This window comes from Anguilla rostrata, chromosome 3, assembly GCF_018555375.3.
Source record: "Anguilla rostrata isolate EN2019 chromosome 3, ASM1855537v3, whole genome shotgun sequence".
NCBI lineage: Eukaryota > Metazoa > Chordata > Actinopteri > Anguilliformes > Anguillidae > Anguilla > Anguilla rostrata.
In genome coordinates, this window is record NC_057935.1 from 50,565,972 (window position 1) to 50,709,533 (window position 143,562).

At 40.1% G+C, this 143,562-nt stretch overlaps 8 protein-coding genes across 26 annotated transcripts; 2 read left to right on the forward strand and 6 right to left on the reverse strand.

The window, feature by feature from the left end:
- Positions 1-22,504: 22,504 nt before the first annotated feature.
- Positions 22,505-25,740, reverse strand: thoc3 (THO complex 3). Its single transcript, XM_064328108.1, has 6 exons — positions 25,536-25,740; positions 25,061-25,217; positions 24,547-24,751; positions 23,926-24,087; positions 23,476-23,576; positions 22,505-23,171 (listed from the first exon to the last, which is right to left on the reverse strand). Exons 1-6 carry the CDS (start codon positions 25,713-25,715, stop codon positions 23,008-23,010), a joined length of 969 nt encoding a protein of 322 aa, XP_064184178.1. The 5' UTR covers positions 25,716-25,740; the 3' UTR covers positions 22,505-23,007.
- A 1,734-nt stretch (positions 25,741-27,474) lies between these two features.
- Positions 27,475-57,583, reverse strand: shtn3 (shootin 3). 2 transcript variants are annotated; one of them, XM_064328105.1, is made up of 17 exons: positions 56,933-57,583; positions 53,683-53,743; positions 42,845-42,939; positions 42,038-42,200; positions 41,131-41,228; positions 40,660-40,741; positions 37,218-37,312; positions 36,295-36,441; positions 34,222-34,375; positions 33,549-33,708; positions 33,170-33,240; positions 32,743-32,846; positions 32,193-32,207; positions 31,019-31,081; positions 30,460-30,580; positions 29,728-30,049; positions 27,475-29,484 (listed from the first exon to the last, which is right to left on the reverse strand). In XM_064328105.1, exons 1-17 carry the CDS (start codon positions 57,011-57,013, stop codon positions 29,337-29,339), a joined length of 1,980 nt encoding a protein of 659 aa, XP_064184175.1. In that variant the 5' UTR covers positions 57,014-57,583; the 3' UTR covers positions 27,475-29,336. The 2 variants fall into 2 exon arrangements, with proteins under 2 accessions (XP_064184175.1, XP_064184177.1); XM_064328107.1 differs by lacking the exons at positions 53,683-53,743; positions 56,933-57,583 and adding an exon at positions 52,308-53,634.
- Positions 57,584-58,823: 1,240 nt separating this feature from the next.
- Positions 58,824-62,985, reverse strand: tmem216 (transmembrane protein 216). Its single transcript, XM_064328109.1, has 6 exons — positions 61,404-62,985; positions 60,765-60,778; positions 60,547-60,640; positions 60,022-60,114; positions 59,549-59,750; positions 58,824-59,293 (listed from the first exon to the last, which is right to left on the reverse strand). The coding sequence occupies exons 1-6, from the start codon at positions 61,414-61,416 to the stop codon at positions 59,278-59,280; spliced, it is 432 nt and encodes a 143-aa protein (XP_064184179.1). The 5' UTR covers positions 61,417-62,985; the 3' UTR covers positions 58,824-59,277.
- Positions 62,986-63,532: 547 nt separating this feature from the next.
- Positions 63,533-76,677, reverse strand: LOC135251075 (matrin-3-like). Of its 13 annotated transcripts, none has more exons than XM_064328093.1 (21): positions 76,554-76,677; positions 73,143-74,187; positions 72,709-72,770; positions 72,220-72,258; positions 71,994-72,070; positions 71,838-71,884; positions 71,637-71,753; positions 70,947-71,072; positions 70,504-70,620; positions 70,283-70,407; positions 69,951-70,052; positions 69,855-69,893; positions 68,792-69,587; positions 68,402-68,504; positions 68,212-68,237; positions 67,922-68,053; positions 67,318-67,448; positions 66,345-67,005; positions 64,419-64,539; positions 64,166-64,287; positions 63,533-64,060 (listed from the first exon to the last, which is right to left on the reverse strand). In XM_064328093.1, the coding sequence occupies exons 2-21, from the start codon at positions 74,046-74,048 to the stop codon at positions 64,019-64,021; spliced, it is 3,891 nt and encodes a 1,296-aa protein (XP_064184163.1). In that variant the 5' UTR covers positions 74,049-74,187; positions 76,554-76,677; the 3' UTR covers positions 63,533-64,018. The 13 variants fall into 13 exon arrangements, with proteins under 13 accessions (XP_064184163.1, XP_064184165.1, XP_064184159.1 ...); XM_064328095.1 differs by lacking the exon at positions 69,855-69,893 and adding an exon at positions 69,894-69,911; XM_064328089.1 differs by having other exon boundaries at positions 68,792-69,815; positions 69,855-69,911.
- A 990-nt stretch (positions 76,678-77,667) lies between these two features.
- Positions 77,668-91,852, reverse strand: LOC135251076 (matrin-3-like). Of its 2 annotated transcripts, none has more exons than XM_064328099.1 (21): positions 91,704-91,852; positions 88,597-89,478; positions 86,958-87,019; positions 86,206-86,244; positions 85,883-85,980; positions 85,687-85,733; positions 85,362-85,478; positions 84,537-84,662; positions 84,124-84,267; positions 83,681-83,805; positions 82,939-83,503; positions 82,590-82,713; positions 82,326-82,345; positions 82,043-82,165; positions 81,781-81,909; positions 81,537-81,659; positions 81,270-81,400; positions 79,837-80,197; positions 79,320-79,476; positions 78,927-79,042; positions 77,668-78,665 (listed from the first exon to the last, which is right to left on the reverse strand). In XM_064328099.1, exons 2-21 carry the CDS (start codon positions 89,386-89,388, stop codon positions 78,612-78,614), a joined length of 3,453 nt encoding a protein of 1,150 aa, XP_064184169.1. In that variant the 5' UTR covers positions 89,389-89,478; positions 91,704-91,852; the 3' UTR covers positions 77,668-78,611. The 2 variants fall into 2 exon arrangements, with proteins under 2 accessions (XP_064184169.1, XP_064184168.1); XM_064328098.1 differs by having other exon boundaries at positions 79,837-80,224.
- Positions 91,853-93,487: 1,635 nt separating this feature from the next.
- Positions 93,488-109,414, reverse strand: LOC135251077 (matrin-3-like). 5 transcript variants are annotated; one of them, XM_064328104.1, is made up of 21 exons: positions 109,258-109,413; positions 106,676-107,576; positions 106,125-106,186; positions 105,686-105,724; positions 104,147-104,244; positions 103,899-103,945; positions 103,549-103,665; positions 102,116-102,241; positions 100,860-101,003; positions 100,423-100,547; positions 99,681-100,245; positions 99,296-99,419; positions 99,026-99,045; positions 98,777-98,899; positions 98,397-98,525; positions 98,184-98,306; positions 97,783-97,913; positions 96,649-97,012; positions 95,370-95,526; positions 94,057-94,172; positions 93,488-93,881 (listed from the first exon to the last, which is right to left on the reverse strand). In XM_064328104.1, the coding sequence occupies exons 2-21, from the start codon at positions 107,465-107,467 to the stop codon at positions 93,828-93,830; spliced, it is 3,456 nt and encodes a 1,151-aa protein (XP_064184174.1). In that variant the 5' UTR covers positions 107,468-107,576; positions 109,258-109,413; the 3' UTR covers positions 93,488-93,827. The 5 variants fall into 5 exon arrangements, with proteins under 5 accessions (XP_064184174.1, XP_064184170.1, XP_064184172.1 ...); XM_064328100.1 differs by having other exon boundaries at positions 98,777-98,917; XM_064328102.1 differs by lacking the exons at positions 93,488-93,881; positions 94,057-94,172; positions 95,370-95,526 and adding an exon at positions 96,239-96,289 and having other exon boundaries at positions 98,777-98,917; positions 109,258-109,414.
- A 1,923-nt stretch (positions 109,415-111,337) lies between these two features.
- On the forward strand, positions 111,338-116,871 carry LOC135251081 (polyadenylate-binding protein-interacting protein 2-like). The gene is made up of 4 exons (XM_064328110.1): positions 111,338-111,495; positions 113,191-113,334; positions 114,888-115,067; positions 115,747-116,871. The coding sequence occupies exons 2-4, from the start codon at positions 113,197-113,199 to the stop codon at positions 115,801-115,803; spliced, it is 375 nt and encodes a 124-aa protein (XP_064184180.1). The 5' UTR covers positions 111,338-111,495; positions 113,191-113,196; the 3' UTR covers positions 115,804-116,871.
- A 9,925-nt stretch (positions 116,872-126,796) lies between these two features.
- neurog1 (neurogenin 1) lies at positions 126,797-128,527 on the forward strand. The gene is made up of 2 exons (XM_064328111.1): positions 126,797-126,947; positions 127,058-128,527. Exon 2 carries the CDS (start codon positions 127,073-127,075, stop codon positions 127,733-127,735), a length of 663 nt encoding a protein of 220 aa, XP_064184181.1. The 5' UTR covers positions 126,797-126,947; positions 127,058-127,072; the 3' UTR covers positions 127,736-128,527.
- The last annotated feature ends 15,035 nt before the right edge of the window (positions 128,528-143,562 follow it).

Here is a 143,562-nt window from a genome sequence, read left to right on the forward strand (position 1 = left end):
ACAGGACATCCACAAATCTCGGAACATCCAAGAAAATCTTGATCGTGTAATACAGCCATACTCAATTTGTTGGTGGGCTGTGGGCATCCTGGGCGTTTTCTTATGATTTAACATGTAAGTTTGGCAGATAATTATGTTTGAGAATCTTTCTGATCTCCCTAAGACAAAGGGAGAGCATCTCATAATGGCCAATCAAAGAGCAAAATGGTTTAGCCTGGACTTGGACTAAATTATATTTACAAAGAAATACAAACAGACAGACAAGCCATTCGAGTTCAAAGCAATAGTGCTCAGACAATGACATTGCAGTTTCTTAAAAGCAGGGATGCATTAAATACTGAAGCCCATATACTGTAACAGTAGATTTAAAGAAAATATTTTCTGAAAACTGCATATTATCAAAGGTTATTTTCAAGCTAGCTTTGCCGAGATTAATATGCAAGTATATTTCAGGATGAGGGGTGGGTACAGAATATTGGTTGTGTGTATGACAAGATTTAATTAATTAAAGTAGGAATTTGAATTTCGAAATAGTAGTAGCAGTAGTAGTAGTATGCAGGATTTTAATTTGAAGTGGAGGAAGTTTAATTCAATGACATTCAAAAGAATTAAACTTATTTAGAACAAGACAGCCTTGTTCATTTTATAAAATATACCCCTGCCAGCACTCAAAAAACATATGCCACTTATCACAAACAATGCTAATGCCATTTAAAATATTATCTTGCATGTAAGATGTCAAACAGTGTTGTGAAAACATAGTCCATAACCATTTGTTTTTGTTTAGTTATCTTTCAAGTAATGCATTCTGAAATAAAACAGCCCCAGCCAGTCAAATGCGCCATCGTCACAAATCTTCTGGCACAATTAGATTTCAGAAAGTCTATGGCAGAAAATTTGACAAGGTTTCCAGGCATTCTATCAGAGATTGAAGCAAATATTAACTGACAGTGTCTGTGTAGAGTGTGAGCTACAGTTTTACTCACTGGTTATCTGTTATTCACAATAGTTACAACCACTAGGGCAGGGATCATCAACTCTGGCCCTCAAATCCAAATCCATCCCTAGTTTTCTTTTCTCCTGGGTAATTAGTGCTACTGATTGGCCAGACTGTCTTCACACCTGACTCCCAGGCAAAGGGAGGGTGGAAAACCAGCAGATCTCGGCCCTCAACTCGTGAGTTGCTGATCCCTGCACTAAAGCATCCTCTGGTGCATGAGATTCAACTGGAAAAATCCTCTACAGTGACCTTGAGCTGCCAAAACCAGCAATGGGTATAACTGGCAGCCTGTAGCGTGCCTTGTGTAGAAACTCAGCTTGAAATGTATACATTACATGGCACTGTAACAACATCAATGAGGATACCTGATCAGAACAGATACTATCTTCTCTTGCCTCTTTGGAACTGAAAACAAAATAGTATTATGTATCATGTATATAGCAATCTTTGATGAATCATACTGGATATCTGAGTTTTCTCTCTCCAGTTTTATTGGTTTTAAAAAACGCATGAACAGATTGTGTCAGACATGTAGCTATCTAAAAGTAGCCAATCCACCCCACTGCTGTCAGTCTAAATGACCTGTAAACCTTTAGTCTCATAGGAAATTAACGGTGGGAAAGAACACTTTTTAACATGAAGCGCTTTGAAAATAAACACAATTTAATATCTACAGCATGGTACTGAAATTTGTGGTCCAGTTGTGTTCACAGGAACATAATAAACTAAACAGGAGAGCTCGCTGGCACATTTAGAATTTCCCATGTGTCTCTACTCGGCCCTGCTCACAATCAGTCCATTCTGCAGGTTTGTTTTGTGTTACGGTTGTTCTTTTTTTCCAAAAGGACAAACCAGTGAGTGCCTGATAAGCAGAGCTTGCACTGGTTGGATATGGAGCAATTATGGATCCCCCAGGGCTGATCAGGGCTGGATGGCATTGCTGCATCCACTGTCCTCTTCCCCCTTGCTTTTACACATTAGTGGACACTGACTGAGTCCTGTACAAGAGCCGCTAATAGATCTGTTCAGAAGACGTACTGGAACAGAGAGAGAGCTTTTTTAACACCCTCAGTCTGCTGTTATCAGCACTGATTAGCCAGCCTGTTCTAGAAAAGAGAGCAAAATCAAGGAACCTCAGAACCGTTGGGACATTCATGGAAGGACAGAGAAAGGTCGCAATGCCCAGAGAGAGTTGCCCAACAAATTATTAATGCCCTTGTCACACTTAAGCCCTGGACATGAATTAATGATAAAATATGATACACAGGCTAATATATAGAGGAAGTCATTTGAGGAGTACCCCTGTTGTGTGTAGACACCCTCAGGCTTTTTGGACATAATCGTTAATTTGCCAATGAATATAAATGCCAAGTTGTGTAGCCAAAGTGCAGCATTCATTCTTTCAGCCAATCATTAATATTGAAAAGATTTCCCAGAAAAATCTCTCCCAAATTTGCCATCTAATAGAATGTAGAGCAGCACTGCTTCGAAGCAGCTGAGGTCTAACAAGACGACACATCTCTGGGAGCATATTCATAAATCACCTTGTTGTTATGTTGACTGTGCTGTTGCTTCTTCTTGAAACAATTTGTAGGTGAGCGATCACCTACCCTGGAAGAACATGCAGTTTCATGCAGTGCGGTTTAACATCAAATGAAAGCAAGGATACATCCCATCCCAGTTGGCTGAAGCTTTGTTTATGGTGCCAAATCTTACAGCGTGTTATGAAATGTGTGTGCTTAGGCTCTTGTTCTTCTCATTGCAATCTGGGTTATGCACTGCCCGTGTTGTCAGGATACACTGCATGCGATTTTGACTATTTGCCACCAGCTATTAATGCCAAAGAATAGCACTTACTCTGACTCTGACTCTGCTTTCAGAAATAGCAAAGAGGGAAGAATCCTGAGAGGTCCTGAGGCAACAGACATGTATAGATACTGCATGAATTCCACGTCAAAGCCATTCATGGATGGGGGAGCAAATTTTTAATTTTGATACTACAGCACTGCATGGAGTTCAGTGAAATATGTTATAATCCACAAAGACACAAAACCCATCAGTGTCATTATGCTATTTTACATTATACTATTAACTTTTTCATGTGATCAAAACTACACATTTTAAATGTGTTAAATTTTCTAAAAAAAAGTTCATTTGTATTTGCAATTTATGCCAAGCTTAATTACATCATTCCTTTATTTATATATCGTCTACTGAGGTATTGACCCTTTTTCAGTTTTTTCAAGGAAGAACTACAGGCTAAAGGTATTAGGCTACCCAGGGTTTAAAAAAAACTTAAGGTAGATAAGATTTCACTCAGTTGAATTACTCCTCCACCCCGCTCCCACCCTTTCACCTCCGACTTTGCAAAATGCTTGGATAGACTTCCAATAATTCATTTAATTGCAATTCAAGCCAAAGGAAGCCATTTCAAGTAAAGTCACCCCTAAGATGATGCAAAAGTAATCTTTTTGTGTTATTGCAGGTAGAAATTATTATAGGTTTAAACTACAGGTGGCCTAATACTTTTGTCCTGTACTGTATATTCATCATGTCTCACCTTAGCTCATCCTGTCCTGTGTTTCCATAACTACATGTTGCTGTTTAACTTCATAGGTTCAAATAGGTCAAAATTCCCTGGTGCCCCATTGCCTTTGTTTTTCATGTTTACTCTACTATTATGTTCTCCTCATTTTCTTGACATATGTTTCTTTCTTTACGGCCTTAAGCCAAATAGGGCAGCACAAAATAGGCTCAGGAAAATAAGATTGGATGGGCCCTTCCAGAACATCTGCTGCTTATTGATTTTATTTCAGGGGAAAGTGACTCACTGAATTACATGTGAAGCTATACAAAATTGGATTATAAATTCAAAGCCTCAAATCCCTCGTTTGGACTTGTTTTAAATAACTGTGTTTCCATACTTTGACACAAAACTGGGTTTGAATATTCATATAGTGATTTAGTGCTGGAAGAGCAGGCAAAACCTTCGGGGGAGGGGGGGGGGGCTACAAATTAGATGTTAATGGAATGAAAATTCCTTCTGTAAGTAACAGCGTTGCATTGATATATTCCGTGTATCAGAGGCATGGAGCTAGTATATGAACTTTATTAAAAGACCAACTGGGTTTTTTTTCAGTTTTTTTTTTCAATGAACTGCTTTTTAGACCCGCCACCAAAATGCATGCTGGGCTATATAGAAACGCTCAATACTCCTAATTGAACTGACCCAATTCCATGTCAGGCTTCTGAAAACTCATTTCACACTGCAACCTTTTGAAAACGTTGTCTTTCGAATCTAAATCAGTTGGTTACGGATGTAACCAAGGCCCTCTGAAGGAAAGTGTCTGTATAGGGAGGAGTATATTTTCCCAAGTTTCAGAGTGAAGTTTTTGGGAAAGCCAGTGTATGAACCATACCTGATCATTTGTTTTTGTGCTTTAAAGCATGGAAAAACTACCCGGTGTGGCTGAACATGCGACTGCTGCTATTTCAATTGCATTCTGTTCAGAGAAACCCACATTTCAGCATGTAAGTTTCATTAAACATACAGTATGTTTGTAATGACTTGCTGGGGGAAAACAGGCTATTCATTTGATTTGTTGCTGATTTTCTCCAATGCAGAAATGGATGCATTATGCAAACTTAGAAAATCAATTAAACCTCATATAGGAAAGCAATTTACCAGACGTTCAACACTTCTCCTTGTTATATGAAATGGTCGTATGACTATGTAAAGGATAGATTAATGACCTTTGATGAATGCCATGAATTTTAATAAATGCTTATAAATCATTCTTGATAAACAATATTAAATTACCAGCATTAGTGACAAGTTTCACATTTTTTACCCATTTGCTCAAAAGGAAATGGTGATTGCACATCTGCAGTGCTCGATATGATTATGCCATATGCATGCCTGTAATACTTTATAGTAGTTTACAATCATAATGTTTCACCTACCAGCTTTTGATGACTGACTGACCATGTTGGTCACCAATCTACACCCTGAGCCGACCAGAGGAGGATGGGTTTCCCCCTCGAGCCTGGTTCCTTCTGAGGTTTCTTCCCATCTGCCACAGGGAGTTTTTCTTTGCCACTGTTGCCTTAGGCTTGCTCCTGTGGGGGTTTAGGCCAGGGTCGACTGTGAAGCGTATTGTGACATTTGCTGTGAAATACGCTATATAAATAAAATTTGATTGATTGATTGATGAACATATTTGGTGAAAGCAGTTGTGACTCATCAAACTTAGTGAGCAGGGTCAAGTCACACAAGAAAAATAGATCAAGTACATTGTGACATTCATTCCAGCGGTGAACCAGATTGGTCTCGGCAACGCCGGCTGGTGGAGAGAGCAGACGTGCCTGGGTTACTTTAACTAATCAGCCCAGATGCTTAAAGGTGTGTTTCTCTCCGCAGTTTGGGGACGAGACCGGGAGCACACACGGAGAGCGCGTTCATTTTGGAGTTTTTGTTTGTCGGCCAAGCAGATCCACCCGCAAAGCGTTTGATGTCAGCTGCCACTTCTTATCACAGCACAGTTTTCAAAATGGGCTTCAACAGAGATGAGGCAGAGGGAGATGCTTTATGTGCAGCTCAAGAGGTTGACTCGCAGGCTCCTATCAACCAGCAGGGGCTGCTGCTGTGTGGTGCGGCACTGTCATCCCCGTGGACAAAAACCCTCCCATGCCTGAGCAATGCTACAGCAGATTGTGCTTCACCCTGCAGGACTGCCAGCTACAGTTGGCACTAGCACAGTCCCTGTTTGAAACCAGACCATGGGGCCCACCCACACGCTAAACATTGCCTTAACAGGATGAGCCACCCCCTAACACCTGCAATGTTTGAAGCTCTGACAATGTGTTTATTATACAATGAGTTTATTGTTTTATCTATCCTTTTGGTTCCACACACCAAAGCAGTACGGTTGCAGTGTTGTTGTGATTAGGGAACTTCATGAACGCTTTTCATACATGATAGCCTTTCCTTTCACTAGCTTTTCCCCTTATATCAATTCATACACCACAGTAAGTACAAATATTAAACATGTAGCCAGAATAGTTTGTACAGGGAATCGTGTGTAGGCTATCACCTTCAGGGAAAAAATAAAGGGTATTTTTTTTCCATTATTTGTTCAGCTGAAAATCAACAATATGGCCTTCTCCATTTGTCTGTGGGAGTGCAAAGTGTTGGCTTTTTCCAAGGCCAGCGAAAGTGGGTTGTCTGCTAACTTGCCAAGAGTTTGGAGGTTGTGCAGTTTGTTCCAGCAGGGAGGGAGGCCAAACATATGTACCTACGTATGACTGTGTGAGTATGCGAGTGAGAGTTTCCCAGAGAGATTCTTACGAACTGATAGTTCTGAAATTGCATGAAGTAAAATTGCACTGACAATAGTTTCTCCTCATTGTGACCTTACAGAAAAAATACTATGTTAATTGGCCAGCAAGATGATTTTTGTTCATCTAGTCATGACAGTGTGAATATTAAAAAGCCACATTTTTACTCTTGCACAACTCGATAGTCACTACATGAACTGTGCTTCTATATTATATTTTATAGATACAGGTTCACTGCATGAGAACATGGTCTCATACACTGTCTGCTCAACATCAAACCAAAAATATAACATTAAAATAGAAATTAATTTAAACATTTCCCCACAAATGTTGTGCCTACCTGCAGGAGAAAGGAAAGGTTGTCTCTTTGTGGTGCCTCTCTGTACTGGATTAAGCCTTAATTCCCATTGATGCGCCCTCTGATCTGCCTTTGAAGAGGGCCCTTTTATGAGACCGTGTACAAAGAGAGACGCCTCGAACGGAAGGGGAGCCGCACAAGGCAAACAGAGCGAATGTCTCATTTCTCCCGCCGCGGCGCTGATGAAGCTCGCTCATGCACGGCCATGGCCGGGCACCGCCGAGCGGCTTAAGACCAATAAACCGCGAGGAGGGCCTGAAGCCAGCAGCCGAGATAATAAAGTGAGACAACGGAGGGGGACCTGAGGCACTTTGTTGAATTTCCAAAAGCGTGACGGGTGAAGAGCATTTTTAATCATGCTTATCGCATTATTATTTGAGCAAAGCCTTAATTCCGGTGCCACAAAATATACAGTTTGTACTGCTTCTATCCTCACAGAGGAGGCAGCAGCACACGGCTGTGTGCAGCATGATGGGAAGGGACCTGACTGTCACACCTGAGGGTGGAGTGGTTTGACCAGTGCAAATGATGTAATGTTAAACAGAACGTTAGTTTTCCCCGAGGAAATAAGCCGGAGGAAATGATACTGTATAAGAGGGTCACTTAATGGGGATTGCGCTGTCTGCTCCACGCGCTGACCATCCCCCTTCATTTCAACTCATGCTGCAGGAGCCATTAAAAACCTGTTTTTCTGGTTTTACATCCTCAGCTGTGCCTTTCTATGTCAATTTGATTGCCCATCACAAATCACCAAGAGCACAGCCATATAATTATACTACATGATTAGCCCTCTGACCTGTCCATCTCTGCTGTCCATTGACCTTAAGGCCAATGAGGTTAAGGACACAGGCACAGTATGAAAGCAACTGTATCCCTACCAATTTATCAGTTCACCACCCACTCTAAAGACATTATGTTCCCAAACAGAACAGACAGTTTCCAAGAGTTTTATGCGGTGTGCATCACTACCAATTAACCACAATCAAATATAGTCATAACCCTGGATTGTGCTTATGTTGTTGTGTTGGGTGTGCCATTGAACATACAAACCGGATGTGTGGACTCTGTGTATTCGCATCAATACCACATTGTGACAGCAAGAGATCCTTAATCATTGCAAGTTAACCTAGAATGAGGACTAGCAAATAACCTGTCAGTCTTTTTCAAATACCATCAAATTCAACCTCTTAGTAAGAGTAGAATGGTGAGTGAAAACACTGAAATATACTTAAAGTACAAAAGGAATGGTTCACAGTATTCACACAACAAAAAGGCTGCAAAAATTGCTTATACGGGAACTGAACACACAGACGTTTCGGCAGATGCCTTCCAGAAATAGACATCATTTATTAGTTCACACACAAAAAAGTAAATAAATAAAAAACAATTTTCTGTTAATTATGTTCTTACTTATAATGATATTCAAAAAATGAAATCAATTTCCAATAAATATCGGTAGCTTATATTCTATTTTCTATTTCTTCTCTTAAAGGGATATTCAAACTTTTTTGGGAAATTTGCTTTTTTGGTCATTTTATCCAGCTAGATGATAGTTAGGCTAGATATCCATAGTTAGTTGAATACAGTGAGCTCCATAATGTTTGTGACAAAGATTCTTTCTTGATTTGGTCTCTACAATTTTGGTTTCACCATGTAGAAATTACACTACTTTTTACATATAGTCCCCCTATTTCAGGGCACCATAATGATTGGGACAAATAGCTTAACATGTGTTTTGTATTAGTCAGGTGTGTTCAATTGCTTCCTTAGTGCAGGTACAAAATAACTTTCAGTATCCAGTCTTGACTCTAGGCTCCTGATTGTCTTTGGCGTCTGCTATTGCCGTTTGTCAACATGAGGGCCAGAGCTGTACCAACAGAAGTCAAAGAAGCCATTATGAGGCTAAGAAATAAGACAAAAACAGTCAGATACATAGGCCAAAACTTAGGCTTACCAAAACCAACTGTTTGGAACATCATTAAGAAGAGCACTGATGAGCTCTGTAAAAAAATTGCAAAGGGTTTGGTAGGCCAAGAAAGACCTCTACTGTTGATGACCGAATAATCCTCACCATAATGAAGGAAAACTCCCAAACACTTGTACGGCAGATCTGAAACACTTCAAGAGGCAGGAGTGAATTTGACAGTGACTACTGCCCACAGAAAACTGCACAAAGAGAACTGCAGAAGCAACACTGCGAGATGCAAACCACTAGTTAGCCACAAAAAGAGGATGGCCAGGTTACAGCTTGCTAAGAAGTACATGAAAGAGCCTGCAGAGTTCTGGAAAATGGAGTGAAGGCAAGATCAAAGTGTGGAGGCCACTAGGAACTGCCCAAGATCAAAAATCACCCCCTCCCCCACCTTAAATGATGTATGATTTGATTTATTGTAAATAACAATAATTCCTTACTGTATATACGAAACTTACTTCCGGAACAGCCTTTTGATTACCTCACTGAAAACCCGTTTTTTAGAAATATGTCCCATAAAGGTTGTCAAATTGCTCTGTTCTTTTTGCATGCTGTAGAGGACGGGATTGTGCGTGTAGGAACCTGAAATCGCTACTGTAGCAGCAGTCTACAAAAAGGTATTGACCGTGCTGCATTTATGAAGCATTACAGTTAGTTTTATTCTATTATAATGAGTTCTAGTGAGATCTAAACGGTACCTCTATTCAATTATTAAGGTTCTAATGTATTTTTAAGGCAGTCTAAAAGGTGATGCACAGGAAGAATTGTTCACCAGAAAGCTACACATCTGGTGTCTGATAATTGAGAAATTGACAAGGACACCAGGGAACACCGGTACTCTTTGAAATGAGTGCCAGGGGATCCTTAATTACCGTACAGCGCCAAGACCTGATAAACAGCTAAGATGGAAGATACATAATAGCATCTTTTGCAGTACAGTATTACTCTTATGTGTGAAACTGAAATGAAAAGTACAATGGAAACACATTCAATAACAGCATAGAAACAAATGCCTGCAAGTGCAGGTAAGTAACCAATGTAAGTTAATGTACAGCATGTAGGAATGGGCAGTCATAGGTGCCAGGGGGTGCCATTTCACCCCCATGAATCACCATCTCCCTATTTTATTTACTTACTTATTTTTCAGTTTTACCCAAAATAATAAGTTTTTAAAAAATTTTAAAATATGCTCTTAGAACTTGCATCTATGAATAAAAAAATAAATTAAATAAACTCTTTTTAAAATGTAGGCTACATATTGCTAGCCTCTGACTAGAGTAGCTGAGTGAAAATGGATGGCCATTAAAATCAGTAAGGCATAGCAAATGTTTGTTTGAAATCAACAGTCTTCATGAAAAGTACCAGGGAATACGCAGGGAAGACAGACACTGATTTTAGCAGCACACTAGGACCTGTGTAAGTCAAGAATCATCGTTTTCATTGTTACCTGCTATCATAAATTCCCCCTCCCTAGCATTCACTGATCTATTTTCTTTTGCCCCCATGACAGGCAGATTTTTAAATCCTCAAAACAACAACTGAAATGCAAGGTGAAATTACAAAATTCATCTCTCACAAGAATTATGGATGATATAACTTACAAGTAAAGATTCCCCAAGGTTTAACACAAACAGATAGATGAAGATTGCAAGAGCCCAACTTTCCACTATGGCAGCACTGAACAAAATGGCTGCTCCTGACCTCTAACCTGCCATGAGACCACAAATAACCAATAGGAGGTTACAAGGTCAAAGTAACAGGAAATGATTGTATTCTTTGCACAAACCACTAGAGGGCTAAAAAAAAAAAATCCTAAATTACATTTAAATGCATGTTACATTACAGGAAGACTGCCAACCATTTGGAAATCCCCATTAGGCTGTATTTCAGACAATATGACTTAAATATAGTTTGGCTTAATATGATTTAAGCATAGTAGCTAAAAAATAATCCAGAAGAGAATAACTTTGGGAGGAAGAATTGATTTTAATTTATTTCATAAAAGAAGATGAAAATGTTAGCCAGGAAAAGTAGAATGGCCTGTTCTATTCAAGGTCAGAGGACAGGATATTTAAACCATTTTCTGAACATTAAGACCTTTTTCTCCCATTACAGTATGACCCAATGCCCCTCCTGTTGGGGTAATTTGTCTCTCAGAACATAATGTGGACTTTAAGTAGAAGTATTTCAGAATTTCTTTTTTTTTTTTTTTGTACATCTTTGGACATTTACTGTTAGTCCTGTGCAGTTCTATCTTAAATGTAAATGTAATGGTATGCAGTGAATAGAATGAATAACTTAATTTCTTTCATAATATGTTTTAATTTGCAACTGCATCTGAAACATCAATTGCTTAAACACCCTGCTGTGTCATTCTACTTTGAATTTGCAAATGTTGTTTTTTCGGAAACCTTGTTAGTCTTCTGTAGAAATGGGAGTTGTACGTGTGTGCTCTCATTTTCAATTGCAATCACTATGGTGAGATTTTCATGTTAGTCCTATAGCAAGCCAGCGTATTGTTACAGCATAACACATATATTTGTAGTTTATTATTTATCTGTTTTCCAGCCAGCAGCTGAGTTTATCTAATGCCATTAGCCAGCTATTCACGTCACACAGATGCACACCTGCATGAAGCTGCATAACAAAAATATATTTTTATTTATTCTTTAAAGATGAATGATCAAAAAATTGTTTCAATTTTTAAACAATGAATCTCTTACTCAGAGTTGAAAAGATGGATATTATAAAGATAGTATAGATAATAGCAATAATAATAAGATAATAAACATTGCTCCACGTTGCTCCAAAATAACATTGACAAGATGTGCACTTTATTTTTTAAGAATTAAGTCACTTAATTAAATAATTTTCAAGTGTAACAAGCATGCATTTATACGTGTAACTGAGCTTCAGCATTGCCATGGAAAGAATTATTGAGAGAAATGGGGACAAAAGAGAGGAATGCAGAGCAGAGGAGAGAAAAAGTGTGAAGAAAACATACCATATGAGAATAAAAGAGGGAATAGAAAGTGGAGGAGAATGCAGAGAGGTGGAGAGTGTACAAAGAAGAGTGAGAAGAAAAGCAGAAAAGATGAAGAAAAACAAGGAGAGGAGCGGTGGAGAAGTGCAAAGAGGAGGCATATTTCATAAGTTTTAAAGCAGCTCTTTGTAGACTTGCAATCAAGAAGGAGTTGTGTATGACAAAGTGTTGGTTTTTTAGTTTACTACTTAAATCTGATACACCTGGTCACAATCTGTAATATATAAAGTCTTAAATAGTAAAGGACTGCTTCACATGGATGTGGATAAGAAAAACAACAGATTCTGGACTTTAGTAAGGTGGTGAAGTCTTAGTGACTATAATTATATTAATTCAATTAATTAATTTATGCATTAATTAATGCATTTATATAGCATTTTCCGAACTTCTGAACGCTCAAAGTGCTTTACAGTGATGAAGGGGAACTCACCTTACCCACCACCAATGTGTAGGACCCACCTAGGTGATGCACGGCAGCCATTTTGCACCAGAAAGCTCACCACACATTAGCGAAGGTGGAGAGGGAGAGAACATTTTTTAGCCAATTAAATCAGGGGATGATCTGGGATTTAGCCAGGACACTGGGGAACCCCCCTACTCTTTGCAAAAAGTGTCATGGGATCTTTAATGACCACAGTGATTCAGGACCTCAGATTAACGTCTCATCCGAAAGACAGCAATATTACATTCATGTTTTGTGCTTGTTGTTTTTATTTCTTACTTTTATAATGTATCACATAAAAACCTGTCCAGGATTAACCTTTGAACCAATTACTCTTTTTTCTGTTTCCAGAGAAAAACAATTCCATTTCCACCATTTGTGAGTGCAATTTTCCTGAGTCTTTCTTGCTTTTTTAGATACATGCTAAATTATATGAAACGTCATTCTTGTACGGAGGCAGAGGTTATTCAAATATGTGCATGATTTTCACAACTATGGTTTATTTTTTGCTTTGACATCGTGTTGTAGATTCACAAATATTAATCGCTACTTAAAAGTGTCATGATTTCAATGTTCTAAAATGTGAGAACTCAATTCAAGTGGAAAGTTTAAACCAATATATTTTAAATATGTACATCATTTTTAGAAAACAATATTTTATATCAAGCATAATTGTTCAGGCTATTTCTGTTTTCCAATTAAAGACACAGCATGTGCTGTAAAATGGCTCATATTATTGATGGCAATTTCCTTAAACAAGAAATCACATGCATGACTGAAAAAATTGTGGTCTATCCTTGTGCATACTGAATTTCAATTTCCTATCTCAGATCCCACCCCAAGTAATAGCTATTATTCCAGCTTCTCTCTATGATCTTATTTGTAGTTATATCCTCGATTGTCATTCCACTGTGATCATGACTACCCCTCCCCTTTTTCAGAGTAAAAAATAAAAATCTATGCTAAGACGTGCAGGAAGGGTTGTTGCTATATGCCTTTTATGTACAGTATACATGAACTGTGTTTTTGTTGAATTACTTCTGTGTTTTATCCCTCACAGAAAATGTACAGTGAGCATAGACAAGCATGTGTGGCCTGAAGTAGGTTCAGCCAGTGGGCACCTATGCTCACTTTGTGGCCATTTTGTAGGGGAACTGCTCTTTATCCACAACTGTCACAGGCAGCTTCAGGTGCCTGACTGATCCCGGGAGTGCTTGTGTTGCAAGGCAAGGGTTCAACCATCCCAGCCTGTACCGTGACAAATGTTTGTAAAACGCTCTATGCAAATAACCTTGATCTGAGGTTGGTCCTTAATGCATAATTCTAACACCAGACTTGAATTGTCTGTTATCAGTTACTTAATTTGGTTGACCGATGGGCACACTTTTGCAATTAATATTGTTGTTTTTTTAGGTTTTTTTTTTTTTGTGGGGGTGGGGGTGGTTGGGGCAGACATCAAGACTGGAGGTGAGAGCAGTAAAGCATGAACAGGGTGTGCAGTGATCCGTTGTTGCCCACTATGAGCTTCGCACCCTTTAGAAATGTATTGACACTATCACCAGTGTCGCAAGAAATCCAGTTCTCATTTTGACGGGCCCTCAGTTACTACTACAATAGAAGGCTTTCTGCAGCAGGAATGGCTGTTAAAAGCCAAGGTCCTGGAATTCTCATATAGTTGAAGTACTCAGCTATTTTCAGAGACAAGGTCACGGGTGCTTTTCCATAGTGTATAACACAGGGTTTTTTATTTGAAGATGCAGCTCCAATCCAGCACTGATACTGTAAATATTATGAAGGTTGCACAGAGATCACCCATAGACATCATTTAATATGTAAAATGCAGCACCCACAAGCAAAAAAATATGGGGTGCTTGCATGCATAGCTAATTCTCTGTGTTTTATCTTCCTTGCTTTATGCACCCGCTGGATATTCTCACCAATCACCATCCGTCGTCTGTCGTTATCTCCCTCTACACCCTCCCCACTATTTGGCATGCCTGACATGAGTCGTTCTTATTAGGCCCATATTTATATTCATATTTTTAAAGGCTTCCAAATTCCCTGGCCTTATTTCAGAAGAGATTATTCTCCATTCCATGGTGGCACTGGAAAGAAAGCTCAAGTATGAGGTGGTGACTTACCCTGAAAAAGAATGCATTGCTCCAGTACTTACCCATGCGAACGATTTATGCACAATGCCTTCACACAATTGCTGTAACATCAGCACAGTATCACTGAGGAAATTTTGAAGGGAAGAGGTGTTGTAAAAATGTATTTAGTGTTGTCTGACTCATATAGATCAAATAGATCAGATCCTAAATATATATGTGGGTGGTTGGATGTGGGAACACAAAGATACATATCTAGTTGGTGGGGATAAATCGAGTGGGGAGGGCAATATGTTTGAATAAACCATTGTTCTTTGCTGCAAACATCATATTTGCTTTGTGTGAGAGAAAAAACTCAAAAAGACCAACACTCAACAAAACACCAATGCCTGGAAATCAGGTTCTCATGAAGGGAATTCAAAAATCAATTAAAGAACCCTTTGCCAATGCAATGTGGCAATTATCTGGAAGTGGCCTTTTACAGATTCAGAAAATAATTCATTCTGCAGAACAGGGACAATTGAACCTAATTACTTTCCCCCATCTTCCAGCACTGTGCCCCAGACAACACGTTCACCAAACAGGCTGATCAGCATGCAAGTCTGCTCTGACCTCTGGGTGTAAATGGACTTAGTGTTCCTTGCTTACTGACCTCTAAATCAAGGAATAAATTGGATATGGACTAATTTGTTACTGCTTTGGAATTGTGTTCCAAAACACAACTTACGTCCTATACTGCAAATTCATTTAAACTCAGTCCGACTGAAACCGTTCTTTTCATCATTCTGAGAAAATACACATTTTATAAAGGTAATGAAAATGTGGGGTGTACAGTGCAATGTTCAGTCTGTTGTAGTCAAACACAGACACAATCTTCTTTTCCTCTGCCTTCCAGCTGTTACAAACTAATTGGGTTTTTCTTTGCTGGTCATGTCAAATTGAATCTGTACGCCCCAATCCTTTTATACACGCAGCCCAGTCCCCCATGATAAATTCCATTCCATGATACAGTCACTCATTTGGAATTATGATCTTTATTTCCTCCTTGTCGGGTACTTTCTCATGTTTTAGGCAAAGCAAGATGTAAAATGTTCCAAACCACATATGCATCATCACTTGCAGAAAACCAATACTAATCAGCACTATTACTGAGCTCCTGTGCCATTAAGAGGCATTCCGATTGAACATCAGCTAATTGAGACTCTCAGCCATCGTTTCAAATGTGAACTCATTCACAGATTTTTTGCATCAGAGATTTAGAAATTTAAGACTACACATTTTGAGTTCTCTCCTTCAGAAATGCTGTACATTCCATTTGGAGTTCTCTCCTTCAGAAATACTACAACAGTACATTCCATAAACATGACTATTTTATTAAATTATAAAACATGAGTTCCTGTTGAATAAAATTGCCTTCCTTCAGGCTACAAAGTGCAGTAGGGATGTATGTCCCTTAAGTAGCATGTCCCCTCCAGCCTTATTCTGATTTTTATTTACTGTTCCTGCCTTATTGACCTTTTTCATATGCTTTTCAGTCTCTTTATGCCACATTTGACAAGTGTAACATAATGTTCTTATTTTGCATGGGTTACTTCCTTTTATTTCTGGTTGACCGATTTTGGTTTTCTCTAGATTTTTTTCATGAATACATAAAGATTCCTGTCCATCTTTCCTAGTAAGGTGTAACCCTGCACAGAAGCACCCTGTAACAGGCCGAGCACAGGGTATAGGGTTTAGACAGAAATAGGCTTTACCAAATTAAAAGATATTAAGGAGAAACCAGAGGGTGCTTGTACTGCTCCTGCTGACCATAGGAAATTGCGTAGTAGGGCACCCTGGTACCTGGCACACTAGAACTCTGGGGGTGGGGTTGGGGGTGGGGGTGGTGACAGCTGCTACGCCCCAGCCTGAGGGCTCCTAATCTGTACACTAGGAGCGCGCCTGCTGGGTAAGTCTGTCACGGTGGAGGAAGATTAACGAGGCCGCCCTGTCCAATCTCAGTTACAAACGGCTCCTCGGCGGCCTGAAAGACTGTGATTCCCCATTGGTTGCACCTTGTGTTTCGGTTTGTTTATTTGTTTTTTAAAATCTCTCTTACTCTCTCTCTCTCGCCCTTTCTCACATGTGCGATATTACTCGATGCGTGCCGATGTTTCTTCCTGCCTCCATTGACATCAGTGTGTAGCAGAAGCTCTGCTGGAGAGCGCAGCCAGAAACACCCTGTTTCTACACGAGGCGCTCTGTTCCTCTCTCTCTTTCCCTCTCTCTCTACTGGAGAAGCCCACTGCCAAAAAACAAACAAAAAATTCACTAAATAAGGCTGCCAAAGAAATGTTCCAAGGATTCACATTCGCACTCTTCAGAATGTTCCCTTAGACAAATCCTCTAAAGACTATGAGGTTTTTTGCTTTTTTTTCCTCTCTTTATCAGTCTATTTTTTGCTATTGATTTAGCAAAATCCACCCACAGTCAGCATTGCTGAAAAATCTGCTGAAAAACAAGCTGATAACAGTCAGCGTATAGCACCATCCTGCTTGGCATCGTTCACCAAATGCCGGTATGTGCTTTTAAATCTAATTCTATGCTCATTACACACCAGGTAAGGAACAGCAACAACAGAGGGAAAATGAAAATGGGAGAATTTATTTGACATAGGCACAGAGACTGACAAGGCTTATGACAATAGCTCAAGGTTAACTGTGCATTTGCATCCTGGTTTCAGAGGATAACTCAAAAGCAACCTTTACAGTCTTAACAGTAATGTCTAAGGTTGTTCTCCAGTCATTCTGCATTTGCCCAGGAAATTTAAGAAATCGCATCTTACTTATATAAACTGTCAGATGGGTTGGGAAATACAGCAGATTCACTGCCTCGGGGGTAGAAGCGTGAATGACTCCTTCTGTATGCAACCCCGTGCACGGCAATTCCAGACAAAAGCCCATAGATGGCTTCCTGCAAAATAAGCAAATGCCCACTGGTCCAGAGAAATGAGCCATCATGATGCAACACACTAAGTGTGGATATTTTAAACAGAGGTTTTCACGTCACTGCCATATTTGTTAACTGAAAATGTATACAATGGTACAAATTAATCAATACAATATATTTGTTTTTCTACTCCCGAAAGAAGCACCAATTCACCTCATTGATTTTCATGTGGATGCATATTTTCTTTTTAATTTACCACAAAAACTAAACTAATTAAAATAACATGTCTTTTAAATGTGCAAATCGTGCTCTTAAATGCCCATATTTTCATAATCATAGTAAAATGATTGCTGAGAGCCAGTCAGTCACTGCCTTGCTCAGATGTCTTCTGTTCCACACCAGTAGACTAGCTATCAATAACCAGTGCAGTCATAAGTGGCATAGAAGCACAGTATTGGCATCATGCTATATCTTGGCCTGACAAGATTCTCTATCCAACAGCTGTCACATTAATCCAATAATATTCCACCACTGCCACCTACATTTCTGAGATCCTATAAGAATTATACCATGCATCTTCCAGTTATAGTTGAGAAATTATGTATAGAGATGATATTGGCATCCAGATATTCCTTTGCAGTACAGCTAATCGATCAAATTTGCATATCAATGTGATCCATGCCATGACTGAAGTGAAATTCTCCCTTTCAGGAGAGAAGTACATGTAAAATTGATTGTGTTGGATTGAGATGCAATTAAACTCTTTCTATCCAACTGAATGCAGGAATTGTGTTTACTGTATAAAGACTCCAATAGTATTCCTAAAATATCCTTAACAGAATTATGCACTTGAATGTATTTATAGTAACCCTGAAATCAGCTTTCAGCATAATCCTAAGCGCAATAGTTATACTTAAAACTGAATGCGCCTTTTACAAATAAAGCACACATTTGGTTGCTAAGCAAGCACATGCATGTGATGTTGATGAGCATTCACTGTGGAAGTATAGGCTGAGCATTAATGTAAGTTTCATAGGGGCGGCCAGGTGCTGTATCCAGTAAAATACTTTGACCTTTGTGTAATAATACATCCCATGTTCAGAAATAAAATCATAACTGATAAAGTCAGACTAGTCAACTGCCCTGCAGATGATACATAATTGCTTACAGCATTGCCCAGGTTTCAAGTCAGCAGGATATCGACAGCCTAATCTCACTCTAATGACTTTTCTGGTCAATGTACAACTGTAGTCTGCTTGCACAAGCTATGCAAACAATGCAGTCATCTGGTCAACAACCGTGAAAGGAAGGAGCAGTTCCTGCATGCATTTGAGAGGACACACAAACTCGTCCATGTTCTTCTAAACTGAGTGAAGCAATGGAATGGGCTTAATTATGATAATTCCAAGGGCCCAGAATGACAGGGGCCCTCAAAAAATTGTGCTGTAATAGATTAGGGATGGGGTGGCCTGGGGTGGTGGGGCCCAATTTGAGATCTTTTCACAGGGCCCAAAATCCCTGGTGGCGCCCCTGATTGAAAAGATTAAAAATGCCCCATGAAAGTAATTATCAAATACCAATTGATTACAATTATCTGAGCGATTGATTTGTCTGTGAATCTCAGCAGCTGCACCTGCACAAATTGTTCAATAATGTAGTGGTAGGTAGTTTGTGAATGAGTTGGCTCTTTGAGCGGGTCCTTTTCAGTCAACATGGGAGCTGACTCATATATCTAAGAACCCTATTATTTTTTCCATTTTTGTAAATGAACACAAGAAAAATTGTTAGACACGATCCTTTGACATCCAACTTAAAAGTGGTAAAAGTGGTAGCCTAATAACCTATACCATTAAAATTATATAATGACAATTTGGATCCAAATCTAGCAAGAATGGTGAGATGCTTGACTCCCTCCTGTGTGTGTAGGCAGTGTGAACGCAAGGGTCTGATTGAATTGCTGCTTGTTATGATGATGTACCTGGGCTTGAATAGACTGAGTAAATTGCACTGAAGTGTTGTTATATGCCATGTGTTCTCATCTGACAACTGTATGATACAAAAAGAACATAAAAAGGTATGAAATGAATGCATCAACAAAGTCAGTCAATCAGTGTGCACATTTTCATCTTGAAATAGAAATGTGTGACATGCTGAACAAATCAAGTTTTGAACTGCACAAGGATAATCGTCATTTGATATTATATCATACAAGAAAAATAATAAATGGCCAGTTCAGTTGTTCTGAGTTAGATGCTGCAGTTTTGTACATCGCTGTCTAAATTCCTTTATGATGATGCTATATTATTTTCTATTTTTATGACTGGTTTGTTTTGAATGGTTCAATCAATGCACTGTGTTTATTTTGCAATTCATTTCAATACATAAATATTGTATTGAAACGTGCAATAGCCTCTTTTTGTTTTTACGTTTTTTTATTTTTATAATTGTAACAACTGTAATGCCAAATGTTTTTTTGTTTTTGTTTTTGTTTTTAGAAGGTAGAATACGATTCCTTTGAACAATTTAATCTATACATGTACACAAACACCAAACACATGTCAAACTAGCACTAACTTACCGGCTTATTTTAAAAATAAAAAAAACAGAAATCCTGCTGAAGAAAGAGTCACTGGGGAGGCTAAAAAGCCAGCTCTTGTTGGTGAACTGAGCCAAATGATCCGACTCACAGAAAGGAGCTGGAATGCCCATCACTACATGAAAGTCCAGCGAACAGGAAAATATATGCTGCAGGGAATATCTGAGTTCTGTCCAGTGATTTTTTTCTGGGAGCAAATGTGGCGAAATGTCATGTTTTACAGATTTCATATTTTACCAGCTTAATTGGGACACGTGAGGCAACGCAATAAACCAAGCATTTAATTAAACTCAAAACAAATAAGTGGGGACCTTTAACATGGCTTCTCTTTAAAATCGTCATGAAGGGTTATTATTAAAATACAACTTCTTAAAGTTAACATGCTAACAAGTTCACAACTGCTGGTACAAAAAAGAATGGATATCAGTGTTACAAATATAAATGCAACTGACGTCCACCACAGAATATCTCCTGGCAAGTTAAGAGGAAGAACAGAGATAGAGGGAAGTTTGATCCACAGGTGCTCCTTTGCACTGCTTTCCCTCAAAATTAGCTTATTAGCTATGAGCATGAGAGGCCAAAGAGTAACCATTACCGTGCACAACTGGCAGGCCTCTGGAAGAGATAAAGGATGTAATGTGTATTGAGAAAATGGTGCAAATGACCCAGACACTACACACTGCCATAGCTTTTCATACATTTCAGCATTACAGTAGTGCAAGCTGGAAAATAATGCAAGGTCCTTACAAGTTTCAGGTGGCTTTACCCTTCTGTCAAGGTGATATTTCAATGTCTGAAACTAAATTTACACCAAAAAGAATTGATGCCCAAAACTCTCAGCATGCTGTCAGTGTGCTACTCCAAGCTCAAGTTTACATTAATTGTGTTCAGCGGTCCTTATGAAACCTTTTATTTTTCTCTTCCAAAAGTTAGTTCACTTGTGTCTCATCTGGTAAAGCTCTTGCCAAACACAAGCTGGCCCCTATGGTCACAGGTGGGCCATTTCCATGTCATAAGCTGTCCTGGTACCAGGCATCCTCAGCTTACCTAGTTGTCAGTATCTACAGTTTTAAGAAAACTGCCCAATATACTTAAAATTGCCTATGCAAGACTATTTTTTATGACAAGAGCTTCTCAGAATATCTCTTCGGTGTCATTATTTTGACTTATCTGTACCTTGATAAATTTTTGTTTTAACACAAAATCTCAGGTTCCATGTTTTAAATGGTGTTAAAAGATAAATAAATGAAAAATCAGCAAGCTGTCATGTCAATCATCAGTAGAAAGATTGCCCACTGGACTCAACTCCAGAGAGAGCAATTACAGAATCCATGAAAAGTAATGGATCTTCATCACTACATGTCATACAGTATGCTTACTGTGCAATATAAGAAATAAAGACAGTCGCTTGTCCATTTGAATCTATCTTGGCAATTAGCTTATGTGACCTTGAGGGGAGCTCAAGGAATTCTAAGTGTAGTACACAGGCTTGTTAAACTGTCCAAAGTGCCCTTAACTAACCTTCAGGAAAGGCCATCAAACACAACAGATGACTCATTACAAACAGCATTTATACCACGCTGCCTAATCCCCTCATACTGAAATATCCCATTGGCCTGCTGTGCGAGTCCAGGTTAGCAACATAATGATTGCCAAATGGATCTCTCCAGTAGCTATAAATGTTTCTCTAGGGACATGATTGTGAATGTACCTGGAAAAGGAACAAAACCTAATGACCGTTTACAGTGGGAGAAGATTAATATTTAGCAAAAGTTTAAAAAGTCTCTATATGCATAACACAGTAAAATGAAAGGATCTGATATAAGCAAATAATTTCAAAGAACAAATCCACAATTTACTATCAATCAAATAAACGAAATTAAATTGTGATTTCACAAACTGGAGAGTAAATCAGTAACCTCTGGGCACAAATAGCGCTTTTAGGATTTTTGGAAAAGCACTGCCAAATGAAAAGCATTTACAAAAATGGAAAAATGTCAAAAAGCAGCTACAAATGCATATATGCATTTACTTTTTTTGTTGTTGAAAGAAATCACTGTTTACCTAGATGCTGTTCTAAGCTTACCCAACTATAAAATGTAGTGGTCTTTATATATGCTTCAAACACCGTCCACATATTTATTTTATATGCATGTATGTGCATAATATGCATGTTTTATATGCACATACATTTCAATAGAAATCTCAACTCTTTGACAGGACACACTTGGTATTCCTGCTGTTGAGACATACATATTAAACCAAGCAAAACAGCTCTGAGGTTTAGTGGAGGGGAAAGAGTAAAACACATCCCTAAAAACTCAGTCAGACCACGCAGAAATAAACAAACAGCCTGCCATTTCACATTCAGTATTTTTAATGGTATAACAAATTCCACCTTCTGAGGACAAATTTTACGGTACAAAAAAGCATTTCATGACATTTTGCTTTCAAAAGTAAAGCTACAGTGGCGTTTAAATATTTCCTAATGTGCCATCACAGGGTGATGAGGCCCCCTGCTGGTTCCAATGAGAAAGTGAAACGTTGCTGCCTATCTGCAGAAAGTGCCCCGTCTGTCAGTGTACAAGATGCTGCTACGCCTTGAATTAAAATTGTAACACCAAACAATGGCATCCATTCTTGGTAATTCTTAGCAATTCTTGGTTGGTCCCCATTTTTGTACAAAAACAACAACTGCAAATTTAGTGTACACACTAAACTTTATTTTTTTTTTTTTAAACTGTTCGAGGTTGTGGTAAACCCGTTCCTTTTAAAATCAGCAGAAGTGTTTTCTGCATGTTCCAAAATAGGTTTCAGATTCATATTTATGAGTACAATCCATTTGGGAGAAAATAAAAAACAGCCAAGCCTTCAGGCACAGAAACTACCTTAATAAAAAAATATGATGGTTTCTCAGCAAATATACCAATACATTAAAGGGGAGTAAACACACCGGGAAGCCATGGCCATATATGCATCAAAAGAAGGCTATTTTTATAACCTCGGCAAACAGTAATGCCATGCCATCTGCAAGTTTAAACACGAGAACACAGAGATGTTCAGTTTCCATCCATCCCTGCTTGTGTGTTGGAAACTGGCTAACGGAACAGCAAGATCTGCGCTGGCACCAATCACAAGGTTTCAAGGCCACAACAATTCCTGATTAACCAAATAAAAGCAGTACTGGAATGCTGATGGCACACAAGTGTACAGACCACGCCCCTCAGGAATCATTGGGCAATCCAAACAACTTGACGGTGCCTGCTTCCCGGTTGCTGTCATACTTCCCATCCTTGTCATCACAGGCGTATGCCAGCAAGGGTCTTTTGGGATGCCAGGCCACGGTGAAAGTGGGAGACTCGCACTGCACCTCCCACAACTTCTCTCCTTCACAAGTCACAGAAGAAAAACAAAGACAAATCAGTGACTCTCATTTTGCTCTCTCATTCACGTTGCCCAAATCACAAGGAACAGACATGAATTTGCTTTTCTTGAGGAACCTTTTTATACAGTTTCTATTTTTACAGTTAAGTCAAAATCTCACTACAACATTAAGCCATGCCTAAAACTAAAAATGTGTTGTTTAGTCTGAAAATGTTCAACACCTGATTCAATGAGCACCACTTCACAGCTGCAGACAAGCAGACCTGTGAGCAAAATAAAACTGATGCCTCAAAAACATGCAGCATACCAGTCTCAACCTCGGCAATGTCAATGAAGTGATCCTCAGATGCAGATGCCAGCATTTTGCCATCGTGACTGAAGCTCAGAGTCCGCACCGGCCAGTCCAACCTGGTCAATATTCAAAGGGAAATGCTGAAGCTCATAAAGACTCAACTGTCACATGTTACTCTCCTTTCACACAGCAGAATTAGAGTAAGCTCACTTTAAAGAGGTTCTTTTCTGTTACCTCCAGCTGAATGAGAACTAGTAATGTCAGCTCTAGACCAACACCTCAGGTTCTGACCTCAGTTGCAACCAAGACAGAAGATTATGAAAAGCACTATAAAAATGTAATCCATTATTATTATTATCAAAAAAATTAACACGGTACGCTTAGAGTATAATCTAGGAGAACACTTAATTTATATAAACTCCAGAGGCAATCCTAACAGTAGATTTGGAGCAAGTGCGCCCTCACCTGGAGAAACAGCGCACACACACAAGTTCTTCCACATCCCAGAGACTGACCAGAGCATCTGCACTGCCTGTGGCAAAGTACTTTCCTGTGGGGTCAAACTTGATGCAGATGCAGTTGGACGGGTGGGCATTGATAGACTGTATGGGCTTCAATTCTGGGTAACTTAAGAGAAAACGGGTGTTATTTCCATTGTTTAACTTGGTGGAAAATATGCAGACACAGCCACACTATGATATTCATTAAAAATTAATTATAGGTCAGGGCCAGCCAACCCTGTTTGTGGACTGTCATGTAGGTTTTCCTGGTCATGTAGAATCATGTGTGCCAAATTAGGGATGAAAACCTACAAAAAGGTAGATCTTCAAGAACAGGGTTGGCCAGCCCTGTATTAGGTCATCTTATTTTAAATACAATCTGGACAATACAACCATATACCAAACCAAATAGAAAACTACAAGTTATCAGCGTTGTACCTCCAACACCAAATTAATATGAAGGTCAGGTTTTGAACACACAAAAATCAGGCCTTTCAATCATCAGCTCACTATAGAGAAATGCAAACTGCTTTAAGATTCCAAGCGGTGCGTTTTAATAATGTATCGTAAAGTCTCCTGCTAGTACCTGAGAATATTGATGCAGCCGTTTCCATTCGTCAAGAAGAACATATCGTTGTCGTTGTTCCAAGAGATCTCGTTCACCTCAAACTTGAACTGCTCCTCCGCTCTTGACCGGTGCGTTTTGGCATCGATGAAAGTAACCACGTCATCTTTGTTTCCAACAGCGATAGTCTGTCCGTCAGGGCTCCAGCATATGTTTATGTTTTCCCCTATGATCAAAACAGAGTCTTTAAAAAAAAATTCAAAAAAAAAAAAAAACAATGTCCCGATCCTGACCTAGACCTAGCGCAATGATTATCTTATACACAAGTGTCCCAAAGTCGGTATTACTAGGGAATTGAATCCCAAATAATTGCACTTTGTGTACTTCTGTACATAACAATACTTTTAAAATAATTTTTTATAACGGCTATGTCCATACGTCACTTAACACCTAATTAAACCATGAGCAATTGCGTGTCCGTTTCATCAGCTAACGTTAGCTAAAATATTTGACAAAAGAGCGGGTGCAAGAAAACCTTTCGTGTTCACAGTAGCAATGCACTTCGTGGTCCGAACATCCCAGATGCGGATGGTCTTATCCCCCGATGCAGTAACAAAGAGGTCTGGATTTGTGGGATGCCAACATAACTGATCAACACTGTCGCCATGACCCCGGTAGTTGTTTTCTTTCACCTGAAATTACAAGTAACACGAAGCGAACAGATGCAGCTAGATCAAGTTAACTGTAACAAATGCATATGTGCATACACTCTGAGCTAGACATATAGATCGTTCACTGGAAACACTGCTAATTATTTTAACCACGATATTAATCTCAGACAATTGATATGTACACGTTTGATATGTTGCTCCACGTATGGTAGCCAGCTATGTAAAGCTGGTTACTAAACTAATTTTGAAACGCGCATCGTTGGAAGTCATACTGTTTTCACATGGGCCGCCAGGCGCACGTCTTCATTCATCATCACTTCGTAGAAACGCTTCACTTACCAAGCGATCTTTCTCCAGTACGAATACGCTTGCCGTTTTGTCAAATGATCCAGATGCCAGCCGCCTGCCATCACAACTCCAAGCAACCGAATGCACCTTGGCGCTGTGAGCAGGGAATTCACGACTTTTGTTGTTATTTTTGAAATTCTCCTGCATTTCCAGATAGTACTGCGACGCCATGTTTGCGATGGGATTTAATACTTATGGATGTGTGTGGGGGAGGCCATATTCGAAACAAATCAGGCAGAATGCACACGGTTTTATGAAAGGGGCAGCCGGTTATGGTCTGAGATACAAAAAATTACATTCAATAATAAATAATTATAAATTCAGTTTGTATTTTGTATGTGGTGCCTAATTCAATGCTGAAATTACACAACAACCCCGGAACTACTAAATGGTTCATTCCATTCACTCTTTGTAAACTTTATTGACACTCCGTTTAAGCGTACAAAGTGTCGAAGCAAGATGCTCAGGTCTGAGTAAGCATATTGAAATCACATATTTTATAACCACAAAATCGTCTTCATGACCAATAAGACGGTAAAAACATTACGTAAATCGATCTACTCTACGCAAAATACGCAATATACTGACATCGTAATCCAATTGTGCCAATGTGACACTAATTACAATTAAAACTAGGAACAAATTGCACTCCAGAATCACTGAACATTTTATACTTGTTTCTCATTGCGTTACTCCTCTTATTAAGTATTTGCATTGACACTGTTGAGTGAACGATGGTAGCACAAATTGTGCAATTATTTTCTTTATAATTCATTAGTTTATGTATACTGTAATCAACAATGCCTCACATATTAAGTTTTAGACAAACTAAGCAAACAGCCATCCATCCATTATTTAACCTGTTTATTCCAGGGGGCTGTATTACAAAGCAGGATTACTCAGTTAGCAGGATAATTGCATTGAGTAAACAAAAGAAGTCCTGCTTCTTGAGGGGTTGCAAGCATCCGTTGCAAGGGGGTTGGAGCCTATCCCATCATGCATTGGGAGAGAGGCAGGAATACGGCATGGACAGGTCGCCAATCCATCACAGGGCATACACACCACTTGCTCACACACTCATACCTACGTCCAATTTACTCTCTAATTAGCTTATCCTGAATGTCTTTGGACTGTGGAAGGAAACCCACGCAGAAACGAGGAGAAAACAAATTCCACACAGAAGGGCCCTGGCCAGGATTCAAACCAAGGACTAAACTAAGCAAGCAAACAAACATTGGAAAACAACCCATCCCATTTCGTTTTTATTCATGGCCACTGAACAGTCATATTTAAGTTTTGTGACAACATTTGTCTGCTTACAAGAACACAATGTAGGCTACACCAAGTGAATGATTGCACCATAAGGATTCCAGCATGTGTAAGTTTCTGCAATTGTACATTCAGTGCAATGGTGCAGTGGGAGGGTCTTTACAGATTTCGCGACATCCAACCTTATCTATATCAGAGATATGTGTTAATTTATTTCTAAACAATCTGTTTAGCTATGGCAAAACATCCATAATGAGCTTATTTATATCATTTTATGTTGTTTACTCATTAATTATCTAGTATGGAACGATAACTTTTACTATGAACCACAATGGCTGGTTGCAATGCCTGTTACCAGCTGCGTTAGAAAAGTTAAATAATACAAAGATACACAACTGTTTGTTTTCATTTTTAGAACATTTCACAACCTGCCATGCCACATTAGTACATGTTATTACCTACTATGTTATTAAGTTTATGCTGTAGGTTTATGGATTAAGTACCAGTGCCAGTTGATGACTGATGACTTTGCATAAGCTCTGTTGTTGCCTAAACTTTATGTATGGCAAGCTAAATAGCAAATGCTTTTATGTTGCAAATCAGTCAATTTCAGACACACAACTGTGGTAGCTAGGCAACAAAATATGACAGGAGATAACAATACTTTAAATGGCCAATTTTTATTACCTCCAATTTAAAAAAAGAATGTTTCATGAATACTAGAGCCATGAAAATGTTTATAAACTCAAGTTTGTGATGATGTCATATTAATTTCACATCTCAGACATACACACATAGCCAAGGAACAAGTAAATTCACACATACAGATTGTTACTTTACAGTGCTCATACTGAATTATCAGAGGGCAACAAAAAATGTGGACTTGAAGCGGTGTTAGCAAAGTGTGTGGCTGTTGGGGGAGATAAAAGCGCAATCATTCATTGTGAGTCCTGCCACATCTTGCAATTATGATGGAGCCTTACAGCTTTGTAAAAAGAGGGTATTCATTCTGAAAATGTTCAGGAAGCATTATGAAGTATTATTATGCTGAAGTGCTGACCTGATGTGACAATCCATTGTACTCAGTGTCCAAATAACTTTTGCAGCAGTAACTCTAAAGGCAGATCTACAGTAAGCAAGAACATGATACATGTATGACTCAGTCTGTCCACAGATCAGAATGGCATAAGCAAGTACATTTGACTCCACAGTATGCAAATGGCTTCTTTAGTGTTTGGTACAAAAATGGAATAAGAGATCAAACAACCTTTTTTTCTGTCAAACAGCCTTTCTTTGATCCACAAGCCCAGAGGCATAGAGGGAAATCGGTCACGTAGTAAAACTACACACTCATGTATCAAAGTAAGTGGTTTTACACTATCTGCTCAACTGCAGCAAACTAGAACCAGGATTTCAGTGTGGAATAATCAATCCAAGACCCCCAAAGGGGACTGGATGTAACCCTAGCTCCCTGGCTTTGAAAACCTTCCAGGTATTCCCAAAATGACGATGACAATGAGCCGAGATGTACTGGTAGTAGCACCTTCCTGCGAGTGATAACTCATCAAATACTCAAGCCCCTTAGTGTATATAAAGTGACCACCGCAGTGCAAGCACCTCAGAAGTAGGATGTGGAAGACATTTTCAGCTGTTGCAATCTCCACTCAAGCTGTCACCCTTTTACAGTTGTTGATTTCATACAATTTACGATAGTTAAGAGGTGGATGTGTCTATTTGGAGGTAGGCTGAGTATACTAGCACTTAATTTCCTTAAGGAAGTCCAAGAATAACCAAACACCTGCATAGCTTTCATTTGCATCACCACTCTATTGACATCTGTTGACACAACAAGCACAACACACCGGCATGTTCACTTAACTGAAATACTGGAGTCTTCCACCTTAAATGCTAAATAGTGCTTGAATGCGCAATACTTAACACTTGATTTAATAAGAGTCCAACTTTTGACCTGCTTAAAGTGTGATTTGTTTGCTATTATTTATAGCTTTTCAGTTAATGATTATTGTTGTTTTTTGGTAAGTTTGGAGAAAAAGCAATTACATTTTTGAGAAATTTCAGGATCATCATGAAGGCATTAATACATTATATAGTATAAAATCAGAACTCAAGGCCATTTCAAATATTTGAGTGTTTCATATAATAATAATAATAATAATAATAATAATAATAATCAAATTTCAGGAACTGTTGCATACATAGTGCGAATAAGTATATTTGTAAAGAATGAGCTGTTCATATTTTCTAAAGTCCTTTCACTAAAGAGAGAAACACAAAACTATCATATTGTATTAAAACCAATGATGCACTTAATCAGACAGAAGCCCACACCAGTAGATGGTCTGAGCATTCAAACCTAGAAAGAAAACAAAACAAAACTTGTTCAAGTCAGGTGTCTAAAATTACAAAACAAATTAAGATACTGTGCAAATTGTGCAGCCGTTTCCGCCCTATCCTGCACTGCGCATTTCTGCTGCCCCCTTGTGACTGCTCCCAGGACTGCCGTTAACACTCCGCGTCATTGCTGCCATTCAGGGGGTTGGGGCCTGTTGGCGACCCTGTTGTGAGGGTGGTGTGCTTGTCTTGCTGCAGCACGGTGTGGTTGATTCCATTTGAGCGTGTGCACTTCGCTGATTTCTGCTTCTCCTCCTCGCTGTAAGAAACAAAGAGTGAATGCGCATTCCCCATATGCACGTCAGTCAGAGTAGTTTCAATGTGCCAAGATAAAACTGGAGACCATTTTCTTTGGATCTCAGCTACGGTACACTGGTATTGGAACTATACAGTAAAAGCATTATCAGGTGGTAAATACTTTATGAGGTAATTAACTGGTAAATTCTCACACAGAAACACGTAACACCTCTAACTGTTAAAACCACCAAATAGTCAGCTTTACCCATCGCAGCAGCCATTGATGACCACCTCACAGGCCCCTTTCTCGGACACGGAACTGCGAGCGCTGCCCCCCTGCCAGGACCCCCTGGGCTCTCTCTCAGAGTTGCGCCTCATCACGACGACCGGCTCTCTTCCAGAGTCTGAACCGCGCCTGAGCACGGCCGGCTCCCTGCCGGGGCTTCCGAAGCTTCTGGGCCCGTCCGGCTCTTTGCCCGAGTCGGAGCTGTGTCTGGAGCCGCCCGGCTCCTTGCCAGAGTCGAAGCTGTTCCGGGCATTCAGGCTCTCCGATGAAGAAAACTTACTGATCTGACCATCCCTCTCATCTGCGGAACAATAGAGAGGCAGTGTGCACGTGCACTCTGTAGGAGGCTACACGCATTCCAATGGAATTAAGTCACGAGCATTTTAAATAATGGGGACATTTTGAAATATCTGTGCCTAATTAGACAAAATGCAGAAACCTATGGTCTTGTGGAAATTTTTAATGATACATATTTAAAGAACTATCTTCTTCTGAAGTTGGAGAAATTTTTATTTTGAACTACTGAGCATGCCCTTAACTCTATACGTTGTATGTATATGGTGCATATTGTAGCATATTGTATGTATAAGCTCTAGGACCTAAATCAACAAGTTACAGTCTCATTCTAAGAACTAAGATCAATGAAGCAAAACTGGAAAAGTTTTGAATAAGCTTGCTGATGTTGTGGGAGGGGGTGTTGAGTGGCAGTACCTCCTGAACCGGGGTCACAGGCCTGTTTACGCCGCCTCCTCAGAATCACTTCCAGTTCACTGTCCTTCTTCCCTGGCAGCGCCTCAGGGAACCCCCGACTGGGACTCTTCTTCACCGTCTCCTGAGATTTCAAACATGAAGTCGTTGATAAGCATCAATGGGCTGAGGTAGTTACAATTTGCTCAACTGAAAGCCGGCCTAACTGCTTTAAACGCTCAAGTTCCTGATGACTGCATGGTTGGGGAGTTTCGGCATAAATCTCACCCTTTTCTCAGCTTGAGGTTTGTTTGTAAAATGTTTGTTTGCATGAACTACTTATGTTTTTCAACAATAAAAATTAAAATAATATAAAACAGCTTCTGTCATTCTCCCATGAGTTGTCAAATCAAAAAATGTTCAGGAACATAATAGACTTGTCTTCTGATTGCTATACTCACGGAATCTCAGATTAAATGTAACTTACTACAGAAGCTGATAACACCACAACACATTAAAGTAGACAATACAGGCTCCTTCGTGTATATGCTTTTATGGCATGACAACCAGAACAAGAGAATACCAGAATGCCCTTCAGTTCCTCCATTGCGCTCTCCTGAGGTTTCTCTTCAACCACTGGAGGGTGCTGTTGTGACAAAAGAGAAGTACATTAGACGCTCTTCTTTATTTCCAATACAGTAGGGATTACAAGTGAATCATCCCATCTCTCCTCAAAAAAAATGAAAATGCTAATACTTATGTATTATTAGCCAGTGCCAGAGCGGAACGGCAGTGATTTGCTTAGCTTCTGTGGCCCTGTGACCTTACTCGGTGACAGTTCCAGATGTATGGAACCTAATTTGATCAGCAGTGCCAGCAAAATATAAAATGGGTGTTGGAGTCATGGCAGCCTTTGCCCCCTACTTCTGCGATACAAACCTGCCATACATACACATGCTCAGGATGGAACATTAGCCCCCTGAAAATTAGCAGCATAGAATAACAGAGATTATTCCAACATCACACCCAGTAGCCTTTGTTATCAGGAGATACTGAAGACATCATAGTCCAAGCACAGGACCGCTCCTCATTTTATACCGAAGAAACCTACGCCACAAGCCTTACATTATTCATCAATCTGGTTATTAGAGAAAATTAAGTTCAAATACTTCAGCCTTGCGCGTAATACAGGCCAGAATTTAGCGTTATAGTCGGCCACAGAGCTGGCATCCATTAAACAAGAATATGGCCTTGAGGTAACTGTATTGATTTATTCTTTACGGGCCCTTCGAGGGGGAGGGTAGTCATGGTGCTTTAAAGTCAATCAATAACATTAAATCAAATCGAAACACTGCGTTTATATAAGTTGTCTGTCTGAAAACTGCTTTAAGCCCTGAATCATCCCCCAATGGAGCACAGCCCAGGCCAAAACAGAAAGCTGGCAGCACATAGTCTAAAAACACTAAGCAGGAAATCATTGTAAGTTGATTTTAGTCTAGTCTGTCTTACCATCAAAGTGAAAAGTGAAGCAAAGAGATTTTTAAATATGCTAACAGTGATGTCTGGCATAGTGTTGGGAGTACTGGGGAAATGCTGTCAGTTACAAATAAAATTACAGGAAACAAAGAATTCTACAAAATGGCCTTTTAAAAGCAGCAGCACTGACATCAAATAGTGCAACAGTGAGCAGTTTGCTTCTGTCCTTTTACACTTTTTAAACAGCAGAGGTAAATTAAGGTGATCTTTAAAACACTCACCTTTATGCCAAATCTCTTCAGTGTCACCAGTCAATGAGAAATTATGTTAAGGGAAAAGAAAAGGAACTACCATTATAACATGAAGGTTTTACAGTATATACAGTACAGTGAGCTACATACGTTTGGGACAAATACTTGTTTTTTATTTAGCTCTGTACTGCACAATTTTAGATTTGCACTCAAACAATTCACATGTGGTTCAAATGCAGATTCTCAGCTTTAAGGAAAGTGGTATTTTTATACATTTTGGTTTCACCATGTAGAAATTACAGTGTTTTTTATACACGGTCTATTTCAAGGCACTGAGAAGTGTTCTGGAACAAAATAGCTGTCATGCATCATCGGACTAGTTGCTACAATACAGATAACACATTAGCTGGGGTTAACACCCCTTCCTGCTTCACTGTAAAGCACTTTGAGGTCAGTGGAAGGCACTATATAAATGCTTACTCATAGGACTGGTTATTGACCTGCACTCAACAAAAAGCACACAGTTCTCACAGTGTGAGAACAGTATGGGAAAGATGTTGTGCCACAGCAGAGACCTCACCTTGGTGTCTTGGCCCTTGACGGGCCTCAGGACCACCCCATGCTTGATCCTCTCCATCATCTCATTAACGGCCTTCACTTTCACATCATCCACACCTCCACCATCTTTACAAGACAAACAGGTATCACACTCAACGTCCACCAACATGACATGAACTTGTATTTGGCACATTTGTTCTATGGAAAATTAAGCTAGTCTTACAGGCTGGGAGAATGAACTCAAAGCAAGCAATTATATCACGGAATATTTACATATATATACTGTCCATAAGGGCCATATTACTGACTTCTATTAGGCCAGGTAAAATTAGATACATAGGAGTAATGTAATAAGTGTGGAATGTAATTCACAGATCTTTTTTTGAAGAACAACCCTAAGTGTCATCTGAGTAGAAGCTGATACATGAGGAGTATAATCACACACTTACCAGGGGCCTGCTCAGCCTTTAGAGGCCCCTTAGTGCCTTTGGAGGTTTTTCTCATTATTGCAATGAGGGAACTACAGAAACAAAGAAGTAATTATTCAGACATTTACTATAATTAATAATTAATAATAACAATAATAATAACACCCAACTGCTCTCTCAAAACTGGATTCTGGCCAATGAAACCAAAGCATACATTTTAGGAACAATTCCAAGTTCACTTCGAGTTGTCTTCGTAAAAACATGCTCAGTCAGCACCATGTCCGGGTGACAAATGGAGGCTATGTGCAGTTTGTATTCCTGACTTCATTCTCAGCTCCAGTCTGCATCTGTTTGTGCTCTACGGGGGTGGGGGGGGGGGCTGCCGGCAGCAGAGTTTTACCTGAGGGGGTTGCAGCGCGAGGGGGGAGGAGGAGGGGGAGGGGGAGGAGGGGGAGGGGGCGGGGGAGGAGGCTGGGGCGGCGGAGCAGGGGGAGGGGCGGTCCCAGGAGCTGGGCCTGCTGACTCGTCTGTGCTCTTCTGCGCCGCCAGCAGCTCTTGTACTGCGTAAGAGAGAGACGCCACAGCAGGGGAGTTAGGTACTGAGGCTAAAGCTGCAGTGTATTCACGTTTGGCTGAGTATTAGTATGTTTTATAACAGATGCCGGCTAAAAACTGCTCAGCCATCATCAGAAGACGTAGGCCAATTAGTTAATCAAGGTTCTTTATGCGACGGAGAGTTAACCACTCCCCTTTCACATACACTCATTAGGAACAATTGCACTGTCGTACCACACAGTATGTGATACTGAAAGGAACAGAATTTTGTATCAGATATAATTTAGAGCAATACACACTACAAGGACATGCCAAATTTAACAAGGCCTGGCTTAGAGAAGGGGTTGAAATAACTCTGTTTTAAAGTTCCACTCCCATCAGGTGTGGACATGTGACAGGCATGTGGCAGGTGTGTGACAGGTGTTGATAGGTGTTTACCGGGTGTGTTGCAAGTGTAAGACAGGTATGTGACAGGTGCATGGCAGGTCTGAGATGTGTGGGACAGAGCAGGGACCCACCTCGCCCCTCCAGGCTGCTGTTATTCCTCTCAGCCTCCTGCAGCCGGCCCTCCACCTCACGCTTCTCCTCCTCCAGGAGCTCCAGCTGCTTGCGCACCTCCTCCAGCTGCCTCCGGAGGGCGCACTCCGCCAGCTCTGCCTCCAGGCTCTGCACCTGAGGAGCGAAACGGCTCCGTCAAAGAGAGTCCTGTGCGCCAACGTGCATAGGCGAGTAGTGGGTTGCTATGAAACAGGGTACTTCTTCTCTGAGATCACAGAAATATGCATTCAGACTGGCAGCATTTTCAGGGGTTTTTAAGAGCTGCTCAGTACTGTAGAGGGAGTGGGAAAAGCCAGCTTTTAACTGCGCTTTTAATGGGCTGCCCGGAGACATTAAAATGTCAAGCGAGTTTACTCCAGGCTGTCTGCAGCCTACTGAATATTCATGAAGTCTGGATGGCGTAGGCTTGCTGCCGAGCCCTGCACATCACAAACGGCTCCGAACGCCCACAAGCAGAGCCTGCTCACCCGTCGTCTCTCTGCCAATCCCCAAATAAGCCGCGAAGAGCACAGGGACCTTCGGCATGGCTCCCGCGTAACACGCCCCCCCCACCCGCCACCCCGCCTCCCGCCGTGCACTTTGATCATCTGACTTCACACACGGCATCTCCGCGGTGCCAAAGCCTTCACGAAGCAGTGTCGCCCCCCCACCCTCCCTTTTCCCAAACCCCCCACCGACAGCACACCGCAGCCACATGAAGCAGAACACTTTGGAGCTGTGATCAGACTGCGCTGTTTGGCAGATGATGAATGTGAGCTAGTGAGGAGTGGGGTCTGGCGGGTGGGAAGAACAGACCAGCGATGGAGCCGGAGTGAGCAGGAGTCTGCTGTGCAGCCCTTGAACCAAAAGGGTGCTTCGCAGCTATGCAGTTAGAGGCACTGAAGCACAATATAGCATTGAAGGTACTAAAAGGCCGAGAAAACTGATTGGTTATATACCGAAATGCTGTGCAGAACACAGAGTGTGTGTGTGTGTGTGTGTGTGTGTGTGCATGCATTTGCCTTTGACCTCATATTTGCAAAGCCAGCATAGGCCTTTTATGCTCTTGTCCTTGAAAAGACCTTGACAATATTAATCTGCCTGGCAGCAAAATATCTTTACATCAACTATGACACTCCTGTAGGGATACACAAAAAAGCTACAGTCAGTGTCACTTAAGCAGTATTTTGTTTCGCTCGTCTTTTTGATCTTTCTCAAGCACCCTTCATGTGGGTGGATCTCTGAGAATCAGTTCAGAACAATGCCAGTTCGCACCTGTGACTACTTAACGGCTGACGTACAGTCTGAACAAATGAGGGCCATATCCATCATGATATCCTCTACCATCCTTCAGCTTTGATCCAGCCCAGGCTGCACTTTGAGCAGGTCAGCGGTTACCTTTAATCTTCCAGCCTCTTAACGTGTGCTCCACCACGGGGAAACGTGTGTGCCACCATGGGGAAACGTTCAGGGTGCTGGCTGTAAAGGACTGGTGAGGTTTCCCCGCTTAGGATTACAGGACAGTTGCCTCCCCATAACGCTACTGTGTGGCAGTTTACAACAATGTGCTGTTATTACTCAGAACAGGTTGCAGGGTTGATGGTCTGGTGTCAGAAGGGGTAGATAAATATAAATTACATGGTTTGGCTTCTCCTCACAGCTATCCCACTCACTCCGGTCAAGTCCAAACCCAACTCAACACACTCACAGTTTAATTGGTTGACTTTGGCATTTCCGATCAGAACTCCAACCATATTAGACACAAAACCTTTGCTGAATGTAAAAAAAAAAAAAAAGTTTCACTAATTACCTTGATCAGGTTAATTGTGTTTCATTTCCCTACAATGTCAGATCAGTTGAGGGTGGAAGATATAATAATATGGACCATTTCAGATTCATTGCTTATTTACTCTATGGTCGATCGGTCCAGAACATGCTTTGTCAAAGACGGCATGAAGACACATTACAGGACGAGGTGTTCTGGCCTGGTTATTATGGGGGGAGAGGCCGTCTCAGGCCCCAGGCCTCCCACCCCTGGTCCTCCTGGATCCTACCTTCTGCTGGTGCTGCAGCCGCTCCTGCTCCAGGGTCTTGGTGATGTTGGCCACGTCCTCCAGGGCCTTGAGCAGCTGCACACTGGGGTCGGCGTTCTGCAGCAGGATCATGCTCTGCCGGTTCGCCTCCTTCTGTTTCACCAGCATCTGTGGAGGGACGGGGGGGGGGGGCGTGGCACTCATCACCACTTCCTGCCAGTGACACGAAGACACGCCCCCCCTCACCCCACGTCTCTCACAGACTAACCCCCACTGAGGCACTGGGCCGTCTGTGTCCTCGACAGATTCACGGCTGCCCTTCAAACCCGAAATTAGCTCTCAGCCTAAGGGGGATTTGAGGTCAGTAAACACAAGTGTTGAATTGGAGCAGATACCACTGATAACAAACAATAGATGAAAATGAGAACAGTAATTAACTCGCAATGTCTGTATGTGGGAGAATTCACCCATCACAACACTTGAATTGTGCTGAAAAAAATGGTTAATTAAAGATATCAGGGAACTTTTCAGAGTATTTTAATATGAGTCATGTATTTTAATACAGCACAGAATATTCTGTTAATCTGTATTTGACAGATGAGAAATTATCCGTACAACTATTAAGGAATATTACTGTAATTTTAGTGTTTCTGAGATTGCTCCAATGGTCTGAGTCAACTTAGTCTGCCATTTATGAGCACACACATTCATTAATACCCCATTCATTCATAGAATAAATACACATACGCTTCATTAGCAATTATGTTAAATTAGCATTTACATGATAGCATTCACATTCCTCACATAAAGTCCAGAGCCTCGTCAATGAAGGCGATCAGAATGATTATGAGGACCACGGCCGCCAGGGCTAGCAGCAGCACCGCGGTGGTGGTGCAGCCGCATGGCTTTGCCACGGCGGTCCAGCCAGGCCTTTCCACGCGTACCTCGTGCGCGTAGGTCTCAGCTTTCTGCCTCAGGCTCTGCTCCAGGTCCAGCTGCTCCCTCAGTCCCTCGTACTCGTGGGCCGCCATCACCGACACTGCGGACACATGCGGAAGGGTCAGCGTCCGGGGTCGGGGTCCAGGGACTCTCAGGAGTAACGTGACATCACGTTCTCTGTGCTTGACATTCACTCAAACATGTCTCCGCCCCCTTACACCTGTGAATCAGGTGAGCTTGTGAAGATTCACCAGCAGTGAAGCTCTAGTTGTCCTGACTCTAAACAGAGCTAATATCCACGAGAACATTTCATTATTTATTCACCTTTGTTTAACCACCTTTGGTAAACTGGGAACTCAGTTGACTTTCATTGATATTAATTAGATGTAGAAAATCAGATTTAGAGAAAAACAATTAACGCGCTTTCCTGATCCTTAGGTCATAAAAATATACAGAGATCAGCCATAACTGGAATTATTTCAGTGATTATGGGAGGTATTTGGCCAGGAAAAGAAAGCATGCAGGATGTGGGGTTTTTAATCTGAGAAAGAACAATGAAGTTAATTTTAGACTGAAATACAGTCAGGCATTTAGGTGTTAAGAGTAAGACAGAATCATGCATGGTAGTGACACAAAATGTGAAGTTAAACTGAGTCAGGCAAGATGTTGTTAATATGAGGTAGTGTTGGGCCCAGAGGAATTACTCTGAGATAGTGCTAGACCCAAAGGAGTTACTCTGAAATAGTGTAAGCTCTCTGTGACAGCATCAGTGCATACATGAGGCCAACTTAGAGGACAGCTAGATATATTCTCAGTATCGCTGTCATAAACAGCACCACTCAATTGTTTCAGTACAGAAGGCTCTCAAATGTTGCTTACTGCAACACTGCCGTGCATTGGGGGTTTGATATTGTGTGGCTGTGATGAATAGTCAAGATCCCCTGATATGAGATCTTTGGTGGAGGAGTCTGCTGCCTTCTCCCTGAGGGTGCCTGTGGAGCGGATGTGTGATTGCAGGGATCTTCCTACAGCCTGGCTTTCTCATTAGATTTGATTGAGGCGAGTGCAGTGGAAGAGCAGAAGGAGGGAGTGCCTCTGTGTCTGTGTGTGTGTGGGGGGGAGGGACTCCGTTTCCATAGAAATCAGCATCCAGGCTCACAAAGGCCCTCTGGGAATGACATCATCGTCCGCCAGTTAAAATGCAGCATTCGCAGACTGCGCTTAGCTCGTATGCATCAGTGCACATACCGGGACCCGGTTCATGTTCCAGCCCATGTTGTGTGTGTGTGTTTGTGTGTTCAAGCTGTATTTGGCACATCACCGTTTCAATGGGATTTGTTGCAGAATATTGCTCTGACACACACACATACGCACAAGCGCAAGATCCCGAATTCAGCAACGTATAATTAAGATGAGCCTTTGACCTCGGACTCCCAAGGGCAGGACTGTGAGCTCAGACTGCTGGTTTTTTCATCCCTGTTCTTTATTTTCCACAGCCGATTAAGCTAGCTGATAGCTGCCATTAATGTTCACCATTGAGAGTTATTGCTTAAATACGGCGTGACTCAAAATGCTCCTCACAGCTCCTCATCAGTCAGGGAGGGCTGATGAATTGATTTCTTGTGTTGCGGGGGGGGGAAGGGTTAACAGTCTCTGACTACTGTGCACACAATTCATCAGCAAAAACCAGCTGAAGCAAGCTGCCTATGACATCACTGTATAAGATATTGCCTCTTTGTTCAATATGGCAATGAAATTCATTCACATAGGCAGCCCTGAGTCTTCAAAATTTTAATATAGCATTCTGACGGCCAACGACTTGAAGAAATGTGTCACAGTAAAGCTTTCTGTCAATGGGATTGCAAATAACAGTTTGTCTAATATGGATAAACAGTAGCTGCAGAGCAAGTCCAGGGCACTACCACCAATGATTTCAGTAACTGGATCAAATTCCCATTCTGCAAAGACATTATTTACAGCAGGTGAAATGGCACTGGGGTTCATATCAATTTCATTTCCTACTGCATTCCCCTCGAGGAATTATTTCATCCCAGTACAACTGAACTCATTACAATATAATTCAATTGTCATATAATCTAAAAAAAAAACTGTCTTAACAAAGGTTGACTGTCATAAATACACGATTGCTAGTAATGGTTTAATTGCAAAGCGTTCTTGTGAACATCATTATCAGCTTTGAAATCTTTGAACCCTTCTTGATTGCATCCGTAGCAGGGAAATGCCTATTGACAGTAATTAATTTGTCGGTGAATAAGAAACAAAGGCAGCCTTACTTACTTGTATATTTTTAATAGCTATTTCAATAATGGCATCACATTACTTTTTATCAGATAAAATAATAAAAGTGTCATCATTACAATAATAAGGAATTTCAAAAATTGCACTAAGCATGACTCGCAACCAGAGATAATACAACATGTAAGTCATGTGACTTAGTAATTAAAAACCTAATCAAGCATTGCTTCTGAACTTCATAACTAATGTCGGATTAGCAATGCTGCATGTAGCGTTTTTGGAGCTGGTTAATTTCCCTGCACTCAGATACCTGACCAATCTGCCAGGTCATGTAGTAGAGGCAGAAACTCTGGGGGTCTTCAAACCCAGGCTACACTGTATCATTATCTAGCATGTAGGTATGTAATCAGAGCACTAGGTACAATTATGTTAGGAAAATGGCGAGCATTGCTGGGCTGAATGACCTGTTTTTGTCATTATGTTATGTTATGTTATGTTCATCCTATCCCATCTAATTACAACACCAGGAGACTTCCATACTCCTATTCACCATCAACAATAAAGACAGCATGCAAATTTTAATTGTATTTCCAATTACTAAGTGTGATTAATGGGACTTGTGTGCTCTTCTGTCTGGCACCCTGCTGCCAAACCCCCCATCCCCCACACCCCCCCACCCCCCTATCCTCTGGAGGTGGAGCCAGCGCCCCTTCACATGGGTCATCACTCAGACACCTCATCCTGCCCTTTCACGCCTCTACGAACGCGACATCAGCGTCAGGCGCTTGGTGGCCATGCCTGGTAAGCGCGTCTAACAGCTCGGAAAACGATGAGTCAGGGCGTGGTGGAGACGGCAGGAGACCGGTGAAGCATTAGGTCAAGGGGGGAAGGGGGGGGCACAATGACGAATGTCACATTTGCAAATGCTGAGTCTTCTGTTTCTCCACTGAGCAGCACCCTCAGTAGAGGAGGCCAATTCACCTGCATTCTTTAAACAAAGCAAGTATAGTGCGCATACAGCTGCTTTGAATTATTTTATAGTGGTATTATTGACAGTCTTGCAATTTCCTGCAAATGGGTGTGTTGGCAACAGGGCCTTCCCAACAGCACTGGGCTGTTTGTGTGCCCATCCACACAACCTCCCGCGACCATGCCACCCTTCCAGCCCCACTCCCTCCCTCTCTCACCTACCTCTGTTGAATCTCTTGATGGTCTTGCTTTGCTGATCAATGGTTTTGTAAAGCTCCTTCATCTCTGCCTGTTCCTTTTCACTCTGAAAATTCCCACAATGCACCACCAAGTTAAGCACTCCAGTTTTTCAGAGAACAGATGAAGAGATGGCCACAACTGAAAAAGGGAGATAAATCGGTCCCAGCTGCGGCCAGATTTTAACGGCCTGCCACTGTTCCACAGAAGATTGTTGAGCTGGGCTCCGGTCCAACACAACAGTCTTGCACAGTGGCTTCAGTGTTGGGTCAGATCAGTTACTCCTCTTAAAAAAAACATTTGGCTGTTAACTTGCTCATCCATTACAGACAAATAAGGAAAGGGAAGGGAGAGACGTTCCAAGCGGCCGTCCAGCCCAGGCTCTACTGAGCCTGACTGGCTGCTCGCCTCCGGGTCTTCTCCCGCTGAAGCGAGGAGAAACGGGCCGACACTCACGCGTGCGCTCAGCTCCTCGATCTGTCTCCGCTGGTCCTGCAGCTGGCAGGCGAACTGCTTCTTCTCCTCCAGCAGGGAGTTCACCGTCTCCTGCAGGTCTGAGGAGAGAGGCGCAGCGGGACACGGTGACTCACCCGCCGCTCGCACCTTCCACCGAGACCTACGCATCACCCGCTTATTCGCTGCCATGTACGCAACATGCACCTTCACCGCCCGGAAACAGTTCACACGTACCTATGATGAAATTTCATTTAGTTCATTTAAAGTCCCGTGAAACGTACTGGCTGGTTGTTGACCCCCAAGATCAGCTAATCGGGAATTACATTAGTACAGCATCTTTCATGGATACTAATGCATAGCATCCTCTTGGGTGATGCAAAGCTGCCATTTAGCACCAGAATGCTCCTCGTTTGCTGAGGTGGAGTGGGACCAATTTAATACAGTATGCTTTACGAGAACTCTCTTTTACGAGAAGTCGCTTTCTAGAAATCTTTTTTTTTCTCTAAGAGAAAACACTGAGCAGAAACTACACACATTTGTTTGCCACATGGTAGAATTGCTCACTCATGCCTTGTGGTTTCTAAGCAGCAACAAATGTAGAGTAAATCAAGGGCCTGAAACTCACTTGGCTGTATCAGTGACAACAGAGCTAATATATTAACTTGGAAGTGTATTAAGGAAGAAAGGGTGATTTAATGTTCAGCGATTCACAAAATGAATGCTAATGTTAGTGTACTGTCAGAAAAGCTTTCCAACTGCACAGAAAACGATTAGAATTCTATTTCGCTGGCTTCATGCAAAAATGGCAGCATCGCACTCTGGACTAAAACTGATAATCACATGGTTACTAATGTCTTATCCATCAATCCACAGTGCTGCCAAAACCCTTATATGAAAGCCATCACACCTTTGACCTGCTGCTGGTACTGGGTGTAGGGGTCTGGACTGGGTTCCTGTGGCTCTGTCTCTTCCTCCAGGGCAATGCAGTCGGAGATACTCGGAAGCAGCTCATCCAGACAGGGTCGAGAAGACAGACTCAGGTACTTCAGCTTCCTGTTCTCACAGTTCAGCTGTAAACAAATGCACTTTATCTGGAGCGGCTTTTAAAGCAAAGAACTTACTAGTGCTTACAAGAGCAACAGTAACTACTGGAAGGACTGTCAAGCCAATCATAAGACTCAAAATCATAAGCAACTAGCTTTTACTAGCTTTATTTGCTTTAATAACATACACATTATTAAAGCAAATGCTACGAGTTGAAGGAGTTCTAGTAAAGAGGACTGGAGATTAAAGGAGCCAAGATGCAGCCTAAAAAATCGGGACTTTTCATATTCGGCATCTGTCTTTCTGGATAGGATTAACATGACTGACATAGCATGGTATTATTGTATGAGCCAAAAAATCACCAGTTGTACATAAGAAATTCATAAAAAATACATAAGGAAAGATACATTTTATGTTTTCCTCCAGGTTCACAATGTTCAAATCTTGAATCTCAACATTTGAAATGTCAAAACACAGTTCAGATGCAAAGATTTAACCGATACACAAAATATGATGTCATGGACAGTGGCAATAAAAATGGCTGTGTGAAAGAGGACAAGTGACCATGAGAACAAAAGATGGCTGATTTAACAGGAAAGGTGCAATGACATCATCGGATAGATTATTATTATTTTTTTTTTTTATTTTTTTTGGCAATGCAGTGGCTCACCTTTGTTGCCAGAGCTTCTGCATTCTCTCTGCAGGACTTCTCTATCTCCAGCTGGGTCTGCAGAACGCTCACCTCTTCAATCACCATTTGGGATACTAGGGTAAAAGAGGGTGGGGGTGGGAGATTACCAAACAGCAGGAAGCAAGATTCAGAGGCAGGGCTGGACGGTGGCTGGGATTTGCCTTGTGGAAACTGGGAATGCTCTCGGAACTCAGTCAATGGGCTGCTCCAGGTCTGAAGCACAGAGGATTTGGCTGTAGGCCAGAGCCTGATTACTTAGTCTGTGTGAAGGCAATGGTGCTTTTCACCTTGTAAGGCTGAATATTGTGTCATTGCCAGGACCATATAAAAGCCCATTAAAACTGTAATATTCTGCCCCTGGGCATCATTCCTTTGAATGTTAGAATCATGAATAAACATGTATTCAAGGCCCAACAGATGAATCTCTTAAGTTGACAAACAGCTTAATTTCACTGCTGACTTCCATTATAAAGGATAGTTAAGGATTTTGTTTGCATTCATATCTCTGATACAAGTGACATATGTGCATAAATGGTAAGCGGTACCCTCTTCTTTACATTCAGCCCTCTGTATTACACACAGGCATCACCATAATATAATAATAAATTCATGCAGATTTTACCATATAAATAGACAACATTGTATATTAGTCATTAGCTAATCATACAGTAAATGTGAGTGCAAAAGAGAGAGAAAGAGGGACATGAGGCGTGTGTGTGTGTGAGAGAGAGAGAGCGAGAGATAGAAAGAGGGGGAGGGGGGGTGAATGGGAAACAGAAAGAACAAGACTGAGCATGTGTGTGAGACAGAGAAAGGGAGAGGGAGAGAGGAAATAACCCTGGCAGGATTAAAATGTGTGTTAATCCGTTTGATTTGCCCAGATGGACAGAGATGTGTGTGTATGTACGAACGTTCTGACAGAAGGAGACGGAAACCAGGGTCTGATTGTGGGTAGCAAGTCTGGAGCTCACCGTTAACCTCTGGGTACATTAAATGTCATTATGTATATAATTCTGTTTTCCTATTAACAGACAGACTTGTTCATCTGATCAAATCATCTTTAATAAGCCCCAAAACTGATCAAGAGATCATATTACTGTCACAATTTCTGTCAGATTTCATTGTTTCCTTCCAGTGTCCACTAGTTATCATTCATGTAAAATTAATAATGATTTTGAATGATATTTTGGTGCCCTTACCAAGGAGCAATGAGTGACACTTCAGTGGCAGCAGCCATGGATCAGTGAAGTGAATTTCAGCATCATTTTGGCTCCACATTTCATCTATGTGGGGTTGTGTGTGGGTAAACTGGAGCCCTGACACAGCTCTCACAGAAAAAATGGAGGCAACTCCCTGCAGCTCCGTATTCCCATACCCAGCGTTCCTCAGGCCTGCCTTTCGCTCTCCCCCCCACCCCCTCCCTTTCTCTCTTTCTCCCCCTCACCTAGACAAAATAACCCAGCCAATCATGTTATGGCATCAACAACAGACACAGGACTATATTGTCTGCGTGTCTTTAGAAGAGCGGGCAAACTGAAATGTCAGATTCAAATCAGACACTGCTTGGCATTGTCTGATGTTTCTTAGCATGTCACAAAGAATTAAAAAAACTGAAATGAATTAAAACAAAGATAAACACAAAAATAGAGACAAACGCACACACAAACACAAGCACGCGCACACACACACTGACATTCTCACAGAAATAAATGTCTCTTCTGGCAACCTGAGCAACAGAAACCCAGCTTAATGACTGTTCTTGCTAATTGACTCGTCTGTTTTTGACCTTTGCCCTCTACACTTTCAGCTGAGTTATTCTACTTCAAGCCGATGCATAAATATGCTTTGAGACAATAAAGTGTATGAAAGACATTTTTGAATGGGTTATAATTAACACAATACAAAGATAGAGAAGCTGAAAAGCATTCTGCGATAATTGTACTACACCAGTACCTTCAGAAACAAAGAAATAAGATAAATTTGTTTTTAAACAAATATAGACTATTGACTGCCATGTGTTAATGTAGGTGAATAATAAGAAAGCTAGGCCAAATGATGCCTTAAGGGAATGCACCAATAAACAGCTGTTTTGAAAACTGCATGACTAGTAATGAGCATAACAGCATGGGGACTCAAATGTATAAGAAAAATATTGATCAATGAGACAGCACATTGCAGACTATGGGGCAGCAAATTAAACACTGCATGAAATATTCATCCTACATAAACAAACAGCACTGCTCTATGGACAGATAACCAGCTTTGCAGTAAATATAGCCTACTACATCTAACATATTTGTCCCGGAGGATAAATGAGGACGATTTTTCGCCATTTCCACTTCACTGAGCTATTGCATTTCACTCAGCTCACAACTGCTACTGTGCCCATAACGAGCTTCTCTGTACAGACAGCGTTTCGGGAACCCAGAGTCTGCTTATACCCAAGTCTATTATTTCATGTCACTGTTAAAGCAGCAGTCAGATGAATTCCCTAGTAGCTGTACTCAACAATAATTCCAGGTTTCTACAGATCTCATGCTTTACAGGAAAAAATTTTGCATTTGTATATTGACCTTTCCTGTTATATGTAAGCACATTAGAATCGGTTATTGGTGCTATCGGGAAAGTTATACACACATATATGCATTAACAGAGAGAGATGGGAAAGCATGTGGGCTTCCGTGCAGCATGCATATTGATTAATTATTTCGTAACTGACTTTTAGAATGGCTCATATGTTCTGTGGTCATTTGTTGGCTTCAGCTAGCAGATGTGGTGGGTGGGTAATTGATAACTTACAGTACACTGAGGAGGTATATGGTTACAGAAGGTATCATTAAGGTGCAATAAAATACAATGATCACATTTGCAAATTTAGAGCCCAGAAATACTGGTGTGGCCTGCAGATCACCACTAAGCCACTAAATAACCAGGTTCGCTGGTTATGTGCTGACAGTCGGCTACAGTATTTTTCAAATGAATTTTATCATATCAAATGTGCTTGTTACTCCATACATCCCACTGCTGTAACCCTAGACTCAAAAGTTCTCAATGGCTGATTTAGTTTCACAGCAACAGAGGCCTGAGTTCCACATGGTAATTTATATAAAGGTCCACCCCTCCATTTGCCAGAGCCTCTCAATTTCTCTCTATTCTTATTCACGTTATTAATGTATATAGTCCTAAATTCTTTGTCAAGCTTGCGAAATCTCCCTCCAGTTATAGTCAAAGTCCAATCTGCCCATGTCTATCCTGAAAATAAACACTGAACAAACAGCCACAAGTTCTAAATGAATGCATTTAGCACGTCTGCCTCCAAATTGCAAACCACACTGAATTCTGAATGCTTTAGCTGAGAAGCAGCATATACAGCTCTTAAAATATACTGCTTGTTTAATGGAGACTGCCTGGTTTCCCGCATTATATGGCACACTGGGGATGAACCCAATACTTTATGCCCTAAAAACTGCAGACAGAAGGAAACGTCAGCTCCATTAAGTCACCTGGGCCCGGGAGCCACTCTGCCCAGAAGAGAGCGGCTTATCTTTCCCTCACCAATTTCATTTCTAACCCCTTATCTTCTAGCCTGAAGGTGTAGCTCTTTAAAAAATGTTGGAAGTTCAACCAGTCAACTGGAATTCTGATTTGAGGCCTGAAAATATATAGAGGGTCCCACTGTCCCAAGGGATTGATACCACTGTCAACATAAGCTCTTCTGAAATAAAAGCTAAGGCAGGTCTTTCCACAGATGGGGGACTAGAGAAAATGCAGGTGTGGAAACGCACCATATGAACTGTGACTGATGCTGGGGGAACCTGGAGAACAGACAGAGTAATAACCTACTTACTAAAAAACAAAAATATGTCCAGTCTAAATATAATTCATAATACATCGTTTAGTGTGTCTATGGCAACACCTTTTGTCCTGGTATTATCATTGTATTTTATCCATTCGAAATAACACATGAATAACACATAAAATAAATAACATATAACGCATAAAGTTGGGTAAAATCGTCATTTTGTTTTGACACTTTTGAAGTGCCTGCTTTTCACATTGCCAAACTATTTATTTTATTGAAATGCATATTTGTTAAATGTAATGATCATGTATAACTTCCCTGATTGCCAGTAAAGTACATCTTTTTAAATAAGGTAAACGCCTGCCTAAAATATGTGGAAGTTGATTGCAAAAAACATTTCTGCATGCTTGGGACCCTTTTTATGTTTCTTCAAAACATTTTCCATTATTCAGACTTAAGAGGCTTTTTTATTTATTTATTTATTTATTTATTTTCAAAGGCTGGTAAATCAGGTGGATATTAATTGCATTTCTTACATACGACTAATTTATCTGTGTATGAGTTTGTAATTAAACTTCAGCAAGCTGCAAGGAAGGCATTTCTTCATACAGCAGCTGGTGAATTATTCATGAGGGACTATTTTAAAGAGTCTTTCTACTGCGAGCAGGCATCCTTCCTATAATTCATTACCAGACTGGCCTGACATTGACATATTGTCCAGCTTCCTTGCAAACATCATCATGTTTGAGTCCTTCAGCTGAATTTTCAATAAGACCGCATTTAGATGGATTGGATACATCTACTGATCTATCAAAAAAAATTATCAAATACTGCTCTTTATAGAATTTAGGTTGATACTGGTGGTACTAAAAGCGCTCTTAACCTCACAAAAATCACTAGGTCTGAACTCTGCAATAAGAACACTGCCACTGAGCCATACTAATCAGCAACAGCTCAGCAATCAAATGGGAGAATCTTGTTCCGCATGAGCGCTGTCTTAGCAGGTCAACGGAAACCATAGGCTTCCTCCAAAGAGCGCTGGTGAACCCAAGGAAGAATGAGGAAAAAATTTTGAGCAATCCTACTGAATCCTGAATCCTACTGATTTGACATCAATGGGTTCACAAGCAAACTTTCTAGTAACAACACAAATCCCTGAAAAGGTCCATTAATACATTTCAAATATATCTGAAATTTAACGCACCAAAAAAGTGAAAAGTTTCTGTCCTTCAAAGTTCTAAAACCTGATCTAAATCATTTTCCAGACCCGCAGTGCAGAGTCCATTTAATTACATGATTAAATCTAGTAAAATTCAAAACCACAACTTATAATTTCCAAGCAGAATAACCAAATTTATAACGTATTCACAGCAGAACTGCATTAGAATCTTTTATACTCTTACACTATATTATTCAGTCTTTAGCCTTTAGACTTCCCTGAGCACAACACAATGCAGACTGCCAGTGAATTATGCTGCAGTATGCCTTCAGTATAGCAAATGAGATGTCTGAATAAATATTAGATCTTTCATACAATATTAAATATGCTTGGCTATAGCTTTGAAGGTAAATGCACCTGTGCCCTGGTGGAGTGAGGGGAGGGGAGGGCTGGGGAGTGGCTTCCATAGTTACAGAAGAGGAGGACAGAGTTCATTCCCTCGGTGAGTTTCTCCTTTCTTTCACTCTGTCCCCAGCCTAGCTCTCCGCTCTCCATCATTCTGTCAAGGTGCTGAAGCCAGCAGCCTCAATTAGCTGCCTGCGTAACATAGCTACCAGAGAACATGCAATTTATTCAACTGATGAGAACATTTTAAAAAACACTGAACTGTGCTATATCTTAAAAACACACATAAATGCTGGTGGAAAATTAATTCCGACTGACATGAGATGCATTGTGGCATCCATCCATCGTCTTCATGGTGTAATTAAAGGTGCCAGTATGATGCACAACTCACTCCTTGTGATTAGCTTAGTGCACATTATCAGGAACACAATCTGAGTCCATATGGATGTGGATCTGTCTGTTCCCCAATTTTTCAGGTCAGTGTCTCCTGTACATGACTTCCTGGAGCAATCTGTTGTCCCTAATGGAAAAATAGATTTCCTGCAGGATGTAAGCCGAAGAGGCACCTGCAAAAGATCATCATTCCTCTAATTCCATAATTCCCTATTCTCCCTCATAATCAAAATGTGTTCTGTAGTGGTAGAGGTGCCGGTCTCCCGGTTGATCAGCTAAAGCAATGACCACACATGCCTGAACACATGCTCCTATTTTTAGTTTACTGCACATGTTACGGGAACGGGGTTCACACTGTCAGCTGACTCTTACAACGTACAGAGGTTGGTCATTCATAATTTCAACATCCAGGCATGAGTCAGTGGGTAAGTGGATAAGCAATCAAGTCAGACACAGTGGTCAGTGCAAGGACAGGCTATGTTTTAAGCTGAGCTGCCTAACTGCCCTTGAGAAACAGGACTGACTCATTGGATTCATGCACTCGCGTCTGTGACGAGTGCCTTTGAGAGCTTTGCTTGGGAGCCGCCTCACGCCCTGATTCTAGGTCAGTAGCTACCCTGGGCTTAAAACGACATGAACTAAATATGGCCCCTACCAACAAAAAAAAAACCAGTAGCATAAAGGCAGAAAAGAACGACTGAAGTCATAAATACAAATACAATAAAAAAATACAGTATTTCCTTGAATGTGGAATGAAACCAGGGCCATTTGTGTGTCAGTCTATTATGGGACATACACTCAGGTAACCCCCAGCTAGTTATGTCTCATTTCTTGGGATTTTTTTTCCTGCATTTCTACGACCTCATCCCAAGTTGAAAAAAGTCTCCCCTCTGCTCAGATCCTCAGACACTGCAGCTAACAGCAGGCTAAGCTGAAGCACCTATATTCTTTGTACCACTGTTGAGCATTGTTGCATACGGAAACATTACAAAATGGCAAAAAATGTGTACATGTTCAATACGCATTCAAGGTGCATGTAAAATGATGAAGATGAGCAGTAACATAATTATTTTGTCTTTGTTTTAACATACTGTCATGATACTGTTTGCAGTGAGCTCCATGGTTTTATGTGGATATCTCATCTCTCTCCACAGACAACAGCAGTGAAGTGCTACTCAACCAAACTGCTAGGTCATGTTATGTTTTCCTAGGTTATTTCCGTGTATCATGCCCTCTGTTGTCTAAAATAAAAGCCTCCAAAAGTTTATTGATGCACAATTTGGATAAAAGATCATTTAAGTATCCTTCACATTTTGGGATCCAGAAAGAGACTGTCATGAGTGGAGAGGAATGGGATTGAGTCATTGATAAGGAGAGTAACAAGGAAAGCCAGAGTGACATCCTGACACATTCATGGTGACGTATTCCCTTATATGGGTGTTAGGGGAATTCTGAGCGTTGCTCGCTGCTGCATTGGTGTGATTGCCTGGGGATGGAGACAGCTGCTGTGAAATTTACAAGCCAGACACAGACCCAGAATTTCCCCGATACTCTCTAGCAGTGGTGCAGATGCAGAGCCTCAATGGTTTAAGTCCTTCCATGGCAACCAATCATTGAGGCTGCTTCCAACCAATCACCATTCACCTGCATGGGAGCATTAATGCAGCTGGGAGTGTGTAACTGGGCAAATAAGCTTTGGCATTTGCAGTGTCATCTTGGCTGTTCTACAGGAGTACAACAATGGCAATGGTGCAAACGCATGAAGGATGGAGGCGATATCTTGTCAGCAAGTACATGGAGGCAACTGTCACCTGTGAGACCTTAGTGAATGCATAATGTATCTTCATTCTCAAGTTCTTAACTATTACATCTGTGAGTTTAAAGAGGCCAAATCTACCTACAGAATACAAGAGGCTGGGAAAAAGATAAACCAGGTTTTTTTTTTTCCCAGAACAGCTTTTCTTTCCTGTACGTCCCTATCAGATAATCTAATGGTTTTGTTTCAGTTCTATATATATATTGCTGACATTCAAAACGAATACCTAAAGTATTGCCTTACAGGGCTGGCAGCCACTGTCAGCACTTGCATTTTTAATTTGATCCAGATTTGATCAGACCATAAAAAGCTCCAGACATTCTAACCAGTACATCACAATTATTTTTGAGAAAATGCCTAAAATGCTTCAAACTGTATGCTGTCTAGCTGGAGTATGCAATTTGGAACAGAAAAATATTAACCCATACGCCAGCTTTCTTACAGTATGCCTGTCCCTGGCAGCATGAATAATCATATCACTTATTTAAAAGCCATACTAGTAATGAGTTCTTTTTAGGTGTAGATGTATAAAACTGAAACTGATTAAGTGCTTACTAATTACTAGGTATTCTCCATAGATGTAACATACAAGGTAAAACGTAATATAATATGTCTTAATCAATGCTTGCGAGTAAAATTCATTCAAAATGTCTACATGATAGCTAATGTCATTCTTTAAGTGAAGTTTTTTACATGGATACTAATATATCTGTCCTCTTGTGTTACACGATATCCGTGTCATCTTTTTAAAAGTGGAGACCTGCTAAATTTGAGATGACCCGGCTGAAAGCAGGTGTGCTTATTAAAATAACCTCTCCCTCTACACAGTAACTATACTATAATGCACCCATAAAAAATACAGGAGCAGGTAACAAGCACCCTGCATGAACCACAATAGAGGGTTGTAATACAGGAACAGACATTCATTTTCTAATAATGAATAATGTATGATTTGGGGGGAGGGGGGGTATTTTAATAATTCAATGAAATAACATCACAGGGATGAGTACAGAGCTTGTTGCTGTCTACACTCCTTCCCTGGGGGCCAAGTGACAATTCCAGCAGAGTGGAGGGTCCCGTGACTGTCCGTGGAAAAGCATAATTGCTTGGGCGCTAGTTGCCTTTGTTCGTCCTTAGTGTCAGCTAAATTACTTCAGCTCAGCGGCCACTACAATCCCTCCCTCACGTCTGCTCAAAAGCCTCTTTGGGCAAGAAAGCATACCTTTTTTCTCCAATGATATTAAAGCCATTTCTCTGATATTCCAGAAAATCAAAATGGCATGTATGCACCTTGTAGGAACATTTTACAGTGTCAAGCTGTTGAAATTTGTACATAGTATAGGTCCCCTCTAAAGGTAAAGTACTTTCAGGACAGACAACATTTCGGGCAAAGACAGTATATCAATTTCAAATACAAGTCATATGTTGGAGGAATCATTTCATTTTTGCTTTTCACGGCAGTTACCTATTAACGTCTAGGATTAACATATATACACATCACACTAAAAGAAATAACCCATCTTTAACTTGGTTGTAATCACTGAAGAGTTTCATCTTTTATCAATCCTGGATCATTTACGATATGCATACCAGGATGGCCTGAGTTATAAAAAAAGCCTGATCTCCAAAACACACCTAACATGCATTCCAAGTGGTACAGAAGTACACAGAACAAAAAATGTATTTTTACTACAGCGTACAAGACCAGTTCAGGACCCGGTACTCTTCAATACTCAAAACATCTCATAACATCTTAAAGGCTCTCTAAATGGAAAGAAATTAAACTTGTGTGCTGCTAAGAGGTTAAAGCCAAAAGGAAATCAAAAGGCTTTCCATATTTGTAATAGCACACTGTTTCTTTTCTTACCTCACACCCAGCCAGGCAGCTCCAGCCAAAAGGCGCACTTGTTTGCAACTCCTCGGCTAATGGCAGCTGTATTTCATTACACTTTGTAAGGTAGGGCTGGGCGAGGCCGGCCAAACAGCAATCCATCTCTACGGTTGGTTCTGAGTCGTCATGGAAACTGGGATCCCTCTCTCAAACACTGTGCAAGTGGCCCGTACTGGGGCCAGCATGGAGATAGAGCCATTAGGATGGTGGGAGGCAAAAGCAGGGGGAGTTTTGGTAGAGGTGAAGAATGTAGGTAATAGAAAGGTCACCTTCCCTCATTAGACCAAGGACAGGAGCTAACATTACTAATTTATCTCATCACAGGTGATCCCCAAAGAACACTTATCCATAAAACATTCCCTTACATTTTCTCTCACTACTTCGTCTGCATGTAATCAAAACCATGGTTGGTGCAGAACATACTGGAACAGGGAGGGATGGAAAGCAAATGAAATTACCGTTAACACTTTAATATGCTGGAAATTTCAGCAAACATAATCTGAACATGCCAAACTGACACTATCAATCCACTTTCAAATTGCATTTACTGGATTTTGTTTTGTTGAAATGGTGGCCTTGCATTGTTCATGCCTTACAGTGGCCTACTCTGGTCAATTTCTGCAAGAATAAAACATGTTTTCATGCCTGTGTTTCTTTTCCTGGAGGAATTTGGACAACAATAGGTCTCAAGTAGAGAACAGAGTGAGATAACAAGGGCACCACATCAGAGCCTTTGCACAGCACTGCGGAGGACCTATCTGAACCATGACTGCCTGACTAAAGGAAACCTTCTGCAAAGGGCATTGCGTGGACACACAAATGGCTCCCTTCTCTGATCCACCCACTCTAGTTAACCAGCCAGTCTCCCTCCGTGAATAAAATGTAGTTCCTCTTTGAGAGCTCTCTGTGCACAGACAGCCTGCATAATTACTGTTGCTGGTAATAACCCAGGAAGGCAAATGCGAAAGAATCTGCCGTGTTTTGTCTGCGTGAGCTGCCAGAAAGCGAGACAATGACATCACTACTTTAGTGCCACCCCTCCCCCCATCCCCCTATCTCAGTGTCATGGCAATGGAAATTTGCACAGCAGGTGTAACTGGGTTAAGAATCCCAAATGTCAGAGACCTGGTTTTTGTATGTTCTGTTCTCTCTTTGTATTGAAATTGCCACACAGGCAATTTACTCATCAACATAATCACTTAAGAAACAGTACAGAGGGTGTAGTCATTGAACCAACATAGAGATTAGTAAAATATGGACAGTTAAGACAAGCAAGATGCTAACGTTTGTAGCAAGTCGAAGAAAGTGTCTTTTTTTCTTCTATGTCTCTGAAGTAGAGGCAGTAACTCACCCCTTTTGATGTGTTTCAGCTGTCTCTCGGCCTCATCTCTCTCCTCGGTCAGCCTCATGCACTGCCAAGCAAGAGGATGCAAGTCAGGTTCTCAGCAGCCCACGACTAAACGGCATTAATATGCGAGGTACAATTTATTCATCATTATATATGGACCAGCCACCAACACAAGGATCCTTTACCAAAATGGCTGTGGGCAGCAATATGTTACTGTAATGTGGGAGGATGCCAACTGATTCATTGTTTTTGGCTGCAAGTAGCTCATGTCACGTGATGCGCCACATTAACCCATTAACGTTTTAGTCCCACTATCTGTACTTAAGTAATGTTTATAGAGTACAAAATTAACAAAAATTCTACCAAGTTGGTCATAGCCCATTTTTCACAGATAAACATCTCCTCAGTAGAGTGATTATATTCCCTCTCTAAAACATACAGAACAAACCATGTAGGCCTACTTATTCATTATTAATATAAGAACTGTTTGTTGGTTGTATTGTAATATATGGTAGTAACTCATGAGTGTGCGGTTATTTAAAGCAAATATTTACCCTGTTTGGTTTATGGTGGTAGCAGAATATACCAGATATAGCTTGATTATTTTTAAGCTTCTTAGATCATGATTGGCAATGGCATTCTTCTGATTTGGCTTTGTAATACAATTCCCATCAAGCATTTTATCAACATCTCATAGGCATCATAGAATTCATCTTCAGAATTTTGTGAGTTTCATTCAAGGGAAACATGAAAATGATTGCCAACAGTTCCTTTCAAGATAAAGTTTAAAAAATAGGAACATGGTGTAAATGGAAACTTGACAAAGGACAACTACCCGCACATTATATATGACTGATTTCGAAATTTGAAAGAAAATGGCTCATCACCAAGAGGATGAATGCTGATATACATGTACAAAGGGAGAGAGTCCTTCCCAAATGTGCCACCGATAATTTGTAGTCTAAAAAACATTACAGAAAAGCCATACAGTTGTTAAAATGCTGTATCCATAAGGACACAAGAGCAATACAGTCTTCAGAGAGACAACCATCTCTCCATATGCATTGCAAGGTCATTAAAGCCTCACTTTAGCCAGCGCATTTGGCTTTTCAGTTTTTTTTGGGGGGGTATGTTTTTTTCCATTCATGTTCTTTCAAATTATCTGTACTGCTTAGCCCTTTTGTTTATGTTCATTTCCGCTACTCTAAGAGCAATGGCAGTATAAAACAGCCAGAATCTAGGGAAACATAACAAAGAAGAAAAGGGCATTTGCAGTACAGCTCCTGGATCAAACATCTACTGCAGCCATTGTGAAAAGCATTCATGAATGAGTAGCATATCCAGCACCTTCTCTGACTCAACCTTACTGAGCAACAATGACGCTGCAAAGGAAGATTAAACAAACTCCCATTGAAACAAATGAGAGCAGCACATCTGCCTCTGAACTGAACTGACCCACAATGGCCTCACTGCTTTTAAGGTTAAGCTTACTCAGATACACATAATTCAGTCTGGTTTGGTTTAGTAATCCATCCAGATATTTGTGTTTCACACAGACAAAGGGGTAAAAACTGGGGACTATCAACTGTGGCATGTGCAACAGGAAAATACTTATAGATATTGGGAAAACCAACATTGTATTATTTTATTACAAAATAAAATTACTACAACTCTTGTATTGCAGCTAAAACAGTACACTTTTTAATGTGTGGGGTCTTTGGTGTAGTCCTGTTTGTTGTATGTAACTACTACAGAGCTCTGTGTGTGTGTATTTCAAATCAATATAATCACTGTGTAATATCAATGTGATACTTCTACACTAAGTATTTAAAAACAGGCTGGATAAAGAGTATGTAAAATACAAATCCGGTCAACTCTTACCACACTGAGCCAATGAAATTGCCTCTTGGAAAGCATGCATGAGAAGAGGGGTGTATTTTTGTGCATTGTGTGGTCTTCAATAATTACACTCCAGACCTTTTTAACTGACAAACCCTTGTTTAAGGTCAATCTACAGCTACAGATAAATCGGAAAAATTCAGGCGGATCAAGTGAAGTGGTGACAATTTTAACTATGGTCATGGCGTTCTGGATGCAACAGACAAGCTGTCACGTGACGCCGGCTACTACAACATCTCTTGCTTTTTTATGCTGACTCAAAGACATTGCAAGAACCGCTAAATGCATCGTGAATAATACTAATTAATATTAATTCTGATCCCAGGCATTTTTATATATTTATGGATATGTCCATATAATCTTTGTAACTGGTTAGAGAGTAGATATTTCTGAATGTCCATTTAGAAAATTGCAGGTGAAGAGGAAACATGACCCACTTTCGGCTAACCATCGCGAACTCCCCAGTATATAGAAATGTTTAACTTCAGCTGTTTGGGTCATATCATTATCACACAGCCTAATCGTTTAGTCCATTTTATACGATTGAATTTTAGGTCTAACAGAACAGCTGTCACTTTCATTTACTTTACAATCAAGTTTGACATGGATGCAGCTTCACAAGCGAAGGAGCAGGTCCTCAAAATTTACATTACAGACATGGAATGAATGTCTACAGTTACACGTACTGCCAGTTGGATATTAATAGCTAAATGGATGTGTTTTAACAGTTCGTTTACATTATAAAATTATGTTACCCTACAATGCACTGACCATAATCATTTTTTGTAAAGTCTTTTTCCAAAAGATAACGAGACGCCTTGCAAGAAATAAATCACAGAGTAGCCTACCACCCAACGCTGATCTTGGTCTCTTCAAATGCATAAAGATATGTAATGAATCATTATACAAATCGCTCTAATCGTGCTAATCAGGTAAATGAGATGAGTAGGCTATGGGTGGTTCCGACCTTCAAATAGTAACCCCATACCAAATCTTACATGCTAGCTTAGCCTACTATATTTCGCTATAGACTACTAAATAAAACATGATTGGTGTTTCACCTCATTACGGGAATTGGTTCAACTAGCCCATTGCTTAACCATACCAAACCCTTAATATTACCCTACAACGAAAATTGCTGAATGAAAGAAGAAAAAAAGGGGTGGCTCGCTTTTGAATAGTCGGTTCACAGAGATAACCTTAAAATATTGTTGGTTTGTCAGAAACCTAACCGACGTTGCAAATAGGCTACAGTGTGCAGGTTAAATGTCTCCCCGTTAAATGCAGTGCAGTTATTGATTACATAGCCTACAAACCCGGTCTGCGAAAATTGCTCTTGATGAGAATCTCTTACCTCAGTTTTTACTTTCTGAGGTTCGCCTTCATTTTCTTTGCCTTCCTCCACCACCGTCGGTGAAGAAGGACACGGCAGCATCGTTGGCCCCAGTAAATCAAGATTAACAGCAAAGAGCTAACTGAATTGTGAAATATATCTATAGAAAATTAAGATATAAAAAAACAACTGGGGATGTTTTACCGTAGGTCAGATAGCCTATATGCCAAGATAGGACAAATGACCATTTTAGCCCTGCTCAGTTGTAAAGAAAAGCCTCCATATCCAATTGACACGCGCCGTGTGGTACCCAGCCTCTTCGTTGACAAACTGCCCAGATTTTCCCTTCCTCTTGTTCCTGTGCACCCGACCACCCGGCTCGGAAAATCCTTTTCTCAATTCCAGACTGAGGTCGGCGTTGTCTTCCTAGCGATGCTCAAAAGCTCCACCCCTTGGACTGCGCGTGCTAATGGATGCGATTTGCATCCACAGCCGAACGTGGTTGTCCGAATATATGCGCTCAGCGGAGATCGAGCTATAATTGTTCTGACGATGAAATAAAGTGCAACATAATATTAAACTCAAAGCCAAAACTGGTATACTGACGTAGTAGCAGTAGGTTAGTAGTAGTACCCACCTACTGCTACTCAAGTGCTACCGTAGCACTATGGAATTTGTTGACACTTTAACACTTATCCCAGCTGCGGATCCCAGACATTAAATGCTGTCATTGTCTCGTCTAGTCTTACGGGCCCAGTGCAAAAGAAGTTCCGTTTGGCAATGGATCTGTTAAAAATATAGCCTACGTGATTGAAAGTAGTTAATTTGGGATGAATGGACCAGACATTTAAGAGTCATCAATATCAGATCATCCTCACCATCATAAATAATCTTTGGGACGTTTGTTATATTGCCATAGCACGCTCCAAACGATACGATGGTGTAATGGCCCTGTATTTCAATTATATAGGTATGGGGCATGCCCCCGCCAAGGCGTAACTTGGCAGGATGACATACCTGCCATCCCAATAAGGTGCCACGGGTTTTGTGTCGCAATACGTGCGGATGAAAATTGGCATTTAAAGTAGCAACTTAATTAAATACTAATCTATTGCTTACGAAAGGTTATTTGCATTCATTGAACGTCACATATTAAGTAGCAGAGCGCATCTCATATTTATTTAAAAGCTCACTCTTGGGGTGTTTATACGCTAATTATTTGCATAATCAATCATTGGACATATACCGTACAATCAGTGTCTGATTAGTAATTTGGGCTGAATGCAAAACAGCATTTCTGTGCGACGGTACCGTAGGAATAGTTGAGGGCCACTATTAAAGAATAATGACTGTCGGGGCGCATGTGCGCCGTATTATGTAGGCTACAGAGTTTATGCCAGCATTGATGCAACAACTATTATTTTATACCCTTGCAATGTTCCATACTCGCATATTAATGAAGGTAAACGTCACCTGAATTGTTTTAGTATCCCATAAAATATCAGTCCTGCCAATTACTCGTACCTGGCAAAACCTCTTACAGTGGAAGATCATATTTATTGTGCTAAAACACATTTATTCACATCTATATTTACTTATATATTTTAATTATTTCATTTTGAATGGCATGCAGACCCAAGCTGTCTGGGAAGTCTACAAAGCAAATCCACCAACAGCCAAAAAGCTGTGTGTGGAGTTGTAACTTCATTACTTATTTAAACATTTGGCTTTAAAAACAATCAAATTATTCCACTGCATTTATCCCTGTTCATCACAGTAGAGATTACTTTATAAGCACTGCAAACAAATGCAAGATTATTAATCCTTTTTTAATTTAAATAAATGAAGTGTGTTATTGTGTAAACTCATCAGAATAAAAGAAAGAAGACAAAATAAACAATGGCATTACAAATAACATTACAAATATATATTTATTCTAAGCAATATTTTTGGCTGATTTTTCAGTAATAACTTGATAACATGCATTGTAATGTTAGCAAAGCAATGTTGTATGGTACTTTCAAGAAGTTACTATATAAAAAGATTCATAATACCTAGGGCTTCTGTAAACACAAATTAATTATGTACAGTTACCAATATATTTTTACATTACATTATTTCTCGGCAGATTAACAAAACAATCCATATGAAATACTTATATACAATTATATACATTAAAAAAGAAAAATCTATTCAAACTTTGATAGCTAAATTAAAAAGTTAGCTTGTGTAATGCATCCAAAAGTGAACTATACACTAACAAAGGAATTCCTGTACACAGCAGCCTCTGTGTGGTTCTCTTTCTTTACCCGTCTTTTCAGAAACACACTGGACATCACCACTGCCTCATTGGGACCACAGCCACATTAATACACATTTGCCCTAAAAAAGGGGAGAAAAAAGAAAATAAATTTGACCGGGAAATCCCAAAATGGTACAAAAACAGTAAAAAAATAAAAAACTAGTTTACAAGAACAGTCTAAGTTTCAGTCAGTCTGCCAGAAGATTCAGGGGCAACCGCATGAATGATTAACTAAAGCACAAGGAAGAATTACTTCTGCAGTAATTCGATATACTTGGAAAACTCGCTAAATATTTCATGAAGCGCTGACGGACACCTAAGCGTGCCTTGGGTACCTTGAGAAAGCGGAAATGGTAATGAGGCTCAGGAGCAGCTCCAGGCTGTAGAAGCAGAGCTGTATGGCGTTGAGCACCAGCTCCAGGCGCAGGACAAAGGTTTGCAGGAGCAGGTAATACACGCAGAGCACTGCGCAAGGCACCAGCACTGCCACGCTTAGCATCAGGGCCAGAGAGCGCTCACACAGGTTCCCTTTCCAACCTGGAAGTAAGACAATACCACCACCAACACACACCGTGATCTCACGACCCCAGCACATCAACACAACTTCTGGAGACCCAACAGCCTGTGCATTTTGTTAGTTTCCCTATCAGTATTGGTAATTCATGGTGGACATATTATGTACACCCACAAAGTCCCTACTAGTGCTTCCACCAAATCAACAAATATGCAGCACAGATATAGACTAATAAACAAATGCACACAAAGCCTTGGGGCCATAAAGAAAAAATTCACAAACTATTTTACCTACCATAAAAGAGCCTGAGGACTTCAAGGCCAAGGTAGAGAAAGAGTAGCACTATGTCAAGAATAAGATTAGCTCTGGGATATGGCAGCAAGACACCTAGTGGCAGAGGGGGGGCAGAAATAGATTACATTATGGTGCTTCAACTGAAATGTTCCAAAATTTTCCATCATTATTATTTTCAGATAATATTCTTTAGATGTATCACATTGAACTATGCTTATCAACATGTACTATGATCATTTGAATGTCACTTCATTATTGGAACATATTTAGGTGAATATTTATTTTAGAGATCCACAATGCAGATTCACAGCATTTTCCATCACTTAGACCGCATGTCACACCAGCTATAACTGCAGTGAAGCTGCTACAGTCCACCTACTATGACTGCAAACTTGCGTAGCATTTCAAATAAACAAGCAGGACTAGTGCATTCAATTTCAGTTATAGCACATATTACCAAGAGGGCACACCCTTTATGGACAGTCAGTTTTGTGGTGTGCTGTATTAATTTGAAAGGGAGCTAACCTTTGTAAACAAACATAAGAATCTCAGCGACAAAGAAGGCAGCAAAGTACCAGCCATTCAGATGAAGCAGGACCTGTAGTGGTGCCGAGGACAGCTAGGTGCGTTTGTTAAGGACAGGGCAGAGTTTAAGAACCTTCACAATGACAAGTGCAAATGCGGCAAAAGTGAAAGAGCAAACTTAGTGATTTGAAATTTGATGGTACTTTCCTGAAGGATACGATTGCACTTTTTCCTGAAAAGCATAAAAACAAAATGTGTATTATGCAATGTTAGGCGCTGAGCTAAGCGAGGCAAATTAGGTCATGAAATTGGTCCACAAACAAGTAGGATTTCATCATTTACTCAAAGCAACTACCAGACGTATGTGCTAAGTTATCTTCGGTAATGTCGTTATCGATACATTGCTAGCTGTCGATAGCTGTGGTTAAGTTATATAACGCCGTCAATTAACATTGTAATCTAACTGTCCTCACTATGCTAGATTTGCTGAGATATGCTGAGAAGACTGACTATTTTAGCAGTTTTAAGATTAACTAATGCAACTAAAACTCTAACAATAATGCATAAAAAAACGAACTAACTTCATTAGCTAAGTTAACAGGTAGTTAAGGTTACTGGTATTAGCTAGTCAATTTATCTAACGATAGTTAACGCTAGAAGGTATCGTCAGCTAGCTCTGATGGTTGTATCTAGCTAGCCAGTAATGTGGCTACGTTCCCCATGCGGTATGTTAGCTAGACTAATGTATATATTCACGTCTCGTTTGATTCTAAGGAGAAGCATTAGTTTAAAATTACAATTACATAGTCAGCTAATGTTATAACATGCTTGCTAACTACTTGTTTCAGAAAACTCACCAGAACCCGCCATATTGGTTTGCCATGGTGACGGCGTCGTGATCGGGAGCAAAGGGCAGTAATTTCACAGAGGATACTGGGAGGTGTAGTTAATTTTTTTTCGTTTCTTCCTGGACACGCACCATGTGAGTTCCAAAGGTGAATTTAAAAACTGATATATTTAACTTACAAAACATAAACGCTAGACTCTCTGGATTACATTCTTTAAAGAAATGGAACAAAAAAATAACCATACAGAACATAAAACTTGTGAAACAGGTAATATGTACAATTCCGAAAGCAATTTCTTGAATACTCCTTCTATAGTCCTACCTTTAATCAGGTAGGTCAACCAGACGCATCTCATTTGCAAAAGGAATTAAAGTGGATAAGGAAAGCAAGAGACTGTGTAGCCAATCATATGTAGGTAAACAAACATGATTAGATAGCCAAGGCCCCATTCCTCATATGTCGTTTAAGTAATTCAGGTTAAGATGACGTCTACCGCATTCAACTAGCTATCCAGGATTGTCGTTTCTTCCAATGCATATCTGTGCTTTAATGATCTTGTTAGCCTGGGCCAGACACATCACTCATCTAAGAACATATTATTGCATTCTCATTTGGATACAAAAAGGGGATCTGTAGCACGCTGAGCCAATGATTTTTAGCACTGGCACCCACAGGGCATGCAGATTTTTTCAGTGCCAAGAAGCAGAAATTAATTACGGAATGGCATAAGAAAGTAAAAGAAATTTTCTAGTAATGAAGAATTCATTAAAAAGGACTTGTAATTATCAGCTACTTGAATTTCTCAGTTCAAATCCCATGGCCATTGAAACAAGCTTTCTGTTAAAATCTGCTCATGAGGGTGCCTTGATGGGGATGTGTGTGCAGTTCATGGCACCACTAGTGACATGTCAAAGCCATAACAACACACGTTAGGGCACGGTCACACATGTGCGACTGCAAGCGAATGACCATCGCCTGCAGAGGCGAAATTCGTATCTTGTCGTGCTGAATGTGGGCAGTGCAGGATGTGATGCACATGGAAATCAGTTTGCTGGTTTGTATTTACTTGTTTGAGTGGTTGTGGCTGTGGGTTACACATGAGCGGCTGTGATATCTCGAGCGGTTGTTGGTTTTGCGACGGGAAAATGTATACTGAAGATCGTACAATACTGGCTGGTTAGACACAGCAACAATCAAAGTCTCTTCCATCCTGGCTCACTAAGAAAACTACAGCCAATCGCAGCCAAGTGGGGTCAACCACACACACGTCTTTGCTATTGGTTGAGGCTGCGAATTTGCCGGCCAAAGTTCACCGAAGTTGAACTCCACGCGAACTGAAGATGCTCATTTTCTTCGCCACCGGAAGCGAATGTTTTATTCGCACCGTCGCTCGCATAGAATGGAAGTGAATGGGAGGTGAATATTCGCCAATGTTAATTTTGCGTATGTGTGACCGCGCCCTTACTCACTTAGTCAATCATTCAGCCAGTTAGACAGTCTCACACACACACACACACACACACACAACAGCATGCTCAGGGCCCAGGGCAGTTATCTGCCTTGCCTTTTCATAAGATTTGCTTCTGTACACACCAGCCAGACCTCTCCGTTCTGCCACCTCTGGACGCTTGGCACCTCCCCCTCTTCGCGTCTGCACTTCCCGCTCCCGTCTGCTGTCTGTCCTGGCCCCTCGCTGGTGGAATGACCTCCCCGTGATGGTCAGAACAGCAGAGAATCTCACCACTTTCAAACGCAGACTGAAGACTCATCTCTTCAGGCTGCACCTCTCCCCACCCCTCCCTAGCCTATAGTTCAGCTCATTGTACCTAGCTAGGATAATTTGATTATGTTAGTGTATCTGGCAGGATTGTTTTTGTAGGATTAGGTGTGATTCCAGTGCTAGTTTGTACTTGGTAGGATTCTTGCTTGCTGAACAAGCTTACTCTACAGGGTTGGAGTCCTGATCGATGTGGTCACTTCTGGCACTACGATCCTTACTTCACTCTAGTGTTTCTTTTGCGCCTCTACATCATGAAACCTATGCACTTGTTGTACGTCGCTCTGGATAAGAGCGTCTGCTAAATGCCTATAATGTAATGTAATGTAATGTACCTGCTGAAGTAAAAACATTTTCCAGATCAGCTACAGTGACTTTAATGTACAGAAGATAAATACTCATGCACAACAAAAATAAAAGTATCACTAACAACAAAAACAAACCATATACAGGGAAGTACAACTTTTTATATATGAAAAGATAAAAACAGCGATATGACCAACAAGCTTGTAGTAACCCTAGTAAAAAATATATATATATATTACAACCGGTGGGTGTCGATGGTGCGCCACAAGTCCGTCTTCCTGGCCAACTGAAACACAGCCTACCAGGCCTGGTGATGCTAGAGCCAACTGAGCACCGCCCTCCACCAAGCTCGGCAACAGCTGACAACATGGCCTGGATTCGATAGGTCCCCCCCACCTCCCCATTCTCAACATTATTCTTGGTTTTGTGAGATATTTCTTAGAAGAATGTTGCACATCAGGTCCCACTGATGTAACTGCTTATCAAAGGCCATTTCCACATATATTTGGGTTGTGATACTTTTATAATAACCACTGCGCATTTAAAGTTGTCTAGCAGGGTTGCCCTTTTGTTCCATATATGCCTGAAAAAAAATTTCAGAATGTCAGAAACAGTACAGCTGATGTGAAACACATAAAATAAGGGCTATCCTGAAAAAAGCAAGCTGACCAAATTCATATGGGCTTACCTTCAGTTTCTCATAGTGAGAGTGACTGCTGCAATGTTCATTCCTTGCTTCGTCTTCGGTGACATAGATGGCATTGCAGAGGCTGCAGAAGTAGCCGATTTTCTGACTGACAAACTCCCTTCCTGTAATCAGAGTCAGATATCAACTCAAGTGTTCATGCTATTGTAGGGAGGCAATAAAGCAGTATGCAGCCATTATGCTAATGATTTAAGATCAGATGTCTATACTCCACAACATGATTGGCTTCACTTACCCATGGGGTTGTTGGGCAGGTAGGGCCCCAGGGGGACATGAGTGGTTTCTGTTATCATTTCCACTTTCTCTTCCTTAACATAGACCTGTTTGATTCCATCTGGATTTTCAATGCTGGTCACCTGCAGGACATTGTTGTGAATCACTTGCAGTTGCTTGGACTCTTATCACCAGCAAGTGCTTTCAACAGCTGGCATCACATCACTGTGTCATACATAGTAGGATTAGCTACACCTTCAAGAAAGTGAAACCTGCAGTCATCCATGGCTATATCACACCACAGAGCTGAAGTAAGTAGTAAGGCTGTCACTTTTCCAGTTGATAAACAAACCTGTTTGAATCACAGGAAATTTTCAAATTTCAAATATGTAATTAAGGGTTTTAATTTGTAATCTTGTTGCCTAGGCAAAATAAGGAACCCAGTTGCACTCTGCGCTCAACTGTGCGGCTCTCAGCACTAAATATCCAACAGACCGATAAACAACAAGCCATGTTGTTGTTTTGTCTGAAGAGTATGCCATAACATAGCCTAGTTCATGTGTGGGTCACGCTATCCATGTAAGACACTCCCATTCCCCTTGCCAGCTTTTTTCTGCCACTCTGTAAACTGTCTTTCTAACAGTTTTCTGTCAAAAGCACTACACAAATAAAATTATTTTGATTAATTTGAACCCCTACGCCATTGTTGTGAATTAATGATGGACTCATGCATTATAATTTTTTTCTTTCGTCTGAGCAACATATTCCTGTAAATGGAAACATTGGCAATGTTATAATCTTCCTAGGCTTTATTTTGTTTAGTTAAACAATGTTGTGATTATTTATAGCACATTTAAGCTATTTAGCTAAAGGTTTAATCGGTAATTAAAGGAGTAACATGGTGGTTGAACGTGACACTTCCCAGTTGTCTTTAGGCAACAACAAAACAAATGTGCATAATTTTTTTATTATTCAGTCATTTCAATGTACTTTAAAACGTATTTTTCTAAGCCTAAATTTCCCACTATAAAAGTTCACCCGAACCGTCTGGGCGTGGTAATGAGAACTGTCAGTTAGCTATGATTGACAGACCGTGCCCCGTTACCATAGCTACCCCCATGATACGCGCTCTTTTTGGGAGACTTTTCACAAGCTAGCTAGCTTAGTAGTATATCAAGTATCGATAGATAGCTAAGGTAAGGACGTTGACTTATATCCAATTATAATTTTTGCTATCTAGCTAGCCAAGTTAAGATAAAAGCACAACTATAACGTCCTCATAAACGCAAACTAGCTAGCTAACGTTATCGATAACATTGCCTTATGAAAGCAAACTACCTAGCTAGCTAACGTTAGCTAGCTAGCTAGCTAAATGAATATAACCAGAAATAATCTAATAGTCCTTAAAAGGCAATCTAATTTAAGTGAACCTAACGTTAGTCAAATATTTGCATTGTCTTGCCCGTAAGCCAGCGGCGCAAACTATGGGTCTCGAGTTATCCATGGGTTTACGGGGCGTGGAAAGGGGAGTGGTTACTGTGTTCGTGACGCACCAAGTTGACAACTTTCTCAACCGGTTGAAAATAGGATGATAAATTTAAAACGCATATTTCTCCAAAAATACAGAACGGACATATTTGATACTTTACTCATTGTGTTTCTTCAATGCCTCTTGTGAAAATAGCACATAAAACCGAGAAAGTGTGAAAATCACCATGGTAATCCTTTAAAACTAGGCCGTAATAATTTTACATTTAGGCATCCTTCGACAGAAGAAAACTGAAGAAATCTGGATGAATTTCTCTATTATGAGATTTGTTGGAAAAAGTAACAGCCCTAGTAATTTGTAAATAAGATTTGTTTCAAGATTTAGATTTTTTTTTTTTTTTTTTAAAACAAGACAGCCAAAGAGAAATGTGTGGTGCTTCGCAAGGCATCCCCAGCTCACCCCCTCTGTGTCCTTCTTCAGTGTGTCCATGCAGTCGGAGGGCCGGTTGATCATGATGTTTTCATTTTCTGTCTTCACCGCCAACTCTTCCTGTTCGCAAGGTGTCTCAGGCGTCCCGTACTCCTCCTCTTCTTGCTGCTGCTCCTTATGGCTACTGGGTTCCTCTGTGGCTGCCTTCTCTTCCTCTTCTTGCTGCTGCTCCTTATGGCTACTGGGTTCCTCTGTGGCTGCCTTCTCCTCCTCTTCTTGCTGCTGCTCCTTATGGCTACTGGGTTCCTCTGTGGCTGCCTTCTCCTCCTCTTCTTGCTGCTGCTCCTTATGGCTACTGGGTTCCTCTGTGGCTGACCTCTCCTCCTCTTCTTGCTGCTGCTCCTTATTGCTGCTGGATTCCTCTGTGGCTGCCTTCTCCTCCTCTTCTTGCTGCTGCTCCCCATTGCTGCTGGGTTCCACTGTTGCCGTCTTCTCCTCCGCCTTGATGCTGCTGCTGGGCTCTGCTGGGGTGGTCTTCTCTTCCCTGATGCAGACCTTCTTAGATGGGGGCTCTTCCTCCTTCCTGGATTTAGTTCTTGAGCTACTGTCTTCCCGTTCCTCCATTCTCCTCCTTTCCCTTCGATGCTTCCTCCACCCACTCTCATCTTCTGAGTCCGATTCAGGGCTCCACCTGTGAATATAAGTGCACACCAAAAACACTGAGTTGAGCCTTGCTTAGAAGTGGAATGACCTCAAAGTGAAAATCGGTGGCACTATAACCACAGCTCAAGGACCAAAAAGTCACACCATCAGAATGGTGTATCACCTGCATTACTGGAACAGAAGTAGATAGGAGGAAGCTTTTTCCTTATGTGAAAGGCTGCACAAACAGACTACTGTATTTATCAAGAAGCATTTAGGTCAGGTGCGTTGCTTGCTTTATGGACTTTCACTCTGGACATAGTATTGATAGTATTACATCAGTGACAACAATGGCACTTACCCACATGTCAACCTTTTGTACTTCCGTGACAGATGAACAACCAAAATATTGCGAGCCATTCTCAAAGGCTTTTTTGATAGCTCCCTTACAGCTCTCCGGGCATCGGCAGATCTCTCCATTTCAATAAAGCCCTAATAAATGGTGAGAATGTTTAATGAATTTTTTTCCCTTGTAAGGTGGTTCTTTCAGCATAAAACAAGAAAGATTTCTGGTCAGACATAACAAGCATTTGAAACTACTCTTTAATGATTAATGCCTTCCAGATTAGTGTTACAATACAATCTAGTCCCCTGTGAACATCCTGTTTGTCAAGTTGCATTCTTGTAGCTTTTGTTATCTGAATCTAGCTAGCTAAATAGTCAAACAACAAGAGCAAGTGGCATGCATAATAGCTAGCCATAATGTTTTAACTAATGTAAAATTTTTTATGCAGAAAATTAAGGGTATTTAGAAAACCATATTGTAAAATACAGTAACTAAATGGCAAGCATTTCCCAGTTGCTTATTTTGGCTTCACGGGTTATGGTCCCATTGAAAAACCAAGGTCACATTGAATGAGACAAAGTGGGTACTTATTGGTGTCAAAATGGTTGCTTTCGTCTACCTCTTGACGTCGACGGATCAAGAAATAACGATTCACTTTCCCATACTTCTTGCCAATTGCCACAAACTGTTTATCTGTGTAATAGCCACTTGGAAGATTCTGGATGTAGATAACTCTTCCATAATCATTTTCCTGAAACAAAAAAATAAACCGTGTAACCAATGGCTGCAACAAAATTTATTAATTTGTGATATCCTCTTACAGCCATAGAAAAATAATTATTATTCTCAGGCCACTGAGTAACATGAGGAAATCAAAAGAAACTGCAAGGTGAGAAAAAAATGACTGACCTGTTCTTCCTCCTTGGACCTCGGATCTGCAATATAAATATAATGATGGTAATAATGAAATGTGCAATTATTAACGTGTGATAGTGAAGACTCATTACCCATTATAAGCACCATTCAAATACAACATCCATTGATGCAACATGAAAATACAAACTACAGGTGAATTTGCATTGGATTACAGATAAAGTACCGGAGTTGCCTTCTGACACAAGTGCCTGGCCCTCACCATCTTCATCTTCAAGCTCATCTAAAGTAATACAATGCTCCAGGCTTTCAGGGAAATCAGGTTCGTCCTACGGAGGCACAAAACAAATATTTTAAAAGCGTAATATCCATCCTGGGTTACACAAGATCATTTTCTCCAATATAATTTGGTTCAACTGAGTCTAAACTCTATGCATGCTATGTTGAATATATAAATGCAATTTTATGGTAATTACAGTGCTTACAGAATTAGCTAAATTCTACATGGTTCACTATTATTTATTTCAGTGGCCGCCCCTGGCCCCTGTTTTTCCCCTGCTATGCAAATGAACTAAACATAATAGAATATTAGAGTACATCCTAAATAGGACTTCACCTCATCATAGGCCTCGTTAGGTTCCTCCATATCCTCCAGACCTCCTTCTTTCTCCTCATGCACTGCCGTGACTCCAGGAGGTTCTGACACTGCTGGATCTGCTGTAGGACTTTGTGAACCAGGTTCCTTATCGGGGTGCAAAGCCAGCTCCTCTCCTTCTCCTTGTTTTTCTTTTTCACCAGCTTCAGCAACCTCTGAAGGACAAGTTGATAAATTCTCTGCTGAAGTTCCAGCTTCATCACACACATGCTCTTCCATGTCCTCCAGGAATCCCATAGAGCCCTCTTCTGACCGAATTTCCTCATCCTCTCCAATCACTGCCATCCCTTCAATGTCACTGTCCATGTCACTGTCCTTGTCACTGTCCTTCCCTCCCTCAAACATAGTTTGGTCTTCAGTTTTCTGACCAGTGCCATGATCTTGGGGATGTTCTGTTGGGCTGGGCACACTCTCCTTAGTTTGAGTATTAGTGCATGAGGGCTCTTTGGTGCTCCCCAGGTCTGGAGTCTCTGTCAACACTCCAATGCTTTTCACTATCGCATTCTGAGTATTAGCTGTTTTCTCTACAGAATGTACTCTGGATATGTTCTTGTCCTCCTTGGTATGGGATGTTGACCATCTAGACGACTGACTCCTGTTCCTGCTGGAGGACGGTGTTCTCACCTGTGAAGCTTTGTCCTCTAACTTGGCTACATCTCGATTCTCCAAGGACTTCCTCCTTGGACTATGAGACCTCCTCCTGTCGCCAGAAGACCTTTTCCTTTGATTGGGAGATCGCCTCCTGGGGCTGGGAGACCTCCTACTCGGACTGCAAGACCTCCTCCTGGGGCTAGGAGACCTCCTTCTCGGACTGCAAGACCTCCTCCTGGGGCCGGGAGACCTCCTTCTTGGACTGCAAGACCTCCTCCTGGGGCCGGGGGATCTCCTTCTCGGACTGCAAGACCTCCTCCTGGGGGTGGGAGACCTCCTTCTTGGACTGTAGAACGTCTTAGGGCTGGGAGACCATCTCGTACAGGAAGGCCTCCTCCTGGGACTGGGAGACATCCTCCTGGGGCCGGGAGACCTCCTGGGACTGGGAGACCTCCTCCTGGGGCCGGGAGACCTCCTTGGACTGGGAGACCTCCTCCTGGGGCCGGGAGACCTCCTTGGACTTGGAGACCTCCTCCTGGGGCTAGGAGATGATCTAGTCTGGGACCTATATGACTGGCCAACGTGTCTGCTGGCCTCTCCGCTTTCAGTCTCTTTGTCAGTTACTGCAAACCTGTAAACAGTGAAAAGAATAATGTTAGCCCCATATAAAAGCCGACCTCAGTCCCATCACTCATTTGTTTGCTTTAATGGGCTCTTGTTTATGTTTGTCCTCCCCAATTCATGACATAAAGGTGACAAAACTCTTTAAAACGTTGAGCTACAAAACAAGAATATACAGTACTGAATTCACTCTTCGCAAAATCAACATGCAACAAAAGAAAGACTGTTTATCTTCCTTACTTCAGTGTGCTGTGCTTTGTAGAGTGGGATACTTGGATAATACTGCCTTTCATTTTAAGAGGATGGGAGGTGTAATATTGAACCAACTTTCCTGCATCTTCCCTAGATCCCATTTCCAAGAGCACCTACAGATGAGAAGGGGGAAGGATAGACCTCAGACACAAAGCAATTTTTATATAAGCAATGAGATTTACAGGTGTCAGTAAAGATTGTTACTTTACCTGATTTGGTAAGAATAAGGAGTGTTTAACAGGTCCGAATCGTTTAGCAATGGCCATTATCTCAGAATACTTCTCATGTCCAGGGGGCAACAAGGAAAAAATCACCACCGGAGAACTCTGCAGTGCATATGAACATATCAATACCAACATTTAAGCATTCAATATGTTAACATATTATGAACAACTTTTACATTTGAACACCGGAGCAAGTAAACATGCAGCATGAAATGAGAGAAGGGAAACAACTATTATGTCTATTCAAAGGTTTCTACCAACAAAGAATTAATAAGCCAAATAAGTGCAGGTCACACACAATTAAAGTTCATGTGAAACACACCCACTCTCAATGCTGTAATGTACACTATAAGCTGACCTGTCACAATTATAAACAATGTGTTTGTTTGTGCTGGAAAGGAATAAAATGAAAATGTATGCATTTTTACCTGAAGAAAATTATATGTGGCAGACATAGAAAATTGGACTAGGCTCCCTTCAACTACAACTGGGTTCCTGTTGAAGTATTTTACAACATCCTGTGCTTCATCGGGTGAACTCATCTCAATGAAAGCCTGCAAGCACAAGTACAAAATCACAAATAAACAAGGTGACCACATTTAACATATGATAAGGTTGGCAGAGTGTTAATAATTTGTAATAACCCAATACTAAAGACAATAATACAACACTGCTCAGCTTGGAAATAAACCCAAGATGTTTTTAAATTCCACTCCTGCAGTTCTGTATAAAACTATTCATTTTCGGTTTTACATTTGCCAAACTAATTTACCAGTTAATTCCTTACATAGGCTAACTTCGGTGAAAAATGTATCAGGTGGGTCAGAAAATTCAAGTGTGGAAAAAATTTTTTATTCACACTCAAAATACATTAAACTGACCAATTAAGCACTACTTTAGCTGGATAAAGTACTTCTTTCATTTGGCTTACAAGACATTTTCCCTGTACTGTTTCATATAAAGACAACTATTTGAAAGTGACAATATGAAATAACACATTTTCAGTACATGCTATATTTTCCTGATCCATTTCACTATGTACGGAGCATAAATCATAATTTACATCTTTAGCAAGACAAACTAGTAAACTATCTATGTGAAAGTGATACATCTCTCACCTGTACAGGAAACATCATAACGTTCACTGCAGATCCAACTTGGCCAACCAGCCTCCTTATGGAGTGCTCATCCATAGAATTAGCTGCATATTTAGCGCAAACCACTCTTCCACTAGCCTGGGTGCAAAAAGACATATACAGTAACAATAAAAGAGATATGCTATTGAAGTCCATGCTATTGAAAATAACACCATACACTACCTTATCTCCAATAGGATAGCTTTTCCCTTCACAGCTTGATGTAACCCCTTTACAAAAGCAAAAAGAAAAGAAAGTTCTAAAACAAGAACCTTCATTCTAACTTCCAGTATTGCAGTACTACCTTTCTTGATAAAAAAGCAAAAGAAGCCATTTTACCATGGTGCTGAGGAGCTACATGTCTTCTTCCTCCAGTGTTTTTATCTTCCCTGCCTTTCTCTGAATTGTAGTCACTCCTGTAAAGAGGGAAAACTAATTAAACTGAGATTTACAGTTAAGAAATCATTTTAACAATCTTCAGTTTTTAAGATTTTGCTCGTTTCTAAGGTTTAATATTATACAGCCAATGATCATGAATGGTTAATTAGTTTATATTAATACTCACTGTCTAGCAGATCCAGTCCGACAGTCCCATTCAGGATACCTAAAAGTTAAAGAGGTCATGTTTTGTCATGTCATGCATTGAATGTCAGCATGGGCTGATATCAGCATCTAACACAAGCACACACATTATTCAATAAGATATGAATATAATTCCAATAAGCATTTAATATACTGTATATAATGCACCATACACGTACTCTATGACAATATATTATCACTTTACAGCACTAGGTTTTTGGAGGAACAATCTAAAATGTTTGATTATTAACCATTTGGTAAGATACAAACACAAATTTTCAAATTGTGTTTACTTTTTAATGTTCAAATATTGCAGGATGTTTTATGTCCCCAGTGTGTCATACATTACAGATCTAACTGAACAATTGAGATCAGGTGTAGCTCTGCCCTGCAGACCATAACCAAATGTGGGTGCACTACCTTAGGTGGAGTTTGACTAATATTAAAAGTTATACTTTAGAAAACCGCTTACATTTGTAACACGGCAAGCTGGCTGTTTGCATGTTGAGCCCCATTTATGTGTAAGGTCCAATCCTAAATGGAAAGAAAACAGTATTACAGTAACCAGCAGCATACCAATACCAGCAATATACCAACACCAGCAGTACACCAATACCAGGAGTATGTCCTCTGCTGCGGTGCCAAGTCTTCTGTGTTAATAAACTCCATTTAATAGATTTTGTGATGGCTTGGTGATGACTGTACTTACCTGATATTGTCAGAACAAAACAGTCTTTTGAGCCTTACAATATGCATGCATCAAACGTATCCATTGAGTTACTAAAAAAACGATCACGATTAAAATATTTTTTTACCTTTGATTGGACACAAAGACAAAGTTCAAGCAGGGATAACCAGCCCATGTGTCATTTGCAGATTTAAAAAGGAGACCAAGGGTTTGCTTACCTTTTGAGAAAGTACTGCAATATCACAGAGGTAACATGCATAAGGAAAAGTTTGGGGCATAGAACCATGGAAATCATTTGCTTCTCTTGCTGTTGGCGTAGAGTGAACAGTGGTAGCCAAGAGAGGAATTAGTTTCTTCTGATATGCTGCTGCTGGCTCTTTGCCTGGGTTTAACTGCCGGTAATCAGACAAAGACTGCAAATGGGGGCGCTCTCCGATGCCTACTCCTCTCGCACTATAAGCTGGTCTCTCTATGTTTCGTGAATCCCCCTCTTGTGGCTGACCGTAGTTATAGTCCACAACATAGGTGGAGCTGGTTTTCCCCTGCCGGACTGCACCAGTTTGCCGGGGGTTCCCCCAGCGATCCTTCCAGCTCTCAGGCTCCTCCCTGGGAAGTGGGTATGAGGACAGCAGGGGAGGGATTGGTGGGTATGACGAATGTTGGGGAGGGTTTGCCAGATATTTTGCCGGGGCAGAACGAGCGGAATTCTCCCAGCTGTCTGATGGAGGCTGGAGAGGCTGATGAGATGTGCTGCGGTGCGTGCTTGACAAACAGCTGCGGTCGCTGAGGGCCTTCTTCTGCCTGATCTCCATGAGCAAACGGGGGAGAGACTCCTCAGTCATCATATTTTCAGGCATACCTGCTAGGATAGAAAGATCTTCAGGCTCAAGCCCACAGCTGGAGAGAAGACTCAAAGCGCTGTCGGCAGTGGTAGAACTTCGGGAGGAATAAGAATCCAGGACACTCTTTTGGGATGTGAAAACAGACGTTGAGCGAGGAGATGGCTGTAGAGAGGTTTGATAGATGTGACGCTCTTCATGGTGTAGATGGTCTGATGTAGAAAAGGCTCCTTGATGTGAACTAAAATCTTCTGGAGACCTCCTATATGGATAATTGTGAGACATGCTGGATGGGTAATGTACCAGAGATAAAGGCAATGTTTCCAATGAAGAGATGAGTAGTCTGTGAAGATAAAATCCTTCTTGAAGTCAGCATTCAAGAACTGTGAAATAAAATTATTCCTCTGCAGAAAATGCAATATGTCTGTAGAAACACAAGCAAAAAATGCACAATGTTAGGGTTAGGGTTATACATATCCCACATGTACACTTTCCCACTTCCTGTGTAAGGCATGAGATCCTTACACAACATTGGCACTTTCTATCAAAAGTGAGCTTGCCAATGGAAGAAGAGTTTGGGGAGAGTAAGAATAGCCGAGTGGCATGGTATGGAGGAAAGTACAAAATCCAGGGTGATGGTTACATTTAGACTTCTTGCCTATTTGGATATTATATATGTAGAAATGCATTTGTTGTTATCAGTGTCCAGGTTTGTAGAACTGACATTTGGATGAGATGATTGGCATTTATGCAACCCGGATGTGTTGTTTTGGTAAACACCTCTGTGTAGCTGGACCTCCATTCAATATCGAAACTTCATAGGAATCAAAAGTTGGAAAGATCTTTTGCCAAGCCACACATAGAGAAGAATTTACAGCATAATTTCTTCTGTTTGGACATCAATCCAATGCTTTTAAGTGTTCAGACACTACATTCATTGGGAATACGTGTTGTTTTACATATCATGTTGTCCAATAAAAAAAGATAACTTACAAAAAGATTAGACAAATTAGACAGCAGTCCAGCATTGCAAAACTGGTAAAATAATATGTGGAGTGAATGTAAGGTAGCATAAAACCATACAGGAAGCAGTGACGTATGAACACATCAGGGTTATATTGGTATCGCCCGATAATAGCTTAAAACGAACTTTTCGGTATTGGCCCAATACTACAATTACAGATGAACAAGGGGTTCGTATGAAGACGCAGCATACATACACCAGATAGTTGAGGCCAGCTAATCCGTTGCATAATCTATTTCAATGGGACCAGAGGGGAGGTGGATAAATGAAAGGTGGGACAAATTGGACAAATTAAAATAAGCATGGTAGCTGAAGCAATTTCAAGATGTGAGAATGCAACAAATTATGATTTTGGCATGTATAGCCCCGGGTACTGGCTCACTTGTTTTCATTGATGAAGTAACTGCTGTTAGCAGCAGCAGAATGAATTCTGAAGTGTACAGAAGCATCTTATCTGCTCAAGTCCAACCAAATGCATCCAAACACATTGGATGCTGCTTCATCCTACAGCAAGACAATACTCCCAAACATACAGCTAAAGCAACAAAGGAGTTCTTCAAAGCCAAAAACAGTAAAATTCTTGACTGGCCAAGTCATTCGCCTGATCTGAATCCAACTGAACATGTGATTCATATGCTAAAGAGAAAACTTAAGGCATCTCGCCCCCGAAACAAGCAGGAGCTGAAGATGGCTGAGGAATAGGTCTGGCAGAGCATCACAAGATAAGCTACTCAGCACCTGGTGATGTCTATGGGTCAACTATCATATACTTCAAGCAGTCATTGCATGCAAAGGATATGGGTACTAAACATAACTACTTTCTTTTACAAAACATTATGTCCCAAACATTATGGAACCCTGAAATGAGGGCCGTGTCTAACATAGTGCTGTAATTTCGACATGGTGAAACCAGTATATTAAAAAATCTGTTAATAAAAGCTGAGAATCTGCACTTTAACCACAGGTGAATTATTGATTACAAATCTAAAATTGTGGAGTGCAGAGCCAAATCAAGAAAATATTACATCTTTGTCCCAAACATTATGAAGCTCACTGCATAACAAATTTGGGGTACAAAAAGCTGCTCTGGAGCTTATGAAAATCACTCCAACAGTCATTGCTAAAGCCAAAGTACAGAGCTTCACTACTTTCATCCAGGTCATGTCGTTCATAATTTAATGCTGAAGTAACCTTAACTCGCCTTTGAACGTAACAGGACGCCCAGAATAGCATTCGTGTTGCGATTTTAGTTCTTATGAATACATCGATAGGAAAAAATTGAGGTGAGGTTTCAGTGTTTGTAGACACAAATAGTCAAGCAAACCTAACTCTTTTATATTCTGGAACATTGCCTCGTAAAAACCGCCCTCAAACAAGCTAGATAATCAACAATCAGGCAATCGGTTTGGACCAGCCAAAGCTACTTACTTAAATGCGTGATCGTTATCATACTAGCAAACCAAATACATCATTGGCTGTATTCGTTTGGTTAACCTTTGTTTTAGAAGAAAATTGCGCGGTTTTTCAGTAACATGTTACAGTACTTAGCTTTGTGACAATAAACGCTCGTTGTATATATAACATTACTGCACAAGTTGGTAAATAGCTAGCTAACGTTAGCTTGCTAACTAACTAGCTAATCATATCAATGAAACATAATGTATTAGCTAATGTCAATGCGATGTTCTAGAAGTCAGCATGCAAGGTGGCCAACTACTAGTTTGTATTAATAACGTCACCCCACGGTGATAAGGTTAACATCTTACCGTAAAACACGAGTACGCAGAAAGCGATATCTTGCAGGCCAGGCGCCAAATTTACCAGCTCGATGAAGTCTGGAAATTTTTTTGCTGGCAACAATTGGAGACTTCCGGTTAGCGTATTTCAAAATAAAGGTCCGGTAAATAAAATTATTTCTGAAGTGTAATTTTGTAGTTATTCTTCTCGTAACCAATACAGTTGTATATAATTGAATATAATATACTCATACTGTATTTATAAGATTATACAGTAATTTCTGTGAAATCACATTCCCAGTTATTTTTACTGGTGTTTAAGTGTAGCCCAGACATGCATTGATATACACTGCCAGTTCACTACCAGGTGGAATTACACAAAGCAGGATTACAAAGTTAGCTGGATAACTTAACTGAGTAAAAACCAGAACAGCTTTTCTTCAGTCCATTTAAGTTTTGGGAGGGTTCCAGGTTTTACTCAGTGCAGTTATCCAGCTCAGTATTCCTGCTCTGTGAAATACCCCCCAGCTCATTTGCATAGCTGATAACTGCAAAAACTAAAAATTCTGAGCAATTAAAAGCGGTATAGGTTTAATCTTTAGACCCATATTTTTACGATTATACTGTAATTTCTATGAAATCATGTTCCCAGGAATTGTGTTCTTGCATTTACTGAGCTCACCAGTGCTTTCTCTCTTCTTAATGTTCCAAACAGTTTGGCCTGTCTGCTTATTTTTTCCCCCATATTTCTCAGCCTCATATTGGCTTCCTTGACTTTCATTGGCAGAAATCTGGTCCTTATGCTGACAAATGGCAATAGCAGACTACAAAGACAATCAAAAACATAGAATCAAGACTAGATATCTCTTAAATTGCTTCTTTACTGCAAGTATAACAGACCTAACTACTCAGAAATACCTGTGAAACCATTTGTCCAAAACTGTACAGTGCCCTGAGATAGAGGGGCTTAGTGCCGTCATGGTGAAACCAAAATGTATTAAAATACCATTTAATAAAAGCTGAGAATCTGCACTTTAACAAAGCCAGCAGGCATGTGCTAACAAGCAACACAGAAGAGGTTCTGGCTTATCTGATGAATCAGGATGGATGCACACGGTTGCGAAAACATGATGGAGAAAGCTGCCCAAGTTGTATCGTTACATTTAATTTTCATGTTACATTTGTATGTGTTAATGCATGCATACACCAGTGCTGCAGACAGACCCTGAATGGCAGAGAAATACTGATGTACCAAACTGCGGTACAGTGTAATGGTCATTTATCATGTGCATTTTCACTTATCAGGATCTACATTTCAACCCAAAATCCTACAATCAACAGCTGAGCTCCATAATTAAGCTTCCCGAGGGCTTAAAATTATTGTAGATGCCCCGTGGTGAAAAACCACGAGGCTGTGAATGAACAGTATAAATTAAGCTTAAAGAGAAATACAGTATCACATCTTAACCATACTTGAAGTAATAAATGACAGAAATTACTGTGGAAAGAGATCTCACAAATTAGCCCATAAAAGTTACAGCAGGAAAACTAAAAACATACTGAGCCTCCTGTAGAGAGCAGTTTCCACAAACAAACTTAAAATAAATAGCTTTTGAAATAAATGGTGTATACGCTGCTTAAGATGGTAGCAGAACTCATATTTAATACATTTCCCCTGCAAAAAGCACACTGGTCAGAAAATTCTAGCACTGCGAATACTACAGTTCTGCACTAAAACCTTTCAGAAAAACAACCAAAAGAATGTTTCTTTTTGTGGTCAAATGTATTATAAGGTAGCAGTAAAGAGTTTAACCTATTTTAAAAGAAAGAAACAACAGTAAAACAAATCAAGCTTTCAAAAAACGTACTACATTCTAAGCAGCTATATTCGTTGTCTAAAAGATCACACACAGCATTTTAACAATGATTACCTACATTAATTGTAATGACTACTGAAAACTTAGGCAACAGGATTATGAATTGGACAAAGTTGGGTAGTGTTATAACACGGCAAGAATGGGTCATATGCGTCACACAAAATTCTGTATTTCATTAAGATGCTTGTTTCTGTGATGCGTTTCCAATTGTTCATTCAGCTTTTGGTTTCTCTTTTTCTTTCCCCTTCTCTTTATCCAAGTGTTTCTGGAAAACAAAAGGAAATCAATCTATCAATCCTAGAAGGAATCAGAAATTTGATTGGTGTTTATGTCACCATCATCCATGTTTCTAATAAGCCTAAATTAAAGAATTTTTCTTTGGTCATTCATGTTATAAAAATAAATATCTTTTGAGAAACATCTCTGACTGTATGCTGCATTTATTCATATATGGCTGGTTCCTTCACCTGTGACATCCCATGAATGCATTACTGAAGTTCCACGACAGCTGTAATGTCAGACATACCTTCAGTTTTTGATAGTGAGACAGACTGCTGCAATGAACTTTTTTCGCAGTTTCTTCATTGGAGTAGAACAGGAAGCATACTCTGCAGTAGTAGCCCATTTTCACATACTCCACACCTGAAATTTCCCAGCAAATTAATTTCATTCTTTAACTAGACACATTTTTTTATTTTTTGAAATTTTTGTTCTCCAAAAGCAAATGTTCCTGTGTTGTTCCTCCAAATAGTGTCTGCATGAACAAACTCAGATAACCATTTTATTTCCTAAAAGCCACATATTGCAATTGAATGTTCCTGCTTGACTTTGTTTAAAAAGGTCAGAGAGAGCCTGATTGTACAATGATACGCCAGGCTGCAGAAGGTTTTCCTGAATGAGGAACATGAGCCAGTCTTACCCACAGGGTTGTTGGGCTGGTAGGGTCCCAGAGGGAGAGAGGTGGGCGCTGGTTTCTTCTCAGCCTGTGGCTTGGTGCTGGGCGTCCCCTCGCTCCCACAACTCTTCTCACTCGCTCCGCCGCAGGGGGGCGCTCCTGCTGCCTCGTTTCCACAATCCTGGAAGAGCCCAAGGCCAATGAACGATTTCATCAGAACAGCACCAAAATGGCATCTTGTAAACCAGCCCTCAACTTGGAAAAAAGGAACATTTAAATGACGGTGTATGTTAATCTGTTAGGTTGCTTATTCAGGAGGTGGTTTATGCAAGAATTTACTGCAATATATAAATGTATAATGTAAATGAATGCTAAAATTCAATATATTTACACACAGAAAACAAATGTCAGGGAACACAGAAATATACAGGGTATGAAAGACCTACAGACACATATTTATCACCATTATCAATCCTAGACAGTCCCTTCAATAAATCCTCCCATCTCCCTCCCTCAGAACCAGGCGGTACATCCAGCTCACCCCCTCTGTGTCCTTCTTCTGGGTGTCCACACTGTCGGAGGGCTGGCTGATTGTGACGTTTTCATTTTCTGTCTTCACCACCAACTCTTCCTGTTCACAAGGTGTCTCAGACGTCCCCTTCTCCTCCTCTTCTTGCTGCTGCTCCCCATTGCTGCTGGGTTCCTCTGTGGCTGCCTTCTCCTCATTAATGCTGCTGCTGGGCTCTGCTGGGGTGGTCTTCTCTTCCCTGATGCAGACCTTCTTAGTTGGAGGTTCTTCCTCCTTCTTGGCCTTGTTTTTGGCAGGAGAGTCTTCCTCAGCACCACTGTGCTCCCTCTTGGGTGGTCGCTCCTCCTCAGGCTCTGCAGAGGGTGGCCTGACCCTGGAGGAGCAGTTTGTTACGGCTCGACTGCCACGCCCACAAGCAAACCAGTTAGTTCCTAACGGACATACTTCTTAAGAGTAGGGTTGTTCGATAAATCTAATTGCGATTTTTTAAAGCATCATATATCATCAATAATTGGTGCCATGCAGCATATTGCCTATCTTTCATGAACAACCAAAATTCAGAGGCCACCTGAAATGCTTCCAAGGAAAAAACATCACCGATATCTACTGGGCACTGATAAGACAAGGCCTTTCAGCTTCCATGTGATTGCACAAGCACCTCACATGATCACATAGAAGCTGTACTACATGCTGACTGGCTGTCTTATCAATGCCCAACACAAAGTGATGGTAGCTTTTTCCCTGAAGCTTTTCATATGGCCTCTGAGATTTAGTTGTTTACAAATGCAACAGTAATGATTAAAGAAACAAGAGGAAAGGCACTTATTATGCTTTAACAAAAAAACATGATTAGACATATTAGGGCTGCCAGCTCTGTTCCTGGAGATTTATCGTCCAGTAGGTTTTAATTTCAACCTTAATTTCAATTTATTTTATTGCTATTATTTTATTTTATTAATTTTATTTTTATTAGTATTATTATTTTTCTTTATTATTTATTTTTATTTTTAATTTACTTCATTTCTTCTATTATCATTATCATTTTATTACTATTTTTATCTTATCTTAATACCTGTGGTACTGATTTCTATTGTTTCTCTTGTAAAGCACTTTGAGCTGCATTTCATGATATGAAAGGTGCTATTATAAATAAAGTGTATTATTATTAGTATTATTATTAATTTGGCAAAACTGATTCTAACAATTAGCAGCGCAATGAGATCTTGTGCTGTTGAATAATGTGTGCTTTGTTTTGCAAAGTTTGTTAAGGTTGGAGTGAAAACGTACGGGACAGTAGATCTCCAGGAACAGGGTTTAGCAACCCTGAGATATACTGTGCAGCTCTACTTAAGAGTATGTTCAATATGAATCAATTCTAACACCACAACACCAATCGAAAAGCTCTACATCACAGCAAAATAGGTTGCATGACTTATACAACTCACCCATTCCTCAGTTGTTTATATTTTCGGCTCACATATACAGTCAGCCGTTGGCCATGAAACTTTGGTGGATTGTCCTTGTAGGCATTAGCCATTCTCTCAGCATCTTGCCCTCTTTCCATTTCAATGAAGCACTACATAAGATGAAGGTGTTATTCAGAGATGGATGATTAAGAGCATTTTGTTAAATGATGATGTCATGATGACAAAGCAAAAAAGTTTTAATATTAAAGAATTGGTATAATACAGTAGGTTCGGAAGATTGATTACCTCACAGCGAGGTCGATTGAGGAAATAACGCCTCACTTTTCCAAAAGGTTCAGCAATTTTCAGGAGGGCAGCATCCGAAGTTTTCACTAAAGGAATGTGGCCAACATAGACAACCCGTCCACTCTGAAATATAGTAACAATTCCAGTAAATAAAAACTGTTATGCATGACTGTAAACGGAATGAGAAAAAAAAAGAGTTAATTCAAAACTGTAATTATTACAGAGTAAGGATTTGCAAACATACATGGATTGTTGCATGGGTCTGCGAGTGGTATATTTTCACAGGTCTTCCACACACTGTTGGGGTAACATTGGAACTGTAGAAAGCCACCATAGCTCTTGCCTCTTCTTCAGAAGACAATTCCAAAAATGCCTGTTTCACACAACCAGCGATGTTTTAGCAAATTTGAACATTCTCTTCTTTAAAAATGTGACTATAGAGACAAGTAGGAACAAGGAAGATGATGAGAAATCTGAAAGTGCATAGAAGTTTTTCAGAACCACACCTCAGGTCTTGTGTCAAGAACTAGATATCGAACTACTTTTCCAAAAGGCTTGGCAAGGACCAGAATTTCATCAAGGAAGTTGTAGCCTCGCTTAAGTCCCACAACTCTGACAACCTTCAGACCCTATGAATGAAAAACATGTAGTAGGCATGTTTCCAACTTAACATCAGGACATTCAATTGCATAAAAGTGTTCATTAAATAATTGAAACCTCAGTGTGCAGCTGGCTTATAAATTAAAATCATGTCATAAATGATACTTTTTCAAAAAGTTGTGTACAAACCTCATTTTTGCCTGAGCTCTCTAAAAAGAAAAGTAAGAAAGAAAATAATTAAAACACTAAATATCACAATGTATTTAAGATTATGTGGGTATTTTCCATATGTAGATCCAATTAAGTATCAGTGGAATTTAACAGAATGGAATTTTTTTTTCATGCAATGGTATATTTTCTTTCTGTACATCACAATATTTTTGCTCTTCCAAAAGCAATGAAAAAGTCAAAAACTACTTATTTCAACAGAATTAAGGCGAGTTAATGAAGCACCTGAGTATGCGTCCTCTGATATTGAGTGGGATTCTAGTCCATCGGCATCTTCTTCTTCTGCTACCTCATCCAAAGTCACAAAATCTTCCATGTTCTCTGGGAAATCCTGCTCCAAGGGCATTTCCTGTTGGAAATAGATTCAGCCAACATTCTCAGAGGTGATGGCTAATAAGTTGAGACCAAATTAGTTAATTTCAACTCCTGCAATGATATCTGAACAAGTTGCAGGTCCTGATCTGGTCTCCTGGCCAGAAGCTCATAGACAAGAAGAAAAAAAATGATTTCAAAAAGAGAAATCTGCACTATGTAAAGAAATAGTGAAATAATTGAGAGAATGACATTGACTTACCTGGTCCTGCTCTGGCTCCTCATTAGGGATCTCTGTGCTTTCAGTTGGCTCCGTAGAGGGCACGTTTTCCTGTGTTCCCACCTCTTCTGCAGGGATTTCACCTTCAGCCTGTGCGGTCTCAGCCTGTGATGGGGGCCCCTCTGCGATGGCTTCCTTAGACCCCGCTGTGGGAGGAACTTCACAGGTCTCTTCCACAGTGTCTTGAGTCTCATCGAGATCAGGAACAGGCTCCTCTTGCTGGGTGGAGGACTCTTCTGGTTCAATCATGGCCTCATCTTGGATCTCAGCCTGTTCTGCTTCTTGTGTTTCAGCAGCTTCATCATAGTCCCCTTCATCAGCTTCAACCACACCAGATATCTCTTCTCCAGAGCATTCCTCAAGCACTACGCTGTCCCCAGCTGCTGGATCCTCCTCTTTCGTAGCGCTCTCCGGCTTGCTTTTGGAGCTCCTCTCACCGGTGGACTCAGATCTCTGTTTTTTTGGAGATCCTTTCCTGCTAGTGGTGCTGCTCTTTCTGTTTGTGTCCTCTCTCTCTCTCCCTGGAATCTGTCTGGAAGGATTCACTCTGAGAGAATGATAAGAATGATATTTTCACTGGCTGATAAACCTAATGTATGATTTCAGCACATTGAGTACTCAAAGAAGCAATATATCTTTGGCATGCCCTCAGTACACAGACCTCATAAATGAAACTTATTATTGAGACCCTCATGTCATTCACATTTCACCCTGTCCCACTCACATTAAAGTCTTGTACTTTTCACAGATGTTTAGCCGGATGTTTCTGCCTTTGATAGTGAGAGGATGTAGACTGTAATACTTCACCATCATCTCAGCATCCTCTGGGGTTCCAAGCTGTACAAATGCCTGTGAGCAGAGATAAAAAATAAAAAAAGCTATAGCAACAACTCCTTTAGGCATGTGAAATTTTTATGCCTTTGAAAGGTTCAGCTATAAAGCACGTAAGTGTTCCACAGACATGACACCAATGCTCAATATGCAACTGGAATAATGCAAGTATTTCAGATATTTGACTCATTACAGTTACTTACTGAAAAATTATGATTTAAAAAAAATTAAAACAGAGACATAATCCCTATAAACTTTGAGGCTTTTCAAAAGTCATCTTTTGGGCCTGTATCTTTACACATCAGGAATAGTGAATTTTCAGACGAAGGGCTTTACTTGTTCGTTTAAGAATAGGTATTTCTCCACAGTTCCAAAACGCCGAGCAACAGTCAGAAGCTCTGATTTCTTCTCTCTCTCTCTTGGCAGGTTGGAGAAGAAAACCACCCGACTTTGTCTGCCTTTACCATCTCTGTTGCCTTTCTGTGGAGAGAGGAAAAAAGCTCAGCTGTCAAGTTAATGTCCTTATCAGGATGGACCATTTCAAAAGGAAACATGAGGACTACTGTGGCAGTGTTCAAATGTACAAGTCTAATATGTCAATACTGACACATTGCATTGGTCCATCCAGCAACATCCAAATTATGTTCAAGAAAAAAGCAGGACTTGCTTACTTTTATTATCTAACGTATCTCCAGTTACAAATTGAAGTTAATCAATTTTTTCATACAGATACAAGTGACCATTCTTACCTCAAAGGGGAAACGTTCCCATGATAAAGATATACTGATCGGTTTTCCATGCATGACTGGCGGCTTCTGCTGGTAGCAATTCACCATAGCAACTGCCTCTTCATGAGTTTGCATTTCCAAGTATGCCTTAAACACAGACATTGCACATGTGGATAAATGAATACTTTTTCTGGGTGTAAAATTACCAAAGGGATAAAAGTAACAGAAAAAAACATCTGAGGATAAATGACAAAACATGGATGTGATTTCAAAATTCACTAAAAGCATCCAAGAGTGTACTCTACATAAAAGCAAAAAAAAAAAAAAGCTGAAAATTAAAAAAAAAAAAAAAAAAGTGTGTCCACTTGTACTGGGACTAGACTCAAAGTCAAGTTTCACATCATATCGCTGACTCATTTTTGTGGGCAAAAAAAAAAAAAACACATAAATGGTGGCGCAATCAACTACTTGAAATTTGGATTAACCAAATGCGGACAGGGAGAGGTGTGCGAACTTGCAAACTGCAATGCAAACACCTTGCAATGGAGACTTCTACACACCGCGCCGTATGAATTAAAAACACTGCAGCTTTTTGTTTGTCTGTTTCGTTTTGTTGCTCCGTTATGTTTAGAGTATACTGGCATCTTAGAGCATGTCAATGGTTATGACAAACTTGAAAGGAGTGTAGAACAGAGCTTTAACAAGAGCCTATGACCAAACAGTCTTCTGAAAGAATTGCTGCACGGTTACTTGTACTTTATTTCACCGCAAACAGCATATTTGGTTCAATGGAAAATGAAGGGCATTACAGTTTCCAAAAGAAATTCTTGCGTGAACTGCACCTACCTTGTTGATGCGCACCAGATGCTGACAGACCGTTCCAAACGGTTGAGCCAGGGACAGCAATTTGTTCAATATGATAGGTTTCCCTTCATTTTCTGCCACCACAACTCTAGTTCTCATCTAGGACAAAAAAAGGATTTTAGCACAGCAGATGTCTTAGAATTCACCAATAGTCTCTTTTAAAAATGTTTTCAATGAGGTTTAATGCAATAATAGGTCTGATCACAATGCGATCATGGTTAATATTTCCAATATGAACACATGCTATTTTTCAATCACCTTGATTTGAAATGACAGCAAGGCAGTGAAAATAAACTAAGCAGGATACCTTTGGTGTTGTTAAAAGTGGCCGTTTTTGGTTTGACATTCCAGAATCTTGAAACAAGAGGATAAAGGTGACAAATGATTAATGATGATTAATCTCTTTTCCAAACAAATATCCAAATTACTCAATAGAACTGCAGAAAAAAGTAAAGAAAAAAGAAAATATCAGTTGGGTTATAATTTTAGAGAGCATGGGTTACCCCAGTTGGAGGTCATCCCTCCTCTTGGTAGACCCATGGGTGCAGGGCCCAGGATTCCATCAGAGCGGTTAGTGCTATCCAGTGCATGGGACCCTGACCTGTAAGACAGAAAACATACTCAGAGCCATTGCAAAAGCAAGACTGATAATTTTAACATTACTGAATACTACCATTTTTTATTTTTTTATTTTTTACTATGACTGTTTTTCATCTCCGCCCCCCCCCCCAAACACCATGACCTTATCATATTCAAGCACATATTCAAGTGCTTCCACAACACAGCCCACCAATCAGATGAAGGTATGAACTAGATAGGTACTCACGCTCTGTTTGAATCCATGTGAGGATCCCAATCTGGATACCTGAAAATTCATGTACAGACAAATGTTTGTATCAAAGTGAGGCTTAAAGTTTTAATTCTCTTAGAAACAACAAGTTTCTTACGTTTAGAATATTAAGTATTAAACATAACAACTAGGCTAGTGACCATCGCGGCATGTACAAAGCAGAATTAACTATAAAGGCATAGAAGGGCATCTGTCCAAAATTCAAAGTACTGCTCAGATTCAGAAGCCTTTGATAAATGGGGCACTAGACGGATCCTTCTCAACTTCACCCTGAATTCCCAAATTCTTCCACGCCTTCTTGAAACATCAATGTAGAAGTTCAATATGCTGTATTTGTACCTTACAAATGTATCAACCCTTTAACACAACTGGACATTATGGTTTCCCCAGGTATTAATAGAGGTATGCCGTGAATTCATGAGCGCCTCAGCAGAGAAAAATAAAAAAACTCAGATCTCCATAATCTTATGTTGAGGCATTCAATACATATGTGCTATTTAATAAAACTGGAATTGTGCGGTCATGTTTTCACCAGGTCAGGTGTAGGTTATACCATGTGAACATTATGGCTCACCGCATCACGCAGTCATCGCACATCCACTGAGGCACTTCCCCCAAAGCTAACTATTTTCCTGGGCGAACCCCTGGACATAATGAAGTTCTTGAGGTATTCATCCAGTTGCTAAGTAGTAACACAGGCCATAGGCACAAAGGATAAGGAGACTTACATCTGCAAGAGCTGCCTGCGGTTTTCTGAATGACGCAATCCATTTGTGTGCTGGGACCACTCCTGCAATATGAAATTGTGAGAATAATTTGCCTTTAAATAATCAAATAATTCTGTTGGGTACACTGAATTGTTGTCACTGCAATAAATAAAAATATCTCAAACATACATAAGCCCATCACTTCTAGTTTTCATCTTTAAAGAAATAATTTTTAAAAATGAATGGCTCATTCTTTTAAACAGTACAATAAGATTTTTTTTTTTTTTTTTTTTTAATATTACAAAAATTCTGGAAGTGTGACTTAGAAAAACAAAATGCAAGCACTAAACAAAACAACAGCCAGATGCAACACCAGGTTTTCATAATTTCCATTTATAATTACAAGTGTCACTTAATGGACGCTTTTAGCTGAGTGAATTTCACATCGTAAGAAAATAGCCTACCACATTTGCCTCTATGATCATCTAAAGTGTTTGCCACCCTCGAACCACAGATGTTATTCAAAACAGCTAATGCCATTTCACTAGCTGATAAAATCAACTAAAACTAACTGTCTGTAGCATAGCCTCCGCCAAGTGTACTCTTTAAGTTACATCTTCCACAGTTGGACAGTAAAGCAAGGTTTCAAAAGTAGCGAGTAACCGCCAACACCCAATGAAAAATACTCACCACCCCACCTTGCCACAAAAAATAAAATAAAATAAACGAACAATGGTTTTGTGAAGATTTAGGTTTCTTCTCAAATTCTAAAATTGCTAAGCCAAGAGCAGCAAAAGATGTGGAATAACAAATCCACAATGCAAGAAGTACCCATGAAAATGTAAAGTTAAAAGTACATGGTAGCAAAAGGTGATGTATTCGAGTTGTGCTAAAAGCATGAGGGCACATTTAATGTCCCATGACCAGATCTACTGCACAAAAGGAAGAATGGTAAAAAAGAAAGTATTAGCCTGGCAGCTTAATGGAAAAAGTTGGTAACTTTTTATGTTCTGGTAAGCTTGTTTGAGTTCTTTCTGGGCAGTGTCAATGACTACGGCAGCATCACACTGAAACTGTATACTCAAGTCCACAAGCTGATAGATATTGCATGGTCCTTCATGTATATTACAAATTTCCTGCAAAAATGCAAGTCATTTTCTTCAAACAACAGAATGATGATCAATGAAGAATCCATAATTACTAGAGCTTCATGGACGCAAATTATGAAGGATTACTTTTGCCTACAAAAACATAAGTTATTGGTTTTAACCAAAACCACGGAGCTTAAACAAGAACAAACGTATAAAGCATGGATGACAAATAAAATATTCATAAAAGGTTTACCATTCACTTAGCTCAGAAAAGAAAAAGAGAAGTTACAATTTATGAGGCTGTGCTGCTGCATGTTGGAATCTTTACCAAAAATGTTCTTTTGCATTGCTCAAAAAAATATCGAGAGGCGTCCTAATGCAGTCAAACAAATGAACACTGGTGCATAAGTTGATGTGTGCCTGAAAATTGCTATGCAATATATACTCACTCATGGATTTGGTAATATGTTCCATTTAAAATTTGGGCATGCATGTTTGAGATTCACTTTTTCAAAGAGAAAGCTTCTAATTGTATGCATTTAGTGTTACACGTAAAATGAAGTACTCACCATCATTGAATGGACATCAAAATCACAAAGAGAGCACACGTGTGGGAACATGTGAGGCATGACTCCCAAGAAGTCCTGCACTTTGCCTTGGGAGGGAGAGCCCATCCTTTTCTGCAGAAAGCCACTGTCAGATGCCGTGGAGGGACCCATCCCAAGGCCACCGTAGCGGTCACGGGAAAGCTCTGAATATGGGCGGTCTCTGCTCATCCCACCACTGCTGTTCTCGCCATAGTCTATACGTTTGTAGCCTCGAGATGGGCCCTCCTGCATGGAACCATAGCCATAGTCCATTTGCTGGCCACGGGCCGAGACCTGCCCACCGGAAGAGCCCATGCGGCCAGCCGGCATATCCTCCCAGTCATCACGAGATGATCTGTACGAGTGCTCAGGAGAGATGGGGGGCAGGTCCCTGGAGCTGCCGCCCATGCGCCGATTGGCCTCCATCTTGCGGTTCTTCAGTTGCATGATAAGCTGTGGCAAAGTCTCTATACTGATATTTTCTTCAGGGATTTGTGCCAGTGCATCAATGTCAGTGGGAGAGAGTCCCAGGCTGTCAAAGAGTTTCATAGTGTTGGTCACATGGCCACCTCCACGAGGGGGCAGCTGGGAGTTGCGGTTCTTGCTGTCCCCACTGCCCAGAGCAGGGGACATGCCGTAAGAGGGCCGGGAAGAGGTGCCATAGAGGGGGCGCTGATCATTCATGCTGAAATTTAAAGTCTCGGCAGCAGCCAGGAGCCCTCGTCCCACAGCAAAGCCTTTATGAGCACCGTCAGAGGGGTTCTTCTGGGACATTGCCGCACAAAGGTTATGCAGTTAGTGGTAAGCGGCACAAGAATTGTTTTAAGCAGGAAACTTTTTTTTTTATTCTCCAAGGGGAGAGGGCTGGGAAAGTCAAAGAAAAAATAAACTTAGCGCAAGAACAATTCCTATTTTTTTCTCTGCAGGGACACACAAAGTAACACCAAACATATATTCCACATGATAATGAGCAAGAGAGCTGATCATGAGAGCAACTGAATTATGTGTATGTGGTGTAACAAAGCCTAAGACCAATCAGCAAAGTCAACCAATTAAAATTATGTCAGATTTCTGATTAGGCAAGTTGATGTTTGAGTGCCATAGATTTAAGTGCACATTGTGAAAAGAAATTGAAATTGGTTGAAAGCACTGGAAGTGACTATCAGAGAAAGTGGTAAGTGGACATCCAATTTAAACTTGAGTTGATTTCTTACAAAGGTTTGTGCTGAACAGAGTATCAAGCATGGAACACTAATACCCAGGATAAGGTCATAAGTCAGGGCATGTCAGCTTTTATCTGTTGTTTAGGAGGATGTAAGAACACAAGGCAATACAGAATGATTTGTCCAAAATTTCCCAAGCTTGCAATAAGGGATTATACACGAAATATAATTCTTGGCAAAATGTACGAGGAGAGTGTCCATAATGATTCCTTCCCTAACCTCGTTCTCAAATGGTAAGAAAAGAGTAGGTGACTGCGGTAAACCTTTGCTAGCTAGCTAACTGACTATCGCCGATTAGGACTGGTTCTTCCAATGCGAACCACAAGCAATGTGTAGCTCAGGTGAGTTTCGAAAGCCAGTTGACTGTTACTGTTACAGATCGCTAAAGTTCAAGTCATCATCAACATGATACAGTATGAACGTGGATGCTCCTTGTCTCCTATGTGACCTTAAACGGCAGCATACATAGCACAAGAACAGAAGAAAAATCTAGCAATGCTATTGCTAAATTAAACGACGCTTGCAGAATTAAACACGAATTACACGAGGAGTGGCCATGCTAGTGGACTACAGTTTTATAAAAGTCACTGTCCAGTGTGGAGCTCCACGCGCAGTAACAGGTTCAGCGTCAAATCTAATCTCTCTGCGCCTGGTCCGCAGATTAGTACACTGTTGATGGTCATATTTGCATTTTATCTCCACAGAAGCACAGTGCTAGACTTTGATCAGCAACCTATACTCATGTCTTTATTGCTGTTGATGTTTATTAATAGGCTACCTGTCCACCAATGCAAATTTTGAAAGCAATAATAAATACATGTTTAGGAAAGGTTTAGGCAGGCATTTAAAGTTCAACACTCCGCCTAAAGCAAAGGTGTCAAACTCCAGTCATGGAGGGCCGCAGTGTACGCTGGTTTTTGGGGTGTTCTCAGCACAAGTGTTCATGACACCCCTAGCATAAAAGCCGGGGATATGCTTGACGGACATTTACTATTTCTGTGATGACTTGCTTTTAAATTTTAAATTGGTGCACATGTAGCCTATTAATAAACGTCAACAATAAATACATAAGTATTGGTTAAGTCAAATGTTTATTCTAGGACTGTGCTTCTGTAATATGATGCTAATGTGACCATCAACAGTGCATTTCCACAATGGTAACTCGGCGAAACCCCCACGGATGACCAGTCGTTCGTCTTAAAAGCTGTAACGTTAGCCGGTAGCATGTGCGCCGCACAGCTGCTGCTCTCCGTAGCCCTACGCTCCGCTTCTGGTGTAATTCCTAGTTCATACACATACTACCTGGTTTTCTCGCCTTTTACTTATACGGACTAATGACCAACACAAAGCTAGTTATGGAATTAACTTCAATAAACAAGTCGACCTACATTATTTAGTACGAGGTAAACTAGTTAACGTTATAATATCGCTACCACATTTTATTAGTACTACTACGGTAGTAGGTTAGCAACATAACCAACTCGTTGCCAGACATCAATTGCTACGTAGCCAGCGCTAACGTAAGTTGCTCGAACATCAACTAGGCAGTTTAATCACCCAGTAATTAAACTGCAGTGCTAGCAAGCTAAGTGTTTGCTCAACTAGCTAGGGCTTAGTTATGCGATTCGCGCTTATCTAACAATTTCACATTAGCTACCTAGACTAGCTCACAATCCAACTTCAGAGCTAGCTAGCTAGACTAGCCAACTCATCCACGCAGATCAGGCTATTGCGAACTCAGTTCACTCAAACGAGGTTCTGTTTTCCAAGGTAAATATAAGGTTACTTAGCTGTGCAATAGTAAACACAAATCAAAATATTTCATTAACGTTAACCTAATAAAAGATTTCTATTTGTAGGCCTTACCTCGCAAACACGACACAGGGCACGCGACGAAGCGTTACGAACCACAACGATTTCCCTTTATCAGTTTTAAATGGCGGACAGAACACACAGATTCACATTGCCACCTACTGTACTGGAGTGTGGATGATGAACTTTGCCGTCCCTTTATTTTGAATACGTTATTACTGAAAGATAAGAGACATAGGCCTGCATACCTCTATTTTTAAGGAGTTACATTCTGGTGAACAATTTGACCGATATCGTTTAATGAAAATGATATAAATGAAATGTATACAAAAGGCAAGACGGACGCATAGGCTATGTAACCTACAGAAGGCAGGAATGTCCAAGTCAATGTGTACAAGCAGGCCCACGCATTTGCCGATGTAAATTGAAGCAACATTTATAGTATCGGTATCACTCTTAAATTTCTTAGATTTTTTATCATCAGCAGTCAGGATTACACAAAGACCGCTTTTCAGTATTTTAACCAACTCTACGTTTACACTACATATACAATTAGGCTTGTTATTCTGGATTTCCTGGGTGGCACACTGAAAACAAGCACTGGATTCCTTGCTCTATGGTCCAAACTTGGTGTCCAAATTTCTTAACATTTCCAATGCCATATTATCCATATGAAATGCATAAGTGCAACCAATGAACAAATTCTGGAACTCAAAAGCTGGGTTTCACTCTTTTTCATAAAAAGACATTTTCCAATTTTATGTTTTATTCAAGAACAAGTGCTTCAAATTTCAAGAATTTTATCCACGATACAGATCTGCAACCATCACCTGCAACTTTACACCTGCAACCATCAGCCACAACCTACCAGCAATCCCTCCAGATGTCCTTATAGAATCCTACAAGCCTCAGTAGTGCGCACACAGACTGTCAGTTGTTCAGCATGACAAAAAAAGTCACATGAAAATGTTTATTTCTCAAATTATACAAGGCAACACAATACTAGTAGTGCAGCAGTATTATATTTAATTTTAATCATGATAATATTTATTATCTGGTAAATTTAAGTTTAATATGGTGTCTTTTACCCATGTATTTTTTGCAGCTCTCAGACAAGGAACTTACTGTTCTAATACTTGTATTGGTTTCAATTTGTGTTCTCAGGGGTGATGACCCCTCCCAGAACTGAGATGGTCACATGCAGCATTGAGGGACAAGAAACCCAAGACGGATCCTAGTACCAAGACAGCACCCAGCCTCCAGGATGAACTGACTATGGAGCCCTGATGCGTTGAGATGTTCCATCGTCATTTGTTCAACAAATTCTGAATAGAACAGACGACATAGGGCCTTGGGAACCCCACCCCCACTTCCCCCACACTCACCTGTACCCACATTATTTCATTGTACTTGGATGACAACAAATAAACTGAAATTAGCATTGATATATGAACAACTTGCAGACCCTAGTTGTGAAAATACTGGTCTAAAATGCAATTAATTGACATGGTTACCTTTATTGCCACAACTGATCGCATAAATGCAAGATTCTGCAGTGATCAGTGTAAAAAGTGACATTCACATTCCCATTCCAATCCTTTAGAAAACAGTTTAATTTCAATGTATATTTTCAAAAAAAAAAAAAAAAAAATGTTCAAAAAATTAAACATTTGAGAATGCATTTGAAGGAATACAGTGTAATCTGAGGCAACCATCTTATTTTAATTTTGAAGGGACTCCTTGATATATTGGTCTATTCTTTGATCATTCATTTTACTGGCACATTAAGGAAGTGACAGAACATTGTTTTCACTCTCAAAAACAGAGTATACACAGTGTGAGGTAAATGCTGCATTTTCATGCAAATCAATATTTTAATAAGATCTTAAAAATCACAAGTCCTTTACATAATCAAACATATAAAAATAGTCCAGCTGTGGGCAATAACTAATCCCATTATAAAATGTAAAAAACAATAAAGGCAATGAAGCATTACAAAAAAGTACTCCACATTCTGAGCATTGCCTCATTGGATGAGCATTCTTGGTCAACAGGGACAAACATTACCTGTGCTCATTATATATCAAAGAAAGAGGACTACTATAACAGCATGTGCAACAACACTGGAATTAAACAGTTTCATCATGCTGAACATCTGATTTTAAAAAAAGTAAAATGTCACTGAGGTTTGACCTTCTCCTTTGCTTTCTCCTTTTCTTTCTCCAAATGTTTCTGGGGAAAAAATATACCAGATTCAGTCAAATCACAAACTCAATGCTCTGAAGTACAAACCTTTTTGAATTCAATTGTCGGTAACTAACCGATTACTTGTCTTAGATCTACATTTTGTGTGTGAACTGTTCCTTTGAATTTATTATAAACTTGTACTTAAATAAGAAAAGTATACCTTCAGTTTGTGATAGTGAGACAGGCTGCTGCAATGAACCTTTTTCGCAGTTTCTTCCTTAGAGTAGAACAGGAAGCAAACTTTGCAGTAGTAGCCCATCTTTACATATTCCACACCTGAAATTTCACAGTGAAACAACATTAAAACATTGTAACAACAATTTAGTATCTGGCCCTTGTTCATTGCCCACATTTTTAAAATGTAACTAGTGAAAAACTAATATAACCTTCCCAAAAGTAAAATTTGGCGTGTGAAGTTTTGAATCTGCATTTGCAGATCGATAGACGTGTACATTCTGTGATGTAAGTTTGCTTTTTTATTTTTTTTATTTTGAGAATCTCTCAGAAACTCACAAATGAGTCTTAGAAAAGCAACATGAACATAAATGGTGATCCATATCGTGAATATATCCTAAAATATATCCCCAAAAAATTGTGATGATATTATGGCAGTATCGCCAATCACCAATATGTGGAACATAATGTAAATAAAGAGTTACAAAACAAATAATTAATTGCTTATCAGTTTAGTATTACATTCCAGTTTTGATTAGGCTAATCGGCTATAAAACTTGTTGAAATACTTGCTAATTTGTTTGAAAGTAATGGCTTTAGGTAGCTAGCTCCTTAGCCAAATTTGGGAGAATTATACTGAGATTACTACATAGAGATGACAGACTTTACTCATCCACAACACTGGCTAGTTCTCAAAACAGTAAGTAAGACTTGGAATTTTACCACGATTACACCAGTAAAAAAGCTAATGAATAAAAATCTAAAATCAGTGGTTGGTTGAGGCTTTCAGAATATGTAGAATCAATAATTGACTTCACATAACAATTACAGTATAACTTCTGGCTATATTCTGTAATTCAGACAAACATGTTAAAGCAGAAGTTGTGATATGTATTGCAACATCTTGACTGTGATCCTTTATCTAGGAAGATGTTAAAAACATAGGAAATGTACTTCAAGAGTATGTATGCTCATATGCCAGTTCTGGTTGAATGATGTATGCACTATGTCTGCAAATTTCCATGATTCAGGGTCGTCTTGTCAATTATATTCAAAGATAAACCAAGAAAAGATGACGAGGAGCAAAGTGGACAATAATAGGGAAAAAGATTGAAGGATTTCTAGGCCAGTAAATTTCATGTCCACAAGTTACTCAAAATCTCAAACCATGGGAAAAGAGTTATATTCCAAAACATGTTGGATATGTAAAACATAGGCAAATTTTTACAAAGAAACAAGAACAGGAATGTTCCAGGCTGCAGAGCGTTTTCCTGAATGAGGAACATGAGCCAGTCTTACCCACAGGGTTGTTGGGCTGGTAGGGCCCCAGAGGGAGAGAGGTGGGCGCTGGTTTCTTCTCAGCCTGTGGCTTGGTGCTGGGCGTCCCCTTGCTCCCACAGCTCTTCTCACTCGCTCCGCCGCAGGGGGGCGTTCCTGCTGCTTCGCTTCCACAATCCTGGAAGAGCCCAAGGCCAGTAAACAATTTCTTCAGAACAGCACCAAAATGCCATCTTGTAAACTGGCTGTCAACTTGGAATACCTTCATCAAAAGCTCTACAGGAGATAGGTTTATGCCTCAGGATCCAATGATGTATTCTTCTAATTTCTGAGACGTCATGTATAATATTAAGTTTGATTTATTATTCAAATGACTTGTGACTGAGGGTAAGGAAGAGAGGCAAAAAATACAAATGTTTGGAAAACTGCTTAGAAAAATATTGAGACCGTGACAAACCCAACACACACATAGCCAAACTCAACGGGACAGAAGGGCAGGCAGATACACGAAAGGCAAGATAAACCAGTAAAAATTAAAATTATCTTAGCATGGCAGTTGATGCAATTTCAAAATTTGAATATGCATATTTAATCCACTCATATTTAATCTGTACTGTTCCCATAGTGAACAGACAGTCAATCACACATGGTGGGAAAGGTCTTAGCTTGCACCAAAAGTGCAAGTCTGGACAGACCATTAATGTACTACAGTCAGGCAAATATTGCCAAAAAACCCTGCTTCTTTTTCATAACATTCACTTATGTGGAAGTTTACTGCAAAATACAAATGTAAACATATTAATGCTATAATTCCTTCAATCAGTTTACAAACAGAAGGTACATGTCAAACAGGATTATATGATAAAAAAAGACCTACAGACACATATTTATCACCATTATCTATCCTAGGGGGGCACTCCTGCTGCCTTGCTTCCACAATCCTGGAAGAGCCCAAGGCCAATGAACGATTTCATCAGTACAGCACCAAAATGCCATCATGTAAACCAGCCCTCAACTTGGAAAAAAGGAACATTTAAATGACAGTGTCTGTTAATCTGGTAGGTTGCTTATTCAGGAGGTTATTTAAGAGTTTACTGCAATATATAAATGTAAATAAATGAATGCTAAAATTCCTTCAATCTATTTACACACAGAAAACAAATGTCAGGGAACACAGATAAATATACAGGATATGAAAGACCTACAGACACATATTTATCACCATTATCAATCCTAGACAGTCCTTTCAATAAATCCTCCCATCTCCCTCCCTCAGAACCAGGCGGTGCATCCAGCTCACCCCGTCTGTGTCCTTCTTTTGGGTATCCACACTGTCGGAGGGCTGGCTGATTGTGACGTTTTCATTTTCTGTCTTCAGCACCAACTCTTCCTGTTCACAAGGTGTCTCAGACGTCCCCTTCTCCTCCTCTTCTTGCTGCTGCTCCCCATTGCTGTTGGGTTCCTCTGAGGCTGCCTTCTCCTCCTCATTAATGCTGCTGCTGGGCTCTGCTGGGGTGGTCTTCTCTTCCCTGACGCAGACCTTCTTAGTTGGAGGTTCTTCCTCCTTCCCAACCTTGTTTTTGGCCGTAGAGTCTTCCTCAGCACCACTGTGCTCCCTCTTGGGTGGTCTCTCCTCCTCAGGCTCTGGAGAGGGTGGCCTGAGCCTGGAGGAGCACAGCTCGTCATGAGTCTACTGCCACGCCCACAAGCAAACCAGCTAGCACACAAGCAGGCAATTCCGTTCATGGAGAGCTTGTGCATACAAAGCTTTTGGTTTCCACCGATTACCTCACCCAATTAGTAAATAAACAGTGGCATATAGTAACATTGATTCAGTGGTAGATAACTTTACAGTAAAAAGCTTCATCCACAGACACAAAATGGTCATTAACTGTTATTCATGTATTTATCAATAAATGTAACTAAATTATCAACAAGGGTTCCAATTTTTCAAAAGCAGTTCTCTCACCTATATTTCAGTCACCACTCAGCATAAGGTCAGTATAGCCATCTTGGATTTCACGTTAGATAATTATCACATCATACCTCCCCAGGCCTCCACACTGTTAAATCAATTGTCATGTAATAAATGACTGTTCCCCCACTATCCCATCCTGCATTTGGTGAGGTTATTAGAACCACAGACATGGCCATGGCATATTTCTGTAGCACGGTGCTATTTTGCTGTTTGTTTAACCTGTGTAATTCCATTCTGTAAGACATGTTGATCTTGCTTGGTGTGTGCATATGAGCCACTAAAATGCAGCCACTTGAATTTTCCAGGGGACCCTAGACATGTCAAATAAATACCCAAGCTAATTAAATAATGAAGATAAATGTATGCTAACTATAAAACCAACCCTTGCATGTTCTGCACAAGTGCTAATTAATGCACTGAAAAAATTTTTTAAAAAAGGAAGTCATCAAAACTTACCCATATTTTAGCTGTTTGTATTTTCGGCTCACATAAACAGTCAACTGTTTGCCTTCAAACTTTGGTGGGTTCTCCCTGTAGGCATTAGCCATTCGCTCAGTGCCTTCTCTACTTTCCATTTCAATGAAACACTACAGAATACAGAAAACATTACATTATGTTTCTCAGTTGTGATAAACAGCAGCAGCACAGCATCTATCATCTATAATGACAGCATCTATCAGCACACCAATTTTGGGTAAAAAAAACATTTTAAAGCTTTGTGGTAATGTGCCAGCAGGCTAGGAGCTACTTTAGCTATTTTTATGGCCATATAGCTACTCTAGCTATGTTTATGGTATCTTCACATTTTGACCAAATATAAATAAATCTATTCAATTTTATGAAAAATTGATAATTACCTCATTACGAGACCGATTGAGGAAATAGCGTCGCACTTTTCCAAAAGGCTCAGCAATTTTCAAGAACGAGCCATCGGAACCTTTGAATGGCGGAATCTGTCCAATATAAAGCACTCGTCCACTCTGTAAGACAGTATGAACCAGTTATCTTTCTGGCAGAAATAAGTACATGAAAGCATCGTCACATACCTGAATTATGTTTTGAGGACATACCTGGATTGTTGAATAAGCTTGTGAATGGTGTATTTTCACAGGTCTTCCACACACTTCTGGTGTAATATTTGCATTGTAGAATGCCACCATCGATCTAGCCTCCTCTTCAGAGGACAGTTCCAAAAAAGCCTTTTTTTGGGGGAAATCAGAGCAATGTATTACTATGCAGGTTATATAAATATGAACTATAATTATAACAATTTAAGTAATTATTTCAATAATTAATAAATAAATTGTGCAGTGTTTCCAACTGTTCAAAAACAGATATGACTTGTTCAGTGTCCTAAAGCACTGAGAAACCCAAGACAGATCCACAGGGGAATCGCACTGTTTTGGGGCTTGAAAAACAGAAGGTGAGCAGACCTTGTATTGGAGCATACCTCAGGTCTGGCATCAAGTACTAGATGTCGAACCACCTTTCCAAAAGGTTTGGCAAGGTTAAGGATTTCTTGAAGAAAGCTGTGGCCCCGTCTAAATCCCACAACATTAACAACCTTCCGTCCCTGGAAAAAAGTTTCTGCCTTAAAATTATCAGGTTACAGTGAAAAGGAATAATGTGTCAGTTAAACAAATATTGGAATGCATGCAAATACAAGGCAAAAGTCATAACTAATAAAATGTGAACAAACCCCATCGTTCTTTGTATTTCCTGAAAAAGAGAAAAGAAAACATTTGACAATATTGAACAGAATACAATAAATCCCAACTCATGATCTGGATAGTTTACAAGGTAACGCAAAGTAACTTAATAGCCCAATTAAAATAGATTAAGAAAAGCAAGAGAAGTGGGAAATAGCTTTTCATTTTTGTACACCATTTTCAAAAGCAATAAGAAACTCCCATGGGAGTTGTAATTAATTTCAACAGAATTAAATAAATCATAAATTAACTAGAAGCACCTGAATACGAGTCCCCAGATTTTGACTGGAGTTCAAGTCTATCGGCATCTTCTTCCTCTGCCACCTCATCCACTGTCACAAAATCTTCCATGTTCTCTGGGAAATCCTGCTCCATAGGCATATTCTATTGAAAACAGATACAGTCTGCATCTTTTTGACCAGCTAACGGAGGTCATCGCTAGGTAACTTATGGGGAACGTTATGCCACAAAACATGTAAATGCCAGTATTCAAATTTATGTAAGCTGGTTATGTCAGATAATCAGGAGGCCCAAAAACGCAATCAAACTTCTTAACAAAAATCAAAACGACTCATGTTAAAAGGAGACCATATCACCAAATAACAAAATAATTGAGGGAATAATGTCTTTCTTTGGGTAACTTACCTGGTCCTGCTCTGGCTCCTCATTAGGGATTTCTGTGCTTTCAGTTGGCTCCGTAGAGGGCAAGTTTTCCTGTGTTCCCACCTCTTCTGCAGGGATTTCACCTTCAGCCTGTGCGGTCTCAGCCTGTGATGGGGGCCCCTCTGCGATGGCTTCCTTAGACCCCGCTGTGGGAGGAACTTCACAGGTCTCTTCCACAGTGTCTTGAGTCTCATCGAGATCAGGAACAGGCTCCTCTTGCTGGGTGGAGGACTCTTCTGGTTCAATCATGGCCTCATCTTGGATCTCAGCCTGTTCTGCTTCTTGTGTTTCAGCAGCTTCATCATAGTCCCCTTCATCAGCTTCAACCACACCAGATATCTCTTCTCCAGAGCATTCCTCAAGCACTGCGCTGTCCCCAGCTGCTGGATCCTCCTCTTTCGTAGCGCTCTCCGGCTTGCTTTTGGAGCTCCTCTCACCGGTGGACTCAGATCTCTGTTTTTTTGGAGATCCTTTCCTGCTAGTGGTGCTGCTCTTTCTGTTTGTGTCCTCTCTCTCTTTCCCTGGAATCTGTCTGGAGGGATTCACTCTGAGAGAATGATAAGAATTATATTTTCACTGGCTGATAAACCTAATGTATGATTTCAGCACATTGAGTACTCAAAGAAACTAAATGTCTTTGGCATGCCCTCAGAACACAGACCTCCTAAATGAAACTTATTATTGAGACCCTCATGTCATTCACATTTCACCCTGTCCCACTCACATTAAAGTCTTGTACTTTTCACAGATGTTCAGCCGGATGTCCCTGCCTTTGATAGTGAGAGGATGTAGAGTGTAATACTTCACCATCATCTCAGCATCCTCTGGGGTTCCAAGCTGTACAAATGCCTGTGAGCAGAGATTTTAAGAAGCTGTAGTAACAACTCATTGAGGCAAGTGATATTTAATGGCTTATCGAACTGCCAGAATTATGATGCTGTGTATTGCTAATTAATTTAATTCCAGTTCCAATCTGTTATTACAAATATAACCTCCACAAGACTGAATGCTTGGTATAGCCAACTTTTCTAAAACCCTGCTTGAATATGAAGTCCTAGTGGCTTTAGAAACTGCGGATGTAATTGACTTAAGACAGGACAGATTATTTACTGTATTTAATTTACAACAGGACCGACATTCTGTTCTGAGAGGGGATCTCACCTCGTCGTTTAAAAACAGGTATTTCTCCACATTTCCAAAACGGCGAGCAACAGTCAGAAGCTCTGATTTCTTCTCTCTCTCTCTTGGCAGGTTGGAAAAGAAAACCACCTGACTTTGCCTGCCTTTACCATCTCTGTTGCCTTTCTGTGGAAAACAGAAAAATACATATTTTTAAATATAAATACATAAATTTTTTTTTCCAATTTGCCAATTCAAGATCCATAATTCTTATTTTAAATGTTTCCGCACAATTTCTCCCTAATTTGGAGAAAGCCAATAAAATTTAACCCAACCCTGCTTCACTTTTCCTTAACTTACTCCATGAATCCCCTTAATTTTGAGCTATCCCTTACTCCCATAACCATTTTGGAACCAACATATTTCCAATGCTGCGGTAGATTTTTTTAGATTCGTAAATCACATGGTTTTTCCTGAGAGAAATTTTTGGCATGCGCCAAAAGAAAGTTTTCAAGCGGCAAAGCAGAAACTAGAAATGCCGCCTCACAGCTGTATGCCTCCACGAACCAGTATCCAGTTTGGATATAAAATGTCATCACTTCATCATTTAATCCTATTAGACATTTGTGTGACTTTGTCATAATAAGCGTATGAATTCTTGAGTTATGGCCAAAAACGTGTTTTGTGAGGTCACAGTGACCTTGACCTTTGACCTTTGCCCACCAAAATCTAATCAGTTCATCCTTGAGTCCAAGTGGACGTTTGTGCCAAATTTGAAGAAATTCCCTCAAGGAGTTCCTGAGATATCGCGTTCACGAGAATCGGGACTGACGGAAGGACAGATGGACGGGAGGACGGACAGCCCGAAAACATAATGCCTCCGGCCACGGCTGCGCTGTCGCAGAGGCATAAAAAGGGAAGGCGAAGGTATGCCGAGAGAAAGCAGACGCAAGGCAGACAATCCCATAATGCGTTCATTAATTATATTTTACTCCTTTATCATATTTTAATTCTTACAAGGTCAGGTCTGGCTTTTTCCCTATGTGCTGAAGTGGGTCAGACCCATGTCATTTTAACCCACCTTAACCCTAACCTTATGTCTTTACACAGACATCGATACCGGGTCAGCTCCACCAATTACCCAGTATTTATGCTCTGTGTAAAGACAGCTTTGGAAACTAGCCCATGCAGACTTAACAGTCATCATCCAAACCAAAGAATGGGAAAGAGACCAATATTTTCACTTCTCCATGACAATATTATCACATAAACTTTTGTCACATAAAAGTCCATTTTACCTCAATTGTTATAAGTTCCTGTGATAAATAGATAGTGATTTCTTTTCCATGCATCACTGCTGGTTTCCTCTGGTAGAAATTTGCCATAGCCAATGCCTCTTCATGAGTTTCCATCTCCAAGAAAGCCTGGAGGACAGAGAACCCCAATGTAGGAAAAAATGTGGTTTTATGGCAGCATCATTCAAATGAGTAGTATGGTAGAGTCCTGGTAGCAGAGTTCACAATCATCTTTTGTTGCGTTAAACAGATTAAAAGGAATGAATGTCATGGATGAACACAAACGCCAGACACAATTAAAGGTCCAGGAAACTAGATTCAAATTGCGGTTATATTCCCCAGAATGAAAACAGATTTCCTTAATATTTCTTTCAAATTTTTAACCCAAATATACCCATTAAATTGTAATAAAGACTATTAGATTATTGCGACCTGTTCAGCAGATAATGACAGGGTGAGCGAGTATCCATGCACTCATTAATACTATTTAATTATCACTAGCTACCAGTAGGTCTACTTACTGACCCATCACGTGTTTGTTCTGCGACCACTGGTAGAGTCACTAGCAGCAACAGTTGGGAGGGAGGCATGCACCGGCACTAGCTTTATTAGCAAAGCTGTATTGATTTTGTAGATAGTTGGTGAAGTCCTCCTCGTGAAAATGGGCACAACAAATATTAACTGTTGCGGTTTAAGAAGCGCCCGTGGGCCTCCAGAAATGAAAATAATTTATTGTGGGTCTCCTCATTTTTTCGGTAAAAGAAAAAAGCGTATTGGTTTTTCTGCATCCAGAGAAGGCACAATGCTTAGGCATTTCCAACTGAGATCACCCACACAAAAGCTGGCAAGGGCATCATTTGCATATTGCAAGTAGAAAGGATTTCACCGGTCATTCAGTTTTAGTGATGTACATTGTATCCAGCTAACCCCACCCACTGAAAACCTGGTGTTTAGCCGAGGGGGAAAGCAAGCCAATCTTGGTACAGGCTTTTCAGTTCACAGATTCACAGATGTCAAGTTTCCTGTACCTTTAAGAGTTTGTAATAAACACAAAATATATACATTGTGATGGGAAAGTATGTTTAAAACATCCAAGAGCATTTCTACCAAAAAAGAAAGTAGCTGTAAATGTTTTAGTTCAGCTTTTTGAATTGTGTCTTGACTTGACCACCCAAAGCTCTTATTTCAATACCACTGAAGCTTTACAGGGTGTTAATTAAACTGAAAACTTGAAATGAATCTAAAAATATTTTCAAAAAAACTGTGCAGCTGCACTTTACAAGAGCTTGTGACTCAACATGAACAGTGGGTGAAACACTGCTGAAGGTAGATCAACAATATTTTCCACTACTTTAAATCTGGAAACACTGCATACATTCAATATAATAAAACACCACAAAGAAAAGTGAAGGCGTTGCACTGTCCTTAATCCTCACCTTGTTGTTAAGAACCAGATGTTGGCAAACAGTTCCAAATGGTTGGGCCAGAACTAGTAAGCTGTTCAGTGTGAGAGGTTTCCTTTGATACTTTGCCACTACAACTCTGCTTCTGACCTAGCAGCAAAAAAACACATTGCATAGTAACAGAAGCACAACTTCTTTTAAACCAATTCCAGTGTTGAGGTACACACAATCCTTCTTTTATACATTTTGTCCACCAAAGGGTTCAACAAATTCCTGAATAATACAATAATAAGTCAGACATCAGTGAAATTAATCGGATTGATTTAACAAGGTAAAAGCAACAAAAATAAAAAATAAAATCTTTGGACTAAAAAATGAATCACCTTTGGTGTCACTGAAAATGGCTGCTTTTGGTTTGACATACCAGCACCTTAAAAACAAAAAAGAAAGAATGTAATTAAATAATATAATAATTAAGTTATTGATATCAGATCAATTTTCAACGAGGAGCAAGGTTGCCATTATTCAGCAATAAATCTTAAAACCTAAAAAGGCGTAAAGCATCATAACTGATTAGATCCAACAGAAAAGGTGCAGGAGCTGGGTTATAATTTTAGAGAGCATGGGTTACCCCAGTTGGAGCTCATCCCCCCTCTTGGTAGTCCCATGGGTGCAGGGCCCAGGATTCCAGCAGAGCGGTTAGTGCTATCCAGTAGGAGTGCCCCAGACCTACAAAGGAGAGAATCGTCTCATGATCAATCTATTGCCGTGTTAGTCTAACGAGGAATGACACAGGAGAGAATCGCAGAACGTCACAGGGCTGTCACCAAGTTTGCGGTGAAAGACTTACAGCCCTTCCCCCGCCCTGGGTGCGTCGAAGTGTCCCTGAGCAAGACACCTAACCCCTAATTGCTCTGGTGAATGAGAGGCATCAATTGTAAAGCGCTTTGGATAAAAGCGCTATATAAATGCAGTCCATTTACCATTTACCCTTCGATACAGTGGAGTCCAGTTTACGGATGCTTGATTGGCAAAATCAAATGTTTGTTAGCTAGCATCTTTTTTTTTTTTTTTTTTTAAACAACAGTGTTTCATCTAAAAACATTTCCAGCAGCAGTGCATGGGTGCATGACCACAGCCCTGAACCCCAATTACCACCCTCCCCCGGCCAGGGACACATTTGTAAGCTTGTGAGAAGGTCAGGAACTATAGTTATGTTCTGTTCAAAATAATAATTAAATAACTTATGTTTTTTCACAACATGATTTTTTTTGCACCAAATTGCAGACAGTAGTATACACAAGATTATCGCTAAGGATCGGCATTGATAAGCAGTATTGGTATTGATATCGCTATCAATAAAATTATAACGATACCCATCCCTAATCCTTCATGAAAAAAAAACCATGTCAGCAATGTATCTCATTTACTGTAGTTTAATGTTTTTTTCAAAGTGAAGTATATTTCTTTCAAAGAAGAATAGACTAAAATTGATGCATTTCAGTGCACTGGCAAAGACTGTTTGAGAGGGGGAAAGAATTTTGTTTTAGGTCCCCAGGCCACAGACAACCTCTGTTCACCAGGTGATGAAGGATTTTTTTTTAAAAACATACAGTATATAAAATGGCCATGTCTATAATTGCAAACATAAATAAAACCTTTTAACGAAGAGAGAAACACAAAGAAATGTGTCCCATTATCCAAACTGCATAGGCCACATCGTGCAATACCTGAACAAAAAAAAATTAACTTTCGGTGGTCCATCTTGTTTACTTTCTCAAGACTCACGCAACGTGTGTTTATTTTTATTATTTTAGGTTATGTTGTGAATTGTGATTGATTAATCTTTCATGAAGCCCAGAGGATGAAAGTTTCCATCCCTTTATTTAAGCTATGTGTTTAAATAGCTGCCTAAACATTTACTAAACTGACCATTTTAGTGACCATTAATAAAGAAAAGAAATCACTAAAAGTCACACACTTTAGTTTGAATAGTTTGTTGCCATGGTTACTTGCATTACACTAGTCTACTAGCAGGAACTAGGTATAGTGGATTGCAGTTGGCAATAACAGAACCTGGCTTATTGATTAGGGGTTACAGTGAGGTATGGTGCAGTACACCAGTGGGAGAAACCCTAGAGAGAAATAAGGATGGTTTATGTACACTCACGTTCTGCTTGCAGCCATGTGAGGATCCCAGTCTGGATACCTGAAAAATATGGGGAAAGGTGTACATTCAGCCAGATTTTGGGTTGGTTTTGCAAAACATATTAAGTCTAAAATATCATGTATAGTATCACCTACCATTCAAAGGTGGGCCTAAAAAATGATTAGGAAGTAATCTATTTTATCTAGAACACAAACACAAAAATCCTGTGACACATACCATGATTAACTTAATACTAAATACATGGGTCATTCCAACTCCCATTCCAAAGTGCCCTCTAATTACTACTGTGCCTTTGACATAATATGCAAACCCACAGCACCGATGGGGGGACAAATCAACAATTTTTGTCATTTGAAGTTAAATGTACTGTAAAATGTACTGTACTGGTAGGAAATCATTTCTCTGTTAAGATGATGCACAAAAAGAGAAGCAGACTTACATTTGTAGCAGGAGCCTACGGTTTTCCATGTGGCGTACTCCATTACTGTGTTGGGTCCACTCCTACCACAAAGCATGATGCGTGTGACAGTCATTTAACTTTAGGGATTTCATTCTCCCCTTCTATACTTCGCACTTGCATTTAATTTTAAATGACACATGGTTGCCAGCCAATTCACTGATTATTTAATTCATGAAAAGCTTGTCCATGAATAAAACAGAGAAACAATAAAGTATATCAAGTTGTTACAAGTCATTTTTTATCTCAGGGAACCCAATAACAATACTGTCCATGTAATAACTGTTATATTCAAGTGCCACGTGGAAAATGTCAACAACAAAAAAAAAGCAGCTCCCAAACTTCTTCCATAAGCAGAATAATGCTGCAGAAGATGAACCAACACTCAATGATGCAATAAATAAGAGTTTATAAAAGTGAGCATGCATAGATAAAAGAGCCAGTTTATTGCATGGGGAAAGTGTATACCTGTGGCTGTGTATGTGTATGCACATGTGTATGAGTGAGTGCATTACATATGTAAGAGTACTCACCATCGTTGAATGCACATCAAAATCACAAAGAGAGCACACATGTGGGAACATATGAGGCATGACTCCCAAGAAGTCCTGCACTTTGCCTTGGGAGGGAGAGCCCATCCTTTTCTGCAGAAAGCCACTGTCAGATGCCGGGGAGGGACCCATCCCAAGGCCGCCGTAGCGGTCACGGGAAAGCTCTGAATATGGGCGGTCTCTGCTCATCCCACCACTGCTGTTCTCGCCATAGTCTATACGTTTGTAGCCTCGAGATGGGCCCTCCTGCATGGAACCATAGCCATAGTCCATTTGCTGGCCACGGGCCGAGACTTGCCCACCGGAAGAGCCCATGCGGCCAGCCGGCATATCCTCCCAGTCATCACGAGATGATCTGTACGAGTGCTCAGGAGAGATGGGGGGCAGGTCCCTGGAGCTGCCACTCATGCGCCGATTGGCCTCCATCTTGCGGTTCTTCAGTTGCATGATAAGCTGTGGCAAAGTCTCTATACCGATATTTTCTTCAGGGATTTGGGCCAGTGCATCAATGTCAGTGGGAGAGAGTCCCAGGCTGTCAAAGAGTTTCATAGTGTTGGTCACATGGCCACTTCCACGAGGGGGCAGCTGGGAGTCGCGGTTCTTGCTGACCCCACTGCCCAGACCTGAGGACATGCCGTAAGAGGGCCGGGAAGAGGTGCCATAGAGGGGGCGCTGATCATTCATGCTGAAATTAAGAGTCTCGGCAGCAGCCAGGAGCCCCCGGCCCACAGCAAAGCCTTTATGAGCACCGTCAGAGGGGTTCTTCTGGTACATTGCCGCACAAAGGGTGTGCAATTACTTAGTGGTGAACGGCACAAGAACAGCTTAAAGCTGAAAATTTACAAAGGCTCCAAGGAGAAAGCTGGGAAAGTCTGTGGTACTTCTAAGAATGAAAGAAAAACTCAATTTAGCCAATGGAAACTCCTCTTCTGTTACAGCATGAAATTTCTCAGCAGAAACAATCATTTAGTCAAGACCCAAAATATGTCCAATATGGTTATCAAGAAAGCTGAACATGAACAGAATAATCAGCAATTTTAATAACAAGATGCAAACCTGTAAAGCAGCCAATTACAAACATCTTGACAGTCAAGAGATATATGCATATTTTAGTGAAGAATTTGCCAAAAGCAACGAATGTGACTAATGAAGAAAAGCAGCAGTTGGAAGCCTGGTTCAAACTGATGTCTACAAAGGTGAGTGTATTGAATATAATGTCCTGGAATTTATGTCCAGAAAGAGAGAGGATATTGCACCAGAATAAAACAGTTCTACCAGGATAAAGTGACCAAATCACGACATACCAAATTGTAAGCCTTTGGAATAAAATCACTAAAAACAAGATAAGACGCAATGCAAAGAAAATCAATAAATATTTCAATAAACATCAACTAAATATGGTCAGAATATGTCATTAAATGTGGCATCATCGGGCCTATAGAAAGAATCGGGCAAAATGATTAAGAAAGTTATAATCAGAACGATAACGTGAAGCTAATTTACACTTCAACCAAGCTGAAAGAACAAGCAAGAAAAGATGGAAGGAATGCATGTTATGATCCCGGTTAATAGCTTAAAAGCAAATCAATGAAGTCTATACAATGAAGCACAAGCAAACTGCCATCTGACAGTTTGCAAATTCCCGTGAGCTAACTAACAGCAGCAATTCGCTTGCAAAAGGATTGTGGATTGCTTTGTTATCGGTACCAACAAAGATAAAATTAAATTAAAATATTATATATATATATATATCATATATATCATATATATATATATATATATATGTGTGTGTGTGTGTGTGTGTATAATATATACACACACATACATACACATGTGTATACAAGCAGCTAAATGTGACATTAAAGCAATGATTAAAACATAATGGCCTTTCATTAACCTCAGCGTTACTGACAACCAAACAGAACACAAAAACGCGAGCTAGCGACAGCCCCATGTTGATTTCAAAGTACCTGCTTCCAGCTATTTTAGATAGTTAGACTAACGTTAGCTAACTGGTAGCGTTAAGTAAGCATAAACAGATGCTTGTACATTTCCTGAAAAATTGTACAGGTGAAATACGCTATTTGGCTAGACGACCTTAACATTCTGCAAGAGCAGAACGAAAAAATCCTTACCTTCGTCTATATGAAAAGCTTTAGCACATTTAATGTGGACTTACAAATTACTAGTCAGCTACACTATGAATGAGACATTAGCATACGACTTGACAGATTGCTGTGCTTGTAACTATATAACCATATCTTACAGAAACAGCGACCTACCAAACTAATGTAAGCTGCGATGCGCACTCACAGTAGTAAGCATGCTATGAAAATAGTGACCTAAATTTAAACAGGTGGACTGGAAACTCTTGTAACGTTACGATCCTCGTAAAACAGGCCTCGGTCCACATAGTTAGCTATGTTTAAAGCTAATTTGCTAAGCTAGCTGCACACCGATGTGCACGAAAACGTCTTCAAAAGCGTCAGAGTATACAAACAGCACAGCCTAGCAAATGTAAATGTGTTAGTATAATTCTGAACTGCCTGCAAATTGCTACCTACCTTGCAACCACACAGTCGTGAGCTGTTTTATCTGCTGTAAAGCGCGCTTTAGAACGGCGCTATTACTCTCCTTCTTTGGTGCCGTTTAAGGGTGGTTGTAAAACAAGGGGTGCATTACCGCTACCCACCGATTGGAGTGTGAATTGAGGAGGATTACAGATTACTTCGGGTTCTCAAAAAAAAAATAAAAAATAATAATAATTCTGTGAATGAACCCTGTGGCTTTCAATTACAGTACGAAAAATGTCGTGCTGATATCCCTAATAGAATTTTTCCTCGTAGAGTAAAGTTCCTCCCCTATCTCCTGCAAACTTGTTCTCAATATTTATCTCTCCCATATTTGCTACAATTATTAATGACATGGGAAACAGTTTCTACTTCTCCACAAAAAACACACCTACGTGATTTGTGCTTCTTAATAGTACACAGTGTGCTATTAAATCCTGTGTGACACATCATGTCTCCCCCTCCAGCCCTTGTACTCTCAACCAGTGGGTTAATTACAAATAAATGCCAACCCTTACTTTCTCTGTTCCACTCATCCTGCCATCTCTTTTTAAAATGACTTTTGATTGACCCTTTAGCTCCTGACTTACTAGTTCTGACCACAGTCTGCATTTCCCCTGACTTCAAAGCCCGTTTAACACACATATCTACCATCTCATTGCCAAGTACTGCTACATGAGCAGGTATCCATACAAATTTAACAGATAATCCCGGTCGCTGAGCTCTAAATAAAGAGTTTTTATGTAAATTTAGAGTTTTACAATGGTTTCCTTGATAGACAAAATAAGATATTTGTCTACTGTCTCTTGATCTTCCTGGTCTTCTCTTGTTAACATTACTGCCCATCAGTGTGCACAGAACACTGCACCTGGAAATCTTAAGATTCTTTGTCACAGTGTTTACTTGGCCCCACACATCAAAGCCTAGCTCCTCTTTCTTTGCCATATTTTTTGCAACTAGTGCCTATTTTACTTGCACTGCAGGCCAAAAGTATTACACTACCTGGGGTTTTAAAAAGCGTAAGGTAGATAAGATTTCACTCAATTTAATTACCCCTCCACCTTCTTCCCACCCCTCCATCTCCCACATTGCAAAATAATTGGATAAACTTCCAATAATTAATTTAATTGTAAAGCCAAAGGAGGCTATTTCAAGGAGTCATGTCTAAGATTACTTTTAAGTAAAATTATTACTTTATTGTATTATTGTAGGTAGCAATTTTAACAAATGTTTATACTTTGCTTTGTTATTCAATAAATGTGCATATACTAACTGCATTCTTCTCTGCCTAAAGTAAAAATAATAATAATTTTAAAAAACTACAGGTGGCCTAATTAATTTGGCCTGTACTGTATATATATATAGATTTTAGATCCCTTGTATCTTATTTTTATTTTATTCCTGCTTAATGTTTCATTATGATTTGCCACTTTTGTTAACTATTATTGCCTCACTTGTTTTATTTTTTCTTTTTAAGCACTTTCATTTGCATGTTTGTATGAAGGGCGCTATATAAATAAAGATAATTATATATGGATTTGTCAACAGCTACTTCATGTCCTCTCTGTAATCCCCCAGAAATTATCATATGAAGAAACACTTGGAATAGATGGCAACACAATCATGGATGGAATGCAGTGCCACTGTAATGTATAGGCCATGAGACTTGTACAGGTGAAGCTGGACATTAGGCTTGTGATTCCCTGCAAATTCCTGTTGCAGTTTTATTGAAAACACGATACAGCTATATGAGTATTTCCAATACCTTCCACTCTCTGATTTATTTTATTTAGAAACACTTCACCCTAAAGAACACGGGCAATGTTTTTTTTTTTCACATAACCAACATAATTCTGTGTGTTTTGTGATCCAAAATACGATTCCAAGATGTAGGCTTCTTTAAAAAAAAGTTATGCTAATTTGGCATATATTTTATGCTATGTTATATTGCTTTTTCTTAGGGCCGGCAATCCTATGCACTGCCATTGTCAAAAGTACAAATAATAATCGCACATAGCATGTAATAAATTATTATAAACAGAGGCGCAATGGTAGGCCACGCGTTTGCGCAGGAGGCGTTAAAGCACAGAAAACGGAAGTGCCCCAGTTTGCGTGGCGAAGGAAAGTAATCAAAACAAAGACGTGTAGCGGCCATTACACCTGAAGTGTACCAGCTACTGACGTTAAGTATTCTCCCAAGTTCTTCGAGAGCAGCACGATTCACATTCGTCGGTAAGAAATCACACATTCGCACGCTCACACATTCAGCTAGGTATAGTAGAATGTAGATAAATGCTGACGGAGTCAGATGTTTCGCCAAGCTTTTTGATAACGTTAGCTTAGCTATTGGCAGCTTCAAGCTTGCTGGCAAGTGCCCGTGAGGCCGTAGCTATCACAAAAATGGCAGATGCCAAAGCCTACTAGCTTGATTGTTATATAAATAACATGAGTTTGACGGCGTAGGAAATAATAAAGTTGCTAGTTGGTTAAACGGTACTTCAGCAAAAAAGGTTAATTTGGAAGCTTGATACACCAACATAAGTGTATGCCGACGAAGTCTGTTTTAGGTCATTGTTGATGGTAAATTTAGCTAGCAAGCTAGCCTGCCTTTTGGTACTAACCTAAGATTAGCAAAACATCCGGATACTCCCTCTTTGTAGGGCAGTAGCTAAGTAGGTTAATGGTTCACTCGCTAGATAGCTGCATGATTAAAGTTCCTGCAGAATGCCTTTTCTTTAATAGAGCAATTCAAGTGTAACTTAATTAACGGTACTATACTTAACGCTAAACCAATGCCAACTAATTGCTGACTAACTGCTACTAACAACCTGCTAGCATTCGTCGTCAGTGACATTCCTACACTGAAAAAAAATGTGTCATGGATTAAACCAAATATAGGTGTAACACATTGAAGTAGATTTAGGTTCATAATCCAATGAAACCTTTTTTCCCCCGCGTGTAGCCAACGGCACCTGACCACAAAAAGTAAACTGATTACTCTTCAGTTTTTCCTTACATATCGCACTAATGCATGAGCATCACGGTCATCGAATGTGCACTTTCAACTACGATTTTCGACCCAATTTACTGATGTCTTTCCCAAAGATCTAAATGCAGATGTCACTGTTCCTATTGAAACACTAGCCAAGTGAGCAGGCTTTGTGACTGAAACTCCCGTCACCCGTGCCCCAATAATAAACAATTTTTCAAGTAACTTACATCTTTTCCTCTTGCCATCTTGGTCAAAAATTGAGGTCAACTGTACCTGCTGAGGATTTTTATGCATGCCATAGAGCATGATCAGATGTTAATTGCTTAATTGGAGCATACCTGTATGGAAGCACCTGCATTCGTTATGTTTCTCCACTCATTGGTTTTTCCTTTAATTTGTCATCTGCTTGCATCTCTAAAATCAAAATCTAAAATATTTACTACTTGCCAAGCAATGATTTCAGATATTTATTTGTAAACAGATGTTGACTAATTTGTCAACTATGTTACTGACAAAAATGCAAGTGTAATGTACTTTGAATACATGTTGAAGTTCATATAATATCTGGTTCAAGTAATTTAGAACAGTATGTTGTGATTTACAGTTTTGTTCATATGCATTCCATTATTCAAGATGTTGAATAGCATTTCAAGATTTCCTTAGATAAAAGAATAGGCTATATCATGCAGGCCCCTTTTTAAACACTGATAAACACTTGCTGCCACAATGTCTAATAGTGTAAGGAGATACAATTATTTAACAGTTAGTGATGCTTGGTATGATGTAGCTAATGGCTCCAAGACAGTTGGAGCGCCAGACTAAGTCTAAGTCTAACTTAATCATGTATTTCAGATATTGTTCCCTTGTTGCTGATGCAACACTTCAATCACTCTTCCCTGGCATTTTTTTTGAAATATCAGTTTTCTGTCTTTAAGGGTAAAATGAAGGACCCCGGGCGCAGCAGCAACACTCCCAACATAATCAACAATGATGTCATCATCAGTGGCCAGTTCCACAATGACGACAACCCTTTTGCTGAGTACATGTGGATGGAGAATGAAGAGGAATTCAACCGACAGGTAGGCCGCTCTGTAACCTCTACAATGTGTTCCTGCTTAAAGCATTAACATTCGTTAAGGTATGTTTCCACTTCTCCAGAGTACTATCTATCCACCCAGATAGTTTTGCTGAAATTTCATGACCTCAACGGGTCCCTTGCTTTGGTGACCTCAAAGCACCAAATATTTTTTTTAAAACTCAGCAAAAGCCTCATAATGCCATGGTTACTCACGAGCAACCACAGAGCTTAATTTGTGTACGGTTTCATTGAAAACTACTTTCTACAAAGTATTGCACCTGTGTATATCTGCGCCTAGTCTCAACCAAAGCATGCCAGTATTTTGAGCACAGTGTCAACATGGTTAAAACAATGTTGAAACTAGGGATGGGTACAAGTAATGGATTGAGCGATCACTCATCGGATACGTGCCTACTCAGTCTCTCATTCAGGCTATGTAGTAGCCTTCTAAATAAAAGCCAGGTTGTAAACTACTAATGGGTTGGTAATCTTCGACGCATACTTCAGTCAACTGACTCCACAGGAGTTTGAACAATGTTGAGTTTCGTAAATTTATTAAAAGTAAAAATTGTCTAGACCCGAAGCAGATAACAAAAATATTCAAGCCCCAAACCTTTTGTGTGAAACAAAGAACATTCCAATATGGTCGAAAAACCATGTGCTCACCAATCCCATCCACCTCTTCCCTAAGCACTTCCTATATGCTACCTGGCTAGAGGTGGTCATTTCAAAATAAAAGTACATACAAGAATAATGGTTCCAACAGGCTATGTGTGTACTAATGTGAACTTGGCTCCATTTATTAATTTATTTTACAGTAACTTTTGTAAGAAAAGAAATGCATTAAGTGGAGGATATTTTGTTTATCTAATATGAACAGAATAAAGCAATGAAATATTTTGAAACGCGTGTTTTGATTGTAATGATTTTTGTTGGTGAGCCGCTGTGTAAGCAGCATAATGTCTGATTGGCACAGTTTGAATGCCCTGTGCTGAGGGAAATTGCCTGAGGCGAATTTACTACCTCCTGAAATGTAATGAAAACATGCATTTAAAAACATGCGATTCCATTGCAAAGGAAACATTAGCCTACTTAAGTATTCTAGCAAGTATCCCATACCCTATAGGCCACCACTTAGTCTACGATAAAAAGGCGTTAGCTATCTCAGCCATGTTAACTATAATTAAAATTCAGTTTGGTTTCACAGTATGTGTGTGTTTTTTTTTTGTTTTGTTTTTATATCTAAGAAATTTTGTATATAATTCCATGATTGCACCCACATTACAATCTAATATGCATAGTTATCTTAGCCAGTAAAGGTAGTTTTAGATGCTATTTACGATAAGTAATTTATGGAAAAAAATATACATATATACGCAATGCTGTAGATTTCAGAATATTTTCCCTACTCATTGGACTTATTTGAGCACATTCATGTGCTCTTTGTTGATTTGTTTATCGATGCCTTCCGATGACCTCACATGCTTTGCACAATTAATCAGATGGTGTTCTGCACCGGATTGCAGATGACAGCTTCAAGTTTATTTGTTCCAGATTGAGGAAGAGCTGTTGGAGGAGGAGTTCATCGAGCGCTGCTTTCAGGAGATGTTGGAGGAAGAGGAGGAATACGAGTGGTTTATTCCAGCAAGGGATCTGCCACAGACCATAAACCAGCTGCAGGACCAGCTCAATGGATTGGCCATTGGCGATGGAAACATCACAGATGAGCTTGTGGTTAGTTATTACCTGGAGCACGGCCGCGTTAGCTCAACAGTATCAAACGACGAGTTTTGAACCTTTTTATGTCTGTCTTTTCAAAACCAATCTCAGTGCCATTTCACAAGTGGACTAGAATGACATGGGCTCAAAATTAAGACATTCGCACACACAATGCAATTTACATCCAACAGATATCAACATAAGACGCCTCATTCTGTTGGTAATTTTGAGACATGCATGCCTTTTCTGCTTTTATGGCTGTAGACCTTACTAAATTATAACAAGTCCTAAAAATTTGGACATTCTGATGATGAATAGTCATTTGACTTAACATTGGGGTGACACAATGCTAACGTATAAATCAGGCTAGCTTCTCAAAGTCTGAATAATACCATCATCCTAAATGAACATGATAACAATGGGGGACCATTATGTCCAACATCAGTGCACACAGGCAGCAGATTGTAATGCCAACAGCAGCAGGTCAAAATATTATTTTGATAAGTTCAGCTGATAAAAGATAACTTGGACCAATGTATTGTGTTTTTACATTACGACTTTTATTCTGCAATCAATCAGTTCTTTATTTCTGCACTTATTTGTTTGATTTCAGTTTTATGATTGCATAGCCAAGAGAAGTTGTGCCAGTCAACTGGGTTCATGTGAAATTGATTATCGTCTTTTATTTTTCCAGGTCAACAGTAACTTGAACCCCAACGCAAAAGAATTTGTTCCTGGTGTTAAGTACTGAATATCAGCATCTCGGTGGATGTAGCACATCTCCACACTGTGAAGCCAGTATTAGAAGAATCATTGTGGATGCTTTTTTTGTCACTGTGTTACACTTTTATTGCATCGCCAAAGTTTTCATTAAGTCTTGCATGCTGAAGTGCTGAGAATGTTACATATAAAGCCTTTTATTTTTGAAACCCTTATTGGTGTTTTCATACCAGTGCTTAGAGGCACCAGTCCAGGAGGGCAATACTCATTCAAACCTTGGGGAACTTTCATTGTAGTCGTTGCCTTAATGTTAGCTATTTTCATGATGCACTGTTCATTGCCGAATTTATTTTGAGGTTAATTCTTTGTGATGTTCATATTTCAAATAGTTACGTAAAAGGCTCACTGCAAGTGCAGAATGTTTCATTGTGGAATATGTAGAAAAGGGAAGTTAAAATTCTCAGCCATTCCTTCTTTTCAAGTGTTTAATGTGTATGTTGCTAGAACATGCATATTTACAAATATTGTTTCTTGAACCTGCCCCCCATTTCAGATTTCTCAAATTTAGTTACAAATTTAACATTTTATTTAGAATGTTTTAATGAATGCAAGTTCTGAAAACATTTAAATATGCCTTTGTCGTTTTCATGTTCATCATCCCTGTAAAACATAAGGCCAGTTTTCTTATGTTTAAATCTAATCTGAAATGGATGGTTTTTGCCTGGACTTTATGAGCACGTCTAATCAAGTCATATTTTGTCCTCCCCAGTCATACCTGCTGCCTGTTTTTATTTGTCTCATTTTAAATTTGAAAGGTGTGTTCGGTATTGGGGATTGTTTTGGTATATTCTTGTCCATTTTTTGAACCTCTTTTGTTTTCATATCAAACACTAATGTTGGCAAGTCTGCAGAACAGCACTTATTTTCTTTGGCCAGCCTTTGTTTCTCCTTACACAGAACATGGTATTTGACACTGCCTCATGTGTTAAATGTGAATAGTGTTGAAAAAAACAAAACGCACAAAAAAAGAATAAAATGAAAATATTGTAAAAAATATATTTTTTCAAAAATATTTAAAAATAAACATTGGTGGAATAGATTTTGTGTCTGTGCTTGCTTACCCCCTTTCCTCATCCCACCTTTGTTCTCTTGGGACCTGTGCTGCGCGTTATTGTGCTAATAGCTTACAGTGTGAACCTCTGCACACGTTGCATCAGACCCCTAATTCATTACATGCTGTTTTGAATGTGCCGTGTTTCTACACTGCAAGAGGCACACCAATGTGTTTACTTATTAACTTATGAGTGAACTTACGAGAATTGCTTGGATGTTGCGCATTCAGCTATTAAAGGTATTGCTGTTAATAGCAGAGAAATCAGTTTGGTCATATGTTGCATTACATCAATAATTTGCATGTATTGAAACTTGTTAAAAGTCAAATGATAATGTCATGTATGTATATAACAAGGCTAGATGAACAGTAAAATAGATGCATCAATGAATTCCTACACAAAGCGGCAATGTGTCAATCGATGTATAGTCATTACAAAGAATGTATAGTCATAAAATGATTGGAGTGTGTGCCAGAGTTTTGGAGAGTTGAAAGAGTAAAAAGTAAGTTTTCTTCTGTTGTGTGAAGGCAGTGGGTGCACAGCTGGTAAACAGTAATGAGTTGATCAAAAAGGAAATGAACGTAAATATGTAGGATTCCATGGTCAAGAGAAAGAGTCCAGGGCTCGGGTGATTGGCTGATGTGATCTCAGCAGTTGAGATATGTTGACATCTATAAGGGGAGAGAAGTTGGAAAGAGAATGTAGATCAGAGGAGGAAAGTGGGTGGGCAGAATTATACAGTATGGTCGAGGAGAGTGCTGTGATGCCTAGGGGAGGGCTGTGATGTCATATAAAAGTGACAGTGAAGGAAACTAAAGCAAAGCAGCGTCATCATCACAGAATCAACAATTGGAGATGTGAATTGCTGTATTGAAATGGAGTGCGCTATAATCATTGGTAGCATACTTGCAATATACCTTCCAAAAGATTCAAACATTAGAAATAATGTCTCTATGGGAGATTCACTTTTTTGGGAGATGTATGTTTTGTGTTACACTACTTACTGCTGTGTAATTGTAGTAATTCAGATAAAGTACTACAGCAAAACCCCTCTGTGTGGGCAGGTGTGTTCAGTTTCATAACCATCTCTCCATTCTGCCAGAAATGCTAAGATTGACAAAGGTAGAAAAATGATCCAGTACCTTCTCATTTACTACTCATTTTAGTTTGATACTACTCATTTTAGAAATGAGTAGTGTCACTGATAATTCATCCATTTGAGATTAAATAACCAGAGTCAGCTGTCCTTACAGTTTCTTTTGCAGCTGTTTGCCAAATTTCATGGCCACTAGATGGCGCTCATGTCCATATTTTAAAGTAGCAAGGAGCGATCTGAAGAACTCCCTCAACAGTTCTGCAGAAATCTCTGGTAGATGCACTATTCAAAAATGTTGTATTTTGTATTTTGTTTGTATGTGGACTGAAGAAATATGTGTATGAAATTGGTGAGAGGCATATTAGTCCACCAATACTGCAACACAACTTCTTCCATTAAAATAAACTATGTTTATTATATAAATGTTCACTTTCTGAGACAAAATTTTCTCTTCCAGTTAATGATTTCATATAATTAGTGGCTGACCCCCAACGTATCCGTCTTCTTTCTGTTGAAGCAACAGTGAGTTCAGCTGCACATTAGCAACCATTGCTAGGCAAACAAGAGACAGGTTATACAAAAGCCACAGAGGGTGATGAAATTAGTCGGTGCGCAACTCGTGGATGGTTCTTATTTTCAGAATACCATGCCCTTTACCCCACAAGGCCCTGTGCACTAAATCCATGTCTCTGGCATAAAGGGGAGCACAATGATCTGGTCGCCTGGGGAAATGGTAATGTCGGGCAGGCTGGAAGGGAAGAGAAAGAGGGGACAGGGTGTGGGTTCCAGAAGTAGTCTGAAAAGGGCCCTTCCAGCAATGCACTTTGAAGGCCAGTTTTAGAGGCAGTTCCTTTGACTGCACGTATAAAGGCGGTAGCGGTGGCGTGCCATAGATCAGACTGTCTCTCCATTGTTGCCCCCCAAGCAGGTCAGATACCCCCAGACTGAGGCCTGCATGCTGATGAGATGGGGCAGATGTCCACAGAACCTTCATGCGTTTATTGAAGGAATTCTGAACAGAAGCAGCCAGGCCCAACCGAGGGTCCTTGGGGACTTCCTCTTCTTCTCCATGCCACATTCTGACAGAGAGACGACGGAATGCTCATGTCATTAACCTTGATATCAAAAAGGAAGGACGGGAGAGTGTACAGATGTCACTACTGAACAAGTTCATGGCCCTCAGGTCCCAAAGCAGAATCATCCCAAGATGCAACCAGTGATGCAGCCTAAGTGCACTGTTCTCATGTCATTAGATTCTCTTCTTTGTTTACTACGCCTGTGTGCAATACACAAATTATCATTAACGTTATAAATGAGACTTTGCATGGTGTATTTCATAACATCAATGTTCACATTACAGAAAATGGAAGATTCTGTACATTGTTCACCATACCTGTGCATACTTCTCTCATGCCTCCCACCCCACCTTTTTTTTGCAGCTTGCAACATTTCCACTATCATCTATCTATCTATCTATCTATCTGGCTAGCTAGCTAGCTAGCTAGCTAACTATTTATCTAGCCTGTATAGCCTGTTTGCAAAATCAGTTTCTCTGAATTGTCCATGTGATAGTAAAGGTTCCTGGCTACAGAGGGGAACAAACAATTAGAGGGCTCCACTAGAGCCACATGGAGTCATTTGACAGGGGCCTCACTGTTGGACATTTTTACCCACTAGGAACACTTGATTCTTTTCAGAGTGCAATGAGTGTCCAGACAAGGGCTCGACCAAATTGAAAGACAAAAATTAAGGACAAAACCCAAATTCTGCCATTCTAATTCCCAGAAAAACACAAAGGTGAGCCTCTGTTCCTCCAGCCTGGTTCCCTGGGTTACGGCCCTGTGAGTAGTGAGCTAATCTTTTCTGAAGTGTCACTACGTGCCTCAATAATGGGTCGAGGCAGTTTGGTATACCGGAGTGATGTAAAAGTGTTCCCTTGGTCCCCTCTGCTTCACACCTGCTTCCCGTTCCATGGGCGAGGGAGATTATGCCCATGCCAGCGTAGAGTTGTGTTGCAGTGCCGCCATTGTCGCCACGTAATTGCAGTTGCATAGCCAGTCAGTGTCTTTTCATTAGTTGGTGGTCTAACCCCTTTAGTGGCAACACCTAATGCAAGTGCGGTGCCATTGTCTCTCATCTCCTTTTGTCCCGCTGCATTCTTTCAAGTGGTTCCCTTTTATATCTGGAATTGTTAAAATCTAGCATGGAGGTCTTGTTTTAACAAGGAAAGAATAATAAACTCTGCAAAGGGCTCTTGGGTCACCGGGAGTAGAAATAATGCAGCACAAGCGGCATCAACCTGTTCATTTTATCGGTGTACTGCAATTAGCAGAAACAACATTTAAATAAGCCAGTCAAATCAAGCCCTGCAGGTCGATCGATCGCCCGCCAAATTTGTCTATACCAAAAAAGAAATGACCTGGAACAGCAGTACATCATTTTCAAATACAAAAAACTCTACTCCCTCGCAAAAAATACTTCAACTAATTTTAAATGCAAGCAGAATGCTCTGCTACAATAATCAGATGAGGAATAAAAAAAGAGACATTCTTTTGGCCAACTCAGTATGCTGAAAATTCAAAGATATTAACAAATCATGAAAGGCCTTTCATTTTAACTGGTCTCAACACAACCCTGATTCAGTTTTTAGTGAAAATATGCACTTGTTTCAATTTACCTGTACATACTTTAACACTGCTTAAGTAGTGTTATGAAGTGTTCCTGAATTGTGACCAGCAATAACCACAATTGAGAACTTGAAGTCAGCATGCATCCATTTATTTAACCTAAAATGTAAAATTATACAATCTCTGTGTAGTTCCTAAAAAAGGTCCAGCTTTATGAAACACAGTCGTTCAAGTTGTAGAAACAGAATGCATCTTTGGTCCCTCTAACCAAACCTACACCCTTCCTGCCTCCCTCACCACCCCCCAAACTCTCTTAACCCAGAGCTTTCAGATGCTAAATAAGTAGACATATGGAGGGGAGGGCTTTCTGCTGCCCTCCTAAAGATTCAGATTGTATGACAAATCACGTCCCAGCCCCCCTCCGCACACAGCCACTCACTCAGGCACACACACATGCACGCCCGCACACACTCACACACACACACACACACACACACACGCACGCACACGCACACGCACACACACACCTCCAGACAACAGCTTCATTAGTGTGAAAGAGTGAGTTTTTCCTGCTTTGTCAAGTCAAGCTCAGACCCCCTTCCCCTTCTCAATTACTCTTTTGTTGGCCCCAGATTCAAGTTATTGCACTCCAAACCATATGGCTCATTCGAGCCTCCACAAGCGATGCCATCGCTGCAGACCTTAACCATTTCACTAGATGGGCAGTGTGCCATGCCGCTTGGTGTAACACTAAGCGAACTGCACAATGTCAGAAAAACTTTAGGAAATAATGATACAACTATATCAGTACAACTATCAGATATATTAACCAATATCACCATCCTATTATTAGTATTATTACAGTTGCAGTAGCATTAGTTTGAGCAGTTTTTGCAACAGCAGCAGCAATGATACAAGCAAAGCAATATTATATAATACAAAGTATGCATTTATTATAGATTTTTTTTGGCTGCTTCACTTCCTAAACGGGCATATGGTCATAAAGGGCATTCAAAAGGGTTTGTTTATTTAATTTGGTAGTCTGGTCAGGTTATGTGTATCTAGTAATCATTTTGTCTTGGCAGAACAGTTGTAGCATTACTTTTCATTTGTTCCCCTCGAAAACGATATTTACTGTGTAAAGCTTTTTCTCATCTTATTCAATAGTTACCTTGGTTACATTGTATTATAAGGTCTTTAGAGACAGGGTTCTTATTGTGGAGGCTAATATAGGGTAAACTGGAGGTAAATTATGCTCTTGTACAAATACTGGGAGACAAGTGAATGGCTTGCACGAGGTTATGCATTTAGACTTGGACATCTGATTGATAGCACCAGGTTCACATTCTGGCACAATTCTACCGTCAGCTCACAATGAGGACACAGAATTAGCATTCGGAAAGCCTGTAATGAGATTCCATTACTTCAATAGTAGCACCTGTTTGTAAATAAAAGTTGAAGCACACAAAAATAAATATTTCAGGTATCAGGGTAGTATATTTGTGTTGCAGGAAGTTGTGCATTCTGTACAACAAAACATTAAGACACAGGTTAAACAGGAACACGGTGAAAACCGCCAGGCAACGTTTGCACTTTGTTAACTGTGCTGTGAATGTTGTTGAACCTTGTTTCTATATTTAGCAGCTAAACCAGCTATAAAGTAGAATTGCATTTTGTCATAGAGCAATGCAGTTCAAAGACCCGTTTCTATCCCCCCCACTCAATCTGCACCTAAGTGTGTCTCATCCTCTGAGTTCACACTTTCACCTGTCTCTCTCTCTGGCATGTCAGCCAGTCGGGAAAATGAAAGAAATGTCACTTATTTATTAAACTTTCTCCTCAAAATATTCCTGAAAAAGGTTTCCCAAACTCAGTATGACCACCACGCATCTCAATTTGAAGTGCTACATATAATGAAGTTTACAAATCAGAATTTTAACACTGCATTTTTCATAACATGGTACAGAATAGGGTTAGACCTCTTCTCATTCCCTATATGTAATTGGGAGGCTCAAAGTACTGGTCGCTTATGAAGACCCTTTCCCAAAGTAGTAGTACATCCCGTCATGTGGATAGGTATGGAAACAGATGTGCAGGTTGACCTGAGACATGGGGAAATATATGCGAAAGGTAAACATGTACCGTGAATTGAGATGCAATATACTTGATCAAGTATAATGGTCAATGTGTATTCTAATCTAATTTTTTTTTTAATGTTCATTATTTATTTTAGATACATAACCACTCAATTGTTTTAGCTCAATAGAACATTTAATGTATTGCATACCTACCCAGGGGAACAACCAACAAGAGTAGCTACACACTTTGTATCTCTGGTGTGTGTGCAGGTGGTCTGAACTGTTTGATAATACTCTAGGTACTCAATCACTTTGAAGAACCTAAATGCAACAAAATGTCTTCCAATGCAGAAATTAATCGCAGGCAGTGATTGTACCTAGATTTCTGGAGAAAAGTGAAAATTTTAACATGTGACCTGCAATGCACACCCGGAGACTATCCCAAGGAAACTTATATCGATAACGTCATAATGGTATACAAACTTAAAGAGTGTCTTAGAAAGAGATGAGCAAAAATAGACCAGGCAGGTAAAGGATTGACTCTACTATTAAAGGGATACCAAGAGCAACCAGAGGACATGTGGCTTATCACATCACAAAATGACAGGCAAAATGACAGGTTTAATTAAAAATTGGAAATAAGTGATTTGATGGCTGTTGTTTTGATGTAATGATGTTTCTGGCTTTGCAGAACAGCAAATCCTATACCACTAAAAATGCACCATGTCTTTATTATTGGCTTCATGATATCCCAAAAAATAGGCCACATCGGAATATATAACATTTGTAATAGAGCTGGAAATGTAATAGAGATGCTTTCACTGTATCTTCAATTTTTGATAAATAAATAAATAAATGGCGAACCCTGGAAGTATCCTAAGAGTGAGATCTTGTATGAGATACAAGAAATTGGTAGCAACAAAAGAGTTGGTTTCCATCGCTGTTGTAAGCACGGACTTTGTTTTCTTATTCTTTTTCTAATGCCTTTACAAAGATGAAGGAGAGCTTTTAGATTGTGGAGAGCACTATCCGAGCACTATCCCCGTACAATTGACGCACTGGAGTAAAGAATTAATTACCATTCAAAAGTAATGGCCCTATTCTGCCATGCTTGAGTTTTTTTAACAAGGAGAAAAGGTCTAGTGGCTGCAGCCCTGCTACAACGCTAAGGGAAGGGATTATTCCGGGGATTAACATCTGAAAACTCCTATCAGACTTTCTGACTCAAAGATCTTTTGCGGACAGTAATCGCATTAATACCCGGGGATTAATACTACCCCGAATGCAAAATTGAACTTTAATTCAAATTAAATAAATAAATATGAAATAAATTTAAGAGTCGACCACAAGTGAGGAGAGAGTCTGTATTCTCCCGCATTCCCTTTTCTGAATGTAGATGGAAGCATTTCAAGTTTTAAGAATCAGAGAGCATCACTACTAGGCATTTAATGCTACACCACAGGTTTCGCACCTGCATGCAAATATATCTGGGCATTCTGTCATTGCATAGATCCCATATGCGATATGCCTCATGATTTATGCTATATCATGGAAAATAAAAAGGCAAAATGTTTGTATTTTAAACAAGCGAGGTAAAACCCTTACCATCGTTCTCTTAGTTGCGACAGAAAGATGGAAATTGAGAAAAAATTGTTTTTTATAATTTTATATAGTCTACTTCTTTTTGTATATTGATTTCAACACAGAATTTTTTGAATTGTCAAACAAGGATTAGTCCCTCCTCCAGCAAGTCGATTGTTTCTTTTTCTCACGTGTTTCATACATTGAAATGCAATCATATCTCGTGCACTTGTGCCTAATCCTGCCAGAGTATCTCCCAGGCAACGTCTCTCAAGTGTGGGCCGCAAGTGCGCATTTTGAAACCTCATAATTCTGTGCGATCGCTTACTTCGCAAACTGCAATTCCGCTGGTCTGGAACTGACTAGGTCGTATTGTAAAACTGTTACTTTTATCACTTTATACGGCCAATAAGCATACCTTCTAAGAAAGCCCACTAATGTCCCAAATAATAACGAAATAAGCATGCAAGCTGTTTCTTGCCTTTGATGTTATTGCTAACAGGTTGGTGTTGTAATAGTAAAACTTCTCCACCTTTCTCCTTTCTTTCACCTGTAATAAAAATCTCCATATTTCGCCCAAATCCGCACTTACAAATAGTTTGGGATCCATCCATTGCGCTGTAAACATGGACCGTTTCTTCCTCATAACGTTAGGCATGAATAACTGAGCGTGCACATAACATGTATAAAGGATGGCACACGTCAGTAATCTAGCGAATGCAGGTTTTTTTTAAATGTACGTTTAGAATAAATAAATACTGAGTTACGCCATATAGTAGTAGTAATATTAATTAATTAATTAATTAATTAATTAATTAATTAATTAATTAATACAAATAAAATAATAATGTTGCTGTTATTATTGTTATTATTATTATTATTAGTAGTAGTAGTAGTAGTAGTAGCAGCAGCAGCAGCAGCAGTAGCAGTAGGCTAGTAGTAGCAGCAGTAGTAGTAGGTCTATTTGTTGTCGTTTAGTAGGCTATATAAGTAATTTTGGTATCTGTGTTTATACTATATATATGTTATAAATGCTTACATATATTTATTTATTTAAGTAGTAGTAGTAGTAGTATGGCATTGTATGAGTATTATTAACAAAAGAGATATAAAACACTGCAGCAAAATTTCAAACAAGCGACAGTGGCGGCGCATTTTGTTCACGCTGGGACTCTTTGAATAAGAATAATGCCATTGGACTGTTGCAGGCAGAAAAAATGAGTGACAAAAGCTCCGAGGAGCAGAATTTGGACGGGGGACAAGGCGTATGGGACTGAAAAGAAGTGAGGGGAGACGCTTACAATGGAACAATTCACCTTATAATCGCTTTGATATATTATACATGCCTGAAGACTCTAAACATTGTGTAATTATTTATAAATGACTGTCCCCCTACTTTCATAATGCCATTGGGAGAAAGGCGCTGCAGGTCTCTCCTCAAACTATTTCTAAATAGTACCCCCATCCACTTTTTTCAAAAGAGAGGCGAGATGCTGGAAATTGAATAAATAGAATAATTAATGGACAATTGTATGGTTGTCCCATAAAGATGTCTTTGAATTAACTAAATGAAATTGCATAGGCTAAAGGAGATCTTGATTATTTTACTATACAGTCTATGCTTTGAATGTTAATTATATTTATCAGATCAAAATTAATTTATTAATAAGTTAATAAAACTGGTCATAAACTGAATACGTTCGTTTTTCAGAATGTATTCTGTTACACACAATATACGCCCAAATTAAAACATTTTGTTATCAATTTTTATTGTAAAATTAAATGGTAATCTTTATTTGACCGACGCAATTATCGCAGTACTGACCATATCGTATTCCATTGGCATTTCCCCCGCAGTTAGTTTCTAGTGTTTCAGAAACATATAAATAATTATGGCAAGTGGCTAAAGATATTTGCCTTGAATTTGTAATCTTCTGGCTATTTGGCATTATACCCCTAAACATTAAACGCTTCTCTTCATCTAACTATGTTTTAAATTCCCAGTTGCCCAATTAACAGAATCAAAGTGTGTGTGCGTGTGCGTTTATATAAAATTATTTTTCATTGTATGTATAACACATAACTATATGCACCAAAAATAAAGTTCTCTGGCGTACTAAAAATATTTTATATTTGTTTTTGCCACATTAGGCATCCAGGTGTCGAAAATACCTCACCCCAAAACTTGTAAAGTGTGCCTTGCCTCGGGGGCTAAGCACTTCGATTATTTGGCCGTCCTATCTTTTCATTTTCCTCTTGAGGTTTAACTTTAAGTGGGCTGAGTCTTCGGCTCCGTGATAGCAACAGTGCCGCTCGCGTGGCTGGCCAGCGGTTCCGCGCTCCCATTGGATAGCTATGATTACAGGCACGCTTCGGAAGGTGAACAAACAACGGGCATAAATTATGCTAATGAGATGGTCGTGCGGCACGGGGCAGACCTGATGCAATCCAGCCTTTCATCCCTCACAAAAAATGCCAAAGCGAGGGGGGTACGACCATTGTCTCCCCAGAGTATATAAGGGGTTTGACGCCAGTCGTGTGCCAAGCTCACTAGCTCACACGAGCTGACTGCATCAAGATCAAGACAGACGCGTGCCTTTTTCTGAACATCCACACCATTTGTTGGACTTTGGCGCGGTGCAAGACAACTTGCATTGACAGTTTCTAACAACAACACTGAGGTACGTTTTGTTCTCTTTAAGCGTCTTATTTTAAGCATTTAAACGACATCAATTTATTGCCTCATTCTTGCACTCTGACTCACCAATTTCGCTTCTTTTTGCCTTTGCAGTTTGAAGAACAGATCATGTGCAGTACTATGGAGACCCTCTACTCTGACTTGGACAGCTCAAGCTGTGACTTGTCCTACTCACAAACGGACGACGAAGACTCTCGCAGCAGCATACAGGCGGGTTCCCCGTTATCCTCTTTTGGCCAGCCGTCATCTCCCATCAGCAGCAACCAGGAACCCTCTAGCCCCGAGCAGCAGCAGAAAAAGAGACGCAGGGGGCGCGTGAGGAGTGAGGCCACCGTGCATGTGGTCAAGAAGAACAGACGCATGAAGGCCAACGATCGCGAAAGGAACAGGATGCACAACCTCAATGATGCTCTGGACACTCTTAGGAGCGTCCTCCCGGCGTTTCCGGACGACACGAAACTTACAAAGATCGAGACTCTGCGCTTCGCCCACAACTACATCTGGGCGCTTTCAGAGACAATCCGAATTGCAGACCAGCGCCAGAACAAGTCCCAAGACGCTTCACTCCTGCTCCCAGGGCTAGTTTGTGTGGCTGATTCCCCGAGCCCGGGCAGCGACGCGTGCTCTTGGATGTCAAGCGCCTCTTCCTCCTCCTCATCCCCCTCGTACTGTACCTCAAATCCCAGCAGCCCGGCAGTTTCGGAAGACTATGGATTTTTGCAGACTGACAGTCTGTACAGCTTTCACAACTTTGTTCCAGGCATCTATTAAGAGACTCCATAATAACTTTTATTGAGCAGATATGGCCCGTCGTAATGTTGGTAATAGTGACAACTTGAAGGGGATCGGCTTTATAGTAAAGTCAAGTTTGTCACTCAGTTTAGAAAAAAGAAAAGCGAGGCGCCGTAGCTTTTTCTAACTATTCACTGTTTGCCTTAACTATGTTACACAAGCCTGTCTGATACCCTGTGTGTATTTCGTATTTTCATTTATACTCACATCTCTGATAATGCAGATATATAGGATAATTTTATTTTTGTGATTGTTGTTATATATAATTGTACGGTAGCCTTTGCTATGCTATTGTCTTCAAAACCTTTGCACTTTTCCAGCGCATACACTAAAGTCCTCTTGAAATCTTGACCCCCACCTCTATTAAAAGAAAATTAGAATTAAAAAGAAGAAAAGACAGATTTGCTTTTGCAGACTGAGGTGAAAAGTCAATTTTACAATTTGTAGAGTGATAATAAAGAAAAACGAGCGTGGAAATTTGGTTTCAACGCTCTGACAATAGACTGAAAGGCTGTCAGAAGACGAGGATCTGGTCTCATGCATTATGTATTTCGACCCCCTGAAAACCGTTCTGTCTCGCTCTGCAGAAAGACTCAATCCCACGTGCGAGGACCAGCCCAGCCCTGACTTAGTTTTGATTTAATTTATTCAACGTTTTGCTTTCATATTAAAATGTATTTTTTATTGTATATAAAGAGATTTATTCTATTATGTATTTACCTCAAAGTTTAAGTCAGGTACAAATACTTTTGTACAAATAAAATTGTTTAAAAAAACAAAAAACAAAACTTGCATTTGTCTTTGTATTCTTTACTATTCCGGGGAAGAGGGAATATGTGAACAAAATAGAGTTGCAATGATTTAACCTATTATTGTGAACGTCTCTTTAAAGATGCTCACGTTTTCTACAGTCTAGCTACATAAATGTATGTTATATTTTCCTGTTTAAATATGTAGTATATAATGTGATAATTATAATTACAATAACGAGAACTGAGTCCCTCAACTCATAATCTGTCCTTGTTTGTCTCGCTGAAACAAAGAGGATGTGATGCATTAATAAATTGGCAATGATAAAGAGCCCACGCAGGGGCAGGTGGACGCACTTGTTAGAAATAAATTGTTGCATCATTTCAGGCAACAAAATGGTGTATAGCTATAGGCTAAACATCTCTCCGAGGGACCACATACTGAACAACTTTTCAAAGAAAATAATGTTTTCAACTGTTGAGCAGCATTTATGAAAGAAAAAAAAAAACAGATTCGTGTGTTATTTCGGTTGAGACTATGTTGCAGCCTTTATTTTCAGTAACGGATTGAAACAACTGGAAATTCTAATTAAACCCTTCAATAGCCGAAGTGAGCGCACGAAAGTAACGAGCATATCTACCAACCATTCTTTATAAATTTGGTTTGTGATTTGATTACATTTGATTAAAAGTCATTCGAAAATATCCAGAATGAAGATCTAGAATTATATATCTAAACTAAATTTTGTTTAATACCTGATTGCATATTTGAGATTGTATAGCAAAGTAACGTACAACATTTATTCGAAAATTATTGTTGTGTTCCAAATTGAGAACTTAAAAAATGACGAATCATTATTATTATTATTATTATTATTATTATTATTATTATTATTATTATTATTATTTTGTGGACTTGTGCTGCTTTGGACAATTGTCTCGTACAATTCCACTTATTAAAAAAACAGGCAGCCTATGTTGCCTCGTGGGTTTATTGCATTGTGTCCTGGAAAGTCGGTAATCTCGGTTTCTTTCTTCAACTCTGATAGGACTTTGAAGAGGTTTTGATTGGGAGTTCTTTGTGCTTCCAGGATCGTTTTATTTCGAAAGGGGCTCAGGTTAAATCCTCTATTTGTGAGTTCAGCATGAGGTCCGGCCAAGACTCTTGTATCTGCACGTGTCGGGGATAGACAGGGATAAAGGGACTGCTGCAGGCTCCAGGGAGAAAAGCGCATGCCAACTAACATTAAAAAGAGAAGAAAGAAGGAGAAAGAATTCAGCCTGTCTAATCAAGAGAATAGACCTGAATGTTAATCCGACGATTAATCTCTTTCAGTGTGGAAAGTTTCCACGAAAAACCGAGTGGCCTTCCTGAGTTTAAAGAAACCAGTATGTACCATCCAGCTATAGCTAATGACGGAGGCTACCACATTTAGCTACACATTTTGTACTGCAGCGAAAGTAGTGTAATTCTCTCTCTCTCGTCAAATACACACACACACATTCATATAAATTATTATACAATACGTTTTATACAATAATACAGGATTATACAAAATTATGATACAATAAAACTTTCATGGGAAACATTTTGAAGTGATCATGTTCCAGCGAAGTTCAGACATAGCCTGTATAAAAATTAGCCAGTTCATACATAAAACAACATTAAAATCGGATCGGACAACAAACCTATTTAATTACATTCAAGTTACTATCTGTAAAGACGCAATATTACGGCCCAACATTGCCACCTGTTTTGGTTTAGGCTATGCAATCACAATGAGCGCCGTTGCACGACAGTAGGCTAGTAACGCACAATAACGTGCGCATGCTTTATGAATATGTCTCATTGTTCATATGCAAAGAACCATAAGCAATTATAAAAACCAAACACTGACATGAACTGACGCCGGAATCACGAGCTCAGCTCGCACCTGCAAAGCAATTATCGCAGAGCTCGGCTAATTGGACGGACTATAGTTAATGTGTTGCCTAATTAATGCTATCAATATTTGATAAACATATTAACTGGCACGATTAAATGATAGACATATACTATAGCGTTACTAGCATAACTAGGCTACGTGTGTCAGTGTGTAATTGAGCATTCTTTGAAATTATTTGGTAATCATATACAAATATTATTTGTATTGTTACAATAGCACAAGAGTGGCACAGTGCAGTTTAAGGAATAACAACGGGTTAGTTGTACACGAGTCGAACCGAAGTGCAGTGTATAAGGAGAACAATGGTCCCTTGCTTTTGTAGAGGTCTCTGTGACGATGTGTTAATTAATCTAATTCATTAGTCTCTGATAATTGGTTTTTAAAACGAAACACGTTGGAAATACACAAAGCCTCGCTCGTCCTAGTCCCACCGTAAATACAGTCTCACAAAGGCACGGGACACTGCTCGGGGACGGCTCGAGACTGGGACAAATTGTGAAGCTTGGCAACGATTGCGTGCCCTTAATTTGGCATGAATAGGGTCGACATTAGTCAGAAGGTGATGCATGAGGCGTTTTCGGCGTCTGGATTTTCACTGCATCTGTTTGGGAGGCTCATGTTTCATCAGAGAATGAAGACTAATCAAAGAAGCCGTGACTGGACACCCTCTGACCTTGTTTCACAGAATTCTTCCAATCTGACCAATAACGCCTTGTAATTCAAATATTAAAAAGGACGTGAAGCAGTGGAAACATGATGACGATGTTCTGACTAAATATAAATGGTTCTGTAAAAGTAATTAATCCTGCAGTAAGAATGCACCTGCCTTTGTCTAACACAACAGAGCATGATGGGCTGATTTTTATCAATGAAAATATATGCATTACTCTTGTTCTAATGCAATTTCTTTTTGCTATTTTTCCCTTAAACTTTCCATTACCAATAATTTCTACAGTTTTAGTGCCCTTATAGGTTCAGAAATGCCCACAAGTGAAACAATATTCCCCTGACCACAGAGAGAGATTGATTTTGTGTGTTTACCCCTCTGCCTGGCCCCCACACCCCTCAGGGCTGAAAGGCAGTACTGGCAGGGAAGCAAAGGGTCACAGGGCATCACAGAGAAGGGGCACCCCCTGACCCCCCAGGGAGACAGCCTCGCCAGTCAAACAGTAACAAAAACATCAAAATATCCTGCACCCTGCCTGCACATCTAAGGCCCCCCACCCCCCAACACACACACACACAAATGGCCCAGGGATAGCCTTGTCTCACAAAATGTCTTGAACCTTTGACCTTTACATTGCTCTGTGCATGGGGTTGGGTCATGTTCAATACATAAATGGAAATTTTGATCGACTTTAAGAAGGGTTTATGGAGGATAGCACTTATTCCCCTCTGGCATCTTTGGTCAGCTCGAATGCAGTCAGTGCTGATTTCTCTGATTCATCTCCCAACTTACAATGCTCACAATTTATACCACAAACGTGCTGCATCCATTGCTGGCTTTTTAGTGCAGCAATTATGGTAAATCACATTGCACAAGGATGTAATTGCCCATGCTCACACAGGATTTAAACCCAAGGCCCAGAATCTAAACTCCCACAGTTGAACATACAGGATTCATGCCATACATGTTTCAGTGTAATTTTTAAAGGTACACATACTTATTCATAACAAAATGTCTTCAGATGTGTATTCAGCCATATGCCTGGTCGTCCCATGGAAGTTGCTTATTGTAGAAGTAGTGATTATTATCAGAACTGGATAATATTGTTTCTGCACATGATTTCTCCTCTAATTTTAAAGTGATTATATTAAGAGAAGAGAATCTGCCCCCAAAACTGCTGTGGCACAGGGATATAGTGCTGTATTTGAACGATAATGATGTGTGACATTCCCCCTGCCTCCATTTCTGTAAACATGCTCAAATGATCTGAACAGGTCTTGGGTAGTGTCAGAGCTGGGCTCCCCACCTCCACGGCACACTCTTCCTTCAGTGCCCTCTTATTCTTGGCCCATTAAATATTGATAGGTTTAGGATGGGAGGGACAGAAGGGCTGCACCCCTCCTCTTCCGGGTCTTGCTGGCCTCTGAAGCCCAAGAGTGACCAGACAGCCTGCACCCAGGGAGAGGTGAGGGCTCAGCTGGGCAGAGCCCTTACAAGAACTTCCCTGGAGTCATAAAGGAACTCTGCAGTCGCAGTGGAGGGTATGAGAGAGCCCTAAAGGAAACAATTACAGCGTGCTAATGATGGGACCTGTACCAGATGAGGAAGCTTGTTGTCTTACCGTTCTGATCAGGAATTTCCCAGCTAGTTTTGTTTTATTCTTTCATGTTTAGTAAGCCTGTGGAAAGCTGTGACAATGCTGCACGGGCATGAATGCGGGGTTGGGACAGTCACAGCATCTGCGTGGTTTCAATTGCCACCTGGCACTCAACCGCCCAATTCCACAAATGATTTTTCTTTATTGAACAATTATATTTCATTGCTGATTGGGGAGATAGCCAGTGTTTCAGGCAGAACTAAATGCCAGACTGTAGCCCTCCAGGGCCTAAGTTCAGGAGTCCTGCACCAGATTGCCTGGACTGGGCCAGAACTTTTACCACTCAATTTGTATACAATGCTATTCCTGTATAACAGTTTGTTTTGAACCGCTGTCCTCCCTGATTGCTTGTTTAGGGGTCGTTGTACCCCCTCCTATAGCTGACCATTAGTAGTTTTTCACTGTTTGTGGACACGCCCTATGCAGGGATTAGCAGAACTGTGTTGATGGCTCCCTCAGCCTCCCCATCCATACTCGTACCTGCTGTCAATCTGCTGCCAGTTCAGAGCATTTAGAGCATTCCTCCCCGTGTCTTTCATCCCAACCGACGGCCTCGCACCTTGATCCCCGTGATGGAACCTCAAAAGCAAACCTGATGGCATCAGAGAGGGTGATTAGGACGACTAATGATTTGTTGAGCAAATACAGGATTATTTTTTAATTGGGGTTATTAGTATCACAGACAGTTTAGCACCTGCCCCAAAACCACTGCTGCCTGAGGTTAACAGATGTCCCTCCCAAAAAATAAATAAATAAAGAAATCAGAGTAATTCCCTTCGTAAATCAAAGGTACAAATTTACTTGCAAGCCCAAGAGTCCTTCTCAAACATTTAAAAAGGTGTTTAGGAACACTGTAAGACAGTGGAGAAAAACATTTACAATTAATTATTTAGTACCTGTCAAACCAAATGTAATTTGTTTTAACGGATGACCAGTAAGACATAGCTGTTGCCATTTCTTCATATACTGAAGGACTCAGCAGCCATTTTGTATTAATATAGTCTTACCTTAATCGTGATAATTTTATGCTTACAAGTAAAAGTTCTATTAAAATCTTTAATTTCCTTTAGCTTATCCTTTAAACAGGGCAGATCATACGCTGTCATTAATATTATGATGAAGAATGTCAATTGCGATTATTTTTATGAATGCTTTTTAGAAGCCAAGCAACAAATGTGCTGCAACCCTGCAACCTACAGTTTATGTATGATTTGTCATCTTCATTTTCCATTGCTTAAACTAAAGAAAATTCTGCAGTAAGGATATGTACCACATGTAATATCCAATTGTAGGGGTTTTGTCAAACACTTACCTAATCAATATGGCAGTTTTTAAATCAATCGTTTGAAAAATGTGAGATATTTGATTAAATAGTCACGTTGTTCATAATTATTACAGTGGTATGCATAATTCTCGGATCTCTGTGTATCAAGTTTGTTAATTATAAGACTGTAGGTGAATATGGATATTAGCTATCCATATTTCATTCAAATGTGGAAGATGTAATCTGTACACACATGGAAATATTTTTGTTTCCCTGGGTAATAGGACACAGTCAATGTTTCCGCAGTATTGATACAGACCAGAAAAAAAACTTACTCATCTACATTTGCCATTTTAACCAGGCACAGGCTACATTTATGTGAAGACTGCTTGCATTGGTTCTTGCTTCTAATTTGGAATTAAACAAAAGTGTATATGAATATAGATGTATCTATTAGCTCAAGGAAGGTACTTGTCAATACTGCCATGACAGTATGTATGAACATATACAGTGAGCACCATAATATTTTGGACAAAGACGTATATTTTTTGATTTGGCTCTGCACTTCACAAGATTCGTAATCAAACAAACACATGCGGTAAAGTAAACATTCTCAGATTTAATTAAATGATATTTTTATATTTTTTGCATTCACCATGTAAAAACTGACAACAATATTTTACATAGTACCCCCATTTCAGGGCATCATCATTTTTGGGACAAATGGTTTCACAGTTGTTACAGATTACTCAGATGTGTTCAATTACTTAATTGGAGCAGACATAAGAGAGCTTTCAGTATCTAGTATTGATTCTAGGCTTTTGGCTGCCTTTGGAGTCAGTAATTGGCATTTGTCAACATGAGGACCAGAGTTGTGCCAATGAAAGTCAAGGTAGACTGGGAAATATTTAGAAAATCATTAAGAAAGAGAGCACTGGTGAGCTCAGTAATCACAAAAGGCCTGGTAGGCCAAGGAAGAACTAAAAATTCTCACTAATAATGAAGAAAAACCCCAAACACCTGTCAGACAGATCAGAAACACTCTTCAGTGTCCAAGTGTCAGTGACTACTGTTCACAGAAGACTTCATGGACAGTACTACAGAGGCTACACTGCAACATGCAAACCACTATTTAGCCGCAAAAACAGATGACCAGGTTAGTTTGCTAAGAAGTACCCAAAAGAGCCAGCAGAGTTCTGGAAAAAGCTCTTGCGGACATACAAGAATGTATGGACTTGTGTCAGAGTAATAGGAACAGCAAGGTGTGGAGGCCAAATGGGCCTTCCCAACATACAAGGCACCCCCTCATCTGGCTGCCAGAGGTACTGACTCACTTGGCTTCATTGATGACGTGACTGCTGATAGCAGTAGCAGAGTGAATTCGGAAGTGTACAGAAACATCTTATCTTCTCAAGTTCAACCAAATGGTTCCAAACTCATTGGATGGCGCTTAATCCTACAGCAAGACAATGATACCAAACATACTGCTAAAGCAACAAAGAAGTTTTTCAGCAATAAACTAGAAAATTCTTGACTGGTCAAGTCAGTCACACATTCTCAATCCAAATGAACATGCGTTTCATAAGCTGAAGAGAAAACATAAGGCAACTAACCCCTGAAACAAGTATAAGCTGAAGATGGCTGCAGTACAGGCCTGGCAGAGCCTCTCCAGAGAAGATGTCTATGGGTCACAGATTTAAAGCAGTTATCACATACAAAGGATATGCAACAAAGTACTAAATATGACTATTTTCATTTACACAACACAAATAAATAAACATTCTAGTGCCCTGAATTGGGGGACTATGTATAATAAGTGCTGACATTTCTACATGGTGAAACTAAAGTTCATAAAGTACTCTTTAATAAAAGCTGAGAATGTTTTATTACAAATGTAAAATTGTGGAGTACAGAGCCAAATCAAGAAAAAATATGCCTTTGCCCAAACATTACTGGCGCTTACTGCATATGACTACATTGTGCTTTTGCCACTTTAAATCTTTAAATTAGTACCACACAATCAGTCAAATGATATTATAGGGATATTGTTCATCTGTACATTTTCAATTTGAATAAAAATATTTGTATTGGTATCTACTTTTTCAGGTTGATGGTAGAGTTACTGTTGCTTTCCACATGACTCCTATGCTGAATTGTTGAAATTACTGTTTAACAGACTAAAGGGAAATGAAAAAAAGCCTATTGAAATGTTCCTTCCTGGTATAACAGTGTGGTCGGATTGGTCAGTATCACGCATGACTTGGTACTGAAGTAGAATTGATCCCACTGTAAATTCCTCCACATTGTTCTCAATTTGTAAACCCCCTCAAGATGCTTTGTGCAATGGGACTTAAGCCTCCACAGTCCCCAATCACTCCTACTGCCAGTCTAATAACAGGGGCAACTTCTTTTTGTCTGACCCTGTCAGAGAGCAGGAGGGAGCCACTGTGAGGGGGGAAGCCTGGCTTTTCTGAGTTTCTGTCCCCTCTGTCCTCCTCGTGTGGATGATTTCCTCTCCCTCCCACTCACACTTGCCCACAGGCTCTGTGGCTGCATCTCCTAATGACGCCAACCCCCCCAGCCCACCCCCCCTACAACCAGCCCCCCAGCGGTCTGACCATCTCATCTCTGTTTCTAAGGCTGGAGGCACTCTCACGGCAGTACTGGGTACATTGGATGCACTTTCAGTCATAACTTCACCCAGCTTCACCTCCACGGGACCTCATATCCTCACTGCTGAAGACTTGTGCCAGGTGAGTCTGGTGTGGACAACGAGAATGCTGCCTTTGTTGTTTCGTGAATGAACCAGCAGCAAAGACTCTCCCAGGTCATTCCAACCTCTCACTGAATCGGGGAAAAATGCCCAAACCGAAGTAGTGCAAAGAGAGCCGCACAAACGGCAGGTGCAACACTGCAGAGTCGCGCAGACACATCAAATTCCTGAATGAAAATTTCTCGGTCTGAAAATGCCAGTCCCAGGGGTGGGTCGATTGCTGGGGTTTCACAGATGACAGCGGTTCAATCATGTCGAACGATGCCGTAATGGACTGCTGCTGTAGCCACACCATTTGCCTGGCCATTTGAGCCTCACTGCCGTCTGTGCAAAAATACTGTGAGGGCAGATGTTTCTGTATGGTAGATTAAGCATCTGTTCCCCATAACCTCAGGTAGAGGCCAACCTCAGATTTGGGCGCCTGAAACGTCCGCTTTAGAATGAGAGGGATACAATGGCACAGCCAGCCGTCGCCTGAGGGCTAGTTGTTCCAAGTGGCTGCTCCCAGTCTGTAAAGTTATCTTGTCCTCATTTGTAATGGAAAGCCACTAATACACACACACGCGCACACACACACACACACACACACACACACGCACACATCACCCCTCACAGAGGTACCACATTCAGTTCTAACAGAGTTGTTATGTACTCTATTAGAGTAAAATGTGCTCTATCAGAGTTGATTTACATTGATTGTTTTGCTGTGTGCGCACTAATACTTCAGTGAATGCCTGGGCAAAAAAATTAGAAGTTGTCTGAAAAGGTATCTAGTGATTACCTATAATTCAATGATATATACAAAATCACTATCATTTAAAAATGCAGCCTCTGATTACCTGTTGAATTAGCCATTAGAGGATTTAGTATTTTAGTGGGTTGCCATATTAGATGTGTGATGTGTCAAAATCAAGTGGTCGGTTGTAAAGAAGGGGAAGGTTAAATTTACAAGTGCTGCCCACAATGGCCCCTGAAATGTCACAAGAGCATCCTTCCTCTAAAGAGTGTCAACACACGCAGCCCTCTTAGAACAGGAGAGCCACAGTTTGCCAGACAATGAGCTGACTGGTGTTAAACGGAGACCGCTCTTAAAGAAACGCTGAGAGTGCTTTGATTTCGGGGCAATACAAGTTCAAAACACGACCTGTTTGTAGAGTAAGCGGCCCCGCACCGCCCCCACCCCTCTCCGTGAAGGGAAGTAGGTAGCCGAGGGTTGGAAGTGCTCTCAACCATGTTAAGTGCTGTCTAATTAGCCTGGAGTGGACTCAAGAGGAGGAGAGGGGGTGGAGGCACATCCACCTGTATTGAAACGCACTGTCACCTATGCCTGCAATCCCCCTGGCTATGTGGGCCCTCACCCCTCAAGATCTGCATTTTGCCTGGGTTGCGGGTGTATGTGTGTGTGGGGTGGGGGGTGGGGAGCCAGATGCTTAGATACCCACAGAGGCAAAACAGAGTCACAGGAAAGTGTCAATCAAGAGGGTAGCCATGCAGCTGGGCATATTCAGAGTGGCTCCTCTGGAAATAGATGGCTTTTCTAAACCCCTCCCCACCCCGGGAAGGGGGAGTCCTCAGAGAGAACAGATAAAAATCAAGGAAATCCAATCCCACTCGATGCCGAGGATAAACAGATGTGATTCTTCTCCCCTCAATGCAATACAAGATAACCTCTCCCCCTGCCCCACCCCTCCCACACAGCCACTGATTGCACCTGCACTGACGCTCGGAGTACTACAGCCAAGCCTGACGCCAGTGCTTTATTCTGCCCTCCAAAGGCCAAGCTGCTTGGTGCATACTATTACTGGAAGGGTGTCCAATTAATTGATTTTGCAATGAGTAGCAGGACATTTCTTATACTGGGTCATTATGGTTAAAGAACAGGCAATAAATGGCTTAGGACACAGCTTTTTAGTCTGGAGTTTCAGTGGGAGCATATCTTGTAGCACGTCAGATATTTCATACACCATTATCATGCACCAGCCAAGAGCGTGGAATTATAGGATACCATCAGAAAATTTAATCTACAATACATTAGTTATTAACAATGGGAAGGCTCCTTGTTGTTTCTATTGCTATGGAATTACTGTTTTAAGCATGCTAATACCAGAATGCTAAAACCAACATCTTAATCTCTCACAGTGTAAAAACAAAGTAGCTGAATGCAGAAGCAGCAATATCCACTGACTCACATGTACATCCAATGCAGCAAGAGGCAAGAGTCTTTTGTTACTTAGCCAAAGTATTTAATATAGCTGACATCTTTTATTTAAAAAAGCAGTTTTCCATACTTTAAAATGTTAAGTAAAATATATACTGTATGTAGCAAATGAATTTGTTTGTTTCAAGCTAACAATAAGTAAGTGATATATTACTGAAGGAAATATTTATGTATATATTGGAAGAGTGTGTGCGCACAATTCTGTGTATATATATGCTTATGTGGAGGTCACTAAGAGGTAAATCTTTCCATACTACAATGATATTTATTGTATGTATCATTTGAAAATAAAAACCCTTTGTCCAGAATAGAAAAGAAATGGTAGTCCCCTGCACAGCGATAGATTGACCCTTGGTAAAAACAATTGCCTTTGTGAAACCATTTGCTTTTTAGGGATGTGTTTTCAAACTCTGCTATCTGGTAAGGTATGCATTATTTTCGCTCTGCACATTAGCAACCACTACTGTTCTTCTGTTCAAAGACAGAGGAATAGGAACAAAAACACCTCCAGCAGTGATGGTAAAAAGAGTTGAAAAGAGGGCAATAAAGAATGAAGAGCTAGTTCACTGGTTCATACAGCTCACTGGGCAGTGCTGTGTCCTATACTACTCTGAGTAAAGGAACACTCACTCATTCAGGACATACACATGAACACACACGTGTGCACACGTGCGCGCGCACACACACACACACACACACATAGTTAAATGCAAAACTATTGGGACAGTTACACAATTTTTGTTGTTTTGGCTCTGAACTCCAGCATACCGGATTTGAAATAATAAATATGATGTTTAAGTGCAATTTGAGGGTATTTACATCCATATCAAGTGATCTGTGTAGGAATTACAACCAAAAGTTGTAATTAACAATTAACAATCTTAAATAAAGCCATCATATTTAGTACTTCGTTGCAGTCGTGTATTCAACGACTGCCTGAAGGCTGCAGCCCCCAGACATGAATAGACCCTAGGCATTTTCCATGGTGATGCTGTGCCAGATCTGAACTGCAGCCATCTTCCTTTCCCATTTGTTTCTCGGGCATTTTGCCTTCAGTCTTGTCTTTAACAAAGTTAAGCACATGTTCAATTGGATTCAGGTCGGGTGACTGACTTGGCCAGTCAAGATACACTTTTTGGCCCTAAAAAACTCACTTTGTTGCTTTAGCAGTGAGTGTAGGGGCATTCTCCTGCTGCAAGGTCAGTTTTGAGGCATCTGAGCGGTATAAAATGTTTCTGTACACTTCAGAATTCATCCTGCTACTGCCATCGGCAGTCACATCATCAATAAAGACGAGTGAGCCAGTGGCACCCATACATGCCCAAAGCATAATGCGATACAGTACAGGAGGTATGCTTTGGATCATCAGCTGTTCTTTTCTTTCTCCAGACTTTTCTCTTTTCATCACTTTTCATACTCCTTGGACCTGTCAGTAACTTTGTTCCAGAACTCTTCCATTTTGTTATGTGCTGTACTTTTTAGCAAACTGCAACCTGGCTGCTCTTTTCTGGAGGCTTACCAGTCCTTTGCATCTTATGGCGAAGCCTCTGAGGTTATGCTGGCGTAGTCTTCTCTTTATTTTAGTCTTTGACACATCTATGCCTACTTCCTGGAGATCAGTTCAACAGATGCTTGAAAAGTAAAAGCATTCTTTGGTCATTCACTACAGTGGTCTTCCGTAGTCTACCAGGTTGTTCGCTATGCTTCGGATTCATTTATTCAAATTTTTCCACACCATGATGGCCTGCTTTACTGTGACTAACATTTCTTTGGTCCTGTTGAGAGACAACAGCTACAGACTGCAAATGCAAATTCCACATATAGAATCAACTCTATTGATTCATTGTTTCATTTCAAATCCAACGTGCTAGAGTAGAGAGCCAAAATAAGAAATTAACAGCAAAAGACTCCTGATTTAATTCCATACTAGAATCAACTCTAGACTTTTTGTTAGCTTTCTTATGCATGAATTAATGATGGAAAGACACAGCTGGCCAAGATACAGTTGAGTGGTGAATTCTCCAATGACTTTTCGTCCCAAAAAATGCAGGGAGTATATATAAAAAGGCAATTCCAACATAATTCTCCCAATATGGATGCAAATACCCTCAAATTAGAACAAGACAATCAGCACTTTAACGCCATATTCATTATTTCACTTCAAATCCAAAGTGCTGGAGTACAGAGCCAAACAACAAAAACTGTGCCACCGTCCAAATACTTAAGAAATGCACCGTATATATGATACTGACATACCAACACAGAGCGGTCTTTAAATTCATAATGAACGAGATTTTATCTTTTAAACTGCCTTGGGTGGCCAAACTCTGTATGGGCTAGAGCTTTGGAGAGCTGAGTGAGGTGAATTACAATTACTGTCACTTTTCAAAAGGCCTCTCCCAGAAGGCAGACACTCTAAAGATTGTGCAAACAACTTTCAACAACTTTCTACGGTGATGCAAACCACATAACACCCTCATGTTTGGCCACAATATTTTCCAAGTTTTCGCAGAATGCTTGTCTCAGATATTTGACCCTTGTTTACTAGCTTTGTTTTTGGCCTATTTGAAAAATGAAGTTTCATGGTTAGCCTCATTAGGTTTCTGTTATAAAGGTGGAAGGACCTCTAAGTTTTAACGTCATTTCACACAAGCACTCTAACTGCTCTGGTTTGTAAAATGTAGGTGTTATGAAATATTAAATCAAATTAAGTCTAACCCAACACTGATACAAATTAATATGGTCTAGAAATGGCAGTTAATGCAAATGAACTTTTGTTCATGGGGGAAGGGCATGCGTGTAGCCCACTGCCTCTCTTTGAACCCTCAAAGAAGCGTTATTTCATTTTTCTTCCTTTTTTTTTTTTACTGTCAGGGGATGTTACTGGGATGAAGCCGTGAGGTTTTTATGAGAACTTAATAAGGGCCAGAAAGGTCAGGGCCCCCTCCTTGTCTTCAACAATTACCATGAAATTCTTAATGTCCACACAGCCAAGAGGACCTCGGATTTAAAAGTGTCATCCAGAGGGCGACTCCACTGGTGGTGCCGTTCCCCTGGTCCCCCCACCCCCTCGTCCCCGTCCCCCCACCCCCCCATGCCTAAAATTTACACCCATCTTCTAGGGGCGCTGCGATGAGAAGTTTAAGGTCCAGTCAGGCCTCTGCTGAACCTCTGACCCTCACAAGACAGAGGAGAGAGGAGGCAATTTCCAGGGCAATAAAAAAGAACCATAGCAACGCTCATCACTATGCCTATTTTACTAAAATATTATGTGGACTTTCTATTATTTACATAAATCATAAATCATAAATCATATAAATATGGATAATATTTACTTATTCAGTTATTCGAACTTATTCAGTTTTACAGGGCTTGGAGCAACAATCATCTGTCAAGAATCAGTAATGTCTGGTTTTCTTGCATCATTAAGCCACAGATCAGAAAGAAAAACAATTCAAACTTGAATGGTTTAGGCACAAGACCATGGAAGTACCTTACAGCCTAAAGGCATAATTTAAAGAGACTGAAAGTAATCTATACAGGGATATGATTCCTCAAAATATAAAATGAACCTTGCCTCTTATTTTGGCAACTTGCAAAATGTGCTAAGATCCTAAAGAAGTACTGTAACTTCCCCACTGCAGAAAGTTTTCAGATTTTTCCCTATATTTATCACAGGCTATACTTTACAAAGAATTCCCTGTGGCTGACCAAATAATGAAGCCCATTTTTCTACCTTACATAATAAAACCGAATTCCCTCCCATTGATTTGGCCTTCTATTTCATTTAATTTTTTTGTTTTAATTCACCATGAAGAAAAGTATAAATCAGACATTTAAGTTGGCTTAGCGCACGGCTAGCAAACAATGCCAAAATGGGGGAGAAGAAGAGGGTAACGCCATAATGTAAAATAGTTAAAAGCTTATTAGAACCATTGAAAGGCAGCCTGATATCCACTTTGTTTCGGAACACCCTGAGCTCAGCCTTTCAAGCAATTGTGAAGGGGGCAATTCAAATCTCTTTTGGTCCATATGAATGAGGGCCTCTTAAAGCTCTTTTATAAGCCAGCAAATTCCCCACAGGCGTATGGCCTTTAGCTCTATTACTGATTTACCCAAAGCATTCATCTCCAGCCTTCTGCTTCTCCCCTCCCATTGTTCTCCCCAGCCACCCCAGCACCTGACAACTCTAGCACCAGGCTTCTTTTGCTACTTAAAAATGTGTAGGCCCAAAGAATTGAGATTATTGCCATATATCTTTACCCCTCCCTTCTTACCCATTTTTTTGCAGCAGTAAAAAAAAAAGGAACGTAAAAAAAGAAAGGTAGATTGATTGATTTTCTTCACTCATGGGGTATTGCATTCGATAATGTTAACATCGGATGGCTGAATGAGGCAGACCCTGCTCCGGAGGCTTGTTTCTTTTCATTCTTTCTCCTCAGATAAAGGAGTGAAAAAATTCCAAGTGGGCCCATTGCCTCTGTACTTAGATTAATTAGGCCTCCTTTTAAGAGCCATTCATCCCATCTCTC

Bases quoted from the DNA above. Each gene is read 5' to 3' on its own strand.
- LOC135251077 (XM_064328100.1), bottom strand. From the start codon at position 107,467: ATGTACCAGAAGAACCCCTCTGACGGTGCTCATAAAGGCTTTGCTGTG. The intron at 97,013-97,782 runs GTAAGTTTTGAT...GTGCTCCTCCAG, and splicing joins TACAAACAGCTAAAATATGG to GCTCAGGCCACCCTCTCCAG. The intron at 93,882-94,056 runs GTATACTTTTCT...TTTTTTCCCCAG, and splicing joins CTCACTATCACAAACTGAAG to AAACATTTGGAGAAAGAAAA.
- tmem216 (XM_064328109.1), bottom strand. The intron at 60,115-60,546 runs GTTAGCTCCCTT...CTCTGCCACTAG, and splicing joins TCTTATGTTTGTTTACAAAG to GTGTCTTGCTGCCATATCCC. The intron at 59,751-60,021 runs GTAGGTAAAATA...TCTTACTTCCAG, and splicing joins AGTCCTCAGGCTCTTTTATG to GTTGGAAAGGGAACCTGTGT.
- thoc3 (XM_064328108.1), bottom strand. From the start codon at position 25,715: ATGGCGTCGCAGTACTATCTGGAAATGCAGGAGAATTTCAAAAATAAC. The intron at 25,218-25,535 runs GTAAGTGAAGCG...TTGTAATTTCAG, and splicing joins TACTGGAGAAAGATCGCTTG to GTGAAAGAAAACAACTACCG. The intron at 24,752-25,060 runs GTTTTCTTGCAC...TTTTGATCATAG, and splicing joins TGCTACTGTGAACACGAAAG to GGGAAAACATAAACATATGC.
- neurog1 (XM_064328111.1), top strand. From the start codon at position 127,073: ATGTGCAGTACTATGGAGACCCTCTACTCTGACTTGGACAGCTCAAGC.
- LOC135251081 (XM_064328110.1), top strand. From the start codon at position 113,197: ATGAAGGACCCCGGGCGCAGCAGCAACACTCCCAACATAATCAACAAT. The intron at 113,335-114,887 runs GTAGGCCGCTCT...TATTTGTTCCAG, and splicing joins AAGAGGAATTCAACCGACAG to ATTGAGGAAGAGCTGTTGGA. The intron at 115,068-115,746 runs GTTAGTTATTAC...TTATTTTTCCAG, and splicing joins ACATCACAGATGAGCTTGTG to GTCAACAGTAACTTGAACCC.
- LOC135251076 (XM_064328098.1), bottom strand. From the start codon at position 89,388: ATGTCCCAGAAGAACCCCTCTGACGGTGCTCATAAAGGCTTTGCTGTG. The intron at 83,504-83,680 runs GTGAGTGGGACA...TCATTCTCTCAG, and splicing joins GAAAAGTACAAGACTTTAAT to AGTGAATCCTTCCAGACAGA. The intron at 82,166-82,325 runs GTTTGTACACAA...TTTCATTCATAG, and splicing joins AGAGCTCAGGCAAAAATGAG to GGTCTGAAGGTTGTCAGAGT.
- shtn3 (XM_064328105.1), bottom strand. From the start codon at position 57,013: ATGCTGCCGTGTCCTTCTTCACCGACGGTGGTGGAGGAAGGCAAAGAA. The intron at 53,744-56,932 runs GTAAGAGATTCT...CTTGCTTGGCAG, and splicing joins CTCAGAAAGTAAAAACTGAG to TGCATGAGGCTGACCGAGGA. The intron at 42,940-53,682 runs GTGAGTTACTGC...CTTTTACCCTAG, and splicing joins GCTGAAACACATCAAAAGGG to TATCCCAAATGGTGATTGAA.
- LOC135251075 (XM_064328083.1), bottom strand. From the start codon at position 74,048: ATGTCTCACAATTATCCATATAGGAGGTCTCCAGAAGATTTTAGTTCA. The intron at 70,408-70,503 runs GTAAAGTAACAA...TCTCATCTGTAG, and splicing joins CCTTATTCTTACCAAATCAG to GTGCTCTTGGAAATGGGATC. The intron at 68,238-68,401 runs GTACTTTATCTG...TTTATATTGCAG, and splicing joins TGTGTCAGAAGGCAACTCCG to ATCCGAGGTCCAAGGAGGAA.